This window comes from Rhipicephalus microplus, chromosome 3 (assembly GCF_043290135.1).
Source record: "Rhipicephalus microplus isolate Deutch F79 chromosome 3, USDA_Rmic, whole genome shotgun sequence".
Classification (NCBI taxonomy): Eukaryota; Metazoa; Arthropoda; class Arachnida; order Ixodida; family Ixodidae; genus Rhipicephalus; species Rhipicephalus microplus.
The window spans coordinates 124,183,578-124,327,756 of NC_134702.1; the positions used below are offsets into that span (position 1 = coordinate 124,183,578).

Below are 144,179 nucleotides of genomic sequence, written 5' to 3' on the forward strand. Positions count from 1 at the left end.
GAGCTGCATAAAACCAAATGAAAGTGTTGAAAACTGCGTAAAGCGAAGTTTTAGTCGAATGCAAAAATGACCTCATGTAGTCTACTTTGAAAAGGTTCCGTGTTTCGACGGTAACATTGACCACAATGCCTGCAAAATTATTGATTATTTGATTCATATGTGCGGTTCAACGTGCCAAAACACCTATATGATAATGAAAGCCGCCAGATGTGAGAGATTCAAAAATTTCTACCACCTGGCGTAATTTAACGCGCACCTGAACTGATCAGACGGGCTGCAGCATTTTCATCTCCGTCAAAAATGCAGCCGTGGCAGCCGGAATTCAATTCCGCGGCCTGCTAGTCAACAGCCGAGTACCTTAGTTCTTGCCATCAAGTCAAAATGCAGGTAATTAAAATAACCTTAGTCAACCGCTGCTCACAACCAAGTTTCTGATATACTATTTGCGCGGTATTGTGCACCTAGTACTTACAAATTCGGATATAATGGCATTTCCGGCCGTGAGCATGCAGGCCCGAAATGCGGAATGTTGTATATGAATATTCCGTTGACGTCCACTGATGAGTGTTAGTCGCTACTTGCCGTGTTGACAAACACTTTTACGTACTGGCCTAGTTCAATAATTACGAACATTTGCCAAACTTGAACACAACAGGTAATAATATTGTAGTTTCGGCAAAACAAAAGCACGTGGACTAAAATTTTTGGTCTTTCTGAACATACTTCGGACAAAGTGTTCTTGAAATGGCTATCTTGTAAAACATTGTCCGATAGTAACCAGGCTTTTGATCTTCCACGGTCACCTCCGCATGCTCCGAAAGAAAGCCACAGAATAATTATTACAGAAATGTTACGATCAGCATTATTCAGCAAAGATTGTGAGAACTTGATATGAGGTAGCCTCAGTAATGTAAGCATTCTAACCTACCGTCCATTCAACCTAAAATGTTGAGTTTCCAATTAGGCTTAAAGTGCAACCAGCTCTCAAGAGTAGCGCCTGAATACATCTAATATACTGTTAATCAGTGCATATACCCATTTTTTGTTTATTTGTTTATTTGTTTATTAATTTGTTTATCTAATAATTGATTCAAAAGTGCTTGAGGGCACTGTAAAACACAGTGCGTAAGTGGTCTTCACAGCAATAAAGAGATATTACTTTGTAATACACATGAAGGACAAAAGTAGCCCAATCGAAACTCATCATTTTCTTCACAGAGTGCAACATGACGAAAACGTAATTGCAGATTCTTTGTTTCTTTTTACGCTACGACCATCAGAGACTATTGGGTGGTAAATACATATTATTGTGATACGAAGCAAGGTTAAATAAAGTGCTAAACACATCAATACATAAGCAATATAAGTCAAAATGCAATGCGTTTATGACGCTCTCGTTAATGAAAGAAATTTCGTACAAGTGTTAGCAGTTCAAGATCATGTAGATAAGTATACAAAATGATTTGCAGGCAAAAAAGCAATCCGCAGTCTATAAACATCAAAATGCAGGTCAAAAAAGAAGGAAATACATTTTGCCCACTTTACGCAGTGATTTATAAAAGGATCAGCTTGTTAAATTTGCTGCTATATTTTGCGTTGACAAGAAAATCAAGAACGGCATCGCAATATTAAGTTCACATGGAAGTGCTCACTGTTTTAATCCATTAGCGATTCATATTGACAATATCAACCCAACACGAGCGAAAAGTATGCTAAAAATTCTTTATTTCTCGTCACGTAAATCCGAATAGCACGAAATTAAACTGGTTTTATACAGGCGTATAGTGAATTCCTTATTGTAGAATTTTAGAATGAGACCTTGAACGGTGTATATTGCTGTTCCTCCACTGCAGCACCGTTACATGTGCATTCATCCACGCTGAGATCAAGCGGCTATGGTTCATCGCGTGGGCAAAGGGCAAAGATAGTTATTCAACCGTTTTCGTAGCTGAAGTTGTGAACGTATACCTGGATATAGCGTGTACCGAACCCCACGTAAAGATGGCATCAGCAGACACACATTGCTTGTGGTTGAAACCAAGGTGTGCTCTGCCCAGTAGTTGTGTAGCTTACGTTTGTGTCCATACATGTAGCGCACAGCGCTTCAAGAATGCGACAGGCAGAGTTTGTAGCCTGAACTGTGAACGCGAAAAGTCGTTCGGGTTCACTCCGCAGCTAAAGCTTAGCTACGGAAGCACTCAGCGTCGGCGCTCGATGAGCTCTTCATGAAGTACATCACTTCACTGATCCCAGACGGCGACACGACCCCCCACGAATTAAGGGTATTGTAAAAGGCAGACTTCATTTGACATTTAGGTGTGTATGTGAAGCATCACGCATGAGCACCAGTAGCGCAGTGCTGAAGTAGCGGGCGGCTTACGACACGTACCGAGAAAAAAGTCGTGGGCTCCCTCTAACGTAATCATAATCGTCAACCCTTTTTCATTTTCTTTATGTTGTATTTTCGGGACGTAAACACGTCAGTGAAGTCAATGGGGACCACGTCATGAAATGCTTTCTTGTTACAATTTTAATGTAACGCCGCATCGCGGGACAGCATAACTGTGGGCATGATGTTGAGCATTTTATCTTATTCTACCACTTACCTCTACATACTTGGGTGTCTTTAAGTATGCTGTATTCTTGATGTTCTGGGCGGTGAATGTTTACGCTTTCAGATACCCTCGCTATGAGGTCACTTTGCATTTCCCCAAGTCACCTTACGGTAGAAAAATCGACCATACAGTGACACTTGACCCTGACGTGCCCTAGTAGATATGAAGCTCGACTGGTTACCTACTCACTGATGAGTGCACTCACTCACACTCACTCACACTCATTTCAACGTGGTGAGTGTGAGTATGAGTGAGTACTGATGAGAGTGAGTAAGAGTGAGTAAGAAAGGGAGTGAGTACTTTCAATATGAGTAGAAATGCGTATGAAAGGGAGTGAGTACTCTTGAGTGTGAATAAAAGTGAGTATGAACGTGACTGAGTACTCATGTGTGCGAGTAGGAGTGAGTATGGACATGAGTGAGTTCTCCGTGTGTGAGTAGGAGTGAGCATGAACGTGAGTATAGTGAGTGTGAGTAAGAGTGTGTATGAAGAGTGATTACTGATCTGTGTGAATATCCGTGAGTATGAACGTGACAGAGTACTCATCAGTGTGAGTATCCGTGAGTATGAACGTGAATGAGTACTCATCAGTGTGAGTATCCGTGAGTATGAACGGGAGTGAGTATTAAGAGTGTAAGTATGAGTGAGTGAGAGCTCGTGAGTGTGAGTAGGCGTGAGTGTGAACGTGAATGCCGATGTGTGTAAGTAAATGCGAACTTTTATTAGCGTGAGTGTGGATGTCATTGAGGGCCTATGATCTTGAGTAGGCGCTAGCATGAAGGTGAGTGAGTAGCTATGTGTCTTAATGGAGGTGCACGAAAAATTTAAGCACAAAAAAAAGACACCTGGACACCGCACATGTGCCCAGGTGTCTTTTTTTGTACTTCAATTTTTCTCGCATATCAGTTAAAATGAATTACCAACTCGTCCAGCAGTCCGTGCTTCTCTAACTAAGAGTGGGAGTAGTCGTGAATATGAACGTGAGTGATGAGCAATGAGTGTGAGTAGGTGTGATTATCAATGTGAGTGACTCTGAGTAGGCGTGAGTGAGTACTCATCAGTGTGATCTGGCGTGAGTATGAACGTGAGTGAGCACACAAGAGTGTCAGTAGTGAGTATGCAATGAGTGAGTACTCATAAGTTTGAGTATTCGTGAGTATGAACGTGAGTGAGAGCCTAGAGTGTGAGTTGGCGTAAGTTTCAACGTGAGTGAGTACTCATAAATGTGAGCACAAGTGCGTATGAACGTGAGTGAGTACTCATGAGTGTGAGTATAATTGAGTATGAATATGAGTGAGTGCTCATGAGTGTCAGTCGGAGTGAGTATGAACGTGAATGAGTATTCATGAGTGTGAGTATAAGTGAGTATGAGTATGATTGAGTACTCATGAGTGTTACTAAGAGTGGGCATGAACGTGAGTGAGTGCGAAGGCTGAAAAAATTGTGGTGAGTGAAATTGAGTGAATAGTCTCTCAAAGTGCCAACCTATGCCATAAGGTAGCAAGATTTAACTCGGCCGCGGCAGGCTGATTATCAAGGGAGGCGAAAATTAGTGAGCCTGGTGTACTTGAAATTTTGTAGCACTCGTTTTGTAGATATTTCTGGAGCTCTCCATTGAATAGTTTCTCATAATCGTATTAAGGTTTACAACGTTACACCGGTTCCAATAATTAGCAAAATTTGTTATCGTTTTTTGTCTCCTCGCCAATATGCGCGGATAATCATGCCTAGGCAACACTATACAAAAGCTACATTCGAAATACAGACATTTGAACAACGCAAGTTGATAATGAAGTCATCGTTAGTTTACACCGCTTTACAAAGATTGCGCGAAGCAATGCATTCATGATGCCTGCTTTTTTTATGTTGCAGCTTTCAGACGAAATCAAAGTTCGAAACATCAAGCTCCTAACAGACACACGAGTTCTTCCATCAAGACAAACTGTAGCACAGAAAGTCGCCGGACTATTCCAGAACTGCATTGCTTTTGTCAGAAGCCAAGAATCAGAGGTAACACTATTATTTTATCAAATATCCAAATTTTAAACCATACTATAAACCACATGGATTCGTGGAAACCGAAAAACAGACCCTACCACGACCCTGGGTCGGGCTGGGCCAAGACGTCTGCGGGCTCAGACCTGGGCGTGTCTTTGAGATGGTAGGCTCAGGACAAGTCGATTTCAGAACGAGCTCAGTTTCTACTTAAGGATGCACTGCATATATCGAAAACCGCTGTTTTTAGTTTTAGAAATATATTTCTAAAATATTTTTACGGGAAATGTAGTGAACTTATTTTGCTTCATCCTTATGAAGCTACTTAACACATTAGTGACTAGTGTAGTGGACGTATAAATATTCCTTGACTTCCTAATTGAATTTCTATTTTGATATCCTGCACTTTATTTTGTATTATCAGTAAGTTGCATAATATACTATGTGTATATGACAAATTTAAACCTAGTTACCTGTGCTTGAAAACAGTATTCACAACGCTGCAAAGCAGGACAACGTTCCTAAAATCTTGCAGCCCACTAACTCAAAGCATCTTCCGGCAGCGACAGCTCAGTCTCTCACCCAGTGCGGCACCTTCTATTGCCACTTGAGACATCGGAACCTAATGGGGGTCTGCATCTGCAGAAGTCCCCCTTTCACCACAAGTTATTGCCTGCCATTCAAGCTCACGAGCAATGTCCCTCCGTGACCTTCAATGAATAGGGAACCTTCACGTATGCGCGCCTCTGTTTGTTAGTGTGGTGTCAGCCTTTGACCCACCGCTTGCCGCTGTCCACTAAAACACAATGTTTTCAGTCCCTGTTTCCATGGCAACAAGCGCCACGTTGGTTCTCGCGGCCAAGCATTCCGGCTCCGCCGCAGTGCACCAGCTGCATGTTGGCGCAAATGTGCAAGCTGCGGTATGTATGAGCTGCGTTTTACTACACCGTAGACCTAGCTTCCGCCACGACATCATCCTCGCACTAAGCGGACCTACAAAAACTTTGGAGTATGATTGCCAGAGTGCTGGGTGTTGTTACGAAGGCGTCACGCGAACACAGTCCCGAAGGCGTCACTGCTGCGAACACCGCCGTCAAGGTCACCCCACAGCCGTTTGGTAGCGTGTGTTACTGAGCTCACGACTGCTTCTGCGCAGAGCTGATAGATGAGCGGACGAGGCGACGGTGAGTGAAGGCAAGGTTCATGTACAGCATAGAAATAGAGCGTTTACATATTCGGCACTGGGGACGACAGCTTAGGGACTCGAAGAGCTGAGATGTGTTCTCTCGCGTGCATACGTCAGCTTCTCTCTGACGCATAGGTCAACTGCTGGCGACGCGCCGCTTGGCTTTTTAGGGGCGAAGCTCCTTAGGGCGTGGGCTGTGCGTCCCCTGTAGCCTGTATGTAGCCACCCCTAGTTTAGTTCTTGCAGTGTTCACTAGACGGCGGTACCGTCTCACGTATGTCGCCTCCTCTCATTTAATTTCTGCAGTGTTCACTAGATGGTGGCACCGTCTCCTGCATGTAGCCACCTCTCGTTTAGTTCTTTCAGTGCTCACTAGATGGCGGGACCTGTAGCTGATGATGAAAAGATGCAAGATGTTATAAACTAGACGGTGGTACTTGTAGTTGATGATGAAAGATGCGAGATGTTATAAAATAGGAATGATGTCACATATGGCACGTGTCATTGGTGGAAGGCAATCGTTCGTTTTAGTGCGGCGACGTACGCTAGGGGGAGCATTGTAATAAAATCGAGTAGGCAAAATGTACGGAAGATTCATGGTTTACCAGGTTTTCCTCCAGAGCTTCGCCCACTCATCATCATTCATTTCGTGGATATGGCAGCACTTTTTTTATAGGCACCAGATGGCTATTTTGCGTCACCAGTGTCCAACCAGAATCCCTGCTGGCCGTGATGACAAAATCTTCCAATGGGGAGCCTCCACTGGGCCACGTCATGATCATCAAATCCGGAGTCGATGCGCGGGGTTGCACCCAAGGACGAATGATGCTGCCACGCATTGCGTAAGACTCGCCAGACTGGAAGGCGCCGATTGCTTCATCGAGCTTATGGGTTGAGGGAGCTCGCTGTGCGATGAAGAAGACAGACCGGTGCCGCCGATTGATGACATTGCTGAGTTGATCGCATAAGGCGGGCTCGATCACTAGCCTTGACACAGATTGGCGTTGCAAGGCATTGACATTCGTTGTGTACTCCCAGGCGTAACAGAGCCCCAGCCGCCACACAATGCGCCGGGAAGACGAGCTCCTTCCACGTGGCTCGGATGTCGGGCGTGCTCGTTCGCCAGGTCCCTCCAGGTTCGCCTCCAGGGCCATAGGGAGAACGTAGCTCCAGACTCAGTTCTGCGAACACATCCCATTACTGACGACGGATCCCAGCTCTACTGGCTTGTCGCCACAACTTGTCGGCCATCTTCGCTCGTCTCTTCTGACGATCTTGGTCTCAGCTCTTGTCATTGGTTCTGCAACTTGTCTAGAATGGTGTGACAACAGACAACACACGACACAAGCAAGTGCCCTTGGTTACCCGACAGAACACCAGACAAATTATAGTACAACATATACCTAGCTACGTGTCTAAGGGAATTTTGTTCCCTCTACACCAATAGGCTTATGTGGCACACAAGACTCTTAAAATAAGAACTCAAATTTTTACACGTACAACAACGTAATAAAATAAAAGACAACATAAAGTTGGCTTCTTGAGATAACTCTGGACGAGAGCGCTCAGCTAAGGCCGCTATGAGGACAAAAATTTGCCCGGAATCGCCAGCGACAGACTGAAAGGTGGAGAAGGTACTCGCTAAAACGCACGGATCGATGCGTCTGCATTACCTTTTAGCTTTACTTTTTTTGTAGCGAACGTCTAAGTTGTGCTGTTGGAGTATCATGCTCCACCTCAGTAACCGATGACTTTTAGGCGAAGACATTTATGCGGTACCAAGAGCTTCATACTTGCCACGTTGCACATCTGTGTAACTACAATATAGGAGCCCTGATTTCTCATAAAAAAACATCCCTTCTCTTTTTTACAAGTTTACGCTTTTCATAGCCGCTTTAATCTACAGGTCCTCACGCTGCCCTCAAATGAGCGTTTCTCGATCAATCCACGACAGCTCACTCCAACTTTCCGCTACAGGCGAAGCGTTGCACCCCTCTCGCTCTCACTTAATGGCGGCTTGTCTTCTTCTCCACCGACAGAGAGCGCGCCAGTCGTTTCGGTGACGGGCCGTTTGAGTGACTGCTCATATGACTCACACGGAGAATTTTCTGTCTGACGTTTCGTCGACTAGCCGCCAAGGTCACACAGATCAGCAAGCTTTGCAGCTGGTGTTTGACCACATTGAACAAGATCAGGTTCCTGCAAAAGCTTCCGCGCTTGCGATCACGTGAGAGTCATGTTCGCTAAGATGGAGAAGAATGATTTACCCTGGTCTTTGAGAAGCTGCTCTGAGTTATTCAAAAAAAAAGATTGGGAAAACAATCGGGAGGCGAGGCAGGCACAGCCGCTTCGGTGCGAAGCTTACCGAACGGGCCTTCAGTGACAACTGTAGCGATTGGTAAGCAAGCACTCTGCTCCTCGGCAAGTTGCCTGATCCACAAGCATTCAACTGTAAAGTCGTCTGGAGACACCAACGAAGGATGGGCAACGTCCATTGTTGCCGCTGAGTCTAGAAATGCACGACACGTTTTCCCATTCACACTAACTTCTTGGAGGTACGGCACTAAGAACCGCATGTCCTTTTCCGATTCTCGGATTTTTGCGAAACGAAATTTTGCTTACAGTTTATCGCGATGTGCCCTGCCTTTTTGCAGTTGTAACAGATTAGCGGCTTCCGTGATTTAAACGCCTATGTGGTATCAGTGCGTTGTTTAAGAACCTCACTTGATTTCTCCGCTTCCCTTAGCCCTCACCACAGTGTCTTTCGTAAGAGACAGGTCTTTACTGAAATAACGGTGCGGAGTGGGTTTTCGCTGATCAGTTTTCTTTGAAAAGCCCTCTTTTTTCGTCCTTTTCAACGCGCACTGCCCTACTATGCAACTTTGGGTGAGTGTATTACTCCTCAGCTAACTCTGCTGCAGTGTTTAGTTGTACTTTGCCAAGCTTGTCCTGCCGCCAAAGCTTGACATCCTCCTCAATGCAGCGGTAGAATTGCTCCGATGCAATGCATTCTACCACATTATCACGATCGTAATAAACACCTTCACTCTTGAGCCATTCAAATAAATCGGCTTTAAGACGAAACGCTAAGTCAACATGGGACTAATTCCCCTTTTTAGCATACCGGAACCTTTGAATGAAAGCCTCGGGTGACAACTTATAACGTCTCAAGAGCACTTCTTTAATTTCGCAATAGCTCTCAAACGCTTCCCTCGACAAGAGAGTTATCACGTCGGACACATCGCCAAGAAGGAGAGCCAACAGGCTCTGCGCCCAAAGAGACCACTCCAAAGCATTTCGCTCACAGACGTGTTCAAACTTGACGAGATACTTCGCAATGTCCTCGTCTACTAAAAATGGTTGTAGTAGGTCCCGAATTCTATAACCGCTGTCCTGAACTCTCGCAGAAGCTATGCTAGGCGCCTGCGAACACTGTAGGATAGCCACTTCTATTCGTTTTAACTGGAGGCTCTCCTGTCTCTCGTCCTCCTCATGCTCGCGACGTTCGTGCCTTTCAGCTTCTTCATGTTCGCGAACTTCTCGCCTTTCAGCTTCTTCGCGTTCGCGAACTTCTTTTTCTCGCCTTTCAGCCTCCTCGTAGCGTGCTTGGATATCCGCCCTGGCCTCGTGGACTTTCTCAGCCGACACTCGTTCATTCTTCATGATCTCAAGGATCGCTTGCTTTCGTTTCGCACGGCCCAAAGTAAGGCCAAGTTTCTCACAAATTTCGATGAGTTCCTTCAATTCAGTGTTCTCCATCGTTCACAAAAGCCTCTTGCTGTTTGCGCCTGTTATGAATCTACTTGCCATACCCCCCATAAGTCTACTAGCAAGACGCACAAGTAATTTTTTACTCGGTAGTGTTTACACCCTCCGCATTACCTTTGGTTCCAAAGCGCTACGACTTGGCTTAAAACGATCAAAGCTCACTCTAATGCTTCACGAAGCCCTTCTCTAAGCCACTATAACCTGTGCTAAAGTAGTCTGGTGAACAGAGGGGAAAATGTCAGGCACTCAACGCATAGATTTCGCTGACGCCGGCCGATCGCGCAGCTGCCATCTACTGTTACGAAGGCGCGACGCCAACACGGTCCCGAAGGCGGCCACTGCTCCGAACTCCGCCGCCAAGGTCACCAGTCGTTTGGTAGCGTGTGTGCAGAACTGATAGACGAGTGGACGAGACAACGGTTAGTTAAGGCAAGGTTAATGTACAGCATAGAAATATAGGCGTTACATATTCGGCAATGAGGCCGACCCCTTAGGAACTCGAAGAGCCGAGATGTCTTCCCACGCACGCATGCGTCGGCTTTTCTCAGACGCATAGGTCAACTGCTGTCGACGCGCCGCTTGGTTGTTTTTATAGGCACCGGGTGGACCTTTTGCGTCATCAACGTCTAACCAGAAGCGCCGCTGGCTTTGATGTCATAATTCTTCAATGGGGACCCACCACAGGCCGCGTCATGATCATCAAATCCGTACCCGCTGCGCAGTATTGCACCCAAGGGCGAATGATTCTGCAATGCATTGCGTAAGACTCGCCAGACTGGAAGGCGCTGATTGCCTCATCGGGCTCGTGGGCTGAGGAAGCTCGCTGTGCGTCGCGTAAGACAAACTGGCGCCGCCGCTTGATGATGTCGTTGAGTGATCGCGTAAGGCGGCCTCGATCACTGCTCTTGACACAGATTGCCGTAGCAAGGCATTGACGTTCGGTGTGGACTCGCAGGCGTAACAGTGCCGCAATGCAAAACCATCTGGAGACTGTTCTCTCTCTCGCCTTCCTCTAGCCGACAGCCGTGATGTCCGTGCGAACAAACAGACGGATGGACGGATGGATGAACAGACGCACAGACGAAGGCATGCGCGGAAGGACGCACGCACGGATGGATGGACTGACTGACTGACTGACTGACTGACTGACTGACTGACTGACAGACAGACAGACAGACAGACAGACAGACAGACAGACAGACAGACAGACAGACAGACAGACAGATGGATGGTTGTATGGACGAACGGACGGACGGACGGAAGCATGAACTAAAGGACGCTTCACCCCACCCATCATCATTCACTCTGTGGATATACTGTAATTTTTTTTCTTTTTCTACGAAACGGTGGCTATCTTCAGAAAACAACACTGCCGATTTCAGAACTTCCTATACAAATAAACCACCCCTTTCTGGTAGAAACCCACGCTACCTTCAATGTAAATGAGTAATCACTGAGAACCAACATGGCCACCCGTCAAGCATGGCGGCCGTTTTAGCTTGTTGTAAGCAACCATCATTGAACTTGTCACCACCATAAAAAAGGAGACGCGTGCACGTGAAGGCTCCTTATTAAGGGTGTGTAGCGGAATTCACCGCCCTACGCCCCTCTGCTTTATTCATCTCGCCTGCTTTTTTTTTTCCAAATGTTTTAACTTTTCTTGAGGTTTTAGTTGTTTTTTTCTTGTATTTCACTGTCTTATTCATGCTTCGCCAAAATGTATGACACGTGCTCAACCCTAAGCCGGGCTTCTGTCACGTTTCTTTCTTTTGCTTGCTCCAGTGAATGAAACGAGAACTGCTTGGCACAACATAAGCCACACTGTAAAACATCACTGATTTATCGCTCTTTCCGTTTCTTTCTTGTAACCACTATGTCGATGTGGGATGTTCGCATAGCGTCGCACCTGACGAAGAGCCATCGACCGGTCGAAACCGTTGGAAATAAATTCAGACATCTGATAAGGTTTTTCTCGTCTCTTCCCAAGTATGTTTGCCGCATTGAAAAACTTCGCGAATATATATATATATATATATATATATATATATATATATATATATATATATATATATATATATATATATATATATATATATATATATATATAATTATATATAATTATATATATATATATATATATATATATATATATATATATATATATATTTATATATATATAATTATATATATATATATATATATATTGATGCAGGCAACTTATCAAAATCATTACGCGTTTTATGTGTATGTAAGATAACCAAATTTGACGACCATGACATGTCTATCATCTCCCGAATTTCGAAAGCATAGCTTCAAGACCAAGCTATGCATACTGTTCGAATTATAGAGGAGTGTATTTGCTAATAATCTTATCGGTGCTACTTGAACTAAAGGTAAAGTGATTTCGTGCAAGCCTAATTCTGTAGCACGAACACGCTTTTTTAAAGGTTGATGGGTGTGATACGTTTCAAATCGATGGTTTATAACGAACAAATCCATTAAATTGTTTTCTTGTTTTACCACTATGTTATAGAGGCACTGAAACTAGGAGATGTAGGTATTACGTTGTTGCTTTATTTAGTGGCCAAAATTAGTGCGGAAGCTGATACTCAACACATTTATGAAGCGAAAAACACCTGATATAAAGGTTAATTCTTTTTACCTGAATGAATTTAATCAATGAACTGTCAAGATTCCCTGTTTTCGGCCACCTCACAATGACGTGGATCAATTGCCTTGATTCACTGCCAAACATTTTACGCGTGTGCAGAAATTCAGGCAAAGTTGACGCGTTTGCGTTAGTTAGATTCAAGTCCCGAAACCACCGCATGATTATGAGAAACGCCATAGTTAAGGACGCTGGAAATTGCGACGACCTGGGGTTCTCTACCATGTGCCCAAATCTGAGCACACGGGCCTACAGCATTTTTGATTTAATCAAAAACGCACTCGCCGTATTCGGAATCAGACCCCGTGACCTGCTGGCCAGTTGACGCGTTTGTCTTATTCTACACCGAGAGTAATAAAACAAATCAGCTAAAATTATTGATGCATGCAAAAAGGCCACACAGATTTATCGGCACAACACCATGAGCACAGGCGCATATTTTTCACCGTAACAGGAAAGAATTCGCAGCAGACTTCGTTCGTTTTGCGCAATTTCTCAAGGGCCCCCTGTGTACTTCCGCTTCTGATTGATTTGTGGGGTTTAACGTCCCAAAACCACCATATGATTATGAGAGACGCCGTAGTGGAGGGCTCCGGAAATTTTGACCACCTGGGGTTCTTTAACGTGCACCCAAATCTGAGCACACGGGCCTCGACATTTCCGCCTCCATCGGAAATGCAGCCGCCGCAGCCGGGATTTGAACCCGCGACCTGCGGGTCAGCAGCCGAGTACCTTAGCCACTAGACCACCGCGGCGGGGCGTACTTCCGCTTCTAGGCTTTTCATAAAATAAATGTAGCGCAAGCATTACAGTTTGGTGCGCTTATGGACACAATGAAACAGTTGTTGTCCCACTTCTTCAATCAAGCGTCATACGTCAATGGCAAGGAAACTCCTACTTCCCGCAAACTAACTGTCGTATTTCGGTGCAAATCGCCGAGTACCACTTCCAAACATATACTGTATTTTTTTATAAGGTAGGCGTATTTTATCTTAGCGTGTAAAACATATGGATGATTGTAGAAAGGATTAGGACACATACTTATCCCAATACAAGATTGTTTTTGTTCTTGACCTTGATCAAATTGCAGACCCATCGAGAGCAGTAGTCACGTCGCTAAATTGAGCAGTGCTTCTATTGCCCTTTGGATAATTACTTCACTGCACCAGTAACAGCGGGCAATTTATAGTGCAGCACTGTCGTTCGCTCCGAAAATTTCTCGCGTTTGACTTTTGCAGACTAGGCTACTCGTGGAGTGGATGATATCCATGGACCTGGACTTAAGTGACGAAAGAAGGTTGTCGAGAGTCGACCCCGTTGACATGATTGTGCGCTGCTCTCTTGACTTGGGAGTCCCGGCGGTGCTGTCCTTTGAGCTCCGAGAGGCTCGGTTTTTTAGAAACAGAAGATCAATGAAGGTACGAAACGAATCAAATAGAGGTGCACGCTTAGAATCTGAGCGGCACAGGGCAATAAAGTTTGAAACGTATGTTATACCTTATAACCACTATTCCATGTGGCTGGTGAGCGCTAGTTTTCATAAAGTATTTTTTTTATTTTGTTTTATTTAGGAATACCTTAAAGGCCTCCGTTGAGGCATTGTGTAAGGGGGGCAGTACAAAAAAGTGGACTTCCGTAGTAGTTACTAAACACAAAGTTCATGAACAGCGCTTAAGTAGCAGATCACATAATAAGAAGAGCAGTACAAAATAAAAAAGAAATCAACAACACTAGCAAAGATAAAACAGATAATAAAAAATATATAAGCGACACGATGGTGCATACAATAAAAGACTGCAAAAAGGTTACGTTGAAGAGAGCAAACTGCGGTAACGGCAAACATTTTTACACCTCGTTGGCCAGATAACTGGTCATTGCGTCACGAAAAGCATTAATGTTTGTCAGACAAGCGATGCTATCTGGCAGGGAATTCCAACATCGGACTGCACGTGGAAGCGCAGAGCGGTTCATGCACTTCTTTATTCGTAAATGAGGGTACAGCTAAAGTGAGTATGAAGCCTGTATGACTTGTAGTAGGGTCTTTTCAAGCATGCTAGTGTTGTTCGAGATGAATGAATGAACTTGTGAAACAGCGTCAGCAAGGCAATGTCACGTCAAGTACTCAATGATTGCAATGAAAGGTTAAGTTTGATTTGTGTGACGCTAGATTGATAGCTGTAATCGTTAGAATGCTGGATATAGTAAATTTTAAGCCTCTTTATTGCACGTGCGCGCATAATTCATTGTGCAAAAATATTTGTGAATGAGTTGTGTAGAAACCCTCAAGCAGTTGAAAGGGTTAAAAAAGAGAAAAAGACAACCACCTGTTTGTAGCCAAATTGATTCATTTTTATGTGGGGTTTAACGTCCCAAAACCACCATATGATTATGAGAGACGCCGTAGTGGAGGGCTCCGGAAATTTCGACCATTTAGGGTTCTTTAACGTGCACCCAAATCTAAGCACACGGGCCTACAACAATTCCGCCTCCGTCGGAAATGCACCCGGGATCCAAACCCGCGACCTGCGAGTCAGCAGCCGAGTACCTTAGCCTCTGAATCGCCATGGAAGGGCGTTTGTAGGACAAAGCCCCAAGAAAATCTGTACGAATTTACCAGAAAGAAAAGCTTCTTAGTTGTCGAAAAATTCGTCCTGGTCCGTGGTTCAGACCCGGGACCATCGCTTTTCAGCGGTGGTTGCTGTACCAATGGAGCTGACCACGAGGCTGCACGAGGGTGAATTCATAGACAAGTCAAAGCACATGAACACAAGTATTGCAAAGAAAAAATATATCTTCAGTGCCCACATGGTTAGGGCATCCGCTTCCAATGCGGGAAGGACTGGGTTCAATTTCCAGGGCTGACCGGAAACCAACTGGCATTTCCCAATGGTTAGGGGCGTACACCGACATGACTCTCGGTTGTTTCAGGGTATTCACCTCGAAAAGTAGCTCCATGAGACTCTGCAAGGACACCTTGACGTACCTTAATACCATAATCCACCACATCCATGGTGAAATTGCTGAGCATCCGCCGCTGCTGTGGGTGGCAGATAATTGCAGCAGCTATGCACGTAGTGGATAAAAAGGTACAAGCGCACTTCTGGTCTGGTGCTCGGAAGAACGAAGTTTAGAGTCGCATAGAAAGACACTCAGAATGTGGGGAACCAACGACATGTGACCACCAGACCTGACATAAGGTCATTCTCTCTCCTTTAGCTAGCTTGCGATGTTTCGCATAACTCATTTGCAATAGTTGTGTGACGAGTTCGTCCCCACGCTGTGAATCGCTAGCTTCCTGGTTAGCTCACTTCGTAGAGCGACCACTCTAGAAAGGCGTTAGTCGCGGGTTCAGACCAGGAAGAATTTTTCGGTAGCAAAGCAGCTTTTCTCTCTGAAATATCCATACAGATTTTCTTGCGGATTCGTGTTGCAAATGCGTTTTTTTTTTAATTTTTTAAAACTGATATTTATATGCAACGTGACTCTAGCCAACCTTAACCTAATAAAATATCGTCCACATTGCAGACCCATGGTAACTGGATACGTATACGATTACCTGGAAATAATCATGAGCTGCTAGTAGGAAGTGGTGGGTCACCACATCACTATATACTGCAAATTTTCTCCCACATTCTAAAATTTTCCCTAACTACATATTTTACATCAACTCAAGAAGTGCATTTCTGGTCACTGAAGCCTATTTTGTGTGTTGACATATTACTCTTAGACTTTTTCTGCAATCCACGCATTATACTTTGGGACCACAGCGCAAACGTCTAAGGTTAAGAAAAAGGAGTATTGCTTGCTAAGTATATAAAACCTGCCTCAAATAACGCGGCACGCCAATTGTGGGAGGTAACTCTGAAGGCGCGTTCACAATTGGCCTCGAAGAGACTGAAACCGCCGAAACTTTCCGGAAACTGGCTCGCTTCGCCGCCCGAATGGCCGGAAAACCACGCCGCGCGGCCGACGCGGAAAAATCAGTCCGAGCGCGATTTTCCCGCCACGCAAAACCGGATCCGAATTCTGATTCACAGCCTTGGCAGCGCTTGATCAAACCACGTAACCTAACCAGCCGGCCACAGATTCCACATGGTGGCACAGGCGTCGGGGGTGGTTCGCATCGTCTCAAACCGAAAGCTACCCGCGCAGCACGACGAAGCTTGATGGCCTACACGAGGACGTGCTCATCGACAGCCTGACTTGGATTACGATCGCCGAGAACGCTTGAAGTAGATGGTGCAGCGACAGCGTGTCGGCATGCCCCAACGTGTCTCGCGTTTGTATACAGCCATTTGAATGCATCGCCGCCACTACCAGAGCATTCACTCCCAAAACAACGTTTGAAAAGGTGCAAGTTGTTTCTTTTCACTACTTTGCGTGAATAACAAGAATTTGGCTTGAACTTTAGTTCTCAGAAAGCAGGCGAAATCAAATTACTTGTCAGGGTATCAACGGCAGCGGCAGCGCGATGGAGCAGAACTAATGTGAACATCTTCGACGCGCGTGGTCGGGGTTTTCTGGCCGCTCTCGCATTTTCGTTTTTCCTCAACTCTCAAGTGTGAACGTGCCATTAGCGTCGCCATGCTAACATTATTGATTCACGAGGAAGCGCATTTTAAATTGATAGCATCGTCGGCCTGGAACGTATTGAACATTTGAACTACCTCGAACATCTTAGCAAATGTTCTTGGCTCTTGTTGTTGCATCACAGCTGCAAGAGTCTCCACTAGAATGTCACGGATGTTCCTCTACGGTAGCTGCTATCGCTGTTGCGAAATAGTATGACTTTTTGCGTCATCATCACCATCATAATCAGCTTGACTAATTCCACTGAGGACAAAGGACTCTCAAAAGTTCAGCCAGTTAATTCGGTCCTGTGCTTGCTGTTGCCAACTTATACCGGCAAACTTCTTTATGTCATCTGCCTGTCTAAGCTTCTGTCTCCCACGAACCCGCTTGTTTTCTCTGGGAATCCAGTTAGTTACCCTTAATGACCAGTGGTTATACTGTCTACGCGCTACCTGCCGGCCTATGTCTATTTTCTCTTCTTGATTTCAACTATGGCATCCTTAATCGCCGTTTGTTCCCTAATCTTCTCTCCTCTCTTCTTGTCTCTTAAGGTCACACCTACCCTTTTTCTTTCCATTGCTCGCTGCGTCGTCCTCAATTTAAGCTGAACCCTCTTTGCAAGTCTCCAGGTTTCTGCTTTGTAGCTAAGTACAGGAAAGATACGGCTGTTATATAACTTCCTCTTCAGGGATAGTGGCAATCTACCTGTCAGAATTTAGAGTGCTTGCCAAATGTTCTCCACCTCATTCTTATTCTTCCGATTACTTCGGACTCGTGGTTCGACTCTACGGTTATAACCTTTCCTAAGTAGACATAGTCTTTTACAACATCAAGTGTACTATTACTCATCTCGAAGCGTTGTTATATTCCGAGGCTGTTGTACATTACTTTCGTTTTCTGCAGATAAATTTTAAGACCTACTTTTCCGCGTTCCTTGTCTAGCTCCGTAATCATCAGTTGCAAGTAGTCCGCTGAGTTACTCGGGCTATGCAATGTCTTTGGTGAAGCACTGGTTACTAGTGTACCCTCTATTAACCCTTATGCCTGACTGTTCTCATTCTAGGCCTCTGAAGACATCCTTTAAGCACGCGGTAAATAGCATTGGGGAGATGGTATCCCCCTGCCTTTTGCCGTTCTTGATAGGTATTCTGTTTTTTCTTTATGAAGCACTATGGTAGCAGTTGATCCCCTAAAGATTTCCTCCAGTATGTTTATATATGCTTCATCGACGGCCTGATTCCGCAGTGCTTGCATGACTTCTGATTTTCTACTGAATCAAACCCCTTCTGGTAATCAATGAAGCCTATGTATAGCGGTTGGCTGTGTTCTGAGCATTTATCTATTACCTGATTGACTGTATGAATGTGGTCGAATGTTGTGGAGCCTGTTCGAAATCCTGCTTGTTTCTTTGGTTGATTGAATTCTAATGTTTTCTTAACTCTCTTAGCAATCACCTTTGTAAATAGCTTGTATACTACGAAGAGCAAACTAATCAGTCTGTAATTCTTCAAGCCCTCGTCATCTCTTTTCTTATGTATTAAGATGATATTAGCATTCTTCCAGGACTCTGGTACTCTTCCCGTCAGGAGACTGTTTGTAAACAGGGTGGCTAGTTTTCCTAACACACTCTGTCCTCCATCTTTCAGCAGATCTGATGTTACCTGATCCTAATCAGCAGATTAGCTTCTCTGCATGCTCTCCAAGGCTTTTCTGACTTCTTCTACAATTACTAGTGGGGTGTCATCTGGATTACTGCTAGTTCTTATGGTATTAGGGTCGTGGTTATCCCGGCTACTGTACAAGACTCTGTAAATGTCCTCCGCTATTTTAACTATCATATCCACATTGGTCGTTATTTTGCCTTCTTTATGCCTTAGTGCAAACATCCGATTTTTGCCTATCCCTAGTTTCCTCTTCAACGCATTGATGCTTCCTTCGTTTTTCAGAGCATGTTAAATTCTCACCATGTTATACTTTCTTACATCGCATACCTTACGCCTATTAATCAACTTCCAAAGCTCTGCCAGTTCTATTTTGTCTGTTGTACTTGAGAATTTCATGCTTCGACGCTTTTTCATGAGATTCTTCTTTTCCCGGAAAAGCTTGCCAGTGCCCTGTATAACTACCGTGCCTACAACTTCCACTGCACACTCCTCAATGACACTCATCAGATTATTATTCATTGTATCTACGCTAAGGTTGGTTTACTACTTAAGAGCAGAGTACCTGCTCTGAAATGAGACTCTGAATTACTCTACTTTCCCTCTCAGTGCTAGCTCATTGATTGGCTTCTTGAATATCAGTTTCTGTCGTTCCTTCTTCTAGGCTAATTCGAGACAGTACCATTCTATGCTGACTGCATCGTACCTTGCCAACCACTTCCACATCCTGCACGATGCCTGGGTGTGCACTTAATATAAAGTCTAATTCGTTCTTATTTTCGCCATTAAGGCTCCTCTATGTTCATTTACGGTTTTCTCGTTTTCTGTAGAAGGTATTCAAAATCCGTAAATAATTGCTTTGTGCAAATTCAACTAGTAGCTATCCTCGGGCCTTCCTAGTACCGATGCCATATTCTCCTACTGCGTGGTCACCAGCCTGTTTCTTTCCTACCTTTGCATTGAAGTCTCCCATCAGAATACTGTGTTTTTACTTTTCTCATTGCTGATTCTACGTCTTCACAGAAGCTATCAACTGAAGCGCCATCATGGCTGGATGTAGGCGCGTAAGCCTGCACCACCTTCATCTTATACCTCTAATTGAGCTTACTTACGACACATACCACTTTTTCATGATTACTGTAGTGTTCCTCTACTATTTTCAGCTTTGTTTCTGTGAATGAGGAACCCCACTCCAAGTTCCCTTCGTCAGCCAAGCCCTGATAGCAAAGGATGTGCCTATTCTGTACCACCGTATACGCTTCATGTCCTCCTAACTTCACTGAGCCCTATTATATCCCCTTCAACACTCTCTAGCTCCTCAAATAGTACAGCTACACTTGCCTCACTGTGTAAGGTTTTAGCGTTAAACGTCACTAAGTTCATGTTTCAATAGCAGCCTGTCGAATCCAGAGATTTTTGAGTACGTGGGCTAAAAGGAGCAACATACTTCGGGCAGTTTACATTTATTGCGAATAGCGAAACAGCAGCATAGCTTCCTAACTCTATAGCATCTGGAAAAGTAGACGGGCAAAAGCTGTTATTCACTTTCTAGCATTTTCTTTTTGGAATCGTAGAAGTAGAGTTGTTATCCTTCAAAGACGTAAGGTGCAATTCCAGTCGCTAATACTAGTGTTTGCGGTGAATAAACTGTTAGTGTTTCTTCTCTATCACACCACAGTGACCTTTTTATTATAAAATAGCATTATCTCTTAATTTACAAATCGCAACAGAATGGTGCGTACCTGGAACATCGCAGTAAAGACAACGTAAGTTGGAATGCCCATTTCATGACCTAGTTCAGCAGAGTGCTGATTGTCTAATGTTTTCTTTTTAAACATGTGCACCTATTAAATATAGTGTATTGAGCTTTATATGAAAATTTGATTGTGAGTATTGCCACGTTTCATTTCACAAGCTTTTGTTATCGTTCCGAAACACCACACGATTCTCGGCGCAAAACGCGTCTGCAGGTTTCGAGAAGGTTCCGGACTGTAGTAGATCATTTCGATAAGATCACGCCCACTGTGCGAACGGTACAGATTCTTCTGGAACCTACGCCACCGCCAGCGATAACGCGAGAACATTCGACGGCAAGGGTATAAATGCCGACGCGCTTCGCCGCTTGTCAGTTGTTGATCGAAGGCCGACGCTGCGTTCGCCGCTATCAGTCCGAGACTGCTATCTGTGCAAGACTGCTGCTGTAATTAGACTTTCCCTTTACCGGGCACAGGTTCACCCAAATAAACAGTTAAATCCCAACACGAAGTTTCCTGTCTTCGGCCACGTCACGACCCCGTGACATCTGGAGGAGGTGCTGGGTAAAGGCCGAAGGGCATCACCTTAAACTCGAAGAGGCCGTCCGGTGTTATAAACGCCGTCTTCTCTCGGTCTCTTTCGTCGACTTCGATTTGCCAAAAGCCAGTCTTGAGGTCCATTGACGAGAAGTACTTGGCGTTATGGAGCCGATCAAGTGCGTCGTCTATTCGTGGGAGAGGATACACGTCCTTTCTTGTGATTTTGTTCAGGCGGCGATAATCGACGCAGAAACGTAGGGTTCCATCCTTTTTCTTCACTAACACCACGGGGGATGCCCACGGACTCTTGGACGGCTGGATAATGTCATCTCGCAGCATTTCATCAACTTATCTCGTCATTGCCTCACGTTCTCGCGTCGAAACCCTGTACGAACTCTGACGGAGTGGTCTGGCATTTTCTTCGGTTATGATTCGATGTCTCGTAATTGGGGTCTGCCGAATTTTCGATGACGACGAAAAGCAATCTTCGTATTGCAGGAGCAGGGCCTTGAGCTGTTCTTGCTTATCGTTCGGAAGTCTGGGATTGACGTCGAAAGCTATGGGAGGGGCTTGGTTCCTCTGAGCAGGTTCCGCAAAATCGGTGAGGGCGAAAGCACTGGTGGCTTCGACAATTTCTTCGATGTATGCGACCGTTGTTCCTTTGTTCACATGTTTGTACTCATTGCTGAAATTCGTGAGCATAACCGTTGCTTTGCCTCCCCGCAGCTCTGCAATTCCTCTTGCGACGCAAATATTTCGGGTGACCAACAGATGCTGACTGCCTTCAACGACGCCTTCCAAGTCAGGTGATTTAGGAGCGCTGACTGAAATAATGATGCTTGAGCGAGGTGGAATGGTGACTTGTTCTTCCAGCACATTCAAGGCATGGTGTCCTGACGGCGTGCGCGGCGGTAGTGCTTCATCTGTGGATAACGGTATCAACCTTGTTTTTAGGTTCATGACAGCACCATGGAGGCATAAGAAGTCCATGCCAAGGATGACATCTCTCGAGCAACGCTGTAGGACTACGAAGTCTGTAGGATATATACGGCCGGTAATGGTGACTCTCGCTGTGCAGATTCCTGCAGGCGTTACGAGATGACCTTCGGCTGTGCAGATTTCAGGGCCTTTCCAAGCTGTCCTAACTTTAACTTCGCGGCGAACGACCCACTGATGACAGAATAGTCGGCTCCAGTATCGACGAGAGCAGTCACACTGTGGCCGTCGATAAGAACGTCGAGGTCGCTAGTTCGCCGTCTCGCATTACAGTTAGGGCGTGGCGTCGGGTCACGGCTGCGTCGGCTTGTTCCGCTGCTTCCATGTTGCGTCGTCCGGCCACCTTCGGTAAGTGAGCTTTTGCCTTCGGGGCTTTGCCTGGTTGGTGTTGTGTTCAAAAAGCTCCGTCGCGTCGGCGTCGTCGTCGGAGGATCTTCGGTAGTTCGTCGCACAACAACCGCACCTCCACCGGTTGCTGCCCTTAGTTTCCCGGATACGGGCTAGGAGACCGGCCCCGCGTTGGGCCAGAGTACTCTCGGTGGTGCGGTGACGTGCGGCGGCTGGGCGACGGCGAACTCGAAGGGCTTCGTGGTGTCCACCGAGTTCCTGTCAGGTAGTCGGCGATGTCACGTGGTCGTTCTCCTGGCTGTGGACGCGGTGCATTGACGGCGAAGCCACGCCGTCCCATCTGTCGGTACTGGCAACGGCGGTATGTGTGCCCGGCCTCGCCGCAGTGGTAGCAGAGTGGGCGGTTGTCAGGTGCACGCCAAACGTCCGTTTTTCTCGGTGCACTGCGCTGGCCCGCTGGGGAACGGTAGGACGTCGGTTGGGGTGGTGGCGGCGGTGGCGTCTGGCGACGGAAGTGTGATGGGGCGGCGTTTTGGCGTGGACGGGGAGGAGCGTTGTGGCGCACTGCAGCGGCGTAGCTCATAGTTTCTGGCTCGGGCGGCGGTGTTTCGGGAATTAGAAGCGATTGCCAGACTTCTTCTCGCACAATGTCGGCGATCGAATCCACTTGAGGCTGCGCCGAAGGCAACAGTTTGCGCAGCTCTTCCCGCACAATTGCTCGCATCGTTTCACGCAGGTCGTCGGAGTCACTGGTTTGAGCAGCAGCGCATTCTGGAGTCAGGCGACGATTATACTGTCTGGTGCGCATGTCCAGCGTTTTTTCAATGGTGGTCGCCTCGATAAAAATTCTTGGACGGTGTTCGGTGGATTCCTCATTAGTCCCGCGAAGAGCTCCTGTTTGACCCCTCGAATGAGGAAACGAACTTTCTTTTCCTCAGGCATGTCTGGGTCAGCGTGACGGAATAGGCGGGTCATCTCCTCTGTGAAAATTCCAACCTTTTCATTTGGTAGCTGAACCCGGGACTCGAGTAGAGCAGCGGCCCTCTATTTGCGAGCGACGCTCGCGAACGTTTGCAGAAATGCGCCGCAGAAGACATCCCACGTTCGGAGCGTGGACTCCCGATTCTCTAGCCAGGTCCTTGCGGTGTCTTCCAGGTAGAAGTACACACGACGGAGCTTTTCTTCGTTGTGCCAGTGGTTGAGGGCGGCCACACGGTCGTATGTTTCTAGCCAGGTTTTCGGGTCTTCAAACGATGAGCCATGGAACGTTGGTGGTTCCCTGGGTTGATGAATGACGATCGCGGGCTGGGACGCTCCGGTTGTCATTGTCGCTGCAGTCGAGGTCATGGTCTTGGTCTTCCGCGCCTTGTCTTGTAGAAGGCCGTACTCAGGTGGGAGACCTTGCTGTCGGCGGCTTGTTCGCTGCTCTTGGTTGGCGTCGGTGTTTTCTCCGCGACGGGGGCTGGGTTCACGGCTTGTCGGGGGCGTCCGGTACATGAACAAAGCAGCACCTTCGTTCATGTACTTCGTTCATGTGCCTGCAACTTTTCAACGCGTTATGGATACAGCACTGGCAGGATTGAAGTGGCAGACTTGCCTTGTGTACTTGGACGACGTCGTCGTGTTTTCCTCGAGTTTCGACGAGCATCTTCGGCGCTTTGAAGCTGTACTTCAAGCCATCAAGACGTCCGGACTCACACTGAAGCCAGAAAAGTGCAGATTTGCGTATGAGGAGCTCTTGTTTCTGGGGCACGTTATCAGCAAGTCTGGAGTTCGTCCCGATTCACGGAAAACAGCCGCCATCGCCGACTTCCCACCGCCCACTGACAAGAAGGCCGTGCGCTGATTTCTGGGCCTGTGCGCCTATTATAGGCGGTTCGTGAAAAACTTCGCCCGCATCGCCGATCCTCTCACTAACCTTACCAAGGCCGACTCGAAGTTCAAGTGGGAAACGCCACAGGAACACGCTTTCCAGGAGCCTAAACATCGCCTCCAGACGCCTCCGTTACTTGCCCATTTTGACGAATTCGACGAGACAGAAATACATACTGACGCAAGCAGCGTAGGTCTTGGCGCCGTTCCTGTGCAGAGGGCTGACGGACTTGAAAGGGTTATTAGTTACGCCAGCCGATCGCTATCCAAAGCAGAAGCAAATTATTCCACAACAGAAAAATAGTGCCTCGCCATCATCTGGGCAACGTCGAAATTTCGCCCCTACCTCTACGGCAGGCCCTTCAAAGTTGTGAGTGACCACCACGCCTTGTGTTGGCTAGCCACCCTGAAGGACCCTTCAGGTTGCCTCGCACGATGGAGCCTGAGACTTCAAGAATATGAGATTACTGTCATTTACAAGTCCGGCAAAAACACTCCGACGCTGACTGTCTCTCTCGTGCGCCTGTCGACCAACCGCTACCCGACGCCTCGGATGACGACTACTTCTTGGGAACGATAACTACCGACGACTTCGCTGAACGACAGCGGGCCGACCCGGAACTTAAAGCCCTAATAGAATACCTCGAAGGCAGGACCGCCGAAGTCCCGAAGGTATTCAAGCGCGCACTTGCGTCGTTCTTTCTACGAAACGGTCTTCTACAAAAGAAAAACTTTTCACCGCTTCGAGCTAAGTACCTCCTTGTGGTGCCTTCAGCTCTGCGACCAGAACTCCTGCAGGCCCTGCACGACGATCCGACGGCAGGGCACCTCGGTGTTTCCCGCACGCTCGCGAGGATACAAGAAAGGTACTACTGGCCACGTCTTACCACCGACGTCACTCGTTATGTGAGGACATGCCGGGACTGTCAGCGACGCAAGACACCGCCGACAAGGCCAGCGGGACTTCTGCAGCCAATTGATCCACCTTGCCGACCTTTCCAGCAGATTGGTATGGACCTACTCGGGCCGTTCCCGACGTCGGCTTTCGGAAACAAGTGGATCGTGGTAGCTACCGGCTACCTCACCCGCTTCGCCGAGACAAAAGCCCTGCCAAAAGGCAGTGCATCCGAGGTAGCTAAGTTCTTCGTCGAAAATATCGTCCTACGTCACGGCGCCCCGGAGGTCCTTATCACCGACAGAGGAACGGCATTCACTGCCGACTTAACTCAAGCGATCTTGGCATACAGCCAAACAAACCACCGCCGAACGACAGCGTAACACCCACAGACCAACGGCCTCACCGAGCGGCTTAACAAGACGATTGCCGACATGCTGTCAATGTACGTCGATGTCGAACACAAGACGTGGGACGCCATTCTTCCGCATGTGACCTTCGCATACAACACGGCGGTGCAGGAGACGACGCAGATATCTCCATACAAATTGCTCTACGGAAGGAGTCCGGCAACGACGCTCGATGCCATGTTACCCAACGTCACCGACGAAGAAAATTTCGATGTGAGCGAGTACCTTCAGCACGCCGAAGAAGCGCGACAACTTGCGCGTCTCCGTATCAAGAATCAACAGACGACCGACAGCCACCGTTACAACCTTCGACGACGCTTCGTGGAATACCAGCCCAATGAACGTGTTTGGGTGTGGACGCCGATACGCCGACGTGGACTAAGTAAAAAGCTTCTGCGACGGTACTTCGGACCGTACAAGGTGGTTCGACGTCTCGGTCCACTTGATTACGAGGTTGTCCCCGACGGCATCACGAACTCTCAACGAAGCCGATCGCGACCTGAAGTCGTCTATGTCGCGCGCCTCAAGCCGTTTCATGCACGTTAACAAACTGAAACAGTGTTTTTTGTATTATTGTTGTATTGTAATTTATTCATTGTACTTTCTTGCATTATTATTGTACCTTCATCTTTAGTTAAAGCATCGGGACGATGCCTTTTTTCAGAGGGGGGCAATGCCAGGTTCCATTTCACAAGTTTTTGTTATCGTTCCGAAACACCACACGATTCTCGGCGCAAACCGCGCCTGCAGGTTTCGAGAAGGTTCCGGACTGTAGTAGATCATTTCGATAAGATCACGCCCACTGTGCGAACGGTGCAGATTGTTCTGGAACCTACGCCACCGCCAGCGATAACGCTAGAACATTCGACGGCAAGGGTATAAATGCCGACGCGCTTCCGCGCTTGTCAGTTGTTGATCGAAGGCCGACGCTGCGTTCGCCGCTATCAGTCCGAGACTGCTATCTGTGCAAGACTGCTGCTGTAATTAGACTTTCCTTTTACCGGGCACAGGTTCGCCCAAATAAACAGTTAAATCCCAACACGAAGTTTCCTGTCTTTGGCCACGTCACGACCCCGTGACAGTATTATCCGCCGTACCCATTTCCAATATTGCCTTTGGCGAAACTGGGAAAAGTGTGCTAATACACGCACCTAGGAGAGGCGGCTGCTTTCTTGAAGAAGACAGAATACGCTGTGGAAACATTAGCTTTAGTGACACACCCTGCTCAAGAATTTTACTTTTTTCAAGCAGCCATCTTCTATTCAATTTTTTCTTCGTCTGGATTTCCGAAAATGAAGCGATTTTGATAGGTTGTGAATCTGTGTGTTCTCACATATGTAAGAAGCATTTTTCGTGAGATTTTGGAGCAGCATTTCTGCTCGAATTTTGCAGTTACCTAGACCATATGTCACCACTGACTCTATACTTCAGTTTCGGGTTGAAATTAGTTGAATTACGTTGCGACGCAGTAATTGCTAGAGGCCCCATTTTCAAAAGCTCTAATGCGTTCTTCACAAAGAACTTTATTGCTGCCATTTGACACAACTGCCTAGCTAAGCTACCTTTGTTTTTCACTGAACCTTGTTTCTAGTTACGATCACAAATGACGTTTTTATTCATCTTAAAATGCCTGCCGCTAAAAAAACGCAACTGTGAACGAAATGAGCAAATGTCAAATTTTACTCATTTCGGGTATTTAAAGCAATTTTCTGAGATACCAAGTAAAATTATACTGTACAACACTTTCTAAAATGATCTCCACATTTCATGCAGTATTACGGTGAGAAATTTCAAGTGCCTCGTCAGATACACAATATATGGGACAACAAGCAGGATGTTTCAAGAAATGTGTCCTGTATTGTTTAAAAATACAGAAAGGAGGCAACTGCGTGCTAGCAGCAGCGCTCCCTTTGCTTCTACAAAAGAGGTGTTCATATCGGTACCATGAACAATTATGGCTGTAATTATATAAATTGAAACAATTACCTTTCCAACGAATATAAATAGCTGATCTAGTGAAATGGCAGAATTAAAGGCTTTTCTACGACTAGTCCACAACGACTGTGAAATTTCCCCAAAGCGGCCACTGGTAATCACCGCAGAGCGAAGAAAGTGGGCTAATTTAGCAGGCTAAATCGAAACCAACGCACCAAAGAGTGCATCTGCCATTCACTTTGAAAAACCACCAATGACGACTTTGGGTTCCTCGCATTTGGGGAGGAGCATAAGCTAGCGTCGATCAACAGCCGCGAAGTGAATTCTTCAGATTGATGGTTCATAACGACCAGTAAAACAGTATAGTCATTGAGGGTTTTAAATCGATTGCTATTTGCGCAGTTTCGTGCGTCTGTTTCAGTTCAGCCTGCTAATTTAGCCCGCTTCCATCACTGCGACGATTACCGAAGGCAGCGTTTGAAGAATTTCAAGCTAGCCATAAACTATTCACAGGAAAGACTTGAATTTGCCCATTGGAGTCAATCGAATATTTCCACTGGTTACTTTAGCTGTTTATATTCTGTAATAACCTTCGTAATCTTTGTTTACTGTAATAACCTTCGTATTCATTATTTTACTGTGAAAAAAGGCATCTGAAGATGCCTTCTTTCACAGTATAGGTGACGCCACACGTAACACGCAGATGCCTCTTCTCAGTAGTTTTAAAATGGTGTACCTATATTTTTGACACGCCCACTATGTACATTCAGAGTTCTAAGACCGCGATGAACTTTAGCATAACCATAACCATCATAAGTGTTATCGGCATATAGATTCATGGAGATAAAGATAATAAAGAACACTACATACGTATAACAGATAATTTGGAGAGGACCCACATTGATAAACCCGGTAGTGACACAATGCATGCGAAAGAAAGAGCCCAAGTTAAGGCTGAAAGAAGTGAACGTATAAAAACGTTCACCGTCCAGCGGGCTTTGCAATTGGTGAGCAGCCCTTTTCAGCTTCTAAATCAGAGCTGATTAACTGTTCGTTATTACGTCTGGTGTAACCATGAAACTGTCACCATTATCAACCTCTACCTTTTAGCGCATTGCTTGACCTGAACTTACACTTTTCGCCTCTTCGTTCCTTCTCGCTCACCGAACACGTTCACCCAGCTAACTAAATAATTATCAATGTGGTACACCTAACAAATTAAGCAATTGCATTCTAAAACAGAAGTAATTAGGCCAATGTTTAGACTAATGAAATTAAGAAAACTACTAATGTTTTAATGAACGACTACATTGATATTTGACAGCCTTTTATTAGGACATCACTCATTTGGCCTAAACTCATAAAAAATACGCAAATTAGGACCAAGCTAAGTAATAGGATGGTAATTATGGTTCTACTAATGAGGCTTTTTTATTTATTACAATAAAACCTAAAGCGGGCTAGCCGACCTCCACTCTCAAACAGAGTGAGCAAATGAGGATGGATACGTTAAAACTGTCACGTGAAATTCTGAACCATGCTGGGTCATCGCAAGCTCCACTGATTAGAGATGCGTAGCGCTTTGCAAGGGAATGAATATTTGTTTTGTCCCAACGTCTGTTCTTATAACAATCCATCGCCCATCCTTGGGCATTCAGAATGTAGCAGTCAGCTACACATAGATAAGGTAACCATTATAAAGGTCCTACATATGATAAAATAATTCATTTGGAACCAAATCTGGAACCGAGAGTCCTGTTATTCAGCGTAATGGCAACAACGCCCAATTTGGCAATACCTGGACGTAGATCTGCAGATTATTTTTATTAAAAGCTGAACTACCTCATCCAGAATCTCAATCCTACTTGCAACTTTCGCAGCCTGCAAGGCTGCATAATGTCATCTGCGTAGCACGGATTTCTCACAAGACTTGTGTAGGAACGAAACATTATTGGCCTGAAGGAATGCAAAGCTTTGACGCATACAAAATTAACTTTTTTTTTATTCACCGGCAGTTTGCGTTCAGCAACGAGGAGGAGACCTGGCTAAACGAGCGCCGCACGAATCCAAAGAGCGTTAACAGGAATTATTACTCGACGTTACTCGTCTCATATGGCGTCCATCCTCCCGATGCCCCTGAACTGGCTTCAACACTTCTCGGATATGAGGACGAGCGTAAGAACCCCTCAGTTATTTACTCGCGCACCTGCGGACAGCACAGCAGACAGTGAACAGCACGCAGGTTTTACAAATGCAATATGTATAGAAAGTAGTGCCACACACACACACAGACACACACACACACACACACACACATATATATATATATATATATATATATATATATATATATATATATATATATATATATATATATATATATATATATATATATATATATAGGGAAAAAGTGTATATGTAAGGGCTCGTTTTTCCGCGTTTTGACACAATATTTATGAGATCTAACAGAGAATATTGCCAAGGAATGCATACGGGAAGTTATTAGAACCAACGTAAAGTAAATAAGAAAGAGAAAAGTGGGTGAAAAGATTACTTGCCGTGAGCAGGAATTGAACCTACGACCTCCGAATAACGCGTTTCATGCTCTACCACTAAGCTATTACGGCGGCTATTCCCCCAGCCACTGCTTACTGGGTTTATCTGTGAATTTGAACGTCGGAGTGACAATCAACGCCAAAATATATTTCGCAGGCGCAGTAGGCATGGAGCTCGAGTAGAAAAAGAAGAAGACTTGCTGTGACCGCAGGCTTGCGTTCAGTTAGCCCTTGCGCTAAATGAAGCTCTCGTTCACAGTCGAATCGAAGAGCTTGCAGAGAAAGAGGACATCTTTGATGTAGCTCGCAATAGTTTTATCTGCTCTCTGTACTCTGCCCCGCAAGCGCTGTTCAGCACGAAGGCAGCGGACAGCAGGACGGCCAAAGACTTCAGAGAGATTTTTTGCCATTTCCTACTAGGTACTGAAATCACTTTGATGATTCTTGTACCATAGTTTCACCACGTCGGTCAAGTGAAAAGTCACATTTCTGAGCTTATCGGCTGCGTTACACTTACTGTATGCGCTCACCAGTTCATACTTGGCAATCCAGTTGTCCACAACTTGGCCCTCTGTGCCACCAAATATGGGGGTGTCGCGCTGCCGGAGAGCGCCAGCGCAGAAGACAGGCACAGGTGCGTGATCTGCAGTAGCGGGCTGAGACGGCCCCGGATCAGTCATTGTAGAAGGTCGTTGGAGTGTGCCGCTGCGAAGTTCCAGGGTGAGGACCAGATCTACCCAGCACCTCCACAACATGAAACGGGTTGTTGAACAAGCAGCAGTTGACTCGATGAACGAGAGCTTTATTTAGCGGAAGGGCTAACTGAACGCAAGCCTGCGAACACAGCAAGTCTTCTTCTTTTTTTACTCAAGCTCTATGCCTACTGCCATCGTTACAATCCACACACACACACACACACACACACACACACACACACACACACACACACACACACACACACACACACACACACACACACACACACACACACATATATATATATATATATATATATATATATATATATATATATATATATATATATATATATTTGGACGCTCTCTGATCACGCGAAAAAACTAAGGATCAAGTATGTGTGAATGTAAGGAGTTACTATGCTGTTAATATATTTTACAACAAAAAATAAATTTGCATTGCCTACAAGAGGTTCAAACTTTGGGCACCGAATAAATCTGGGGTGCGGAGAATAATTGTTGTCTGTGTACTGGTTTGAGCAATTACTGTGAAATGTTTTTTCGCTTATTGCAAAGTGCAACTTTTTCGGGACCTTAATTAATAATTTGTATCTTTTTACTTCAGCAGCTATGGCGAAAAATTGCAGTATGCTGCACGTTTAGCATTTATAATTGAAACCAAAGCTTTTACCACCTGCAATCTATTTACTCTTTTCTTTTCTGTGTTACTACTGAAATTGATTAAAATACTACTAAAATGCGAGCGAACGAAGCAAAAGCATTGCCTGACTATTGTGACCAATTTGGGAAAAATAGCACTTTGACTCATATTGCATCTCAATTTTCGCAATGTAGTGTTTCAAATACATGTATTGCTCATATATTCTTGCAAAGTGTGCTTTGTTAGATGGACGTGCAGAATGCTTCAAAATTGTTGTTTTCTTTTAAAATAAAAAATTCAGTCTGTCGAACCGCAGGTTACAATGACACGTGCCTTAGCTTCACGTCAGCGCGAAGTTGCAGCGGGTTTTTCCGGCAGTGAATAATGCATGTCGCATAAATAATGCATAAATTTGCTTGTCACTCATTTTATTAATTAGTAATAGTGTTCTATATCACGTCTAAAAGGAGAATAGCGTTATTTTAAAGGCATCTTTCGCCTTAGACCATTCAAAGTCAGGTTATAGTAGCCGCTTCATAGGGGCCATGTGGCAGATTTTTAGTGCAGTAGATGGCCTTCAGTACAGTATTGGGGCGTTAAATTGGATTCAGATAAATAAAATAATAAATATTGATACAAATGATGCATTGTTTACTCAAGCTGTTTTGTAATGTTTCAGGTATATTTTGAAAAACCGATAACTAGGCACCGTGGGTTACCTTGAGGAATCGTTTAAGTAATATGGTTTCAAGTATAGGATGATTCGCGAGAGCTTACCCCTGGTGTACGTGATAAAATGATGGATTTTTGGTTTGCGCATAAATATATAGTGTGGCCATAAATGACACTAAATTTGGCATTCCTGGTTTTCACTTGAACTTTTCATTCATCTTTTTTTTTAACGATCCTCGTCTGCTGAAAATATTAAAAACACGTCACTATTACCATGCAGGATAAAACATTTTTCAGCACCTTCAGACTATTCAGAAAGAGGGAATGAAATATTAGGATATCTCGAAAATAGCGAATAAAATGTTTTTAAGGGGCAGGATATTGAATCATATCTAATGTGTCCACCTGTGTTACATGATTTCATATATTATGCGCACTAGTGGTAAGCGATCACGCTTCGAACTGTGCCGGAAATATTATAAAAATTGCTTACGTAAGCTTTACTTCAAAGATGCTAATAATGCTTATTGTTACCACGCACATTATTTTTAGAAGTTAGGCATAACGCCTCAATATTGTCTTGTAGGTGATGTATCACATTACAATTCGGCCGCTTAGGAATAAGAAGCGGTTGAATATAATTTGCACTTTGACGGTTTATTGAGAGATAGCGTTCAATAAAATAACCACTATTGCCTTTTTTGATGTTTTATGCAGCAGTATTACTAGAAGTGACCATAAGTTTTATAACGTGCATTACTTGCTGCCAAAAAGCATCGCTTCTACATCGCGCTGACATGCGATTCAGTGTAGGCGAGGCAAAGAGAAGCTTCATAATACCTTGTAGTTAGTTATTCAGATAGTTTTTTTCCTTAGAACGCAAACGTTCTGCAGATGCAAACTACCTTAGCCATTGATGTCATGCAAATCGTGCAGAGGGAAAATGACAAGGTTGTACGTTTTTATTATGCGAAACGTTCCAAAGTGGCGGTAAAGATATTCATGAAGAGATAATAGTTAACAAAACGCGCATCTTTAAATGACGGGTTATTTAAAGTTGCGTAACGGTGGCTACAACAACACGAATATTACGACACCAAAGTGGTCAGATGATATGATGCACCGCTTCCCGCTAAGATGGTAGCGCTGGACACTTCTACAAAAAACACTGTCTGAAGATGATGCCTTGTACAATTAATGTTAACGGGGCGTGACGGCTGTTCATATAAGTGCGTATGTATTGTTTCTAAAATGGTATAGGCAGCACTACAACTACAATTTGACGTTTCATGAACAATGAGATCTATTTTAAAAGCAGTTTCAAGACATGCGTGGCTCTGGAGTAGCACACCTGATTGCCCCGAGTATTGCTGGGGTACCATTTCTGCTGGGACCCTAGCATTCATTCTTTCTATTAGTCGGGTTAATGCTGCCGTTGTAATCTTTTTCTTAACACTTACGCGTTATAATTATCCTTATTTGTTTTCTCCTTTCCTGGGTATATAAAATTTCAGTGACCTGTGGAACATACCCGCCCTCGGGTATGTGCCGCACGTCTGACGGAAAGGGTTTGCCCACGTACGTGACAGTATTCTGACATTATTCATGTCATCATCAGCTAGTCATACTCGTCAAACCATATTACCCTCCCGTAATATTTGATCTTTACCCCAAGCTGAGGGGGTGATCACGAGACCACCCAAATGTTGGCAGCTAGCTAGCTAGAAGAGATAGATAGATAGATAGATAGATAGATAGATAGATAGATAGATAGATAGATAGATAGATAGATAGATAGATAGATAGATAGATAGATAGATAGATAGATAGATAGATAGATAGATAGATAGATAGATAGATAGATAGATAGATAGATAGATAGATAGATAGATAGATAGATAGATAGATAGATAGATAGATAGATAGATAGATAGATAGATAGATAGATAGATAGATAGATAGATAGATAGATAGATAGATAGATAGATAGATGCTCAGTTTATATGCAGTATGCGAAGAAATGAATTGGATATAAAAGTACTGTTTTGAAACTTTCCGCATGTCTTACTAATAAAGCAGGGTATATATAAGGCATGATTCTGCTTTAACCATTTTGTTTCGAAAATTAGGCTGCAATACGAGTCAGGAAGATATTTATTCCAACTTTGTCACAGTCTGTTAGAAATATTTCTGCTTCGTTCGTTCCCAAAAGTGTCTTAACTAATTAATAAAGAGACACATAAAACAAAAAACGACCTTACAATTCTTGTGAATAAACTCGTGTTTTTATAAAAGACAACTTAAACATCCAGCATGTTGCATTTCGTTTGCCATAGCAAAAAGGTAAAACAAAAATAAATTAACTTTCATAATCGTGAAAAAGTACCGCCTGTGAAATAAGGAAAACAAACTTTTTAGTAGTAATCTGGCTGCACTAATCTTATACAAATTATTCAGCGCTACAAGGTTTCATTTATGTGTCCAAAGTTTCTTTTAGGTAACTCTTTTTTTTATTGTATACCACGTAAGTGATTGCTTCTCACATCAGAAAGATAAGGTATGTATTGGTTATACATACCTTAACAACTTTTATTTTTCAATTTTAAACATTTTCAGCAGTTTTGTATGTGTTTTAATTCGTGCATTTTTATCTCATTTTATGCAATTTTACCATCTTACCACAATCTTTACGTGGTCGCCAGTGTGTCTATTTAAGCAAGTCCTTAATAGAAAATATCTGAGTTTATGCAAATCTGGCGTGAAAAAAAATTTACAAAACAGGATTGGTGATCTATATATATACAAGCCGAGCTCGAAGCACTGCTATATAACCCTAGATTGTTTTTAAGTAACGTTAGCTGGACGCCTCACATTATCTCTTCATTGAACGAAGAAATATGAATGTGTCTGTGTTATGCGCAATTTCACACTCATACCTTTCCTCTCTTTTGTTGTATAGTTCACAGCGCCAAGAGACACAGGATTCAGGAGACTGCCCCTGGCATTTACGTCCCCATTGTTCATTTCTCTGTATACACAACACCATACGTCAGTACAGGTGCGTGCACGTCGGATTTTCTTTTTTTGTTGCAGTGATGGAACCACCGCTAAGCGTATGTTACCGGCAATGAGATGGAAATTTCTCCAGTGCGAATAATTACCCTTGTTTTTTTTTTTGAGTGCAGGAAAAGCGGCAATTATTCCAGAGAGAGTGGCCTGCTTTTTTTCTACAGCAATGCGCTTTTCTTAAAGAACCCCTGGCATCAAAATCGGAAACTCGAGATCCTTGTTTTCAGAGAATTCTGTGTGAGGGGGCATTTCTGACCGAATATTAGTGGCGAGCGTGGCCAATAGAATACTTTCATTAGCTCCTGAAGTGAAGGTGCGTGCTCATTCCACTATTTAGGTCACATCAACATTTTCTCTGCTTTGACGTAGGCAGAGTCTTGCACTGTCTTTAGCTGCTCTTAAGGTGGTTTGGGCTGCTTATACGCCAGGTATGCATTTCCTTTTTCCGAGGGCGACACGCTTGAAGCACCCAAACCGTTTCATTCTGCACCGCTCACGAGTCCCCTTATTTGAAAACAATGCGCCCAGCATCACCGAAGCTTGAGCGCACGTAATCTCACAGCACTACCCCACCATGGGGAGCTGGTTTTGTTATGGCGAAGCTTTCAAATTTCACAAAGTCGTTGTGAATTACCGGTGCTAGCAGTATCTTTAGGATGCTTCACATCATTTACGATTCAATTCAAGTGTGGTATGAAACTACAACTTAAAGTAAAAATCTTTCGCATTGAGGGCTTGTCAAACATCTAATGATGATAAGAAAGAGCGATTGCTTTCTGAAAGAAAATTCTTGCGGGAATCTTAGCCTGTGGTAATGTTAAAGTCCTTTAGTTAATATGCATTGCCTCGTGCAAAGGATCAATAATATTAATACGTGCTATGGTTGTTTCCTTCTCAGGTTCCTCCTATATACTGTCTTGATGTTACGCAAGGGTGACTTCAAGATAGGCGCGTCAGTTTATATTATCACGGCTTTTGTTCCAATTCGGAAGTATTTGAATGAAATGTTCAGGAATATAATAACTCTACTCATGAGTTTCTAGTTCCGAAATGTTGCTGCAGAAAGGTCAGACACATGAAGGACCATTTTTTAACTGCGTTTAGCGTCACGCATAAAAACTACAATAGCACTGGTAATGTTGATGACACAACAGAGGTAAACATACAATCAGCTGTTAGTGGCTCTATCTTTGTTTAAATATAACATAATATTCTGATGCGCAATTTTATATGTAACAACTGTAATTGATAGAGCTCCCATTCTACGTAGCAATGCACTGCTTGTATATAGGCTATAAAACTTTTGTAATGTTTGATTCAAAGGTGATGTGAAAACAGATAAACAGCAGAATTAAATGACAGTTTTATTAGTACCTAAAACGAGATCTTTCTGGTAGGTTCTGTGCAAAAGTCACGCGTTTAAAAAAATTATTTACAGCATGTACAGAACACAAAGGCTTCACACCATTCCAGTAATAGGGCACATACACTTCGGCACATCTATGTTTCACGACTTACAACACTACGTTACAGTGAAGACATTTGCGCTAATATACATGACGATGTTGGCATATATGTACACAATAACTCAATGCGATATCATGATACAATGGTATATCGATACAATAGATGCAATGAAACACGATATGTAACAAACGAATTCATATAAAACAACTCAACGGGCGCTGCTTAGCATCAAGTCGGTCGAAAAATGAGTTGTATCCTTTCGTGTTCCACCTTGATGAAAGGGCATGACTAATGCCAATTAAACTCGTGCTCCCCGAGAAAGCAAAACTCCTCGGAGAGGAACGCGAGGATTTCTCGTCTCATTCTCCCCAGTATCGGCCACAAAGCACGCCAGCGGCAACTGGCAGCTATGGCCTCACATCGGTTTCTCCAAAGGCTGAACACCCCCGCAACTATTAACGCGGAAATCGGCCGTTGGACACGAAAGTTCGCATCGCACACCCTGTCCCTGAAAACTAGCATTAAGCGCACGCCAAAAAAGGCGGGAAACCACACATTCAAACATCGCATGTCGATTGGTCTCTACCATGACGCAGTTGGGGCAAGTGGAATTGCGAACCACCTGCTATCGCTGCAACCGATCTCACGTGGGGACCAAGCCCCAGCCCAACCTCCAGACAAAGTCTCTGAGGTGCCCTGGAAACACTGTCGCAGTTATTGGTTTCTAAGCTCAGTTCATTACAGATTGACGATGCTGGGGTACCAAGGGCCGTAGTAGAGCAGTCATTGTCTCCACCACTTTAGAATCAGCCATCTCTATCTCTGGGCACGTAGCTTCCAAACGCTGGTGAAATGCCAGAAGGGCTCGATACAAAGATGGTAATTCAGCTGATTGGGGACCTTGGTTTATTTGACTATCCGGCAAGAAGACCCAGATGGTAGCAAGCAAGTGTTTGAGAAAGCATGCCATCAGTGCTTAGTATTCGCACTAGAGTGCGGAGGCACAGAACAGAACAGAAGGTTTTATTGTGGTAAATGAAGAAGAATACATGTGCATGATATACAGAAAGAGGTCCCTTAGTCAGAGACTGCAAGGGGACCTCTTGTACAATGTAGCATTGAGGATGATTGTGATGTACATAGCAGGGAGACAGAGCTACAGTAAAATGCAATTGAAACAAATAAAGTAAGAATATACCCTTGTAATCTCACAGAAACAATTTAAAAGTAAGAATAACGTGCTAACTTCAATGACAAGTGAATACAGAACGCAACTCACAATGAACAGGAATCAATTAAGAAACAGCAAAACAGGCTAGTTAGTTGACATGATATAATTTTTTAACTTCGATTTAATTACCTTCAGGGAACGGCATACTTTAATGACGGAAGGCAAACTATTCCAAAAAGAAATTCCGGAAAAATGAATGGTTTGTTTGCCATAATTGGTGCGAACTTTTGGCAGTAGAAAGTTATTGTTGGGGGCGAACCTTGTGACATTGTTATTTGAGAGAATGGTAGTAAAATGTGGGAGTTGGTTATTTATAGTTCTATTCATGTAAATACCAATGTTATATTTAACTAGCTCAGATACAGTTAATAGATTGTTTTCGTTAAGTAGTGTCTTAGCGTTAGAGAGATATGGGCTTGACGTGAGAATTCTTATCGCTTGGTTTTGAATTGTCTGAACTGAAGTAAGATGAGTGGTGTATGTGTTGCCCCATGAAGTAATACAGTAAGAAATGTGCGAATGAACAGAAGAAGCACAATGTAGAAGCTGTGACGGAAACGTCGGGGAATGCAAAACCGCCTTGATCTCGTGGTTGAGCTAACGTTGAACGCGACAACAATTCTGTGCCACCAGACCAAAAAAAAAATGAACAGATGCAGCTTTGCACTTTTCTGCTGACGTGGAGCGGTGGTTTAACAGATTGGCAAAGGTACCAAACTTTTCCTAGGTACACGGTTTGAGTTAAGTATCGGCGTTCCAAGAGGGGGAATTCGAAGTACCTGGCTGCTTTGATATCATTTAGGAGACTTTGTACAACGGAAGACCAGATGCTATCCTGTATACCAAATGCAGTGAAAGTAACCCCGAGTATTGAAATCTCAGGAGACCACTGTATAGGCTACGTGATGTTGATACGACCGCTGGGTTGCCAATGAAAAAATACTGGCTCTTAGAAACGTTTAACCTTTCACCGGAGATAATACCGAAATCATTAAATGTATTAAGAGCATGCTGCAGCGACTGTTCATTATGTACTCATAGAGTAATATCATCTGCATACGCAGTGACCTTTACTTGAGTTTTACCGGGTAGTGGTAAGCCAAGAATCTGCAGGTGATGTTCAAAGGCCCTTAATAAGGGTTCTAATGCAAGAATAAATAACACTGGGGAGAGGCGACACCCTTGACGGACTCCACGCGTGACTGTAAATGCGTGACGCTCAATGGAATCTAAGTAAAGGGTACTTTCTGAATTAGTGTACATCACGTGGATGAGGTCAATGAACTTATCCGGGAATCTGTATGCATGTAAAACATTTAGTATGTAGCCATGTTTTATGAAATCAAAAGCTTTCTCTTGATCTAATGAAACCAACAGCCCTTGCGCACATCGGCTAGTGGTGTATTGAATGATGTCACGCGTTAACCACGTATGGGTGTGTATTTCTCGGCCCGGAACAGAACAGACCTGGTGGGGAGCAAATAATGTTGCAAGAGATGGACTAATTTGGCGCACCAAAATGTTGGCCAAGAGCTTGTAATCTACATTGAGCAGGGTAATAAGGCGCCAATCTTCTGGTCGCGTGGACATCGGGTCTTTCTTGTAAACTAGTATTATACGGCCTTTGTGGAAAGAGTTTTGAAGTGTAATATCTTGAAAACACTTGTGAATGACGCGTGACATAGTTGGACCAATGATAGGCCAGAACTGTACATAAAACTCTGCAGGGAGTTCTTCAGGCCCTGGGGCCGATCCTTTTTTCATTGCGTCTAATGCGCCCTTGATTTCGTCATCGGATGGCGGTGGTAGCAAGACGTCATGTGACATGTTGAAATCATGAGGTAAATCTTTTAGCAGAGGATGCGAAGAAACGGATCCCGGTTAACAGACATTAGCACCAGATTGAGTCACTGACTGAAAGTGTTGAGTGAATTCCTGAAAGTCGCGCCACAGCAGCTTGGGCGGGAGAGTTGAGCGAGTAGGCAGGCGAGCCTGGTGAACGAAGCAGAGCTCTGCGTGCGTACCTTAGCACCTCCGGGTGTGCACACGGTGCACGTCTACAGCGCCAAGCTGCAGCCGAGAGGGAAGAAGCACGCATAATACGTTGGTACCGCTCAACGAGCTCTTCTTGTGATGCCCGCATTACAGTGGAAGGACTGGGATCTCTATTGGCAATGCGTATCTTCTGGATTAACAATGACGCATCTTTCGACATACGGGAGCAAAGTCCTCTGCCCGACGCACTGCAATGATGGCGGCACTGTTCTTTAAGGCGATCCCAATCAGCTACATCTGCCCCAATGAGCGATGCGCGTAACGCTAAGGACAATTTCTCTGTAGCCTGAGAGTCCAGGAGGACATGGCAATCGAGACGCCATGGTCTGTGAATCGTTGGCGTCCCCTCTGGCAGGCGGAGAGAGAACATAACCGGTCGATGGTCGCTAATGTACACTGGTGTTGGTGGCAATGACATTACCCCGGTGTCGTGAACTTAGGTAATGAGACTGGGGGATGCATACACACAATCCATTCGGCTGCTCGACGCTGTTGGACGCCAAGTATAGGCATAATTGCTGCCATGCACACTTTAATTATTGTCACTCAACGCCAATTGCTGCACTAGACGTTCGAGTTCTCTGGCATTCCAGTTTGACCGGCCGCGACCCAGACCTCGAACGTCCGCGTGTGAGTCTAAGACACAATTGAAATCCCCGAGAAGTACCACATGTTGGGAATTTAAAAAGAACGCATCAAGAGATCAGAAGAAGCCGTCAGAGTTCATGCGTGCCGCTGGGGCATCCACCGCAACAAATCTTATTCTTAACGAAAAAAAAGTGCAGTTGAACGCCAGCACGCGCCCGAAGACATCGAAGGAAACATGATGGTCACGTGAAAGACCTCAGTTAAAAATAATGACTCCGACGCCAGTCGAACGCGTGCTGGCATACGAAAAGAAAACAATCAATATTTAACGCGCGCTTGAAAGCGAGTACATCAGAAAGCTTGAAAAAATTCGTTTCTTGCACGAACAGCAAATCACAGTGCACTGAACGCGCAAAAGCCTATACCTCAGCCTGTTTTTTGTGGATTGCAGAAACCTTGAACGTTAAAAGCAATAACTTTTACAGTAAGAGCCATGCGAAAAATTGAAACAGTGTAGGATCACGCAAATACAGGGGTACCTTTTTCAGACACGGGAGCCGGTGCCGCGCAAGTGACTGAGTCATTTTTTCCGGCCAGGCGATCCACCGGAGGCTCGGGGCTTCCGGGATCGCGTTGAAGTCCGCAGAGGACTTCTGTCTCTGGTGAGGACTTCTAAGTCACGAGTAGTTATCCGGTGGCGTTCAGAGTCCGGGTTCTTAAGCGAGGATGGTGCAAAGGCGTCTGCACTGTCCTGGCTTATGTCACTGGGGCTGTTGTCTTCGTCAATTTGTAGGGGTGCCTCACTCACGGTGCTGTTGAAGTCCTCGTAGGTGCAGGCGTCGTCGTCTTGAGATGTAGACTCCTCGATGACTCCTGAACTTGTGGTCGACAAAGCAGCAACGCGAGGAGCGTCAGATGCAATATTTGCTTCCGAGACGCCTTCCTCACGAGGCGCCTCATCTGACGAGGGCTTGGCCTGCGATTCCTCAGAAATGGCCACGGGACGCGGGGAACTCGAGTTTTTAGTAACTGGAGGGATTACCAGGTCCCGAATCATTGGGGACGCAGTGGGCGTCTGGTGCAGCGTCGCGATTGGCGCACCTTGGTCGTGGTGGGTTACCGCGGCTCGCGTTGACGAATCGTCGCACCTGTTCTTAAATGGCGTTCCTGGTTGAAGTGGAGGGAAATCTTTGGACGCCGCCTCGGAATACGATGGCCTGATTGTGCAGGCGACGGTGGCATGCGGGTCCCCACAACGGCGACACGGCAGTGAGCAGCCTTTCCCGTCGTGGCCATAAACGCCGCACCTTCCACAAAACGGAGCTGTGGAGTTCATGCGGGAGTGCCCAGTGCCTCCACATCGACGGCACACTCGCTGGATGTCTTTATTGTCACAGGTTACTCGATAGCCCGTGACCTTGAGGTAGTTGGGAACCGGTGACGAAGCCTTCATTTCCATGCGGACGTATCGCGTCCCAGTGGTCACAGTTGGGCGTGATCCCATGAGTCCTCTGGTGATGTGCAGCACCTTCCCGTAGGGAGAGAGTGCTTGTGCGAGGACTTCGCTGGGTACGTGGCACGGCGGGACTAGGACGGTCACTTGGGGTCCCAGGGGTACGATGGCGACGCGCTCTCCTCGGATGATAAGGTGCGACGCGTCCACAATTTGGGCCAGTGCGGCCTCACTGTTGACGGTAACTTGGTGGTTCCGGCCTCCAAAGTGCTGAACGCAGTACTTCTTCGATTCCTACTATTGAAGACGTCGCGTCAAGGACGTCTTCGGGAGTAGTCTCCTCGGGAACGACTACGTCGAAGGCTAGCGCCTTCTTCGGGGGCGGGCTTGCCATTACAGGCGTCCGCCAGCCCAAGGACGCCCTGAGACGCTAACGACGACAACGAGGGAACACGAGCATGAGCAGAGCTCCTTATAGCGGCTCATCGACGAAGAACGTACGAATTATACTAATTTCAAAGTAATGTTAACATTAGCGTTTACCCTCTTGTAAGGATTTTCGAGAAAATCAAGCCTATCATTCGTATTGAAGAGTCAGGTTTGTTTCCCGCCTACTGAAAGTTATCTTTGGTCCTCCTCACAATTACGTGACATTTACGATTATTAGCATCCCCTATACAATCTTTGAGGTTGTCCGTTAGTTCTTAATAATAATGAGGCTAACGAAGGATAGAATAAAATTTACTCTTCTTTCCTTCACTCACTGCGAATATTCCGTTCTGGGAGACTTAATGTCTTCAGGTGTCATACAGGTCCCGTTAATTAGGGAGGCGATCGCCGGGCTAATTCCAAGGGCCGAAGTATCGGCCCCCCAAACCGCACCACGAAAGCGTGGACAATTTAGAAGTGGTCCTTTTTGGCGCGCCAGCGGACGCCGGCTGTGGCCCAAAGAACAAGTCAGAGTCGATAGTTGATAAACAAACAAAACTATATTCTCAATAATGGCAGATCGAAAACAATACACAAGAATGCACACTCCAGAATAGTTGCATACAATATGTCACCAATCAAACAACGTACTACACAGTACCAACAGCCACACTCGAAACAACGGACACAGACAACAATACGCACCACAATGCAGTCGCATGCATTGAACAACCAAGACACTTAAAGACTAAAGAGATAGAAAACCTATTCAGTCCAAAGTTCATGGAACAAAAGTCGGGATGATACTCTTCCGAGAATCACTCACTCAAAGTCCAGCGTTGTTGTCGTTCCGCTGCCCCTGAAGTTTTTCTTCCAGGAAACCTCGCCGAAGTTTCTCTTCCAGGAAACCTCGCGTCTTCAATTGGCCTCTCTCCATGCTTCAAACTTCTTCGCCCGAAACACGTCGGCTTCACACACGCAGCTGTTGCCACGCGTCTTCGCTCGATAGCGGTAAACACACACTCTTGCCTGTAGCTCGAGTCGTCACCCCTCAGGTGGAAATCGATTTGATTGATTGATATGTGAGGTTTAACGTCCCAAAACCACTATATGATTGTGAGAGACGCCGTAGTGGAGGGCTCCGGAAATTTAGACCACCTGGGGTCCTTTAACCTGCACCCAAATCTGAGCACACGGGCCTACAACATTTCCGCCTCCATCAGAAATGCAGCCGCCGCAGCCGGGATTCGAATTCGCGCCCTGCGGGTCAGCAGCCGAGTACCTTAGCCACTAGACCACCGCGGCGGGGCCCTCAGGTGGAAATCATCTTCTTCTCCTGCTTTGTCTCCACGGACAAAACCTTCGCCGACTACACGGCGGTATACCCTACGCGCTCTGGCGCTAACTTCTGTCTTCTCCTGATCTCTCACCTCGGCTGCTCCATTAATTACCTTCCGCGCGAGATTCCAGAAAGTTCTCGTCATTTCGTCGGCGCGATACGCAGCGAAGGCTGGGGAGAAGGCGAGACGGCTCGAAGGCCGTCCGCGATGAATGACTCAACCCGGCATGACCACGCCTCTTTCCTTCTAGAAATTTCGAGTGCTTGCTCGGCCGCCGATGTGGGGTGAGGAGGTTCGTCAGCGAAGACACGCTTCCGAGAGGAGAGGGAGCGTTCCCGGGGAGCTTGTTTTCTTTTTTTCTCTTTTTCTTTTGACCTCGCGGCGTCACTCCCGCGCGTTATCGCAAGAGTTTGGCGGCGCGCCCATTTTTAGCGCTCGTTCTGTGACATCAGGTAGCATTCGAATGATTATAGGTTTGCTGCCAGCCCGTAATGAGATGACATGCTGAGTCATGCCAACAGGCAGAAAAGTAATTTTTCTACACTTGCCGTAATAACTCTTGGAAGTGCTGATTAACACTCCTAAGTGCATGCGCACACTTTATAAAGTAGATGGGAGTATAACCACAGTGGTTGCTCAGTTTGTAGAATATTGAACGCGTTATTCCAAGGTCACAGCTTAGGTACCTACCCACGGGAAGTTATTTTTCCGTCCAGTTCTTTTGTTCAAATTCACCTACACTTATTGCTAATAACATGCCATATACTTCACATGGCATAATATTGATGGTTATGCATTATTAGGTTTTTTGACGAAGCAAAACAATCACTTAAATTTCTATTTCTTTTCTTCGTGCAGCTCTACACTGTTCTTGGGGGTTTCCGTAGCTTAGAGATGATCTATACAAATCCCAGTTGTAGATTAGATCATGAAACATTACAGGTATGGTTTTGTACTGTAGACATTTAAAAGGAAAAGCCAATGACAATGTCATGAATGTGGTGCTGATACTGGATGACTTCTTTGTTCTTTACGTTTACCAGAGCAATGGGTGCGCTACTTGGCGACATACACCGATAACATCTACGATAGAGGGAGTTACATTGCCGTCCAGCAAAACGTATTCAGCTTACTAACGGATCTCTTCAAGGCAAAGTCCGTGGGTAAAAAAGGGATTCAGCACCTGGTCGCCTGGAGCGTCTTCAAGCAACTGGTGAACCACACGGTGTCACGTGCACTACCTACCGATTCCACCCCAAGAGATTTTTGCTACAAGCACGTTGGAAAGGCGATGCCATTCGCTATCACGAGCATCTACTTTCAGACAGGTTTGTTTACCCTTTTCGTGGAGTGCGTTCACATTGAAAAAAACTTTCATTGTATAGGGCTCCGTGTAAGACACCTCACAGAAAGTTGATTATTGCTGTCGCTTAGTTGGATCATGTTTCACGCAAAAAAACACTACCCGATTCAAATTATTTGAATCAAGGAAAATGTTTTGTGGTTGCGAGGCAAGTGAACCTCAAGAAAAAACTGTGGTCTATGAGTGAAAGCCCATGTGCTGCACATAGTTTGCCGACCTATGGTCCACTCTACTCCACTACGGGGAAAATGTCAGTCTTATTTCGGTTCACGCTCATATCACAGTCAACAGGCAGATATCCTGATGCGCTGGTGTGAATGCACCAGCTAAAGATTGATTGATCAGAGGCAGCAGGTACAAAGCAAAAGCATCCTGGTACAGGAGGGAGGGGGGTAGGTTTCTTCACTTTCGCGTGCAAACACTTTCATGAGAAGCCCCTCATGAATAAATGGTGTGTGGGTCATATTTTCTAATGAAAATGTCCTTGTGAAATTCAAAACAGTGGGAGTTTGTATAAAAGAGTGCTACAGCAAATGATGCCAAGTAGTACACAGACTATAACATATATATCAGTGTTAAAAAGCATCAAATATTTAGTTTAAATAGCTAATAATGAACAAAAAGAGACTAAGCTACACACCTGTAAACGAGACACACACACAGGCACGGACTTATAGCTGACCTTTATTTCACACAGTCGACCTATACGTACATTTTGCAAAAAGCATCACCGCTCATGCCCTTATCAGTAAAAAACCATCACGAGAATCCTCGCAGTCATACTGCGTCACTTGAAGAACGCTCATCGATAAATATCATTATGTTATACAAAAACACCAATGACTCACTGACACATTCAGTTCCCTTCTTCCTAATAGAGTATGCTTCGCAAGTTTCCCTTGCTGTATTATCGAGGCAGTGGCAAAACATCTGAACAACTTTGTGTTTCGGTTTGCACTTGCACTCTAAGAACTGGATGGGCAGGTGCCCGCCTGATATCTTCTGGTCTATTTATATGACTCTTTCAACAAGACAAAGAAATTTTATGGACCACGCCAACATTACACAGCATATATGAATTGGCATGTCTTTTCCACACCCATGTGCCCTGATTTCCCATGATCTCCTGTTGCCGCAGCAGTACAATGAAGGAGGTTTTGCTGTTATGCCCTCTCAGATGTTTTTGGCATGGCAACTGAAGCTGTTCAAAGGAACTTCAAATCGGTGTTAGTGGAGGTCGCAAGGGTAAAGGCGAAGGATGCAGCCATGTGCAGGTAGCTCAAAATGCACAAAGTGGCTACCCTTGTACACAGAAGCCAGGTTGACTACTTGAACGTTTTCTTTTCGGCTAAGACGCAGAAGCAGAACATTACCCTATCAGAAAAATTGCCATGGTGGATACTGGAAAACATGATGGGCGTAGTGGAAATAATAGTGGACATGCTGGAAATAATAGTGGGCATGGTGGAAATTATGATGGCTATGGTGGGACGTACTAGAAAATATGGTGGTTATGCCGGAGCATACTGGGTGGTATGGTGTACAGATGATGGGTAAAGTGGAAATGATGGTGGAAAGCAGAGGCTAGATAGTGGGCAATAATGGGACACTCTGCCCACCATTGCGATAATGCTGGGAAGCCCTAAGCATATGGTGGGTGGTGCTTATTATGGTGGGCCACATGGTGTACCAAGCTGAGAAGCTCTGTCCACCATCGCGATAATGCTGGGAAGCAGTAAGCAGATGATGGGTGGGCTTATAATGGCGGGCAATTTATACAGTGTACCAAGCTGGGATCTGTACACTACATGTTCTACCACCATGATTTCCACCAAAGGTTAGGCCTACCGACCAAGCCCGTACAATTGTGTTATCCGTGCTTCCGGGTTTCAGAATACACAATATCGACGATTAAGTATGACAATACAGCGCAGCCATGGCATCAATTAACCTAAATGAAGCATTTTGCATTGTGTATGGTGTCCGCTCAAGAAGCAACAAACATCGATGCGGCGCAAATAAAGCACTCCCAGAGAACGTAATTAAGTGTCTTCTCACCGACAGGCGCTGGTCGCACTCGCCGGAAGTTCTCCAGCTTTTGTACGAGAACTCAGACGTGGCAATTCGTATGCTTTGTGAACCAATATGATATGAACCAATACAATGTTTTCGGCACACTGCATTCGTTTTGGCCAAGCCGTTATGTAGTTGTTGCTTTAGCGAAAGAGCTACAGCATTGCGCTGTCGCGACCGCCCTCTACGATGCGCGAAAAGCATCCCGATACTCAATCAAATAAATTAGGCGGGCGTATCTATGGAATGAGCCTAGAAGCGTCATAAAGCGTGAGCAGATGTCGCCCTTTAGAACGAGCGCGAAACGGATATTAAACTTGGGAGACCCCGCCGGTAAACTGTTGCTGCTTCCCAGTCCACTTGTTTTTGTTTTTTTCTTGAAGTTGTGAATTGTAAAAAAATTAGCACTAGTGCCATTAACATAGTGCCAATCGTTACAGGCTGCAGTTGCTTGTGTTTAATAAATGTGCAATTTTTAGTAGCAGGTGTAGATCTTGTCTATGCTGTGTACACGAAAAACATAACTTAATTTGAACCTTAAGTTTGTATGCCAACTAAGTATTTAACACACAATCAACGTCGTGTTGGTGTGGCGCAGTGGTTAGCGTCTTTCACTGAGAATCCGCAGGTTGCACGTTCGATCTTCTGTGGCGCTTGGTTTTCTTTTTTATGGGACGGGTGTTTTTATACCGTTTTTATAGAATTCTTTTATATTTTTTGTGGCAGCTCGTCACGGTGATTCTGACGCCATTTCGCGCTCAAGCGAAGCCGGCACTGCAGCACCCACCATGCGCCATGGTGGGCGTTTCCCACCATTCACCCACTACATCAATCCACTATAATGGTGGGTGGTGGTTTACACCATGCCCACCATTCGTTTTTTTCCGATAGGGTACGCTTGATTTTACCGTGAGTGAACGGGGAACATGGCAAAATTAAGTAAGTAGGGTTTTTTTGCAAAAAGGTTTGGTTCCCCTTGTTTACCGACCCGTTTTAGGCGAGAGGTACTCTAGATATAATTGTGGTATTCCAGTCGAGTAACACCTATGGCAGCACCTTTTCAATCAACAAAGTTTTGTTGAAGACAGTTTCTACGTACAGACGCAGGACATCTGCTATGCGTCCTGCATCGCCGCTTCGTTATGCGGTATTTTTATCATGTTTTGACAGTGCGGTTCACGGAAGGGGTCGACCATGAGCAAGTTTTTGCTAGTGTATCAATATTGTTACGATTGGGTGACTTTATTGAAGGATGAATAGCAGATAGCCATGCCGTCACCGAGCTGCTTCGAAGACAGACCACTTCGTTTCCTTCTTCCTTTGTTTACACTTTGCCGCAACAGCGTAACACTCCCCTTTTCCCAGGCGAAGCTTTCTGGGCGAGTATCAGATGCTCCAAGAGTCACGAGGATGAGAGCGCTTTAGGCCACGTTCACGCTTGGTCTCGAAGAGAGCAAAAGGGGTGAACCTCTCCATAAACCAGATTGTTTAGCCACCCAAGCCACCTGAAAACCAAGCCATGTGGCCGGCGCTTTAAAATCGGTGCGAGACCGATTTTCCTGCCACGGAAAAGTGGATCCGGTTTCGGCTTCACGGCTTTGGCTGCGCTAGATCAAACCACGCGATCTGACCAGCTAGCCACAGGTTCAACATGGCGGCAAAGGCATCGGCGGTGACTCGCATCGGCTCAAATAGCAAAATACACTCGTGCAGGACGCCGAAGCTTTACGACCTGAACGAGGGCGCTTTCATTGAGACCCCAGTTTGGATTCCGATTGCCAAGAGCTCTGCGCGTAGACGGTGCAGCTGCAGCGAGTCGGCATGCCCCAACGTGTCTCGCTTTTATGTGCAGCTCGTCAACTTCGCCACCGCCGCTGCGCTCACTCGTATCGTTTCTGATTAAGTATCTCCCGAAACAACCTTTGAAAAGGTGCGAGCTGTTTCTTTTACGTAGTTTGCGTGGATAACTAGAATTCGGTATGAAATTTAGTGCTAAGGAAGCAGGCAAAACCAAAACAATTCTCACGGTAGCGGCGGCAGCGGCGCTAGGAGGGGGCCGAATGAATGTCGTCATCTTAGACGCGCGATGACGTAGTTTTCCGGCCGCTCTGGCGTTTTCGTTTTTTCACTTCTCAAGTGGGAACGCGCCCTTAGGCGGGCGACGTGATCAAGCTGTGTACGCCTATAAGAGTAGCCGAGAAATGCGAGAAGAGCGATGGAATACGTCACATCACTTAGGTGATCGACGATTACAAAAGGGCTGGTGTAACGAGCTAAAAACTCCTGGTACATGCCGCGCTTGAGAAAGGGTGTCCACAGCCTTTTTTGTACGGCACAATCTCGTGTCTTCAGTCATAGGTGAACTTGGAGCAATCCTCTGATGTCAATGAACAAGGCAGAGCCAGGTGACGTGCTTCCTCTGTGCAGTGAAGAGTCGGGGCCCTAGAAGAGCCCACAAGAGCATGAAAAAGCAGAATGGCGTCTCTGACACCACTTCGTTTTCTTCTTCCTTCGTCCACACGCTTGCGCTTCAGCATAACAATATGTTATGCATAACAAATCCAGCATAACAAATCCCTTGTCTTTTAAAGAAAGCGCAAATCTTCTAAGTATGGCGACGCCATTGCGGATGGCCTTCGCCTTTTTCAACACCATGGCAAACGGTTATTTTTCACTCATAACAAAAGCTGACTGGAATCAGTGCTTAGGCATAGCTTTCACCTGATTTGCCGGCAACTTTTGACAGAAATATAATCCGATGACCCAAAAGAGGTCGTAGCCACATGATTACAGCCATTCAAAAACACTGAGACGGGTCACCTTGTCCCAGTGGGTCATCTCGGCATTGAAGAAGCCTCGCGTTTACGCTGTACAGCGAAGCTTTGAAGTTCAGTAGAGTTGCTTGTTGGGCATGTTGGTACATACTTAGTAAACTTCGAAGGCCACAAAACGTCAATATCAGAAAAAGTAGAGCAGTAGAAACAAACACAGAGAGCAGAGACGTGGCAATAATAACCGATGTTTTTTTTTCGGAAATAATTTTGCCTCCCAAGTCCGGACAATGCACGAGCAGATAACAAACCAAAAAACTAAAACACCAAGCAAGCCAGTCTAAGCAAACAACCTGTGTGCTAGAAAAAAACATTTTTTCCTGGTGAGATAAACTGAAGCTGCAATAGCACATTTGTTAGTACCCAGTTTTCAGATATGAAATGCCTCAATATTCACCCGTTCACGCTAAGTCTTAGCTTTATCTAAAATTGTTACTTCATCAAAGAGAAGCGTACAACCACACGATTGCAGTGCGGCGGCAAATTATCACCAGTGCCGGAGGAGTAGATATTCATGCTGCTTTTTCCGATTTAGATGTTTTGTGGCTTTTGTATAATACTGCAGCTTTGCAGCACAGATGATTAGGTCAAGAGAAGCTGGTTTCTCGCCATGCGTGCCAACTGCAGTTCTGAAAGTAAGCAGGTAATGCAGAAGAGAGTCAAGGCCAAAAGCTCAAACGGCGCTTCTCAACGAAAGGTGGATAAGAGAAGTTAAGTTCTAACTTATATGCACAAACGTCATACCACCTAAAAATATTGAAAAGTGACATAGAGTTGAAGTCGTGCTTTCGGCTCCTAAGAAGCTTGCAGGGCTATGTGTGTGCATAGGTGACCACTAAACCAGGGCACAAGGATGGGGAAAAAGGCAGGTGAATTGATTTACGCAGTGCAATGCTGGCGTGGTCTATGGCATTCCTTTTTCATGTGTAAAGAGTCATCTAGAGTAAACAGAAAGATGTGTGAACGTGCGCAAGCATGAACATGAAAAGTAAGTAAGAAACAATACAAGCGGGCACCCGCCCATCCAGTGCTTGGAGCGCAAGTGCGAACCAAAACAGAAAGATGTTAAGATATCGAGCCACTTCCGTGATAATACAACAAGGGAAATTTGCGAAGCATACTACATTCGAAAGAAGGGAAAGGAATGTGTGAGGGACTCATCAGTGTAGTTGCATAACATATAGATAAGATTTATTGATGAGCGTTATTTTGGAGACACATTATGATTGTGAAGATATTTGTGATGGTACCTTACTGAGAACAGCTTGCGTGGTGATGCTTTCTGTGAAATGTACTTATAGGGCAACCTATAATGACACATACACAGTCTGCGCCTGTGTGAGCGTCTCGTCCGGTTTTGCTAACATGCACCAACTCATTGAGCAACAGTTTCTTCAAGAGCTAACTGTATGGTCAAACACTCGAGAGTTCACCCGCTCACAATTACCTATATCTAGTCGTTAGCCTGAGTCTCGCTGAGTCCGAGTGAGTACAGTTTTGGTTTAAGATTGAGCCATAGTGACTAGTCACGCTGAGAAAATGTTTATTGGGTCTTAGTGCGAGTGAGTACGGGTAAGCAAAACTTCCGGTAGTATTGACTCCGGGTGTGTATGAAGAGAAAATTGATTTTATCGGTGAGTGCGAGCGAGCCGAACATTTTTGCCACAGTAAGACTTGCTGCCTGACATCTCTATGAACATTTGCTGGCATGTTTCATTTTCTTTTTTAATATTTTAAAAACAACACTCTCAGCATCATATAAATGATTCGCAATAGTGATTTCCAAAATTTTGTGTTTGTTGCAGTAGGCTTCTAAACGACGCTTGCAACTGCACCGAGATTATATGCTGAGATGTTGAAAACGTCCTGTTCAAAGTATACGATTCCAACCTCTTCAAGGCACCGGCAGCCTTCTTATGGCTTTTCAGTCTTTCACCGCAGTTTCTTCCTTTGTTAAGAAAAGTAATAACATCGATTAATGTTGTGGCCTGTTGGACTGTTATTTCAAAGGTGCTGTTTCGATCGTTAATTACTGGAATATCAACATGCTCATTGCGTAATACGGACAACATGAAGTGCTTCCATTTCTTGCCTAATAATTACTCTAAGAATATGAGCATTGCCTAATGTTAACGTCCCATCTTCGTCATCAAGTTCAAGCAAAGCTAGCACTTGTCCCTGTGGCAACTCTTATGCAATCACGACTTTCTCATATCTGCAGACATTCTCATATTCTGCAGACATTCTCATATTCATTACTACGGCACTGCTTCAACCCATTCATTCTTTCAAAATTTGCAGCAACATAAAAAATTAACAAAAAATATTTTTGTTTCTGATAACAGGCTTTGCCACGCAATGATAAATCAATCTTCAATGAAGATACATGTTTAAAATTCTCGTCTCATTGATTTGACGACAAGTGTTTTATTATTAGCGGTGAAAATGATTAGTTTCACTTTCGAATACCCCCCCCCCCCCAAAAAAAGTAGCGAGGGTGCCGTGATAGATTTCAGGAACTTATGCCGTATTTTCACCACACTGGCCCTAGTAAATTTCCCGCAATTTAGTAAAAAAGGTTCTGGCCTGCTCACGAAAAGATCTCCTTCACTCTTGACTATTAGGAACATTGTAGGCTCTAGTGACTGTCGTCAAAATCTCCTATGTCACGATGAATGGTCTGCAAACTTCGATGTCGTCTTCAATAGTTTATATTGTGTTTTCTCGCTCAGAAAGCTTCTTCTTGTAGTAAAAAAGACAGTTATCTAGCGTCCACGATTTGTTTTTCAATACTAGAAAGCCAATTTTTCTTTTCAGTGCCTTAAGTCGCTAGAAATACATGGAAATAGGAATAATGCTGCATCTCTCATTATTCCTGATTCAATTTTCCGCAAGGAACAGAAGAAGCCGTTTGCTAAAGAAAAAAAACCATCTAAGCATATTTGTTGAATGTGAAAAATATGCTGTAGAAAACCTACAATAAAATGCACCTTGCTTTTGTTATTCGCTCAATTTTTCACCTGCAGTAGTTCAACCACACGAGATCGAAGGGGTGCGAAGAATGGTGTCCGATGTCCGTAACGCATTCCGCGAGACATTCGCGTCATCAAGTTGGGTCACCGCAGAAGATAGAAACATTTCCATTCAAAAGCTAGACAAGCTAATGGCTTTCGTTGGAAGTCCAGGACGGTATCTTGAAGCCTCCTTTGTGGAAGATATCTACAGTGAGTACCCAATTTATCTTTGTAAAATGAAGATATTGATTATGGAGGTGTGACATTATTGGGAGGGGAAATGATGTTATTTTTGCAGATCACGCAGGTGCAGCATCTGTATGCTTAAGCTGTAGCACTGCTTGAACGAACACGTTTACCGGATAACAATATAGGTGTGTAGCCACAGCCACCTGTTAAAGTTTCATTACTTTTTCGCTGCGTTTACTGGTGAAGACAAATGGTGCATACGCTTAGTGGTCCCCAAGTGAAAAAATATGTGCGAAGCCTTTTTATGTTGTATCCACGTTGTTATGACTTCAGAAATTTGATCAATGATGGAGCCTGTTATGGCGGCAATTGGTTGAAATTCGCTCCATATTGGTTATCCTCTTCTACTTAGGCCACAACTTCATCCGCTGCTTTCCTCGCACAGCGCATACGTCGATCCGTCCGCCATTTGAGAAAATAACTGTGACGCGTCGGAAAACAAAAACAGAAGGAGAAAAATAGAAGAAAGAAAAAGCATAACAGACATTGTTGAAGAAAAATTTCTTCGTGAGGAGGGTTTCAAGAATTCACACCCACGATTTGATCGTGGGTATCGTAACAACTCGGCTATCCAGACATGCTTGCAGATCATAAAATATACATCGTTACAAGACATTAGCAAATCGGAGGGATGGTAAGCAGGGGTCATATGAAGACAGGGCGTAAGAGAGAGAAAACATAGGAGGTATCAAGCTAAACATCGCATAAAAAACAAGAAGAAGCCAGAAATGAGGCGAGTAGAGAAAGAAAGCCGGGAAGAAAGGTGGTGGCAACGACGCATAAGAAATGTTGAAAACCTAATAAAAAAGGCAGAACATTACACAAAAAGGAAGAGGAAGGAAAATAAAAGAAAAGATGAGTAAAATATATAGAGTAAAACAGACCACCTTTTTGGTTCCCCGTTCGTTTAGGCTTGGTATCAACATTGCGAAGCTGACATGAATGTTTGTTTGTGCTAGTGCTTATTGAATGATATTGAATAAACTGAGGCGTCAGTTTAAGTAGGTGTTATACAACGCCCTAACACAATTTTCAGGAAAGTGCTGATTTTTAGTGGAGCAAAGGAAACGATAAAAGTTTATACGATTTTCGAGAGCAAAACGTGCCGTGCTGTCTGGCTGGCATCTTGACTCCAGCAATCAAGATATGTCGAATACTCATAAGGCCTGCAGTGACCATTTTCAATAATATATCTTGTGTACAAAATATTCCTCGTGCTCATAACTATTCTCCTAAGCTACGCGTTGGGCGAGAACCGAAAAAAAGAGAGGGTGGTGAATGAATGAATCGGGTGCATCTGGCTGGCATTCAAAAAATAGACGAGGTGCTTTTCAACGTCTAGTTCCAGCAGTCAGGTTTGTCAAATAGCTCCCATGCGCACGTGTCTCTGCTGTAGCTCAGCCTGAATCCTAAACGCTTGTACCACGGTTCATTCTGACTAACTCTGTCTCATGGGCACAGACTTCCAATGAATGCAATTTAGAAAGTGTCCTACCAATTTTAACTGCCCACTTGCCGTAGCATGTGAATTCCAATCATGAATTGGGCAGTATAGAGCATTCGCTACCCAGTATGACGTCCATAATTTGCCATTGATAATATATGTGCGTAGCTTGCGCCGCACTGAAGTTTTTGTGGGGTTTACCACTCCATGGTACGAAATAAAATGTGTATAAGGGCTGTATGTTGGACCTCTACCGAGAGTCGGCATCACTTGCTGGGAACGAATTCTGTTGCGCAATGTTTGTTTTACGAAGGCTTGCTCTCAATCTATGGGAAGTCGCTCCCTGTTATTTAACTACTCCAACACCAAAATCTTGTAAATTCTTCACTCACCTGTTCATCAAAGCGTGAGTTGGTGAGCTAAAATAATATCATGTCGTCACAGACAAGCACCCCACTCTTAAGGCAACTAAAAGGGTTGATGATTCACTTGTTGTTGCAATGTAGTTCACAATCGCCTTTGCTTGGCGTCTCCTTTTTTGTTGTTAGATAACTGTTGAAAGTAAATGATAGCTGTTCAAATAGAATATTGGTTTTACTTAATTGGTTATGACTCGCATTAAAAAATAAATAATTAGATATCACCCTCTGCGCACGTTTCTGCAGAGCCTCTGTGTTATCTACGCCGCAGCAACAATGCTACACGCTGTCTTGGGTTGGCAATAAAACAAAGTGGCACCGTGTCGACAGTCTAGGTATACGCCAACAGCTCTGGCTGCAAAAACACGTTGCCTGGCTCGACACACGATGATGATTTCACTGCCTAGACGCGCGTTGTTATGCTTGCCCGCTGCTGTGTACAATCAAATAAACAATTGTTTGCTTTTATTCTAAGATTAGTTCTTCCCTAGACTCAACATTTCACGTAATATTATACCGAATCTAACCAAGGACAGAAGCACAATTGATGGGACTGGTGCAAACGTTCAGACGGTTACTTTCTCAGTTCAAAAACATTTTTCAGGAGATGCAGCAGTCCTCTAAATCATTACATCACATCGCATTATCATCGCATCACAATATGTTCCACAGACACGTCATCATTCCTACAAAAAGATACTTTTGCCGAGCACCTCCACTAATGTACAGTCAGTTTGCACGTCCAGTATACAATCAGATTCGGATAGCCTAATGGGCAGAATAGTACTGTAAACTTTCGCTTCTAGTCTTACCATCCTTGTACAAGCATGCTGTCTGCATGAAAGCTTTCAATCGAGAGTACCGCAGAGCGAATTGCCTATAATTTGGCGCATTATGGCATGAGGAGCTATCAGAGCATCGCCGCTATGCATTTATCTATACACACTGACCAGCGCATCTGTGTTGAAATAAAATTCACTGATTGGTGATCTCACCTTGGACATCATAAGAGTGAAAAAAATTGCTTGGGACGAAAGTCAGAGCGGAGCCAGAATGGTGTGTCTCCTTGTTGTTTTTTACGCGTTATGGTGGTCTAGGGGCTAAGGCACTCGGATGCCGAGCTGCGAATTGCGGGATCGAATCCCAGCTGTGGCATCCTCTTTTGCGTGAATGAATGGGGCATGTATGCTTTGATATAGGTGCACATGAAAGAAATCCAGCTGGTCAAAATTTCCGGAGTCCTCCACTATGCCATCTGTCATTTCATATTGTGGTTTTTGGAAGTTGAACCCTAGGAATTATATCCTGTTTTTTTTTTTCGTCTTGACAGCATTGCGATACATACAGCAAATGAAGTTTTCGGTTGTTGGCTAGCAAGCACCTTTTTAGACGGATAATCGTGCCTTATGTGCAGTCTGCCATTAACTCACCGTTTTACGAGGACTGCAGCTCTCTGTTACTCTGCTTTGCTTTCCTTTTTCCTTCTAGCGCTGTATTCATAGTTCTGGCGTAAATCGCTTCGCGTTGCACAACACCCAATGGCGTTCAAAGCAGTGTCCTTTTTTAATACAAAATGGACGTCCGTGACTCTTTCTCGAAGCGCCGCTTTTCTATCGCGTATGTACACCTGGATTCTTTTTCTTTCTTTCATAACGCGACCGTTTTCGCCCCAAGCACCCATGTCGCACACTTGGTGGCACAATTATCAATAATCTAATTGCTACCTGAGCTTCAGTGTTTGACGTGCTTTTATCTGCCTAAGAACTCCTTCAGACGGCCAGGATGTAACAAATCTTTGACGATTTTCGTATAGCACAGTGCCGACTTCGATATAAGGTGACCTTTCTTTGTTGAGTGCAAGTTTCTTATTCAAAAACTGCGCTAGAGTGCCAGATATCACTTTATATTTCTTTAAATTCGACAGGAACGCTTCCTGACGTACCGCGCTACCGTCTCTTTCCCTCCTGGACCAAGGCACTATCAATTTCAACTCATCAAAGATGGGCCGACCAGACAACGTATGTGTACGACGACTCGGTTGTGGGTGCCTTTTACGATGGTGGCATCAACACATTTTTTCTACCAACAGCCACTATGCAACGCCCTTTATATTATCACGATGCTCCTGATGCTCTCAATTATGGCAGCCTCGGAACGGTAAGCGTTTGTCGAAGACAGACCACAAGCGTATTCACCAGCACTATGATAATCAGCGTAAAGGTTACTTGATGCAGCTGGGTTACTGATTACTCTGATTTCATTGACTCTGTTATGTAAACAAACGTGTTTTGGAGCGTAAACTGCGTCATGCACATAAGTGTATATAGGTGCTTGTTTCAGGCGTATAGCTGACGGGTCAATAATTCAGTTTGCTATTAAAGCTCTATGTACCTAGTTTACGCCAGAGGTGGCTTCTCTGGACTTTTTCAGTGCAGTGCGGCGCTATGTGCTTTTATTCTAGCGCCCTCCTGCTAATTCGAACAGTTTCATAGTTTCATTCGAATTTGAATTTACGAGTTTTAATGTATTTCGGGTCTCAGAAGTCCCCAAACAAATGAAAAGAGTCATTTGTGCGAGCATATGTGGCTTAACAAGCAGGACGTCAAATTCTGTCATCAAGTTTCAGTGGGCTTGAAATAAAAAAAAATGGCTTTTTTTCTGCCACTCACTATTTCTCTCACTTACTAAGTAAAAAAAAACGGAAAGAATCTCTTATTCGGCAGTGTGGTTTTCAGTGAAACAGCTTAGGCAGTTTATACCGAATACTGTGCTTACTCGCCTCCCTTTACCCGCGCCGGTGTCACCCACGACTTCGGACAAGCTTTGTTATCTTGACTCGCAGCTCCGCAAACATGCCACCGTTTTGGCGTCCATCGCTGTGGGGATTTTTGAAAACCCGTTCAATGAAAATTGAGCAGTTTTGGATTAGTCGCTGGCGTAGGGTAAATATTGCGTGATGTCTCACTTTACGCCGCCAGGGTCGTACTGGTTAGACGCTTCCGCACTCCACTGTTTCCTAGGTATGATGCATGAGCACCGTTGTTGGTTTTAGAAGCTAGGAGAAACGAATGACTTTTGCGGTAGAAAGAAACAATATAACAGAAAGACAATTTCAGTAAACGCACCACCAAGATTAGTATTTCTATCTGAATACTAGATAAAGGGCTCCCATTTGTTTTTAGCAATGTGGCCGGGTGTATCAGGTGAGCGTTTAGTTTCCTGTTATGAGAAGGGGTGACATTTGTTTAAAACGAGTGAATATCCAAGACGAATATGCTGCAGAAATAGGGAACTTTAGTTTTCTTGCCTGATAGGAACCCTCGTACGATTCGCTTATAATTCAGGCGTACAAAATACTGAAATGGCCATGCCTACAGTGCTAGGAATGGCGCAGCTCATACACCAACCAGAATAAAAATTCTTCAGAATGAGACGCTGGTTTATGGTTTTGCTGCGTGTATTCTACGCACGGTCATGTTGCTTTTGAAGTTCCACTACGGCCACGCTGACCTTGGACAAATGTTTCACGCTTGCAGATAGCAGGCCATGAAATAATGCACGCATACGACGTCAGTGGCATAAACGTAGACGACAAGAACAAACCACGATCATGGCCAACGCGCAGGTACATGGAAGGATATACGAAGAGAACGCTGTGTCTACGGGCATCCCATCGAGCTGCCGTAAGTAGACGCGTCGCAGCTGTCGTCCATCGGTGACGTCATGTTGCTGACCCGTTAGAACGCCATCTCCGCAGCGAATCTTGTATTTAGTTCCACTGATGGATGCATGAATGGGGGCATGAGGGAATTCAGAGAGAACGGTATCTAGAGAGAAAGCCAGCTGTGGCGTGACTGGTCTGCGCTTCCATGCACATTGTCGCTGCAAACAATCAATCTACGCACATTCTATTACAAACAGTAAAGTTAATGTATTGTTTATTCTACATCAGAAGTGAGCAAATCGCTTGGAAAGAGACCTCCAATAAATATACAGTATTACGGATGGAGAGAGATGCAAACCAGAAGCAGAGAGGTTAACCGTTTTGTACTTGCTTTTCTATGCTACCTTTGGGCAGAGGTAAAATTGAGGAAATAGAAAAATAAGGAGGATGGAGATGTGTCATGTCAGTACTTTCGACATGACAAGGTTTACTCATGTGATAGCATACTTTACCTGAGGGGTCGGTAACATGGCGTTTGCAGGGTGCTAGTGCTCTGCTCAGTAAGTTTTTTTTGCAGTTTGTTTCAAATGTCTACAAAAACTTTGCAGCTCATTATTTTAATTATATTATGTTTGTTAAATAGATGCGAAACAGCCAGAATTGTCTGAGGAGAAATTTTATTCAAAAATAAAATTGGAAAGTGTCATCAGAATTTTTGTTAATGCAAACCTAATCTCAACGCACGAAAATGGAGTCATGGTGATAGGTTGAGTGTGGTGGGGTTCAAGTATATTGGACAAGAATGAAGTAACAACAGGTAAGTCATACTTCATCGGGGAATGTCAAGAGCAGATGGTTTTGTACGAAAAGAATAAAAATATGTGCACTAAGCTCTACGCATACTCCTAAAGATTCCAGCTAGATATGTTGAGTAACTTGCCCCTTGAAACTCGGCTGTGCTACTTGCTCTGCACCGCTTGCGGTGTATCAACAGCCTCACTGGCAACAGAAAATTGAGTTTAGTTGACGCCACCAGGCTAGGATACGCGACGAAAATCGAGCCGATGACACCGAACGCAAGAGCACTGTCCGCCACAGTCTCCAGTACTGTGAAAGTGACTGTTGCAGAACTGATTGCAAATAACGCATAGTGCTCCTCAGGAGCCTTAATCCGATGCGTACAGCAGTTGGTCAGACGTTTTTTGCGTACCCGTGCGGCACGTGTCATCTTTACTGCGTTACCAGAAACACTTCAGTCATCCCTGACGTGCTTGGCCTACTGGAGCTTGGCTGTGTGAAGGTGAAGATGCAGCTAATGCTACTGCACGGAACGGGTGGAGTCTCATTCCTTAAGAAAGTTGTGACCCCGTTCTTCACCACCAAGCCACGTATAAATCTGCTAACTTATCGCTAACTGGAGCTCGCCCCCGCCCCCCTTCCCGAAAATTGCGAAAAAATGCCGGGTTTTACGATGACTTCTCTTCGCGTGCATAAGGCGTCTGTTCACCCACGGCGAACACCGTGAAGGGCCCTTTGATGATTTTCATAAGTCGAGAGAGAGCACTGAAAATATACCGAAACGAAAGTAACACCTTCTCTAATATTTTCTTATAATAGCGGGAACACAGCATTTTTCTTTCAACAGCAACATCGCGTTGCGAAAAACCTTGTTAATGAGATTTCCGGATGATCTTGGACCTTTAAGCTGCCGAAACGCTGATATTTCAAGCACGAGCAAAGAAAGATTCATAGCGAACATCGTGATGGTCGTGTTGCTGGACACTGCGGAAAGGTTAGTGACGCGGCTTGTACTACTAACTTGACATTACAAAGTAGCTTCACCTATTCGCAGTTTTAAAGATTCTCAGTGTAATTCCGTTCGAAATTATTATTCCGTGGAAACTCTTGTAGGTAAACAATTAAAATGCATTTTATGCTATGCTATACTTTATGCTGATTTCGGGATTTATTGAAAATTTGTGCATGATATCTTCTGAGTAGTTTGGTTTATCGGGAGTTAAAAGTACGCATATTGATAACTTGACACCGCAGCCAGACTGGGATATATTTACAGGACACACGTGCCAGCTAATTAGGAAAGAACGAGTACGAGAGCGTTTCAACCCTCGACCAACAGAAAGGGAATACGAGAAGAGAGGGATCATGATTATTACAACAAAATACTCATAATAATATTCGGCAATATTATCAATATTATCACCTGCTCGAATCCGCTCGCTACATAGCTAAGGCGCCTTCTATGTTGTTCCACTAATCAACTCAATCCTGTACTTTCTGCTACCACTTAGGCTCAGCAGAAAACAGCGCTTTGCGGCATGTGGCGAGACCGCGAGTTGTTAAAGATATATGTCAACTCGGACAGGTAGTAACTATGGAGCAGAATCATGGACGCCAAACAATTAGAAGAATAAGGATACTATGGAGCATGTATATGACAGACATTCTCGAATCGTTAAAGTGACCCTGCGAAACTTCTTCAAGTAGCCATGGCATGACACTACTAAAGGAGCTTATTGCTTCCTAAATACACCACTGCAGAATTTTTGTAGAAAATGTTTCTTGCGAGTACAGTTATAAAGATTGATCGCACACTGCTTAGGCTCTCGCGATGTCCTTTGACACCGTTGTCGTAGCTTCTAGTTAGAGCGAAGCACAGGTGCCTCATATACCGTGGATTTGGTGTTCACGGGGAATATTGGTTTAAATAGACCCTGCCCTGTCCGTTCATTTTTCTTTCCAGCTTTGATTAATATCTCCGTCCGTCTATTTATCCATCTGTGTGTCCTTCCACGCATCTCTTCTTGCATCCTTCCAGCGGTGCTTTCTTCTATCCGTGCGTCCGTCCATGCTTTCTTGCGTATGTACTTCTTTCCGTGCATCCGTTCATCCATCAGTTAGATTGTGCGTCCGGTCATCTGTCTCACCTTTATACAATAGTCGGTGGCTTCAGCGTAGACGCGATGAACCGTAGCACCTGGATTCGCTCCATCACGAGCATTCACCTCACGGATATGCAGCAATATTTTTTTTTTCTTTTTGCTTCGAGTGAACAGGTTTCGAGTGCCATCGCACGCGCACGCGTGGATATGTGGCAACCTACCATGGCGGCCGCTGTAACTCTCGAGCACGCCATGCTCAGGTCGACCAATGGCGTAGAACCTGAGTGTAAGACGCAATATGTTTTTTATTATGTAAGATAGTTTCTCGAGGAGATAAAGCACTTTTAGGTGACCTTGATAGTTTATTGTAAATTCCAGGCAGGGTGCTGTGGTGATTTATTTCGCTCAAGTGTTCTCGGCAGCCGCGACTACCGATCAGCAGCGTTTTCTGATGATTTAAAATGTGTCAGCAACTATGACTCAATACGGAGGTAAAACATGAATTACCGGTAATTATTTTCGGTGCTGAAAGCTGGAGGCTTACAAAGGAGGCTCAACCTAAATTGATAATGACACTGGAAGCTATATGGAAACGAATCGAAGTAAAGCGCCTTAATTACATCGCACAGAAACATCTGGCTGAAGGATTTACTGGCTACTGCACCTTACTGGGCCTGATCGAGGGTTGCGAAGTGGCTTCCAAACTACGGTTCATAGAAGCACGCCTCCCACGAAAGCGAATACTGTTCGTGTTTAACTTTTTTTTTAAATGGAATGCCTGAGGCCCTGTAGGAACCTGGCAGATCTCTTCCTCTAGAACGTAACGCATTTTTATCGCGGAGGCAGTATCGGCTACATGAATGAGTCATAGAATGATCGCTATAAGTTTGCCACCACACCGTCGTGGTTATGAAAATGCTGTACCTAACAGGCTGTACAATGATTACAATTTGCAGTTACGACGAAGGCCCCGACAAGCGCAGATCAGTGACTTCGTCGACTCCGAAAACTTGGCTGACCTCGCGGGCATTCGTGCAACCTACAAGGCGTACTCTTCGTTGCCTTATAATCGGCGGAGTCTGACGTTGGCGGGACTCAACATATCGGCGGACCGCCTCTTTTTCGTTGGACACTGCATCAAGTTGTGCGCGCAGTATAGCCAACTAACGGCTCAATATGCACCGTTTCGCTCTAGATGTATCGTGCCCTTGATGAACATGCCTGAATTCTCCCGTGCGTTTGGGTGCAGAACAGGACAGCCAACGAACCCCCAGAATAAGTGCATCTTCTGGGAATAAAGCAATCTGCTACACTTTTATTGTGTATCTTTTTGTAAGCGTGAGCCGTACCATGTATATTCAGAGCGGTAGTGTTAGCTATCTACAACCTAGAACGAGCTAAAATTAATGTGCTTGTTAATGACCTACATGACAGTAATAACACTCATTTTTGCAACATTTCGCTAGATCATATGCGTTGTCGAAACCAAAATAACACGAAGCCTTCCGCTAGTAGCTTTCACATTCCCTTTACTTTGAGCGAAACCTTAAGATGTGGCTTTATGCCCTTGTGCATTTGAGTAATTCTGTGTATATTGCGGCATTGCATGGCGCGTCAGCTCGGGAAAGGTGACAGTTCCACCTGCATGAAAAATGACTCAAATGAATTCTTTAGATACTCGACGAAGCAACAAAGATTCCATTGTCCGTCTTAAGCTCAGTGGCAGAATCCCTTTTTCTCTCCGACACACCGGCGCCTCCATGGATGCATCCGTAATAGCTCCGCATGCATGCATGTGCAGGTGTCGGCATCTTCTCACAGACTTTTTCCTCGTCATTCTCAGTACGTTTCCCAGTTTTCACCCCCATATTTGACGGAGAGCTTCTAGGAATCAGGTTAGCACCAAAAAAGTTCCAGTACGTGATTGAGCAGTTGTTGTAGTTGCTAATTCACTTTTCTTGTGTAGATCCATAACTTTCAACTTTGTGTTTCGAGTCATTCATTTGGAATGCTTTCCTTTCTTCAATCTCTAAAAACTTCAGTGCACAGCGGTTGGTATTCGTGCCTTGTTATTGCGTCATATATGTAAATTTGATGGCTGACGCACTCGCGCGGTGCACCCTAGATGGTCCTGTGTTATCTATTGTAGCTTACACCATTTTTGTTTCTGAACCCCGCTTTCATATATATCATTCACTTCAAGATGCATAAAAATTGGGTTTCTAGATCTAAAGCGCAAACGTCTTTATTTTGCTTGAGATAATAAATGGTGTGCCACTCGCAAACTGGAAGCGTGTTTCACGACAGTTCTATGTGGGATTCTGCTTCTTAACTTTACAGCGACAGCTGTTATGAGATAACAACTTGGGTCTCGCGCAGTGCCGTAGTTTTCCGCTGCCGCAACCGGTGTCCGTAACCCCATCGCGCGAAATTTAAAAAAAAAACATAGTACCAATGAGACAGTGGTGCTTGGACCCAGGTCCACTGCGTGCCAGCCTAGTATTCTACTTCTGAGCCACGTCGGTGCTTGGTACTTGTTGGCGAATTTGCCTTAGGCAGGCTTGATGTCGGGAAAGCAATCGCGTTAACGCAAATACCTTTCCTTCCTTTAAAAAAAGCAGCCAATATGGCTAGGCCTAAGAAAGCCTAATGGAGGCTTGAGCGGCTGAGCTTGGCAGACAGAAATCAAAACCGACCGCGTTACATGAATTGTAGTTAAACTCACAATAGAGAATATAGAACATACCAACATGCACATTAGATCAGAAGCTGAGGGCATGTAGACAGTAATCATTCTCAATATACAGTAGTTAGAAAAATTGAAAGCAAAAGAAAGTAGAAAAACAACGATGTTTCACTACTAAAATGTTACAATAAGTTTTTGAGCATATAAAAAAACACCAGATGCACACTGCACGTGTAGAGAAATATGCCGTAACAGTTTCTTTATTTTTTTTTATGCGAAAATTGTTGGGGCAGTGTATTGAACTAAGTTGGAACATAGGTGCTCCTGTCCTAGTTCCAAGCCAAATTGAACATCTTTGGTTTAAAAAAATAGACTTTGGGCCTTAGTGAATGGGAAGTGACATGAAGTACAAGGAAGTTTTAAGAGCAGAAAAGTTTTAAGACGACCACTTGTATTGATAAATCAATGAAATTAGGCAGTAACGGTATTTTGAAAATGTCTATCTCGTAGTACATGTTGAGGTCATAAGATATATTTTTTTGAGATCGAACGTAGTATATTGTTTAGTCTGTTGCGCCATCGGACAGCACAGTGTTCGTAAATAGTTATCTTATAAGGAAATATACTGTAGCCTAGAGGGTTTGTTATCATTTTTCGTACAGAAAACAGCACATAGTATCTTTTTATATAAACATGACACGGCGCGAAGTCTCTTGCAAACATAAGCAAGATGGCTATTCTGAGGAAGCTCGCCATCAGTGTATAAGCGAAGGCACTTCACAACAGATGAGTATTGCATTGGTTTACAAAAGCAAGATCAATCATCAGAATAATGCAAAATGAAAGTATAGTCCATGGCTATTTTCTTGCAACAATTACGTACAATAAAATTACAAAGCACTTTTACCTGAAACGCCGCATTTTTCCACCCTCCCATGCGAAAGTTAACCGACCGCACGCATCAACCCTACGCCCATTACAGACACACACGTACCCAAACCTTGCCACGCTTCACGTTTATTATCCCGATGCATACCCCAGCGACACATGCCCATCATGTGGACACACAGCGACACTCGCACACATGCTCTGGGAGTGTAGAACAACTCCTCCCGACTCTACCTCAAGCAAGTGGGAGAAGTCCCTCAGGAGCTCACTTGTCGCCGACCAGCAATGGGCCGTCCAGCAGGCCCACGAAGCAGCCGCCAGGTACTCCCTGTCGGTCCCTACGTGGGAGACGCCCGCTACGCGCTAAGCGCGTCCTGCAGGACTAAAATGAAGTTTTTTTCATTCCATTCCATTATGATAGCAGATACGATTATTTTTGGACACATTTATGTGAATAAGCTTGTCTCGAAACCAATAAGTGGCTTTAGTGGCAGCTGACTGCAGAGCTACTAGGAAGTAGGCATTCGTATAAAGGGGCACATACGACATATAAAGCATTTTAAAACAGCGAATAAACAAGCAGTCGTCGAAAATGCGAATAGTGTAGCGACTCGGTCGCTCAATGCGCGAAACCATTACAAAAGCTTCTTATTGTTCAGCTACAACTGTGGTGCATACCAGCTTCAGGCAAAATTACTCATCGTCGTAAGCCACGGCATGAACAATTGGCACAAAATTCCTCGCAATAGTTAAGCGGATACTACACTTCTCAGAAGAATGACGAAAGATAGCGTAGCGAATGCCGGCCTACTACCCTAAAGTTTTTATTATTAATGTCATAGTGCGTATCAAACAAGTGTGCTTGCTGCAGTTACCCAATAAGTGTTTAGAAAAGGTTCTGAGAGGCCACTTTTCTAGCATTCGCTGTGACTGTGCTGCGCCTTCCGCGCAGGCCTGGCGTTTTTTTCTTTATACAGGTCTGCTCAGGGGCCCTATCTCCTTTATGTTGTGCCACAGACATGTTCCTCGTTCGGGAGCGCGTCTCGCAGGATCGAGCCCTGTTTCGACGAACTGTCTCCCCCCCCTCCCAGCGCCGCCTTCCGTGCAGAAGAACCGTGCAGTCCGGGGATAACGTCGTTTCCTCCGCCGGACCACTTTGCAGTTCCGGGTATGGCTACGTCTCCCCCACCGAGCCCGAGAACTGGTCTTAGAGAATGGACCAAAGACGCTATTTAAGGCCGAGCCGGCCCCATGTTAGAGAGGATTTTGCCCCAGCCGACGTTGTCGTGCTGGCCGGCTCTGTAAAACGACAACCTGCTTCAGTAAACGCTATTTTGTTGCTGTTTTTCAAACGGATTGCCTCCCTGTTTGACCTTCGGGCTAAGGCTTCATTGAAGTCCGCTCGACGGATCGCCGCTCTTCGCCACCGCTACCATCGCGACAGAGAAAATTCCTAACAGTGGTTGGCAGCTTCGGGATACGATATCCTACGTTTGGCACGCCGGATCAGACCCCTGTCCTCAACGTTTTGCTGCTCTGGGACCCGCTACCCCGATCTCAACGGCTGAAAAGTTGGATCGGATCTCCGAACACGAGGACGACCGCCGTGATAGCTTTGGCTACGCTGCGATACGCTACCCTGTTCTCATCGTTCGGCAAGTTGGGACAAGCAACCCCGGATCTCAACTTTGGCAAGTTGGACCGGATCCCTGCAGGCCTGACGACACCCACGGCACTGTTCGAAGGCAGCCACGGGTTGGACCATCGTCGGCTACTTTGGTTGGGTGAGTGCCCAACGTTTACTGTTCACTTCGCCAGACCTCTCTAGCACAGGCAGATGTTAGGAGAGTGTTTCGTGTTTTTCGTTGGCTATAATTTTTTTATTCACGTGCTCTAAACCATGAGATTAGTTTTAGAGTAAGGTGAATAGCAGCAGCAGAGCATCACGAGAAACGAGGTCGCGATGGAGCAGTACCTTGTGGAGGACCTCCTCGAAATTTGTCGAGCCATGGGGATTTCCACCGGGTCCGCTAAAACAAGGCAAGCGATTCTCGAGGTGATGCGGGCAGAGAATGTGACGGCTGAGGAAGCTGACGAGTTTTGGGAGCTTATTTGTGGGCAAAAGCAGAAGGCCGAAGAAGCTCAAAGGCACGAAAAATGGAAGGCCGAAGAAGCTCAAAGGCACAAACAATGGAAGGCCGAAGAGAGTCGCAAAAGGAGAGAGCATGCTCTCCGAATGAAGGAGCTTGATCGTCAAATTGAAGCGATTAAGTGGCAACGAGCACAATACCGACTTGAACTCTTCAGAATGGACGAGAACATCGTGTCTTTTCTCGTTAATTTTGAAGAGGTCTGCGACGATGTTGGTGTTGGGCGAGACTTATGGTGGGAAAAGCTTGCCACGTTGCTTCCGTGCAAAGTCGCAAGCGTTTTGGGGTGCTTATCCGCCGAGGAAGCGCATGACTTTGATAGGATTAAATACGCTTTGTTCCGCCACTTTGCTGCTATGAGTACTGCCGACTGTGAAAGTCGAGCATACAAGTACAGCGCTGAAGCGTGCAGATTGATTTGATTGATATGTGGGGTTTAACGTCCCAAAACCACTATATGATTATGAGAGACGCCGTAGTGGAGGGCTCCGGAAATTTAGACCACCTGGGGTTCTTTAACGTGCACCCAAATCTGAGCACACGGGCCTACAACATTTCCGCCTCCATCGGAAATGCAGCCGCCGCAGCCGGGATTCGAACCCGCGCGCTGCGGGTCAGCAGCCGAGTACCTTAGCCACTAGACCACCGCGGCGGGGCGCTGAAGCGTGCAGCAAAGCGCCAGAAATTGAGACCCATCGCAAAGCGCAGGACGCCAACGTGCGTCAGAGAGAGCGAGATGAGGCACGGCGTAAGGCGATGGAGGTGGAGGCGCGTGAAAACGAGGCTCGCCGAAGAGCGCTAGAACTAGAAGCGCGTCGAGAAGCGCGTAAAGATAAGGCACGCCGAAAAGCTACGGAGGCTGAGACCCGTCGCGAAGCACAAGCCGCCGAAGTGCGCCAGAGAGAGCGTGACGCTGAGGTGCACCGCGAGGAGTTAGGGGCCGAGGTCCATCGCACGGCTAAGGACGCCGAGGCGCATCGCGAAGCGCTAGAGACGGAGCCTTTTCACAGCACACATGATCCAGATGCATCGCATCAAAAAGAGTTTGACAAGTCGAGTCGTAAGGCGCCACAGGTTGACGCCTGTCGACAAAATATTGAGCAGGATGCGCGAGATAAAGCGCTACAGAATAAAGCTCGTAAAAGAGAGCACGAGGCTGACTTCGAAGGGCAGAGAACAAGGGCTAACCACGACAGCGATAAACCCCCACCGATCGAAAGCTCTTTAGGCGCGTTAGTTGCTTTTAAAGGCATCGGGACTCCCGTTCTGTCCCAAGCAGAGGCAGCTAGCAACGGGCCCGAGGATAAGCTAGATAACCAGTGTGGAGTTTCGGGAGTACTTGTCAAAGGCAGCACACTTGGAAGTAAGTGTGTCGAGGCTGCCAGTATTGCGAGAAGTCCCGACAGAAAGAGGCGTCGGCGTAAGCGTAACATGGTAAAGACGACGGTCGCCAAGAGTGCTAAAACTGCTTTTAGGTGCCATGACATCATTCGTCGAGACGCCATGTTCACGGCTAGGCGTAGGATCGCGACAGGGCCCTCTGGGAAATGTTTGAAGCTCAGACCATCACGAGGATCGACATTAGGCGGGAAGCGCGTCAAGAAAAACCGACTTTCAGGAAAATTCGGACGCCGAGATCTTCGCCTGGTCTCATCAATTTTGGTGCTGCGTAGAGGCAACCACGAGGGAAAGGATCGCGCACGCCTGAGTTGTAACAAAGGCGGTTGTCCCCCACCGTGGTGAATCGGTTACTGGTCGAACGGGTGGCGTAAAACGATGCAGTGCAGATGCCCCTTTCTTCGAGTCCAGCGGCTGCGGATCAAAAGTCGCTACTACTGAGTTCGGCGAACAAGTTCCTTCGTCGTCCTTTTGTCCAGACCGCAGCCCACGAAAGCTATGGAGTGGGCGACTTCCCAGAGTTCGTCTGAGAGTGCCACCTTGCTGATACCAAGAGTGTATTTTTTTGTATTTAAATTTGAGAATAACTTTTCTAGTTTTGTCGTCTGCCGATGAGCAAGGAATGGTTCTAAATTTTTGTAAGTTTTACTTGCCTTGTCATCGCAGAAGCTCACATTAATTTGTTGGTTGGATTAAATTTGTTTTCATAATATTTCAAAGGTAACAGCTGGTGTGCTTTATTTTAACAGAGGAGGCATAGTAAAAGCCCCTGTTTAAGATACCTTCTGCGTTTAGCATTGCGTGTTATTTTGCACGTCGGTGTAGGTTAACTTTTAACTTTGTTCTGTCGAATGCGCGCAAGTTTGATTTTCATTGTTATTTACTTACTTTTTCAAGCGCGTTTTATTTTGTTGGGATGCTCATTGGCTGAGCACCTTGAGTTAGGGCTTATTGAATGACTTTGTTTTGTTTAGCGGTCTGGTGCTTGCAGGCGACGCAAATGTGCGTGATTCAGGATTGCTTGGCGTACTAAATTGTAGTTTCGGTCCTAATTTGAGCAATCCCCAGAAGCTTCGATCGTCCAGAATCTGCCCAGGGTCACAATCGAGAATCGCTCACGAAAACAAAAATTCTGATTGGTTTAGCAGTGTCATGCACTGTAAAGGAGTGTCCGCATTGTGTATTCCTCCCGAGATTCGTTGCTCGTGATGCTATTTGTTAGCCCAGCGTAATCTCGAGGAAACATTTGGTGTCTGCTGGTCTGGCGACTTGATCAGCATTTGGAGGGTGCTTGCTTTGGCCGGAGTGGTTCGCCTTTGTGTTCGACTGCGTCGTTCCAGTGAACATCTGCAGGCCTTTGGAAGTCTCAACGGGCGGAGAGAGCGGAACGGCTACCGATGGTCAACCAGCATCTCTCCTTCCGAGCCGCGCTGACGGCTCAAAACTCCGGATGCATTGTCTGGCGGCGGGGGTGCTGTTGTGCCACAGACATGTTCCTCGTTCGGGAGCGCGTCTCGCAGGATCGAGCCCTGTTTCGACGAACTGTCTCCCCCCCCCCCTCCCAGCGCCGCCTTCCGTGCAGAAGAACCGTGCAGTCCGGGGATAACGTCGTTTCCTCCGCCGGACCACTTTGCAGTTCCGGGTATGGCTACGTCTCCCCCTCCGAGCCCGAGAACTGGTCTTAGAGAATGGACCAAAGACGCTGTTTAAGGCTGAGCCGGCCCCATGTTAGAGAGGATTTTGCCCCAGCCGACGTTGTCGTGCTGGCCGGCTCTGTAAAACGACAACCTGCTTCAGTAAACGCTATTTTGTTGCTGTTTTTCAAACGGATTGCCTCCCTGTTTGACCTTCGGGCTAAGGCTTCATCGAAGTCCGCTCGACGGATCGCCGCTCTTCGCCACCGCTACCATCGCGACAGAGAAAATTCATAACATTTACCATTCCTGTCAAGAGCTGGACAAAAACAATTTTTTCTTGATTGATATTTGGGGTTTAAAGTTTCAAAACCACCATATGATTATGAGAGACGCTGTAGGGATGGGCTCCAGAAATTTTGACCACGTGGGGTACTTTACGTGCACACAAATCTGAGCACACCGGCCTACAACGTTTCCGCGTCCATCGGAAATGCAGCCGCCAGAGAAACGATTTGATCCCACGACCTGTAACATTTTTTTTTTACTTGCCCACGGTTTGAAAGTCGTAGAGAAAGACGTTCAGAAAATATGGCTGGAAAATTGGGCATTGCTAAGAATTCTAACGATATCCTTCTTCCTAGGACTTTTAGTCAAGCTCATCTCTATTGGCTGCGAGACCGAGCATAGTTAGCGCTCGGCGGCAACTCACTGAAGAGGTGAAGTGTGGATTACTCCGTGCGTTGTCTTCTAGCCACGTCGCGAATCTATGTGCGCGTACGTCATGCACGTTCTCAAGGTGTGGTTTGTCTGGTCATGTCAGTGGGAGTGTAGCTGTTTCTACGTATACCTGAAACGACGTACGAAAGCATTTCGTGTTTCTCATCTGCTAATGCAATGCAATAACACCGGCGAGTGCGACTTTCCAGAGCGCTGTTTATTGTCGTCGTACTTTCCATTGACCAGAATATTTTAGAGTGGGTGCCACTTTCTGTGTAAGGGACATCGCCGAATGTTCTTGACATTCTCCCAAACATAATGAATATTAAATTGTGCGTGAATGCAGCTTTCTATGTCGACTCACTTGTAAAAAAAAACATGCTCTAGGTCATGTAGTGACGTGCTGTTGGTAGGTGTACAACCATAGCCCTATCGTTTATCGATCATGCGAAGGGCCTTAGTTGTGTTCATCTGGACGTGGTACCACTACATAGAAATATCACTCTCATACAAACTGTGACACATCGGTAATTAAACTGCACTTAAAACAGAGTTACCGTGTGCATCCGTGTGTTTAGATTTAGACACGCTTTAAAGAGCCTGCAGGCGTTGAAAATTACTTCAGGCTGTCTGCCTTTTATATATGTCGTACAATTTTACTGAAAACGTCATTTTTCTTCACATTGTTTTCAGCCCCGCCACGGTGGTCTAGCGGCTAAGGTACTCGGCTGCTGACCTGCAGGCCGCGGTATCGAATCCCCGTTGCGGTGGCTGCACTTCCGATGGAGGCGTAAATGTTGTCGGCCTGTGTACTCAGATTTGGGTGCTTGTTGGAGAATCCCAGGTGGTCAAAGTTTCCGGAGCCCTCCACTACGGCGTCTCTCATAGTCATATGGTGGTTTTGGGACGTTAAGCCGCACATATCAATCAACATTCTTTTCATCGTTCGTGTGGCTTTGTTAGTGACCGACGGGAGATATTGGTCAATTTTTTGTCTGAGAAAAAAAAACATGCTTGCCCCATTAAACAGGCCTTCATTGTAGCACTTTCATGCCAGTGATTCATCGTTCTATGAAAGCTTTCTGCTGAACTCTTATATAAATTTTATATTTTACTGGTGCATGAATATGTGCGTACACACGGTAAACGCAGCGTAGCACAAAGCTTCATCAGCCACTAAGCTTTTCTAACTTGACTTATCGACTGTTCCACATTTCATGGTGAACCGATTCAGAGGGAAAAAAATGATATGCGTATAAAGTGCAAACGGTGCTACTGCATTTAATCGCACAGATACACGCAATTTCTATTTTTTTTCTCTTTACAGTAGTGTGCAGATGAAAAAGATACAAACAAGTAGTTCAGCCACGCTACAGCAGTGCGTAGCAGGTGGAACACAAGCTAAACACGTACAAACAACACAGCAGAGGCATTATTTAGTGCGAAAGCATGAAGAGAGTCACCGCGAGCATCCCTATGAAAGGTAGAATGCACTTTACTCGCGGGTAATGTTAACGTAGCATATGCGTCATGCACCGATTCACTAGAGAAGAGCATAGGTATTAACAATAAAGTGTAGTCAACGCATTTATCCACCGACAATCAGCGACGGTGTAAGAATAAGTGAGGTGTTGGCACCCGCCGCTCTGCGCAAGGAGAGGGCGTGGGCAAATTGTGTTCGCCGATGACCTTGAGCTACGAGTAGTTGCCATCGCCCGAGTTGAGATGGCGCTAAAGTATGACGTGCCAGGTATTCGCGTGGTGCTTAACCTGAAACGCGCGCGCCAAAGAGCATCTTCCTGAAAGCTTTGGGTACATGAGAATTTGTTATTTAGAACCGCATCGCCCTGTGTCTGTGAGCCCTCCCAGTGCATTAGTTCAACATATTTGCGCTTGATGATTAAGTGCACCTAGACCTTGGTGCTACTTATGACTGAATATGACGCGTACGCGTCAGTGGCCTTGTCACTGACGGCGCCTCGAAATGGCCAAGTGGTGTTTTTTGTTCCAAATTTCAAGTCAGAGTACCAGATTTGTACGCGTGTGTCGCTTTTCAAAGCTCCGCATGAACCAGAGCGCTTGGATAAGTGGCGACGGGCAATTCCGAAAGCTGACGGAGCCTTGCAGCCTTACTGATCATATATGTGCGCAAAGAATTTCCCCGAAAAAGCGATCTTTGCCACTTATCATGCAGTATAAAAGGGAAAAGTCCTGTTGCATGCTCTAAAAAACCTACTCTCTCTTCAGATGCTGAACCTGCCATCTTACTGGGTGGTCTAATATACCTGACCGAGCAGAAAAAAGCAAAAAAAAAAGGAAAGCTCAGCGAAAACGACTGTCTCTACTGGCGACTTCTTGGAAGCGACGGGACCCAAAAGGTTCAACTGCATCTGAAGTGCCTGGCATGACCGCTGAAAGAACACTAAGTTTATTACGCCCAGAGACAGTTTTTGCACAGCATGGTGGTGATGAACCAGCAGGCACCCAGGCAAAAGGCAGCGCTTTGACCTCAGCAGCGGTGGTCCTCCTCGACGTAAAGAGGAGGATGCTTTTCGACACAACACTGATAGTGTGGGCCTATGCTTTGCCGACTCAGTTCTTGATCACGCGGGAATAGTAATTTGTTGTTTAAGGTCAGCTGTCACATTTTTGAGCTGCCTCATCTATGCCAATTTAGACCAAGCAAAATTAAATATACAGTAACCAGCGAATAGAAATCTTTGTACATACTGATTCTGTGATGCAGCCGTCGTGATTATAACTAGTTATTCATGCTTGATGTGGTCAACCTAAAATTTCTCGCTTTTTTATGTCGCTAGCAACTAGTCAACGTCTTGCGATATTGCAAGTGCACTTCCGGAGAGGGTACATATTACACAACAACTTTTAATTATTAATTCGAAAGCCTAAGATATTATATATATTATATATATATATATATATATATATATATATATATATATATATATATATATATATATATATATATATATATATATATATATATATATATATATATATATATATATATATATATATATATATATATATATATATATATATATAGCCTAAGATAATATAAGATATTATATACCTCATCAAACGCGAACTATAATTTTCAGTGTACCGCGTCGGTGGTGTAAGAGTCAAGCGGCACAAGATGGGTCAAGCTTTAGGTAGTGTGCTCGCTTTCACTGCCTCATCAGCACTTCATCAAGTTCAACTCCGCACAGCCCAGTAAAATAGCGCAAAGTATGACTTATATAACTGGCCTAGCAGTCGCGACTTGGGTGCGATACAAGTTCACCCAGGGTCGACTTTCGGAACCCAATAAAGTTTTCCCACCATATCATGGTCCGTACACTGCAAGAGGCCGAATTATGCGTGAAGCTAACACAGTAAGACGGCCGAGGGTAGTTTGTCAATTTAGGTTATTAATAGAATGCGTATAAGTTTCCTGATACATTAGTTGAAAGCTTTCTGACGAAGTTTTCATTCGTTTTGCTGAGCAAGAGAATCCTACAGTCCGCGTGCTCGCTCGCTCTCTCTCTGACACACACAAGCACATAATCTATCTCTCTCTCTTTCTATCACACACGCACGCACGTACTCAGACTATTGCCTTCCTAAAAGCTGACGCGCATCTTGGGCTACTATTCTTATTGCAAACACCTCAAAATTTCTTTCACAGACAACACTGTTCTTTTTTTTTTGTTCGGAACCAAATATGCCAGCACTGACACTAGAATTTTTACGAGACGAGATATTTAGTGCTCTCGCGTTAAAATGCAACTGCTATCCGAAGGCTAAAGTTTGCTGCTGTCGGTGCATTTCTATTACCAGAAATCTGTTAGCAAATATGCTGCATATGAAGTTAGAAAATCAATTTCGTTGCAGAAGATTCACAATGTAATAATTATTTCGCATTCGTGTGCATCTGTATATCGAGTGTAATAAACCAGCGGGGCTTTACAGTAATAACCTTCAACACTCGGATCGAGCCGCTCTCCAGTAAGCGCCTTGGTTGAATTAATATGGCTTTACCCCATTAGATCGGACGGTGGCTCACGCCACCAAGCCGTAATACTTAGTGAACCGAAAACTACATTTATCTTTTTTTCTCCTTTAAATAGTGAGATCGAGGACTGGAACTTTGCACTGAACAGTTTAATTTTCACTCGTGCCCTCACTTTAGCCACCAATCAGATAACATCCTTCTAGTTAATTCTACCCACTAAAAGTCTGTTTTGCTCTCTCTGTCTCTAAACCCCAGTGCTTTGAAAAACTGCGCCATCATCCTGAACTATAGAGAAGCCCTTTACCGAACATTATGAAGTGTTCGACAGTTTCCTCCTCCTCTCTACACGCACTGCATATCGTGTATACCCCTTCGTATTTGGCACGATATGTCTTGGTTCGCAATATTCCCGTACTAGCCTAAACAGTAGAAAACTACCCCGAGTATCATCATAAATCCTTTCCTTGGCAGTTTTCGGCTTAAAAGATCGATAGATCTCAAGTGCGGACTTCTTAATCATGCCAATTCTTCACATATTGGTCTCAGCTTCCTCCACCTTCTTAACCGATAATTCTTTTTGGTCTGGCCCCCTGATGTTTTCTAAGTATTTACCCGTCAATTTTTTGGTTTGCTTCCTCTATTTTGTATCTACATTCTTCATGTAAAAGTATCTGAAAACCTTCCTAGCCCGATGCTCCTCCGCAATTTTTCTCAATCGCATCTCAAATTTTATCTTGCTGCTAGCTTACCTGCCCTCAAATGATCTCCATCCTATATCACCTTGTACTTCCTGATTTGGTGTTTTCCCGCGTGCTTTTAAGGCAAGCCTACCTAATCCACGTTGCTTAATTTCTAATCTTCCTTGAACTTCTGATATAATAATAATCAAGACCTACCGCATTGCCAAACGTCCGACCAGGAACCACGACCCCTTTCCATATTCGTCTCACAACAACATACCTATTGTAATTCCACAGTGCCCTACTTTTCATCACTCCTGCATCCCTGTTACTTTTAGTCGTCACGTATATTTCGTGTTCCCATAGGTACTCGGTCCCATTGCTTATCCATACGCCAATATATCTGTATTTATCTGTTATCTCTAGCGTGACCACCTGTATTCTAAGGTCACTCACTACCTCCATTATCATTGAAAATCATGAGTGCTGATTTTTCCTAACTAAATCTAAAACCTCACCTATCTCCCTCATTACCGCAGATGACCATCAATTTCTGCAAATTTTCCTTGTTGTCGGCCATTACCACTATATCATCTGCGCACATTAATGTCGGTACTGCCTGTTCAATGAGTTTTCCTTGTTTGATGAAAGAGAGGTTGAAGCCAAGTCCACTTCCTTCTAGTTTGGCCTCTAATCTTTGTAGGTACATCATGAATAACAAGGACGACAGAAAAAACCAATGTTTAAGCCGCCGTTTTACCTCAGTGGACTTGGATACCTGTTTTCTCCACTTCATAACTACCATGTTACTTTTATAGATATTGCCTAAAAGATTAGTGACTCCATCTTCCACACCTAGTGTGTCCAATCTTCCCCACAAGTCCTCTTGAACCACGCTATCGCACGCACTCTTGATATCCGGAAATGCTAGCCACAGGGGTCTGTGTTCCTTTTCTGCTATTTCGATGCATTGCGTCAGTGAAAACAGATTGTCTTCCAACCTCCTGTGTTTCCGAAACCAATTCTGAAGTTCTCCCAGCATCCCCTTATTCTCTATCCATGCCTGCAGTCTTTCCTTTATAATCTGCATCGCCAGCCTGTAGACTATTGATGTCACTGTTATAGGACGGTAGTTTTTTGTGTCAGCTTTGTCCCCCTTTTCTTTATAGATCATGCTCATCCTGCTAAGTATACATTCATCTGGGACTTCACCATTGATTATTATTTCGCTTACTTCTTCTCTAAAGGACTGTCTAGACTTCGGACCCATTGTCTTTATCAACGTAATTGGAATGCCATCTGGGCCTGTTTATGTACTATTAGGAACCCTCTCCTCAGCCCTTTCCCCCTCTCATTGTGAAAACGGAGCCATTGCACCACTTGATTCATCCTTGTCTATGGTGGTGCTTAAGGTGCTTCTTTGTTGAAATTTTTCTGTCACCCTTGTTCCTATATATTCAATAGCTTCATCCGCTTCTAGCCTAGCTCCTTGAGCTGTAGTTATAAACCTCTGCTCTAGGCTCATCTCATTTCTTAGAGAGTTTAGATGGTTTCGAAATTTCGCATCTGCCTTTCTATCCTTTTTTATGTACTTCTGCCAGCCACTGAGCCCCCTTTCTTCTAATCTCTTCATTGATCAGAAGAGATGCTTCCCATCTACAGCCTAGAAAAACGTCCAATTTTCATTTAACATCATCTGTCGGTTGACCCCGCTGCTTAACATGTCTGTGTTCCCTAGAGGCTTCCTGACGTTTTGCTATGGCTCCCTTAACTTCCACTTCCCAGCCATTCTTGCGTTTGTGTCTTCTTTACGGGGTGACTTGTCCCGTGCCTCAGCTAGCTCTAGCTCAATTATATTCTAATTATATTCGCGTATGTCCACACTGTTTCATTACCCTCAGTGATTACTTTCTAAAGTTGTTTCGTAGCTTTTGCTATTTGCCTTTCTCAATAAAAAGTTTCCTCTAGTTGTTCATCTTGTCGCATTACCACTTTCACTGCTTTTCCAAAACTTAGCTTGATACGTTTGTGATCACTACCCAGACTTTTGGAACCACATTCATCTATGTGCATTCGCCTGAGCCTATCCTACATCCTATGTGACACCAGTGCGTAATCTATGGTTGACTACAGCCTTCTTACCTCCAATGTCATTTGCTCTTCACACTTCTCAGTACTGTCGCAAATCATCAAATCGTGCTTTTCACACATATTCATGATCATTTTGCCTGTTGGGTCGGTATACTCATCTATATATTTTATGTGCGCATTTATATCTTCTAGTATAAATATGTCGCACTCTCTTCCTTATTCCTCAATGTCCTTTCTTATACACACCACCACTGTCTGGTTTTCGTCCCTGGCCTTTGCTCCCGTCCACAATTACACCAAACCAAGGAAAGTCATTTGCCCTGCCACTTTCCCTTTTAGCCATAAATGTTCCTTGCACTCCTGCCTGACCCTTTGCCAGTCTGTACTTTTATGAATGAATGCCTCAATACCACCCCCTTTTCTGTTGCCTTCTGTTCTATAACGAAATTCCCATGTGTAGTCCGGATTGTTAGGAGTTTGTTGCATGTTCCTAAGATGTGTTTCTACGAAACCGTATACCATCGGCTTCTCCTCCCTTCGCTATTCTTCTATGTCTTCCCACTTCAGCCTGTTTCTGCCACAATGTATGTTAATATACCTTACGTCTGAATTGGCTCGGCCCTCGTGGCTGCGTCTATTTCTGCCCCGGACTCTACCTGTTTCAGATATTGTTACCACTTTGGACTCTTATCGGTCCATACCGCCTGTCAAAGAGTTTCCATAGTTGTTCTCCTCGTTACTAATATTCTGCAACCCGAAGGGCCTCCGTGTCCCCCCAAGAAAGCTACTGCGCGTCCTGCAAGTCGCCAACCCACCTCATGACCTAGCCGCCCGTTGAAGTGAATTCTGTCTCGTTGAAAAGCACCCCACCTATGCACCTCTCCATTTATTTCCACCACCTCAAAGCCTTTCTCTCGACTCAACCGCCATATATCTTTTTTTCTGTTGACAACTGCTCTTTGTAGGTTGCCGTCACGCACCGGTACCTCCGGTATCGTGCATATCAATAGCTGTACCTGAGGAGAAGTGGCACGCATGTGATCGACCCCTTTCGCCAGTGTGGTCGCTAGTCCTGCCGTATCTTCATTCAGAGGGTGGGCCTTAGCCCACCTTCTGCGAGCGCCATCTGTTGCCTAATACACAAACAGCCCAGGCGATGAACACAAACGAAACGTGGCGCCGGGCGCAGTGTCATAACCTCCGACGCCGTGCAATCGGCTCAGACCGCACGAAAACAAGCGCTGCTGCGTGTATTTCTATACCTGCCGCCAACCACCTATCCACACTTTCGAGCAACGGTGCTGCCACCTATAGCCCGATCTCACCGCGAATGGACGGTTTTCCGCAGCAAGTTTTAGGAGCGAAGCTCCTTAAGGCGTGGGCTGTGCGTCCCCTGTACGTAGCCACCTCTCGTTCAGTTCTTGCAGTGTTCACTAGATGGCGGTACTTGTAGCTGACGGCATTAAGTATTACGCTAGCCACCGCCCGATATAAAGGGTACAGCCATATCCATCCGTCCATCCGTCCGTCCATCCATCCATCCATCCATCCGTCCGTCCGTCCGTCCGTCCGTCCGTCCGTCCGTCCGTCCAAAAGATGCAAGATGTTATAAACTAGACGGCGGTACGTGTAGTTGATTATGAAAGATGCGAGGTGTTATAAAATAGGAATGATGCCACATATGGCGCGTGTCATCGTTCGATATAGTGCGGCGACGTACGCTAGGGGGAGCGTTGCAATAAAATCGAGTGGGCAAAATGTACGGAGGATTCATGGTTTACCAGGTTTACCTCCGGAGCTTCGCCCACTCATCATCATTCACTTCGTGGATGTGGCGGCACTTTTTTTCTAAGCAGTAGAAATGGTGCCACCTCACCGAAGCACCACGGCCTTCTCCTCGGCAGTGCGGCCGTGATGTGGCGTGTGGTAATCTTCGCCTTACATCCTACGGCCGCGGACTATTAGGGCGGTGGCAAACGTAGCAAGAAAACATGTCTCGTTAGCAGTTTGTCGAGGCTGGTGCGCTGCCGGGTGACGATGTGAGAGGATGTAAACGGCGCCTCCTCTATTTTTTCATTGCCTAGGAGGAGGAGCAGATATCAAAGGGAAGCGGCCATCGGTGCTAGTGTTGCGTTTCGCCGCCAGGCGCCGCCACTGGAGTAGGCATGCCGCCGTGTCGTCTCTAGCACAAACGAATGCCGTGGCTTCATTCGAAGCTGCCATTCGGCTCGCTTTTCGGCTGTAATCACATTGTTTGACGTGTAATAGAAATTTGGAAACGATAATCGTGAAGCACTTGTTGTTTTGGACACCCTGCTCATTTCAAAGGCATGCGTCATTGGCGACTACTTGATCGAGGCGCTCGTGCGTCGTGTGCCACGCTGATAACAGATAGCTCATGCCAGTAATCTGCGGGAGTTTGTTTTGTCACCATGGCGTTCGCTTGACTGAGAGTTGCTTTTTTGACTAACAGAAACACGATTTTTAAGAGAAGCCTTTGCCCGTAGCTAATAATACAAGCTTGGGTACCAAATGTCGCCCGATACTTGGTACTCTCTAGTGGTGTACCACATTATGCGCAAGCCTGGAGTTCATGCACTGAAGAGCAATAAGTGACACTAGACTGCTTGCATACACGTAGGTCATCATCCGTTGCCTTTGTAAAGCATTACATGTGCGATCACCGAGAAAAAGTAAGTGCCAGATTATGAGGAACTATGGCACGTGATTTCACCATTTTAAAGAATAATAAAATCATATGTTGAATAAACAGGAACAGCTCCATATGTGGCGCAATTCCTGCGATCACCGCTTATGTCTTGAACAGGCGCTGTTTAAGTCCGAAGTCGTATGCCAACTCTCTACTTGAGACAAGATGACAGGTGTTAATAATGTGGTCTGTGGTCAGTGGCTTTAGCTTGGTGGAAATTCGCGATCCAGCGGCTCAAGGGGGCCCTGGCCAGGCAGAGGAGAACGGGAACTCGTGATCCGCAAGCGCAGTGCGCGGGAACCCAAGTATTCTCTGTCGGGTCAGGTTCAACCCTCGAGTTCTTAGCCCAGTGTTTCTAGGACTGCATAGACTAGAACACTAGAAGGGTAAACCACACCCTTTGAGGCCGGCACCTACCCCACGCAGGATCATGTGAGTAAATTCTTTTCTCTCTCTCTCTCTTCGTGGACAGATTGTTGTAGCCTTGATATCCGGCTGCTCAGCCCTCTTTCTTTCTTCTTCCCTCTAGCCTGTTAAATTGGTAGCGAGCAGAGTAGAGACCGAATGGCTGTGTGCTGCCCATGGACTCAAATTCACTTTCGGGGCGTAATGTTAGCGTTGCACACGGAAGGAATCGCGAGGCAGCGTTACCACTGATAGCATCATTTCTTGACTGTTCGGATGCAGCGCACTCCCGTTTAGTGGTACCAATTGCGATGTTACCAAACGTGACGGGCAGTCTGATTGATTATTGATATGTGGGGTTCAACGGCCCAAAACCACCATATGATTATGAGAGACGCCGTAGTTGAGGGCTCCGGAAATTTCGACCACCTGGGGTTCTTTAACGTGCTCCCAAATCTGAGCACACGGGCCTACAACATTTCCGCCTCCATCGGAAATGCAGCCGCCGCAGCCGGGATTTGAACCCGCGACCTGCGGGTCAGCAGCCGAGTACCTTAGCCACTGGACAACCACGGCAGGTCGACGGGTAGTCTTCAGCCCCTACTGCTTATAACTTATAAAATAGTTGGGTTGTAAATGACGACTACACATTAGGGTGCAGTACGAATACTTATTTGGAGACCCATTGTTCTGTCTGATTACTGCTAGCACCCTCCCCCGAACAGCAGCGTAAACTACAATTTCACGGAGCTACAGCCGTACAGTGCATTATGGCGATAGCTTTAAATGCCTAATCAAAAGCGAAAATTGATCGCCGGTGGCATCTTACATCTTCTCGCGTTGGGGGAGTGAACACGAGTCATGCAAGAAATCATAATGACGTGAAAACGTCATCATATGACGTCACATATTGTAAATATTTATGATGTGTCGGAAAGTCACATACCTTGATGGAATCATATAGCATCTTCTCTTGGTTTATATGGGCCGATCTCGAGGGCAAGTCATAACCAGCTGAGGGGCAGAAAGCTAGCTTTGACTCCAAACCTAGAGGTGGTAAGAAAACCATGTTAGGCGCAGAGATATCCCAGATAGAAGTAAAAAAACATTCAGAGAACTGAATTAAAAGCAAATGAACATAGTTCTCGCCTTTCAATAGTCTCAAAGGAATCCATAGGTGGACCTGCGACTTTTAGTTTTTTTTGTAACTAACGAGAAAAGGGAAAAAAGATAATTTGATCTTTTTCTGTGTCATATGCAGAGCGGCACACAGCAGTATCATATACTGAGGCTGCAAGTAATGAGGTTGTGATAGCTCTAAAGAAAAAATCAAACGCAAATTATATGAAACTTAACGGATATATCGAACCGGTAGCAAGGTCTGACAGAGCCTGATGAAAACATCGGGCCGCAATGTTCGTGTTACTTTTCATATCCCCCACCCCTTTGCACCCGTGAAAGTAGGCTAGAAGCACGATTGCAAATTACCTCGCTTGAAAACGCGAATTCGCGAGCTTCCTGATACGATCGGCAGTTCAGCGCCAGCATCTTGTAGCCTACTCGCGCAGCGTCACCATGCGACAGCGGCGCCCTGAGGCGGAGCGCGCGCTTGACGTCCCGAAGAGATTGATTGATATGTGGGGTTTAACGTCTCAAAACCACTATATGATTATGAGAGACGCCGTAGTGAAGGGCTCCGGAAATTTAGACCACCTGGGGTTCTTTAACGTGCACCCAAATCTGAGCACACGGGCCTACAACATTTCCGCCTCCATCAGAAATGCAGCCGCCGCAGCCGGGATTCGAACCCGCGCCCTGCGGGTCGCCGTCCCGAAGAGAGCGTTTGCCCGGGTACTGAAAAAAAAATAGAGGGGGCGCTGATGTGAAACAGCGGCACTCACTGCACTGTCTTCCATGTAAACACCGAAAACCCCAACCGCTGCGCCCACTTAGCTAGCCTTGAACCCGGTAGCAGCGGCGGCGACTTGCCCGCTGTCGCCTACGGTGAAGGGAAAGTAGAAAAGAGAAGGCCATTAGATCAGTGTTCAAACGTGGCAGCGCCGGTTCGATGCTACGTAAAACCGTCGATAGGCACAGAAAAAGCGCTGTCAAACAATTGAAAGTTTAATGGTAAAACATGTCATATGTAACCGTAAAGAAGGCACTGAAAAAAGTCTTATCAACGCCACGAAGCATGGTACCAAGGTGGGGCCATTGCGCGCGTGAAATTGCTGAAGCGTTCAAAATTCTAAAAGCAAGACACAGGTGCGTGAGCCAGCCTTCAATTGCTCTCACAGATTCGTAAAATTCATTTCTACCGCAAACGTCTTTGTATGCATTTAGGTGTTGATAAGGAGTGCCTTATTTTATGCGTGTAGATTACGTGTTTTTCCTAGTATACAGCTCTTATGTCGTGCACGTCCTTGTGTTTCCATCTTTTTTCTTCCCCTAACTGTCATGAGTATGCATAAACTAGCCCACTTGGCTATTTTACTTCTTTCAAGGACGCACCATCAGGAACGTGTGCATGGCTGTTTGCGAATTTCTTCAGAAAACAAAAAAAAATATTTACGTGTTAGTTATTATTATTGAAATTCAAGTTATTTGGTATTCTCACTTGTTTGTTCGTTCCAATAATAGTTGTGTACCTACTTTATTCATACGTAACCTTCTGATTGTCGAATTTTACACTCACTCAATTTCCGATCATTCCGTCATAAAAAAATCAAATTCATTTTTGTTTATTATATTACCCACCCATTCAATGGCTAATCCACCATAGTGGGTACGAGCCAAAACATAGGTTCAAGCTAGGAAGCAACGTTACTAGATACTTAATCTAGTGACGTTGCTAGGAAGCAAGCTGGCTTATGATTAAGCCTTAGCCGATTCTGCGGAGAACTCGAAAATATTCCACATTACTTTTTGTCATTTTCAAGATACTCTCACGTTAGAACTCGACTTCTAATTATTTCTTTCGCGAAATTAGGCTTGACCTTGCCGGAGGAAAATGTTTTCAACTTCTTTGCCTCAGGCTTGGAATACTGCCACAGGGATATATTTGATGCGGTCTGTAATTTCATTAAAACTTCTGAACGAGTACCATTATATTCTGCTATCTAAAAGTATTCGTCATTTCAATTAGTTAACATTTAGGTTTTCAAAATTGTTCACATCGGGTTAATGCGGCAGTCTGGAATACAAGCTCCAATGCATATTACTTGAAGTGAAATTCAATATCTTACGTATAATTGCGATTTATTTTCTTTATTTCTCCTTTTCTAATTCATAGCTTACTTGGAACAACAATCAACAGTCTCAACGTTGCATTTTTCGCAAATCCCTCGATGTGGGTACTTGCCAATTAGATAGAAAAAGAAATAAACAAACAGATAGGCCACTCCAACGGTCGCCATCTCTTTGTGACCTGAACCGTCATCACAACTGCATTAGGACCCCTATGGTACCAATCTGAGAAGCCATGGTAATGTGATATCATTTTATATTTTTAATAGCAGCTTTTGGGTCACCTCTTTGACCAAGGTTATGAAAGGTCCAGCATAGTGCCCCGAAGTTCAGTTGACTCCGCTATTTTACAGAATATACGATGCCATCATGGTAGATCAAACACATAATAGTGGTCATAAAGCTCGGAATTTTGAGATACTGTACTGTTTGTGTTGGATCATACTTCGGATGCGACGCACTGAGAACGCGAGGCCCCACGCCCGAAGTGAGGGCCAGAAAGGAGAAGAAAGTGGCACACACGAGACGCGGGTAGAAACTCGCCTTTTCTAAGTACAGCACAGTATATATGCAATTGTACGACGCCCTCTGTGGGGCCAGAGAACTGGTTTAGTAACCGAGGCCCTAACATCGCCCCACCCCCCTTGAGTTGAAAAAGATTCGGGGTCCTACCAGGCAAGTTATTGCATATTGATAATGCGCTGTACAAATGCATGTATACTGTGTTGTACATAGTAAAGGAAATTTTCGCCTGGGTTTCGAGTGAACCACTTTCTCGTACAACAGGTAACATTACCAATCACTTACACACATGATTGGCAAACTTTTTAATCAGTGTTCCAGAATAACTTTACACTGTGCGAATGTTGCCTAAAAATACGGAGGATATATATCCGACCAAATGGAAATACTGTTGAATGCATTCCCTGCTGACGTTCTCACAATCTTCAAACGCTTTCGTGTGATAAGTATGCTGATTTTTCGCGACTATTTTCCAAATGCTGCAGAAGGCCTCCTTACTGGTTCTGAACGAATGAATTGATTCCCCATGAAATTCAAGCTAGAGCTAATGTGTTTTCAAAGAGTGGTTTAAAAATACGTACAGTCGGCGTGACTAATAACAGCATTATTGCATATGCCGGTGCTTAATATTATTTTGCCGGTAGGGGAGAAGAAAAGGAGGTAGCTGTGGTATAGTCAACTTTTTTTTCTCCGGTTCAGTTTTAGAAATCACTCATGCTCCGAAAAATTAGCCTCTAGGTGTGTAGGGGTGTTTGTGTTCATGACAGACAGCTGGCCATTTGGTGTCATTCATTGGCAGATTCATAGCACTTCCGGTAATACTTTCTTCTGCTTCATGCGGAATAAGTCCATTTCATTAGAAGATTGAGAGTGCTCTCTGTATGTTACATTGACAGATCTGAAGCAGCTTTGTCGTGAGACCCAGTCCACGGAGCAACTTTTTCTGCTCCGCAAAAATCGGCAGATTGAACCGGAAGTCGTAAGCACCCCGCCCTTTGAAACACTGCTAACTTTCGGCGTTCCAATGAACACCGGTCGCGTCAGTCGCTCTATATTCTAGGGACCGTAGGGCCTCGCATCGGTGATGGCGAAAATCTTTATTCATCAGAAGGGCAAAAAGTAAAATAATATTTAGAAAATTAAAAAGCAGCGATGTGGGCGGCCTTCAGGCTGCCGGTTTTGCCGCCCAGGCAGTGCCTAGTTCGGTTGGTCGAATCGCGAGCGATAGAATTGGCCGCCTCGTTACCTGGATGATCCACGTGACCAGGTACCCCGATAATATAAATGGGGTGAGAAAAAATGGGGCCAGACGGCGGGATGCGTGCGGCTGGGGGTGCTACCCGTCCTACCATGTAGTTGAATACCGCGGGTTTAGAGTCAGAAAAAATGTATTCTGCTGAGGTTTGTGTAATGGCGAGGGCTGAGGTTGTGCGGAGCTTAAGTAGCGCAGCACGAACCTCACCCAAAGAAATGTCAGCATCAAGGTCGCTGTTGGAGGAGCCTGAGTAAGCAGGAAGTGGAGTGTGGGGGTCGGTGCAGAGGTAGCGATCCTGAAGGGTCGCCAGAAACTCAGTATCGGTTAGTGAGGAAGAATAAAGTAGAAGGGAGACATTCTTGCGCTGGGATGCTTTCGTATGGATGGGGTCAAGCAGCACCCTGAGAAGCGACCAAGTGTCGCGGAGGCGAAGGTTGCCGGCCATGCGATCGCACGTTTGACCCCACTGTTCTCGTAAAAGAGAGGTGCAGTGCTCCTCTATGTCCAATGCAAGCCGGGCCAAACAGAGGCGCAGACGGCGATTATGTTTCTGGGCCTGCAATCGGTGGTGGACAACTTGATAGGCCTGCCAAAGGTGCAGCGGACGGCTGTCTGTCATAGTGGAGTGTGGCGCTGCAGGGAGTGTGGATGTAGCGGTGTGTACACCTGCCAAAATGGTCTCCGTCCACACTGAGAGGTCCGTGATAGCAGAAGAAGAGGAAGCAGAAAGACGAAGGGAGCAGAAGCGATATCAGTCCACAACCTAGGTGAGACTAGTAAAGGGGCGAGCAAAAAAGGGAGTGAGAAAGTGGTGCAAAGAACGTAGTGATCGCTACCGAGGGAGATACCGATATTAGACCAGGATGATTGGGCTACATTTCTGGCGAGTGCAAGACCTGGGTTAGTGTCTCGTTGGACACTGTATACCATTCTGGTAGGGCGAGTGAAGTCGTCACGAATCGATAGACGTTCATTGGGGATGAAGTTCCATATTTAGTGGCCCTTGCGGGTATTGTGGCGGTAACCCCAGCTGTTATGAGGGGCGTTGAAGTCGCCTAGAATTGCTAAAGCATTGCGGCCGTTGCAGGAAAGCGCTTTGCGTAGAACGAGGAGTTCAGAGGCAGAAGGAATCTTGGAAGGGCTGTACACACTGAAAACAAAAAGGCTTGCCTAAGTGTGACGGTGAGGAAGAATTTCAAGGAGGAGATCGGCACATTTCGAAACGCCCAACTGGTGCAGCACCGCAGTAAGGTTACGGTGCACCAGCGTCGGAATGTTGGAGTGGGCCTCAGAAGATGAATGAAAGGCGGTTCGCGAAGTTTTACGGGAGTTAGTGGTTCCTGAAGTGCTATGACAGAGGGAGTGGTGTCGGGAGGGATGTTCTGGAGATGGAGCTGAAGGGTGCTCTTTTTGGCACGGAACACCCGACAGTTCCACTGCCAGAGATTAAGGTGCGGGTGGTGCCTGGCCATAATGAATGGCAGGGAGACCGGGCGGAGTTGTTGTAGGTGCCGGGGTGAGCGGGGCGGGGAGCGAGCAATGCGCAATGGTGGCCACTGAGGCGCTCTGTTGGTTCTCCTAGGCAGCTACCCTGGCGTCAAAGGTAGCGAGTTGGGAGTCGATAGCGGCCACGCGCATGTCGATAGGGGCTACACGCTCTTCGAATCGTGTGAAGCGGGTCATGATGCACTGTTCGAACGACTCCAAGCAGCAGGCTGTTTCGCTAACCACGTCTTGCTCGTGTGGGGTGATGGCGTTAGAGGAGGGTGATCGGCGCTTCTGTGGGGGTTGACGGGTAGGGGAAGAGGCGCGCGATGATCTAGCCAATGGTGCTGTGTTCGTGGCCTTCTCAGCTGGTGCAGGTGGATATGGCGTTTGTGTAGAGGCGGGAGCTGGGGAAAGAGGATGAGTGGGAGAGGACAGACGTGCCAGCGCGGCCTGCAGCTGACGCGTCAGCTCTTAAATTTGGGGCTGCTGGGCAGTAATACTGGCCTCGAGAGCCACAATTTCGGGGTCTGACATGTGAGGCTGCCTTGTAAAGCTCACCGGTGGTGTGGCCGTGGTGGTGCTGTTAGTGGTTGTGGGGGCGGCGGACGCCTCGGACCTGGGCAAGGGCGGGAAAGAGACGGAGTAGTGGTGGCTGAAAGACCGGGCACCATGGTATGTAGGCCGGTGGCGAGGGCGGGAAGGCCGGGAGCTCTTGAGGATGGACCCGGTGGTTGGCGCTGGTGCCGGAGGCTGGGGCTGGACGAGGGTGATAGGCCCATCGTGAACTTACTTACAGCGCAACACCAGAAAAAATACAGGACAGGGAAGGAGCGAAAGAGAAAAAAAAGACGGCGCTGATGGGCCACTCCTGTTGAATCGGAGTTTGCATGGACGTGAGCCCGTGATGCGGTCTTCTTTGCACAGGATGCAGCGTGGGACACAGGTAGGGGGCTCAACTCTCTCGAGGGTCTGGCCTCAGCAGTAGCGGAGGGTGGACTTGTGCTTGATGCAGACGTCCGCGCGATGGCCAGGAGTCCAGCAGTCAATGCAAGTCTTGGCTTTCGGGCAGAACGGGTGGCAGCGGTAGACGCCGCAATTCAAAACGATCGAAGAGGGGAGGATAGTAGTGCTGACAAAGTTAATTAGGATAGATTTTGAGAGCCCCATCTGGTGTGCGTCGGCGATGGTGTAGGGGCTGTTCAAATTCATCGACTGGAGATTTTGGATGATCTCGTCCTGTGTTTGGGAGATGACGGCATTGTAGATGACTCCGTGGAGGGCGTCGTCTGGTGCTGCCTTGTAGGCACGTAAGGAGTAAGAGATAGTACCCAGGTGGAGTTCAGATGCACAGAGATAGAGACGTGCACGTGGCTTAAATGGGGTGCTGACAGCATGTGAGTTGTTGTATGGATTAATGCGTACACGGTCAGCGGTGTGGACGGCTGCGTAGTCGATGTTAGCGAGATTGCAGAGGGTTTTCAGCAGGACACCGTGAGTTGTTGTGCGGAGGTCAAGTCCTCCTACCGGTCTGAAGATGATTTTAAAGTACTCTGCAGGGAGTCGAGGCCGGGGAGCATCACGACGAAGAGTGGGAGCACTAGGGGTGGTGTTCGGTGGTCGTGTAATCTCCTGTGAAGGGGACGAGGAAGGTGGCGTCGAAGTGATGGGCTAGTGGGCCGTGCTGCACGGTGTGCTTTCACTGCACGGATCCAGCGTGAGTGAGCTTCAAATTCAGCTGGGGTGATAGATTCACCGTCGAATTGATACTCTATGTCGGTGGCTTGAAGATTCAGGAACACTTTTGGTGAAGGCCGCGAAACGCGAGTGGCATCAGCCGCTATTATGGCTCAGAACGCGGCTGTGCGTTCCGCAGGGGCGCGTAGTCGAGCGGCGCACGGTAGAGGCGCCTTGCATCGGAGCTCAGGTTTTGCTAGCGTAGCGTTGCTGTGCCCAGCGTGCCAACTCATGCAACAATAGGGATGTGCGCATCCCGTTCTATTTTGACCCTGCCATTCACTTCAGAAGAAGCGCACGTGTTCCTTTCGTAGATTCACTTATGTTAGAGTGGAGCGCTCAGGTGCAGAGTTGATCAGTCACTCCGATTCCGCCAAGCGATGACACCAATAGTGTGGGTTGAAAGTTTCAGTGGCACAAAAAATATATCCAAATGATTCATAAATTAAAAACTAGTTGTGGCTGCTTGTATATTCGTCCTACAGGACCACTGGACAGGCGTGTGTGAAGACTGTGTACCTCTCGACGGGAGCTATGAAGAACAACGCAGAAGGAGGCATAATAGATTGATGACGCTGTTCTTCTGTCTCCTAGTTCTTCTGCCAGGAGTACTGTGCAGCATGTACCTGGCCGTCTTCCTTCTTTCCAAACAGCCCGAAGTCTTTACAATCGAGAAGGTAAGCGCTGCCCTTATAACAAACATTGCTTTCGCTGTTTTGACTATGCGCAGCTGGGTATTTTACTTCGGTGATTGACGCGCATGCGTACACTTCGCATAAATTTGACAAGTACATCTAAAATTGTAGCTATAAATGTTTGTCTGGCCCGCTTAGTTGTGAAATTTCACTCGAATGTCTTTTCGAGCCCAAATTGTTGAAATTCATTTTGTGCCTGTCTAAAAACTTGTAGCAGAGCCACAATGATAAAGGAATGTAGGAGCTTGGAGACACCTATGTATGGCTAGGTATTTGTGTTTTCTTCACCCTTTGGGTCCCGGCAGTGTGAATCGGCACCATGGCGCAACATCTTTCTTAGCCCTTAAGAAACAAAACACCCACAGAAATGGTCACCACCATTGTGGCACTTACGCGGAGCTAGCAGCAAAAAAAAAGAGAGGACACCTCGCCGATGTCATGGATGACGCTGAAGGGGTTATGTTGAGGTGCTAGAGAGCCGTTTATTTCAAGACAAAGTTTAGTAGTTTTCTCAAAAACTTAGATACTGCCAATTTATACATAATCATTATTTTCTTTACACTTGTGAGCAACGCAAGTCAAGAAGTATTGTTTTCAATTCGCAACCACTAAAGCGAGATGGCGTGATTTCACGCCATGTATGTATATTCTTTTATCAATAAACCAGTGGGTCTACTTTTTGTGCGTGGCTAAATGAGGTGCTAAACATTAAAAAAACAAAACATATCTTCCAATTGCAATAAATGGCTCAGGGCTGAAGGTATTATTTTTTGCAAAGATTTTTTTTCTGTTTCCCAAATTCATTCGCATCCATCCTGTTTTTCTTTCTTTTTTATCGCTATATTTAGGAATATTTTTCAGTGTATTTTTCTTTTTGTTGATTTTATGTTCACCTTATTTAGGCTTTTCTCCTTGTCTCTTACCATATTTCTTTCTTCCTGTTTCTTCCATTGTCATCTTTCCCCTCAATATTTTTTGTCATCTTTCCCCTCAATATTTTTTGTCATCTTTCCCCTCAATATTTTTTGTCATCTTTCCCCTCAATATTTTTTGTCATCTTTCCCCTCAATATTTTTTGTCATCTTTCCCCTCAATATTTTTTGTCATCTTTCCCCTCAATATTTTTTGTCATCTTTCCCCTCAATATTTTTTGTCATCTTTCCCCTCAATATTTTTTGTCATCTTTCCCCTCAATATTTTTTGTCATCTTTCCCCTCAATATTTTTTGTCATCTTTCCCCTCAATATTTTTTGTCATCTTTCCCCTCAATATTTTTTGTCATCTTTCCCCTCAATATTTTTTGTCATCTTTCCCCTCACTTTTCTCCTTACGGTCGTATTTTAAAGACGATAGTCTTTCTTGGGGACCTTCGACGCAAAAACTTTGGTTGGTCTGTCTGTCTGTCTGTCTGTCTGTCTGTCTGTCTGTCTGTCTGTCTGTCTGTCTGTCTGTCTGTCTGTCTGTCTGTCTGTCTGTCTGTCTGTCTACCGTTACCGCGAACCAGGTACTCTAAACAGCACCAGCCGATACCCCGAACGGCCGACCCCATCCGTTGCGCCCACCAATGTTGCTCAAGCATGAGCATTCATACGTGTGCGATTTTCAAATAAAAACAATTATTGCGCATATATAAGGCAACATAACAACACGTATATATTGTGCACGTTCGTCTTTTACTAGAAATGGCATACAAAAGTAATTCTGAGGACCGTAACGCCTATCATGCTGCGCTGGCGATGCAATGCTTGCACGGAAAGACGAGTGTTTCCAACGCTTTGCCTAGAAGACACGGTGGTGGCCCCTACCTGTCGCCTTGCGTTCTACACTTTATCACCTTTGAGACGGGCGCGCACGCCCATCTCAAGGGCCACACGCTTTGTTTTTCAAAAAAACTGCCTGATGGCGCTCATGTCTTACGTGTGACGTGACTTGATGCGCTCGTTCACCTCCGCTTCACGCTCTTGGCACTGTAACGCAGCGCCTCCGGAATACCATAGACCGATTTTCTTGTGCAGGACATCAAGTAAATATTTTGTTCACTCTCTCCACATCCAAGAATATTGTCTTTCGGCGACATTTGCAGATTACATGCAGATACGGGGCCATTATTTTTCTTCACGCTCACTTCAGTTTCCAACTTCCTCGCTACACTGTACCATGCAATGCATTGCTGTTCTCTGCCTGCATGCCTGAACAGCCAAGTTTTCAGAACGTGCACCATCTGGGAGGGGGGGGGGCGTTCGAGTCCCATTTTGTAAGTTTTTCTCCGTGAATAACTCGTTTTCCTTTATTTGTATTCCTTTTTTCTTTCTGTATGTCTCTCGGTTTCTGGCAACGCCGACTAAATTTCAGAGCCGAAAGGCTGCCGCAGTGACGTCAGAGGTTGGGGGCCCAGTTGCCCAACTTAGCATGCTCAGTAAGACTTTTTTTCCACATCTTTTATTCGGCCTAATCAAGCCGCAGCAGCTGCAAGAGCGGGAGCGTTGGTTCTCCTAAAACGTGAACGAAACGTAGGCTTTCCGCCGCGTTCGTGGCGTAACTGGGCCCCCCTCTCTGACGTCACTGCGGCAGCCTTTCGGCCTTGAAATTTAGTCGGTGTTGTTTCTGGTTGGTTTTTTCTTTCATTTTCCTCGCTTTCCTTCCCTCTTTCTGTGCTTGTTCTCTCACCCTGCACGGTTGTCACAGGTATTGCCAGACAAATCGGCTCGCGTGTTGTGGAAGTGAAACTGGAGATGAAGAATAGAAACAGAGTGCGTGCCAATTCGCCATGATGATAAATAATGTTCACCTTACCCGGCACAACAAAAATTAGAAAGAGTTCTGCTCTTAAAAGCAGTTAGGTTGCGCTGACACTGCCGCGGTGGTAAAAAAGAGTAAAAAACTGACCGCGTATTTGAGAACTCATCTGCAAATGTCATCGAAAGCCCATGGTCTTCTCCCGGCTGTCTTAATCGGGATAGCGTCGCATAATAGGTGCAGCGTAAGAAACAACAGTGTTTCTAAAACAATGTAACTATGCATCTCATAGTAAAGGAACAGACCAACTGATATTTTCATACTAATATTACATATCAGATATGGGTTTTATTTTCTGTTTTGGTCAACAACGTTCACAAGTATCAACGCAGCCAACAGTTCAGATGACTTTGCGTTCAGCAAGTTCTTAAACCTGCCAGATGGGAAAATCGTGTGACAGATAAAGAGGCAGCAGGCAGACAGTCAGACCAAGATTTCTGTGTGGAAGCTTTCTAAGAAAGAAAATCCTCTTCAACAACTTACCCCACCTTTCCCTAAAAGGAGCCATGTGTCGATGCTAAGAAACGGACGCTAACGCTTACACCGGCATTGGCGTAGACACTGATGTTCATCGCAGCGTCGCGCAGGAGAGAAACCTGGAGAGGCGCAAAGCATGCAGTGATATACTGGCGTTTCTCCTGGAACGTGCCAAGCGATGCTAATGGGCAATGAGAGACATAAGACTCCGAATATACACAGTGACTCGCAGTCCGCAGTACGCACAGGTGAAATATCCCACCGGCACTACGTTGGAGTTGAAGACCTAGAGCCTGTATGCGTTCTTTCATATAGGGAGACCAGTGAACGGTTGTGCAGCGCGACCAGTCGTTATTATTATTTTTTTTTTCAATCTACAAACTCGTTGCGTACGCCGCCTGCATTCGTGTTGCGAAATGAGAGTAGGGCGGAATGCATGAGAGAAGGAGAGGGGTGGCCATGAGTAATGGCGGTGTAAACGCCGCAGGGACGGATGCCTAGAGCGACAGAGTGAGTGTAGGAGAGGAGAGAGAGAGAGAGGGTGCGCGCATGCACACCAAAGGTGGTCATGACGCACACCGGATTGAGCTTGACCATCGAATACTTCTAGTCTAAAAATTACACCGTTACCCTATATATGGAAGTTTGTGTTGATGTGAAGCAGCTGGAAGATGCAAAACAGCATCCACAGAAGCTCTATCTGACTCACGCTGTCGGGGAGAATCGTTTCATGCCGTCACCCTTGCCATGAACGCGGCCGGTGTCTATGACTACAGAACTGCTAAACAGCCGGTTCGTCAACTCACACGCCACATGCACCGAGCGTGATCCCGTGCTAGCCAAAGCAGACGTGTTCTGTCTCATGGAAATGTGGACCGCCCCAACACCAACGATCAAAGGCTACAAATTGATTGTATTGAGAAAGCACTTCACCGTCTTCACCACCGACTCCGGAGCGAGATGGTGAGACGTAGAAGAGGAAAGAGTGGGATGCGCATACGCAGTGGGAGTGTGGGCACCGCTCTACTAAGGAAGTGTTTCGATGTCTTCTTCTTCGACTCGAGAGAGGGAGAATACGAGAGAGAAAGAGAAGGGAAGGGGCATCACTTGCACAGTGTGAGGGGAACGCCGCACGAGCGAGTGAGGGATGGACGCAGCCCTGTCATAACCTCTTTAGCATCTAAACATGTAAGAAGTTTGCGCGAAGTCACGCCAAGCTTGACACAGTGAAAAAATTTGCAGATCCCACATAAAGTGGAAATCGATGATATGCGAAGCACGAATGAGGAAGGTGGAAAGGCTGCATTACCATAAGCAAAACGTTACAAGACGAAGGTAAATTATGCTGCACATGACTTCCATGTCACGATTTTCATGTTTGGACTTATCATTCATCTTCGTCATCTACTCACGTCACCTGATTGCAAATTTAGTATATCTGGAGCTATTGAAAGAGCCGCAAGCGTGCTTTGAACGTAGTCCAGTTTTAAGTGACTCGCCGGTGATGATATCGTGTGTGCGCTAGTCACAAACCCTCGTCGTCCGTTCATGTCCTTTAATATCAAATTTTGTATATGCGAAGCTAGCGAAACTGCGGCGAGCGCATCATGAAGGGCCAAATATACTCCGGCGTAACGTTGAGGCGCGCGCACGCTGGGTGCCGCGACGATACACCAGCAAAACATGAGCACCAGTGCGACCTGCGTCTGTCGGCGACACATGGCGGCAACCGGCGCGAAATGCGGCATGCTGCATTTCGCGGCGACTACGTTACCCACAGCACCGCGTGGTGGTGGTAAAAAACATTTATTTCAGAAAAAGTCTACTAGAGAGTGCCGACGTGGCCTATCGGCGTGCTAGAGTGGCAAGACCCTATTCCGGGACGCCAGTGGAGCTGGAAGCTGCCCGTGCGCGCTCCACCAAGAAGCGTTGTGCAGCCAAGGTAGAGCAGCCGAGCAGGTGCTCCTCCCAAGCCTCTCTAGTTGGGATAGGAAAAGGGGATGAGAAAGGAAAGGGATTAACTGGGCACGATGCTACGACGTGATATGTGTCGGCGAGGACATGACAGGTCGAGCAGGTGCCATTGATTTCCGGCAAAAGTGCCTGGTGACCGCCGGACTGATAAAGGTGTTCGTCCGCAGGCGGCGTAGCAGTCGTTCGTCCGTTTTCTCCAAACCGCGTGCGGGGTCCGGGTAGAGGCGGCGCGAAGCCCGGTAATAAGCCAAAATTTCGCGAAAGCGCGTCAGGTTGGTATTGCCAGATTCCGTCTCGGGACATGGAGGGACAACGGCCCGAACAGGAGAAGCGCGGGCAGCGGCATTTGCCGCCTCGTTGCCAGGCAGGCCCGAGTGACCTGGTGTCCAGACTATACGAATGGGATGAGGGTTAAAGCGCCAAGAGGCTGCCTGTAGTAGGCTAGCCGCCAGCGGGGCAATGGAACCCTGAAGGTACTGAGAACAGGCCGAGCACGAGTCCGTCAGGATGGTGCGTGAGGTAGGGTGAGAGGAGGCCAAAGCTATGGCAACCTCTTCAGCGTGCGTTACTGTGTCTGCTCGAAAGGAGAGGCCATCTACGTGTTTGCCCTCTGTAATCACGGCAGCCGTGAAGTGACCCGATGGGGAGGGGCCCGAGACGTCCACGTAGAAAACACCAGGACGATTGGAGTGTCGCGTATGAAGGGCCGCGGCGCGTGCTAGTCTAGGCCAGGATGGAGGTCGGGGTTCATATTACGGGGTAGAGGTTCCACCCATAGCTTTTGACGCCAGAGCTCTGGTACCGGCTGCAGAGGGTCTTGGTCAGATATCAGGTTAAGGCCAAGTCTGTGTAGAAGACGGCACCCTGAAGGCGTCTGCAACAGTCGATTGATTTGGTTAACGCGATGAGCTTCGCGCATCTCTGCAAAGATGTTGTGTACCCCCAGAGCCGTGAATTGGCTGTTGGAAGTTGCAATAGGTAGGTCCAGAGCGCGTTTGTATACTGAACGAAGAAGGACGTCCAGCTGGTGCTCGTGTCGACGACGCAGGCGAAGGTAAGGCAAGGCGTAGAGGACGCGACTGGTCACAAACGCGTGGGCCAATCGGAGGGACTGAGACCCGCGGAGGCCGCCGCGCCTGGTAGAAACTCGCCGTATCATGCGGCTCACCTGTTCGCTGGTGCGTCTGAGGCCTGCTATTGTACCCTTTGTATCCAAGGACGATGTGAGGTGAAGGCCAAGAACGCGAATATTTTGAACTGACGGGACGGGCCCGGACGGAAGAAAAAATTTGAGGCGGCGGCAGCGGAGAGACTGAAAAAAGAGCCGATTTAGCTGGAGAGCACTCCAGGCCACATGAACCTGCGTAGGTGTCCACCAGAAGGGCAGCCTTTTGCAGGCGTTCTTCGATTTGCGCTAAGGAGCCGGTGTTGGTCCAGATTGTGATATCGTGCGTATATAGTGCGTGTTGTATTCCCTCGACCTCGCTTAGAAGAGAGGGGAGGTTCATCATCGCCAGGTTAAAAAGCAGAGGAGACAGGACTGCCCCTTGAAGTGTACCCCGCGTGCCTAATAAGTACGGGCCGTGTTCGGTAGAATTAAGGCGAATGAAGGCGGTGTGATGTGATAGAAAGGCGCGAATGTAGTTGAAAGTCTTCTGCCCGCAGTTTGTGGTAGACAGGTTAGTGAGTATAGTGCTGTGTTTGACGTTGTCGAACGCCCCGCGGAGATTGAATGATTGATTGATTTGTTGGGTTTAACGTCCCAAAACCACCATTTGATTATGAGAGACGCCGTAGTGGAGGGCTCCGGGAATTTCGACCACCTGGGGGCCCCGCGGAGATCGAGAGCGAGCACGGCTTTACCGTTATGGCGCATAGTAGTCGGCTCTATGATATCGTTTTGAAGCTGGAGCAGGACGTCCTGCGCCGACAGATGCGGGCGAAAGCCAAACATCGTGTCGGCAAAGGTCCTCCTGGCCTCCAAGTAGGCGGAAAGGCGTTCGCAAACCATGGTTTCCATGAGTTTTCCTGCGCAAGACGTAAGTGAGATGGGTCTCAGTGCCTCAATACTAACGGACTTTGCCGATTTGGGAATGAATGTCACGACCGATGTGGTCCATTCCGTTGGAAGCGGAGAACCGTCCCATATCGAATTTATAAGGTGGAGTAGCGAGAGGTGTGCTTGGTCGGGAAGATTTGCCAGGAGCGATACTGTGATTCCGTCGCGTCCAGGGGCCGTGCCCCGTCGCATTTTCGCGAGTGCAAATCGTAAATCAGAAAGCGTGTACGGGGCGTCGAGGTCGGTGTTAGGGGCGCCGGAATACGTATATGCTGGGCCTGCGGGATCAATTGTGCGGCAGATGTAGCGGTCACAAAGTTCTCGCGCGAGTTCATCCGTGGTGCCTTGAAAGGCATGCAGAACATGGTGGAGCTGGCGTTGCGTTTTTCCCCTGGTGGTGGAGGGATCGAGAAGGCTTCTAAAGAGTCGCCACGCACTCTTAGAGCTCATCTGGTTTGCAGCCTTCGAACAGGTGTCTGCCCAGTTAGCATCGGAAAGTTGTGCGGAGTATGCGGCCGCCTCTGCAGTGAGCGCCTCAATGCGAGCGCGAAGTTTCCGATTAAGTTTGTTGCGTTTCCAGCGCCTTATGAGCCCGCGGCGAGCGTGCCAAAGATGTAGGAGGTGTGGATCGATTGCAGGAGTCAAATTAGAGGTTGCAAGGGTGCGTCGCTTGTTTCATTAGAAGAGCGTATGATGCCCACGCTGCATATTTAGTCGAGGAGAGGACGGCGGGGAATGGTTGCATTCTGAACTGAGTTCAATCGGTGAGACGAGCTTGGCCCCAGTGTTGGCGCATTTTCTGCCGCGGTGTGAACGAAATGCGGAGTAAAAAGTGATCGCTGCCTAGGGTTTCGCCTAAATTTTCCCATGTAGCATCGCGGATGTGACGGGTGAGGGAAAGGTCGGGGCATGTGTCTCGCGTGACCGAGTTGCCGGAACGTGTGGGTTGTGCCGGATCGGTAAGAAGCGTCAGGCTCAGCGAGGAAATGAGCTCCTTGAGCTCTCTGCCCCGAGCCTTCTCGTAGTGGTAACCCCAGTGAGGGCTGGGGGCATTAAAGTCCCCGACCATCACCAGCGGTTGTCGGGCCGCTTTACGCAGCGCCCGATGGAAGAGATGCGCAAACGAAGCCCTCGCAAGGCGAGAGGGACAGTACACGTTTAGGATATGTATTGATGGTTTGCCCCTCCGCTGAGACAGCACTGATATCATGCAGTAGTCGTAAGGAAGATCCAGATCGAGGTCAATCTGTATCGCCGTGTAAGCTTTATGCACGAGGCGGCATGTGGTGGTGCCGCCTACATAGGAGCAGTATCCAGAAAGGGATGGAGCAGGGCCAGATTCTTGAAGCGCCAAGACGGCCGGCTGAGAGCCAAGTGAGCTGAGGAAAAGGGAAAGATGTGAACGCTTTCGCCTGTTCCCGAAGCCTCCAGGGTTCCACTGTATGATTTCGAATTTAGACGCAATGTTTGAACGGGACGTACGATTGGTAGCCATCGTGACTGTCTTAGGTTTTATATTTGGTCCTCCATGTCCAGCTCGGAATCCTCAGAGGCAGGGAGGGGCACGGAGGCCAGATTGTCCGACGGCGGGGTGGTGGTAGCCACCTTACGACGACGCCGTGGAGCTGTACCCTCACTGCTCACCGAGCAGGAGCGGGAACGCGATGCCTTGGGTTGAAACTGGGTGATTGCCCAGGCTTGAATAGCCTGGGTAACCTCTACTACTATGCGTTGGACCGAGAAGCTGGTGAGGAGGTGATTAATCGAAGCTTCGACGCTTCGACGCGCGTGAGGCGTTCCTCTACGCGCGGGGTGCGCTCTTCGCTAGGGAGAGTTTGGTTAGCGGGCAAGATAACCTGAGGTGCCCCAGGAGCCTCAAGAGCTTCTGGAGTAGATGTGGCACCGGTTCCGAGTGCTGGAGTAGACATGGCTGCTTGAACCGGCGGTTTAATGGGAGTGGACTTAGCGCGAAGACTAACCTTGGACGTAGCTGGCGTAGCCGCCGGGACAGAGGAGGCAATACCGGATGGCCTTGCAGTACACTGTTGTTGGGGTTGAAGTCGCTTATTTAAGAGTTCGAGTTGTTTAGTTAAAAGAGAATTTTGCTTTTGAAGTGCCGCAACTTGCTGGCGAAGGGCCGCAAGTTCGGGAGAAGGAGGATCGACAAAAGGGGGTGAGAGAGGCTTAGAAGCCGCTTTCCTTGCCCAACTGCTCACCTGAGGTACCGCCGCTGGTGCTTCGAGCGGTAGGAATGCTTGAGTGTCGGCGTGGAGTGGTGGAGCCGAATGATGCATGTTGGTGCTGCTGTCTGGCTGTGACGAACATGAGTTGGTCCCTCGAGGAGATGTTGAGGGCTGCTTGCGTTTCCGATATTTTCGATATTTTGCCGTGCAGCCACTGGTCCCAGTCTCATGGGCGCCGTGGCAGAGGAGGCTCTTGGGGTGGCAGTCGTGGGCATTGAGACCTGCAGGTGCGGGGGTTCCACATTTGGCACACTGGATTGGAGCGGCGTGAGGACACTGAGGTGGTCGATGAGCGATGGTACCGCACTTGGTGCATACAGGGACCGTTTTCTTGTAGGCGCGGATATACGTCGCCACGCAGTGGTAGAAGAGGAAGCGGGGTAACTTCATGCCCTCGAAAGTCACCACCGCCGCCGCGGAATCTCCGAGTTTGCGGACCGCAAGGATAGTACCTCGAGGCCAATACAGTTCAGACTTTATCTTCTCCGGGCTTTCAGCAGGGTTTACGTTGATGACGCCCTTGCATGTATCCCCTGGTGCCTTGGCGTGGCCTCGAACGGGCAGCTGCTGATCCCCCACTTGCAGCTGGAAGTCCCCGAGGAGTCGCTGTGCCATAGACAAAATGGTGGTGCTACAGACTAAGATGTTCTGTTCCCAGATTGGCCACACTTGAATTTGCGTGGTAGTGCGGTCGCCGAGGTAGCTGCGGATGGCGTCGCCCGCGCGATCGGCCGGGACAAATGTGCGTAGCTCGCAGGGAACGCGAGGTTTCACTACTAGGATGTAGTCGTCGCGAGAGAGGCGAGGAGTTTGACGCGGACGCCACTTGCGTTGCTTCGCTGGCTGCGAGGACGGAGCAGAGGTAGGCACACCACCGGAGGGATGGCGCGCCGGCGTTCCTTGCAAGGCTGGGGAATGGTGGCCCGCCGTGGCGTCTCGTTGTTGTTGAGACGCAGACTTCGATTTTGCTTGCTTGCGTTGCCACAGTCTCACCATGTCGTCGAGGTATTCGTCTTCTGATGGCATAGTGTTTATGGAGGATGAAATCTCCATAGACAGCATTTGGCTTGAGGTAGGATCATAGCCCGTAACCACGTTAGCGGCCGCCATCGCCGGGCTGAGAGCCCTTAGCGAGGCGGCGTTGTAGCCGGAAGTGAAGGACGTCCCTCAAGTTGTCGAAACTGGACCCACCTGGACGAAGGTGTTGTCTAGGCGAAGCGGAGAACTTGGCGGTGACGATAAATCCAAGTTTCAGGGGTACCAAGGTGGATGTCCGCAGAAATAGCATAAAATCTACGGAGGCGATGTAAAGTGCGTCCGTCACCATCGAGCGCTCGCAGCGCCCCTAGCACAGCGTCTGTCTCTCTTCCTGACGGGGGGACGCCGGGCGCGCTCAGACGCGCACGCGTCCGAAATATGCGCCTGGCGTGGCATGGACGGCGTAACGCGACGAAATGAACACCATCGCGCACGCACGCCGGATCATGTCGAAGTGTATTGGCACCTTAAGTGTGACTTGTAGTCATGTTCTTACAGGATGCGCACCTCATGATTATCATGTTTGCACCAGTTGCACACCTTCATCATTCATTCAAGTGACGTAACGCCCAATTTGACTAATTTGAAGCTAGCGGAACGGCTGCGAGCGCACCATGAGTGTGGCATGTAGTCATGTTGGTACATGACACGCATGTCATGATTATCATTTTTGGACGTGTCATCTACCTACTTCGTCTGTTCGCGCCACGTAATACCGAATTTGGTACAAGTCAAGCTAGCAAAGTGGCCACGAGCACATGATAACCGTTGCATGTGGTCATGTTGTTACATGGCACGCATGTCCTGATTATCGTGTTGGCACCAGTCACATACCTTCGTCGTCCATTCATGTCCCGTAATGCCAAATATAGTTCATGCTATGCAAGTGAAACAGCTGCGAGCGCATCATGAGTGTGGCATGAAGTCATGTCGTTACATGACTGTCATGTCATGATTTTCACGTTAGGGTCTATCGTTTGTGTTTGCCATGCAGTCATAGCATACCACACCAAGTTTGTAATTTGTTAAGTTAACAAAACTACCGCAGAGCAGCAAAACTATGGAATGTAAATCATGACAATAATGACATAAATGTCTTAATTTTCGTGTTATTATTACTCACTTACGCTCGAAATACAGTCAAGTCATGCCATACCAAGTTTGGTATTGATACCATTACTGGAACGGCCATTAGAGCTAAATGTCGTAAGCGGCTAGATAGATAGATAAATACGCTCAAATTCACCTAAGTTCACTAAGAAATGTTTCGCATTTAAAACAGGCTGCTCGCTGGTAACTAGAAAGCGTAATTGTAACGATAGTATCTGGGGTTTAGCGTCTCTAAAACATGATATGATCGTTAGAGACGGCGTAGTGGAGGGCTCTGGAAATTTCGATTACCTGGGATCTCTAACGTGACCTAAATAGAAGTGCAGTGCCAAGTTTTATGAAGGGGAGAAGTGATTCTAAATGAAAAGAAAAAGAAAGTGAGCCCTGTAACTGTCTCTCAGGGGAAGGGCACCTCAAAAGTAGCTCGCGAGGGGTTGGGGGTGCAGGAGGGATAAAAGGACGGAATTAAAAGGTAAGGAGATAAAAAGAAAGGAAGAAGACTGCGAGGCGCAGGGACAGTGTACGACGGAAGTAAGGAGAAGATAGGAAAGATGGAGACGGCTGCAGGAGTCCGAGGACGGGGCACCACTCGATGAGAGCTCTTGTTGATGTCAGGAGATGGTGTAGGGCAAGTCCAGTGGGCCAGAGCTACGCTGTCGTCGGAAATAGACGTCAGGAGATGGCGTAGGGCCAGCCGAGTCAGCCAGAGCTATGCTATCGTCGGAGATCATGAGGGCACAACCAGTCGGCACGGAATCCAGTGAATGACTAGGAACACGGGAGCGTGTGGACTGCGTGCCTCCACGGATGCTACCAGTGCGTTCAAGCGGAAGCGAAAGCAACCACATTCTCTTGCCACCCAAAGAATATAGTCTTTTGACGGCGTTTACAGCGAAATATGCTTATACACGGCCAAATCTTTTTCCTCTCGTTCTTAATCTGCAATCTTCTGTCTGCTTTTTCCCGACTTTTACGTATCTGTTCAATGTTATGCATTTTATTCTGTTTTATTCAATATTTATTTCAATCTCGTTCTGCTTTTTCGATTGTTTGTCTCACCCTATCTATTAACTACACAGTATTAACTACACATGTGTTTAAATTCACGTAACATGAGTAGCTTTTCGTGTGATTGAACTCGTGTAACACAACATAACACTCACGTGAATACGTAATATTCCGAAACTAGTTACCTCAGCCTAGTCATGCGATATTGCGTAATTGCCACTCTACCTAGGATAGCGTTGCATCATTTAACATCTTGCGTTGTGACTGAACGTGACGATTTTTTTTCACCTGACTAAATTACGTCACATCGAGAAATCGGTACTCAAGTTTAATGCTTCCGCCATATTTCCTTTATGTTCCGGTCGAAAACCACGTAACAGCTATTCACAACTCCAGCATCACGGTATCACTCAGCAGGTAGTCTCGCGCATGACTACCCAAATATAGCGAAGTCTAGAGATACTTAGGATGACTTGCAAAAGCAGCATTTCTAGAGAAAGAAGGACATTACTTGAAAAGCACTCGATATGCGGAGCCATAGCTTCACTCTTGGTTCAAGCTTGACGCTGCTTAGTTCCAGCTGTGGACTTTTTTCACGGAGGCTTTTCGAGAACTTGAGACACTTTGCGACACTTGCGGAAGGCTTTCCGAAAAGTCACGATTCTTTACGAGATCTTGGCCAGCCGGTACGCTTTTGCGACATCCTGGGTGAATCCCACAGTTGCAAGTGTTCGTCTTTAACGCTTTCGCACTAATGTCTCGTCTGCGGGAGTTTCAGGAAGGTTTAAAATATTCCGAGTACTTTCGTCTAAGAGATAAAAAAAGAAAAAGGTGCCAATATTTATCGATCATGGTCGTGCCCCTGTAATTGCGTTAACAACCTTGATTACTACACGCAGTAATTGTCAAACAGAAAAAGCGCATCGTAGTTTTGGCAACCTAAAAAATATTTGCTTATTTGGTCTTTTTCAGCTGGTACTGTAGAGGCGGCATTTTCCACATTCTTTTCTTTCTTCAAGTGTGCCAAGTAAAGCGCTATCTGATTCTTCTTTAAGGAAGTGGTAGAGCACATCTTTTTTTATAATAAAACGAAATATTTATTTGCGTCCACTCTTCATATTTCAATCATAAAACAAAGTTGCATTACACATAATAAATTACTGCGAATAGTAAATATTGTAGAGAATACTAGTTCATCTGGCTAATTGTCAGTGTTCGCAAAATTGCTTGGCGTGTAGTTGAAAGGTATGGCATGGGAAATGCCAGTGGAAAGCGTCAGTCTTCGTATTTATTGTACTCTTCTCTAAAGCGCAAAGTAGCGAAATAATATAGTGGATTGCTTTGATTTTCCACGCGAATGATATTAATACAGCTGTCCGTATAAAAAACAAGAGTTGTGGATTTTCTGACTGCAGTAAAGCAGGCTGCTGGAAAGTTTAACAGTGATTCTTTAATGCCGTGCAAGAAGTTTTTCGTCAAGGTATAGATAAGAGAAGTACAAGAATTAACGTCAATAACAAAGACTTTTCTTATTCTCTCACCGCACATTTAGGAGAGAGTGAACGAGCTTCAGGTTCCGACGTTTTCCGTGCCTCTCGGTGGGCGCACAGCACCAGCCGATACTCTGTGGCCCGGACCTTCCGCAACACCGTCCTCTGTCCCGAAAATGCCTTCGCGACATCATTTCCCGCATCGAAGATTTAGCGAAGTCGAATGTGGATCCACGGCTTGCCGTTTTGTTGCGCAGTGGCTGCGGTCCACTATCACCTCCACCTCGGACCCGTGCACGGACTTCTACCGCTACGTATGTGGAAGCTTCAGAGGCCGGGATCATGCGACCCACGTATGTTTTAACGACTCCCTCGCAATCGTTGAGCAATATATCGAAGTAGGACGCCCTTATAACGAAATCACTGACACACGAGTAAAATAGCCTTCAGGATCTTTCTATTAGCTAAATTATGACAGAAATTCCCGAAAAAATACAAGGAACGCAAGGCTATCTAGATTGTGTTGAAGTAGCTTGCGTGAGACGGTGGCTTCATGCATCTCATATTTTGTGTGGTATGCAGTCTTTAAATCAGGAGGCGAAAAAAAAAAGACACTGTTCCAGCCACACTGAATTTTTGTACAAATCTAATACCTTTCTTTAAGGTGCGGGGCTCTGGAAATCAAAGAAAAAAGTGAAGGAAGAAAAAACAACCTTATTTATTAAATTTGTCTTCGTTAGGGAGAGTTGTCAGGCAGTGTCTTGTAGCCACCGTCTCCGGAATTCAGGTGAGCTGTATTTGGGCCTCTAAGCTCGAGTAGGGGGATCTTACTTCCAACGCTGCAGGCTCGGGAGAGGCCAATATATCTCGTGAGGATGGCCGTTCCTGCCACCCTGAAGAAGGTACTATGAAACAAGAAACACGAAACATGCGACAAGAGCGAAAACAATTTCACCATGCGAAGCTGCGTATATGATGTCATAAAGTGATGTTCATCACGGGCACCTTCTTTGATGTTAACGCGTCCTTGGGAATGGAGCACGTCATGAATTCACTGTAGTTTCTGTTGCTGTTATTAGGCCCGAATTCTCGTTGGAGCACGCCACGCGGAGGGCGTGTGTTCATCGCGCATCTGCAGGATCTCGTATCCCGACGCCATCACATAATCGCTGAGAGAGTGTAGGGGGTATAGGCCACAATAGTATTTATATGTATTTTGGGTGGTCAGCCTACAAGCTGCTGCTTTATATAGCATTTTTGTGGTCACCCGAAGGCGTGGTTTATTCGCTTCAATTAGTATTTCGTAAAAATTCTGCAAGAACACGTTGCTTAAAAAAACCGTAAAACACTTCTTCAAGTAACCAAAGAAGGAATTCACTGGAAGAGCGCATTGCTTCTCGATTTCAACACCGCAAAAATTTTAGGAATCCGATCAGTGCGAGTGGAGCTAAAAAAGTTTGACGCATGCTGCAACCGCATTCTCTCTTCTCTCGTCTCGGTGAAAGCGCTGGAAGCTAAGCAGGAAGGGATGGCAGGGCCACAGAAAACGTCAGCACGCTTCATGACCTTGAACACTTCTAAATACGAAGCAATTCTTAGCGAGCTTCGGTCACTTTGAACTTAGAAATTTTAGTGACAATCAGGTCAACTACTACTTTTAGCTCTCCTGGCCGTTTTGGTAATGGTTTCAATAACAAACTTGGTATGGCATAACTTGACTGTTTGAAGAACATATCCCTATTGTAAAAACCAGTGCCACTGGGTACCAGCATCCAGAGCCATGCCTGATTATGGACCCAGTATGGCGCTGGTACCAGAGCCTCCCAGCGCATACTGGGAGGCTCTGGTACCAGCGTCATACTGCATTTTGTGAAGCATTTTGAGCAGAGTACTGGGACGCTGGAGTGGCAGCGTCCCAGTACTCTGCGCAAAATGCTTCACAGGGATAAAACGGCGGTGCCCATTCTACACAAATGAATAAATATATAAGTAAAACAACGCGCATTCACAAAAAAATAAAAATATATAAACAAAACAAAACACCGCTTCACGGGATTTGAACTCACTATCTTCTGATCTTAAACCGAGTACGCTAACCACTACGCCACACCACTTTTTTTTCTTTATTGCCTGTCTTCGGCTCACGTAAACAATACACATATCAACAGATAATTACACAACACAATCCAAAACATTGTAAAAACCGTGGCTCAAATGATGTGGCCTTGCATCTGCTAAAATGTTTTTATCGTCGATAGTAATTCGACGCGCGGCAACCATTCTGGGGTGAATTCCTGCAACTTTTGTTCATCCACAAAATTTCTTATATATTCTTTGAAGTACTGGGTGGGCGCTCGTGCATCTACATCAAAGTGCATGGCTGCCATCCTGGATTTCCAAATGCTATGAAGAGCCATAAGCATTATCATATGATATGGGGTACCGTCGTCACTTTGTATTTGCAAATAGCGGATGCCGTGTGCATCAATGGGAAAATCTTTTTTGACCGTGCGCTGGAGCACGTCCCAAAGAAAGATACCTTCCCAGCAGTCAATGAATACATGCTTAATTGTCTCCTCCTTTCTGCATATTATGCAATGCGTGCCCCAAGGAACGTAAAACCCTTTTGCAGCCATCCAGGTTTTGACGGTCAGCGTACCGGTATGTAATTTAAAAAAGAAGTTCTTAGCACCTAGCGATATTTTCATCGCCTTGACGCGCTTTAGTACAGTGTGGCCATGGCATACATTGTAAAGGGACCGATACAAATGCACTGGTAAAAACACATCACATAGGTCCTTGTACAACTTTCTTTGTCGGACTTGACTCAAGTATTCAAGTGAAAATCGCACTGACAGAAACCTACAAGAAAGTACAACTTCGCGGAGAAAGCCATAAACACCACCAGGTACGCTGCAGGTTGATACAACCATGTTAGGCAAGTGTTGCCCCAGGCGAAGTTGACAGACAGTGCGAAAGAATGGGTTGTCGACGTCTCTAAAGAAACAAAATCGATTGACTACCTGTCTTAAAAAACGAATGCGACAAGCCCAGTCCTCCATTTCGCACTCGAAGGAATAAATTGGTCCGACTCGATCTTTCCCAAGACGATTCCCACACAAAGACAGCGAACACACGGTGAAATTTTTGGATGTTTACCCTTGAACAATGTAAGACTTGTAAGATATACCAAATTTTACTCACTAAGAATATGTTGCAAATTGTGGCTTTAGAAAACATAGACCAATTCCAGCCATTCCACTTGTTCACTCTTTCCCGCAGGTTATCCACTTGGCTCCTCCAGTACGAATCGCTGTCTGTAGCATTCGAGGGGGGCACCCAAGTATTTCACCGGTGTCGTAACAAACCTTATACTGGCAAAACTGTCTGGGGTTTCTGCCCAGTCACCGTGCCAAAAACCAAGGCATTTTCCCCAGTTTACAGCGCTGCCACTTGCAGCACAGAAGTTAGTAACGCATTTGACAGCATCTGCTATGCTGTCAGAGTCCGCGCAAAAAAATGGCAATATCGTCCGCATAAGACAACAGCCGGACTTCAACCTCGTGCAGCTTAAACCCACGGACGCAGTCATTCTCTATGACACTCAAACAAAAGGACTATGTACAAACAAAACAATAGTGGTGAGAAAGGACAACCCTGACGGACCGAACGCTTGACTGGGATGCGCTTCCCCACCACCTTGTTAACGATTAGCCGCGTTGAGCAGCCTCGGTACGCCATGACGACCCCCTATTTGATTATTTTCCCTAAATTCACATAATCTAGGATGCACAGCAGAATTTCATGAGGCACCCTGTCAAAAGCCTTCTCGAGGTCGATTTGCAGCATTGCGACTCACGCACCAATAGCGTCGCAACATTCGAGGATGCTCCGGGCTGCGTGTATATTCGTGAGGATAGTTCGACCTTTAATGCCGCACGTCTGATGCGGCCCCACGAGCTCCGTAATGACTGTTTGCAACCTTTTAGCTAGGATTTTCATGAATATCTTATCATCTCCATTAGTGAGGCAGATTGGGCGGTAAGAATTTACTTTGCTCAGTGCAACGGGGTCTTCCGATTTTGGTATAAGAACAGTGTGAGATGATGAAAAGGAAGGGGGTAATATTTTCAGCTCGAATGCCTCATTAAAAACTTCGGCTAAGACTGGTGTTATTTCAAACTTGAAACACTTATAAAAGGCGGAAGTCAGACCATCAGGGCCAGGCGATTTCCCGGGTGCATACTTTCAATAGCCCTGTTAACTTCCTCTTCCGAAATGGGTTCCTCCAATATTTCTTTTGTATTATTGTCAAGCTTTGGCATTAGCGGTAAAAAATCTTTTTTAAAGCCATCGACATCAACTGAGCTGGCGGCGAATAAACCCTTGAAGGGCTGAAAGAAAGCACGCTCGATAACATCTGCGACATCGCTGACTTCACCCTCGTGTTCAATTTCTGTTATCTGATTACGTCGCGCATGCCACTTTTCTGAGCCCAACGCCCTTTTTGACGGTGCTTCTGCCATTATCAGTCGCTCGGCTCTTGCCCGAACCGTAGCACCGCGGTATCTTTCGACATCGAACCGCTCAACTTTACTTTTCAATGCGCGAATATCTTCAAGAAACATGCCGGGCATTCTACATTCTTCGAGGAGCAATTTTGCTAGGTTTCTGCGCATGAGCTTTTCTTCTGCTCCTTTTTCTCTGCTTATAGCGCTCGAGTTTTCCAAAGCCTTCAATTTAACGACCTGCTTGAAGTTCTCCCATTTTTCTCTAAACGTCTTTTTACTGCAAACTTTCATTTTTTCAACTTCCGTCATTACTTCCTCCATAAATTTTTCATCACTCAGCAGATTCGAATTCAATTTGCATAGTTGCCACTCGAAGGCCCTTTTCGTTTCGTGCTAGCTACTACAAAGCTAACCAAGCAGTGGTCACTAAATGAAACGGCGTTAACACGGTATCCCTTGCAAAGCGGTGCCAATTCAACACTCACGTACGCCCTATCTAGTCGGGCATGGCTGGCTGCCTGAAAGTGGGTGTACTGCATAGTCCGGCCACCACCGAGACATTCAGCCACATCCTCCAAACCAAGTTCTCTTACTGTATCGCTTAAGACAGCCGCACTTGCATCCCTGTAATGTCGTTCGCTAGTTTTGTCTTTGGCTGAAAGGACGCAGTTGAAATCGCCAATAATGATTAGGAGCCTATTACATTTGGTATACTGCTTTAGTTGTTCAAAAAATATGCGTCTTTCGTCAGTGACAGTCGGTGCGTATATTACGCGCCATTCCAATCCCGAAAACAAAAGATCACAAACAATGAGCCGACCAGACGGACATGACGTTGAGGCTTCTACTTTAGCACCCAGACTCTGTCTGACGAACAAAACGCAACCAGAAGAAGTCCCTATGGCATGGCTAACTATAACAGAATACCGCAGCAAGAATTGGCGCACCATGCCCCCAGTTTCATCGTCGCCATGGACTTTAGTCTCTTGGACTGCCAGTATATCAAGGTCGAGGTCACTTACTAGCCGATAAAGCTGACATTGTTTTCTCCGTGAGGCCAGGCCACGCACATTTAAAGTGGCCACACGGATTGAATTTTCTATTTGCACCATTGTAAGGCTACGAAAAACCCAGGGGCATGGCGCTTACCTTACAACTGCAATTCCTTCCTGAACGCCTTGTCCCAGTACAGCCCTTAAGTTGGCGAAGGCGGCGTTTCCGCCGTCTTGCGCTCCGACGAAATGTTTGGCCGTGGCCGAATGAGAGGCCATCGAGCGGGAGTCGTTTCGGTGGGTTGTTCTTCCGGCGAGGCAGCAGTGGTGCCCTTGTCTTTTTTTCCTTCGTCACGGGGACGCTTCCCCGTCACAGTGCCACTGTCGCTTTCAATCCCAGTCATCGGTTCAGCCTCGGAGGGGGTCTCGTCTGCTAAGCCAAGAAACGTGTCGCCGGTGCTGCTTGCATCCACCTTTTCACTGCTTTCTCCTACGCCTTCGTATGGAATCCCGGCGTCGGGCTTACCTGGTGCTTCACACACGCCCTCTTCTTGACGGCATGACGACCCATCTTCCACAGCAGAGTTTGGGTTAACTCCTGCTGTTTCTTCCGAGTCTGCTTCGTCCATGAGGTGCTCCAGTGCATCACTTTCCTGCGCTGGTCCGGTCACACTGGCATATGTCTTCGCGCAGTCGTCGTCTTCGTGGCCGAAGCGGCGACAACGACTGCAGCGGGGTACTCGGCAGTCGCGACGTATGTGACCGGTACTCTTGCACCGTAGGCACAACGGTGCACGGCCCGGAACGACAACGAGAGTCAGCTCTCCGGCAATCTTGAGCTGGTGCGGAATGTCATCCACCTTGACATCGGAGTGCAGCTTTAGTCCCACAGACCGCGTCGTTGAGCTCTTTTCTGTGATGCCCGGTGCTCGCCACTTCTCCCGTTTCACTTCGAATACTTTCCCATAGGGAGTCAAGGCAACACGCACGTTTTCGTCGGTCACGCCGTGCAGCAACCAGTGAAGCTTCAAGCGAACCTCGCGGTTATTTGGGTCAATGAGCAAACATGGGCGATCCTTTACCTTCACATCGACGGCGGAGAGCAACTTCCGAGCAGCCTCAGCACTCGTCAGTGTCACAGCCCATACGTGGTTCATTTGATACGCCCCCAACGCCAAAACGTCGTCGAGCGCACCAAGCTTGGCCAAAGTGTCCCGGTAATCTTCGACGCGGTAAGGCCGGGCTCTCGGGTCACCATGCATGAAAACGGTATTTGCAGCGATGCGTCCGGAAGGCAGATTGGGCTGAATCACCTGATAATCGTCGGCGCTAGGCGCAAAAACCCTGTTACCGCGGCCCATTGGGGCCGCTGATACCGCTCCGTCGGAGCCGAACATTCCGCGACCGTATCGCTCGAAAGGCGGAAGTGAAATGACTACGCCACACCACCATGTGCTTGCGCGGTTGTAAAACAACTATTTATCTGATGAACACCCCATGCAACATCTTTACTCCCACAGTCAAGACTGACACGATATTCCTTTCCAAATAACAATTGCATCTTGATTCGACAGTGACGAGCGGCTTCCGGGCACCGAATGACGTGCAGATATTAGCATGAGTGCAAAGTTTTTTGAAGCATCTACATCTTAACTCAGAAAAATTTCAAATTGACTGGAGGAGCAGCCACAGATTGTCTGCTGTTGCTGCTGATATTCTTTTTTTTCCTTTGATAGTCGGTTCTAGCACTTGCTACTGGTCAACAAGTACAGATGATTTACATGTCTTGTTTGGTAGATATCCACGCAAACGACTGAATATTGAGTTTTTTTTTTCGCGCAAGCGACGATGTAGCAGTACACATCTGGCGTGCCAGATTACATAGTTGCTGTTATATCGATACCTGCAAGTAAGAAACCGCCGGAGAAATGACTAATGCAATCCGCTGAAGAAGAATGCCAGTATGTTTGTTCACTAACGCGTACCGAATTACCAACTAACAATTGCGTGTTCTTACGTACGAGTCAGAGAAGTACCGGCTCCTGCGCTCAGAAGGAAGTTTTCGGTGCCAGCCTACGTTGCTGAAAACACGACACATCGATCGTTGCCGCTCCTTGCGCGGGCACCGCACACGCGGATAAATGGTCGATTTAGGCTCAGCGATGTCTAAACTTTATTTTACAGTCATTCGTACACTTTAGAATTGTGCCTACGTAAAGTAAAAAGCATCGGCAGCAGGTACACCGACGTGGGCGGCACGATAGGCCTCGCTGGGACGGGGCACTGGGTAAGGCTGCTTTCGAACCAGCTGAGTTGCGATGCTTGATTTTTCTGCATTTGAGCTTCGCAATAATTCGAACTGTTACCCCAACTGTACCTGAAGTCAGTGGAAGGTCAATAAAATGCCAGAAATGCATTTACAGGGTTGCGATGGCGAGCGACAGCTGTTTTTCTGGCCTCCGCTGACAGTATACAGTGGGCGTGCCAGTGTAGAGATATATGCAGTAATATCAATACCAACAATTAAGAAAACACCCATAGAAATACCAATGCAATCCGCTGAATGCGTATGCCAGGGAGTCAGTTCACGAAGGCGTACCAAATTACCAACTGAAAATTGCGTGTTGTTACATATCAGTCGGAGAAGTACTGGCTAAGTGCGTCCGGCAGCTTTCGGTGACAGCCTACGTAGCTGAAAGCGCAACGTTCGATCGTGAGCGCTCCTTGTGTGAACATCGACACAAGACAAAATAGTTCATTTAGGTTCATATATGCCTAACCTATGCTTCACAGTTTGTTTTTCATACTTTAAAGCTGTGTTTACACGAAGGAAGAAGCGCTGGTAACATATATACCAGCCTGGCTGGCATGACAGGTTTAGTGTTCGCTGGGCCGGGCACTGGGTAAGACCGCTCTCGACGCGCTGAGTTGGTATGGCTGAAGAGTCTGTATTTGAGCTTCGGAACATTTCTAACTCTAACTTGAAGTAAGTAGAAGGATAAGCATGACCAGACATACATTTATGCGGTGTTGCGGATTCGAACGACAGTTTTTTTTTCTCCTCTGCTGGGAAACCTTGCGAAGCGATTGAGCGAGCTCATTTTTATTTCCTCAACTTTGCAGCAAAAACAATTTCCTGTTTCTGTTATGAGTGGCCTGCAGCTGAAGGCTTACAAACACTGCAACTTGGAATCGTTACAGCAATACACGGATAATGCGAATATGATCGATTGATGCGGAGGCATATGCGAAAAAGGTGCATTAAAATTAGGTATGCTCGATATCTGTTAGGATAGCATCTCTCCCTGCCGTCGAATGAAGCGTTTTATATTCAACGATAACGAAACATACCATGGCACACGCTACAATAACATGCGTGCCGCGCTGGTAGAAACAGTGCGTGCTCCAGTATTTACCAGCGCTTGCCAGTGAAAATTCCATCGCTTCCAGTGCTTTGCAGTGCGCACCAGCATCACAGTGATTGAGCCAGCGCCCCTACCAGTGCGACACAGCTTTTTCCCAGTGCGCCCAGCGAAGTGCCAGTGATTACAAGCGTGTATCAGTGCCAAAATATGTACTGGCATCACGCTGTTTTTGCAATTGAGATTTCGCTAGTCACAACATGAAAATCATGACATGTATGTCATGAATGCCATAATTTACATCTCATGATCCTGCAACTCTTGCGGTGGTTTCGTTCACAAGGCATGTTACTAACCTATATGGTGAGGCATGATTTCAAAGCGAACTGAAGCGACAAACCCTAACATGAAAATCATGACATGTGTGTGATGTTACAATATGATTGCATGCCACGCTCATCATGCGCTCGCGGCCGTTCCGCTAGCGTCACATATTCCAAATTTGGTATTACGGTACGTGAATGGATGACGAAGGTATGTGTCTGGCGCAAACATGATAATCATAGATGCGTGTCGTGTAACAACTTGACTGCCTGCCACGCTCATGATGCGCTGGCGGCCAATCCGCTAGCTTCCCTTATACCAAATTCGGTATTATGGGACGTGAATGAATGACCAAAGTATTATACTGGTGCAAACACGATAAAGATCAGATGCATTTCATGTGACATTATGACTACATGCTATGCTCATAATGTGCTCGTGGCCGTTTCGCTGGCTTCACATATGCCAAATTCGGTATTACGTCACGTGAATGGATGACGAAAGTATGTAACTGGTGCAAACATGAAAATCATGAGACGCATGTAATGTGAGAACACAACTATATGCCACAGTCAAGGCGCCAATGCACTTCGACATGACCCAGCGCGCGTGGGCGGCGGCATTCGTTTCGTCGCGTCCCGCTGGCGATAACTGTTTGCAGCTTGTCATGTGAACGAAACCACCAAAAAACCAGCAAGGCCATGGAATGTAATTCTTGACATTGACGACATGCATGTCTTGATTTCATTTATGACTAATCACATATGCTCGTCATACGGTCATGTTGTGCCGTACTACTTTTGGTATTGATGCCATTATCAAAAAAAGTCCTAGGCAACTAGATAGATAGATAGATAGATAGATAGATAGATAGATAGATAGATAGATAGATAGATAGATAGATAGATAGATAGATAGATAGATAGATAGATAGATAGATAGATAGATAGATAGATAGATAGATAGATAGATAGATAGATAGATAGATAGATAGATAGATAGATAGATAGATAGATAGATAGATAGATAGATAGATAGATAGATAGATAGATAGATAGATAGATAGATAGATAGATAGATAGATAGGCTCAAAGTCGCCAGGGAGTGAGTGGCCACGCTTCGCATTTAAAGTATATGGTTAATTTAGGAAGAGGGAGTTAAAGGCCTACTATACAAAATATACAATTATTAACACTAAACAATCTTAACCTTAAAACCTAAAATAAAACTTGAAAGAATGCAGGTTTCATATACACAAAAAAGGGAAGCCATTTGAATGGCGTTGCGCAGTAGAATATCAAAGCAACAGTTGACCAAATTAACCACTATTTTTTTTCTGTAGAAAATGAAACCAGGAAGAGCATTTGATGGAAGCACTCACCGTTGCAATCCCGCAGTTGTTTATAATGTTTTGGCACGAGCAAAAACTTAGCGAACATTATTACTTATCCCTCTGTGAGCAGATTATTTTTATTATGAAAGTCCAGTGGCGTCTTTATAGTAGTATGGTGACTGCGCTAACGCTAATCTCTAAGAAAGCTCTTCCTCATAGTATATACAATGGATTGTTTAAGGTGCATGAAAGCATGGGAGCTTGAATGATGCTATTTATGTTTGGCCGCTATAGCATCATTTGACGTGCTTCCATGCACTCGCGCTGACATCTAGTGACCATATTCTAGCGCGACAGCTAATATCAAACTTCACTTGAACCTTGTGGTAGTCGAAGTAAGCATGCACCTGCATCTAGCGTATGCTCATTCCTAAAAGCCATATTATTAAGAAGCTCGTAACACTTGCAATGTATACGCACACTTTGAAAGCTTAATCATATGAGAACAGAAACGCCAAGATGTGCGCTCCCCACTAATAGTGCAGCTTACGCCTGTGCCCATGTATGCATACCTCACACCGCTTCGGCTATGCGAGATGCAAAGTTCGTAGCTTGAGCCGCTACCACGAGAAATTGGCCCACCCTCTGCACCAAAAGCTGAAAACCACCAAAGCACTCACTTACCATTACTGAAATATAATTCACATTCAAAGCTCCATAGCTCCAGCAGTGAAGGAGGGTGGGCCCTAACGACGGTCATGAAAGCGGTGGTCAAGAAGCACCCAGCACCTTTCGCCACGCATCAAAGAGGCCGCGGGTTCTACTGCCACGTTTTCAAAATCATCAAGCGTTTTTTAAAGGCGATAGTCTTTCTTAGTGACCTTCGACGCAAAAATTTTGGTCTGTCTGTCTGTCTGTCTGTCTGTCTGTCTGTCTGTCTGTCTGTCTGTCTGTCTGTCTGTCTGTCCACTCTTAACGCCAACCGGGTACTCTAAACAGCACCAGCCAATACCTCAAAAGACCGACTCCATCCGCAGTGCCCACCAATGTTGCTGAAGATTCAGCGTTCATACTTGTGCGATGTTCAATTAAAAAGTCATTATTGCGCATATATGAGGCACCGTAACAACACGTATGTATTCTGCATGTGCGTGTTTTACTAGAAAAGGCATACACAAGTAATTTTAAAGACCGTAGGGTTTATCATGCTGCGCTGGCAATGCAACGCTAGCACGAAAAGGCGAGTGTTTCCAACGCTTTGCTAGGACGACACAGTGGTGGCACCTACCCGTCACTTCGCGTTCTACACCTTATCACCTCCGAGACGGCCGCGCACGCCCTTCTCAGAGCCGTGCGCTTCGTTTACAAAAAAAAAACTGCCAGATGGCGCTCATGTCTCACGTGTGACGTGACTTGATGCGCTCGCTCATCTCCACTGCACGCTCGAGGTACTCTAACGCAGCGCCTCCGGAATACCATTTACCGATTTTCTTGCGCAGAACATCAAATAAATATTTTGTTCACTCTCTCCACACGCAAGACTATCGTCTTTCAACGAGATTTGCAGATTAACAAGCAAATACGGGGCCAATTTTTTTTTCACTTTCTCTCTGGCATATTTTTGTGATCGAAACACATCTCTGAAGTCTCCTTTGACACCCACCTAAAGCCATTTTGTGTTAATATTTTTATAGTAGTGTCACGCTGCCGTACAGTGAAAGTATAGGTTGTTGCACATTTTCTGTAATTCTTTTATTTATCTCTATATGCTTGGCTTTCTCTGAGTATTGTGTATTCTCTCTGTTTCGGGAGCACAAGCAGATGTGCTTATACTTTCAGATGCGCTCCCTATAAGCTCACTTTGCATCTACACTTATCACCTCACGCTAGAAAGATTGGCGATACTGGGACCACTAAGCCACCAATCTTGCTTAGTGGTTATGTTATATGCAGCGGACCGCAAGAAAGAAGGCTGGCCAAGGACTCCGCAGTTTGAATGATCGAGAAAATGCTTCGGGCCAACGTCCTTAAGTTTAGGTGGTAACCCTGGTTGTCACAACTTGTGGAGCCTGTCATTGATCACATTTTTGTGTTTAAAAGGTGCACCCTAATAATTAGGTCTGTTACATACCATTTTGGTCTCCTCACCAGTTTGTGTGAAAGATCGTGCCTAGTAGCATTTACGCAAAAGAAAGGTTCGAAACAGACATTCTAACAATGCAGGATTTATAATAGACTCATTGTAGGTTTATGCTACGATATAAAGAATTCGCACAGCAATGTATTCACGTTGCCTATTTTTTCATTTTTAGCTGATACTAGAAACCGAATTCCTAAGCGTGAAGTTCCTGGCAGAGAAACGAGTGCCGCCTTCAAATCAAACTGTGGCGGACAAAGTTGCTGGACTCTACCAGACCTGCATGGCCTTTGCAGAAAGCCACGACACAGAGGTAAAAAGATTTTGGTCAGACTCTCCACGTTATAAAGCAGCGGTTTTTGGCGCAGGCAGTTCAAACAGGAGAAAGTGTGTGGTACCATTTTTTTTTTCAGTATTTGCGATGTAGGACTTGTTCGCCAATACAACTTTAGCAAGAAATATCGCTTATTGACAGCGCTGTTACAAAGATCGTCAATGCGGTGAACTGAGGCTAAAGCGTGACGATCCAAGAAGGCTTTTTAAATGTCTATGTATTCATTCTTCATCAGGTGCCCACTCTAACGCAGCGGAAGTCTGGTGGAGTCCTGCATAGCCTTTGCCATGCAGGACTCTACCAGACCTGCATGGCCTTTGCAGAAAGCCACGACACAGAGGTAAACATATTTTTGTCAGAATCTCCACGGTATAAAGCAGCGGTATTGGGGGCAGGCAGTTCAAACAGTCAAAAGTCAAAAGCGTATGGTACCATTTTTTGTTCCGGTATTTGGGATGTAGGACTTGTTTGCCAGTACAATTTTAGCAACAAATGTCGCTTATTGACAGCGTTGTTAAAAGAATCATCAATGCGGTGGGCTGAGACAAAAGCACGACAAGCCAAGAAGGCTTTTTGAATGTCTAAATAATCATTCTTCAGCAGGTACCCACTCTTTTTGTTCATGTATATTTCAAGAACAAATTAATAAAAGGGTAAATGCTAGGACTCTGATTGACGGGAACACATGCATTAATTTGTGAAAGTATGGCTTCGCATTAGTCTGACTTGGCCACAGCTGTTGCGAATAGTTCAGAAGGCTTTCAAGCTGCGTTGCGGAGTTGGAGCATAGTTATAAGCTTGTAGGTAAACTTTGCTAAGAATGGGCCAATACTCGGATGACGTTTGCCTGACGATTATGAATAAGGGATCAACATTGTATAGCTTTACATCGTAGTACGGCTGTAATGTAAATTTCAAGGCGTTATATGACTTTCCTAACATTACAGAACCTGTAATAGCCTTAACTAGCAGGAATATTAAAAATTAGACAAAGACATTGCAAAAAAAAAGATTACAGCTCCACTGCGCCTTCAGCCTTGCAGCAGTGAATCTATCTATCTATCTATCTATCTATCTATCTATCTATCTATGTATCTATCTATGTATTTATATATATATATATATATATATATATATATATATATATATATATATATATATATATATATATATATATATATATATATATATGTATGTATCTATCTATCTATCTATCTATTTATCTATCTGCACTCAAGGCATCCGCAATCCTACAAATTGAAGTAGCACGGGAAGCCGATCCAGTTCGTATGAATTTATTGTAAGCTAGCGCATATTACACACAAGGACAGAGGCAGAGACGACATAGTCGCTAGACAACCTTCTCGTATGTGTGTGTGTATTGTTTGTATTGTTTTACAAAGCATACAAATTGAAATATACGAACATATATCTTACAAAGATCTTGTGCAATTTTCTCTTGCTGTGAAGTAATTTTGTGCATTTAACAGCTCTAATACCTAGCTATCAATCAACAAAAATTTGCTCTTGAGTCAGGTTACATTTCCGTAAATACTAGTTTTCTTAAATAATAATTACTTATACAAACAAGTGTCGTTATACATTCTGCACCCATGGCGGGCTCGGGTGCCTCCACCGTTTATCCTCTATAACTTAGTGTATTAAGCCACTAAGCAACAACATTTCTTGCCAAAGTGCGGCGTCATACGCCAAAGTAGTTTAGCGAACCTTGAATTCGGCAATCTGAGCTTCAATGCATGTGCGTTCTCTTTTACATGCTCATTACCTTAGTAAATGAGCCGAAAAGTGAGAACTTTTTTTGCTATAAGTGCAGCATCATAAGATTAAGCAGTTTACGCCAACCGTCATCGTGGAATTGTTAGCTTTATTGTATGTACGCCGAAGTCTCAATTAATACATTATGTAGTTTTTCTCCACAACTGCTATACGCCTATCTCGGCGAGGCAGTAGTGTGGGGGTTCCAAACGTACACCGGAAGCTGAGGCTCTCTCTATACTTTGAAATATGCGGTAGGTGTATTCTGGCGTATCATTTTACTCAACTGCATTATGCATACGCTAATGTTTGCTCCACAGTTGCACGCCGCTATAGCACCACGGCTTATTGCTACCGCAGAAGCATCTATAAAACTGAGACGAAGTGTTTACCCCGTATCACCGCTACGTGGTATTGATAATACGCTGAGCTTAAATTCGTTTTTAAATGCGAAGTATTTCTTAGCGAAATTCAGCGACTTTGAATGTAACTATCTATCTAGCCGCTTACAGTTGTGTGCTCTCGTGGTCACCCTCTCAACTTGGCATGAACGAAAATTAGCATGGGAGGATAAGATAATTTGAAAATTATGACGCGAAGTGGAATACACGAATAATATCCCAATCCCGTGGCGTGCGTCATTAAACACTTCCTGCAAGACAGTGGTACGTACCCACGGGCGGCTATGTACCGCTGGTATGGAGGTATGTGTCACAGGTGATTGGCACATAATATCTACCCAGGAACGACGAGAACACACATGGACACTTTTAACGCGCGAGGTTAAAGAAATACCCGACATCGGTACGTCAACCCGACGAATGCAAATAATAAATGTCAGGGTCCCAGCTGGAATCGAACACATGTATTTTGCGTTGGAATGAAGTATTTTATTACACAGTTACACCAAGTCTCGGAACTATTAATCAAATACACGCTAATCTTCCTGAAACGTCCAATAGTGGTTGCAATGCTTCTTACCCAATTTATAAACAATACATATGTACTCATTCGATACAGCCGTCACGTCGGGTTAACGTCAATTGTGATTACTTTCCATGCACAGGAGTGTATTTAAGAAGCAGTGTCCAGGGCCAGCATCCTCGCGAGCATCAGCGCTGCATATCAGCTTCTGGTGTTGCTAATGCGCGTGTTCCAGTTTGCATCGTTGCGCAAGGCAGACAACTGGTTAAATAAACATCTGCAAATCTTCAACATATGTCTTTGCGTGGAACATTTGTACATATATTTACCTAATTTCATGACGTGTCGCTCAATAAAAAAATGCAACACGGTCACCTTCAATCCACTTCGTTCGCATAACCTTGATTACAAAGTACGTGCGATACGCCGAATTTTCTTCTCAGAAATTTTTTCAAACTTTTGTTTCCTTTCATACAAGATAACTAGAGTACAAGACTTATGGTATTTGAGAGAAGTTATAACAGGCAAAGTTGGATTTAGTTTCACGATTGAAGTACAAAATTTCCCAGGTTTCAATTCAACGTGTAGAAAAACAAGAAATGGCACATTTCTTTTCTTATCTAGCTACCCTACAAGCACTTATAATTATTTTTTCTATTGCCTCATTTGCTCAGCAATATTACGTCCCAAGACTGTGTCTTTATGATGTCGCAATGCCTGCATTTTTAAGTTCTGTGTATCGGTACGATACCCGTAGCAATCACAGGCTCGGATAAGACTTCGTCAACATTGATGATTATTGATTGATTTGATATGTTGGGTTTGACGTTCCAAAACCACCATATGAATATGAGAGACGCCGTAGTGGAGGGCTCCGGAAATTTTGACCACATGGGGCTCTTTAGCGTGCACGCAAATCTGAGCACACGGGCCTACAACCCTACCGCCTCCATTGGAAATGCAGCGGCCACAGCCAGGATTCGTGCCCACGACCTGCGGGTCAGCAGCCGAGTACCGTAGCCACTAGACAACTGTGGTGGGGTCGCCAACATGGAGGGCCGAAGAAAAAAATGACACCTTATCCTCTGGACTAGAAGTCCGTAACCTGCGTCTTGCAGGCTGAATGTGGCCTCCGGCATCACAGGCTGTGACAAGACATCGCCAACATGGAGGGCCGAAGAAAAAAAATGACGCCTTATTCTCTAGACTAGAGGCGGGTAACCTCCGTCTTGCAGGCTGAATGTTGCCTCCGGCATCACAGCCTGTGATAAGACATCGCCAACATGAAGGGCCAAAAAAACAAATGACGCCTTATTCTCTAGACTAGAGGTCCGTAACTTGCGTCTTGCAGGCTGAATGTGTCCTCCGGCATCACAGGCTGTGACAAGACATCGTCAACGTGGAGGGCCGAAGAAAAAAAATGACGCCTTATTCTCTAGACTAGAGGTCGGTAACCTGCGGCTTGCAGGCTGAATGTGGCCTCCGGCATGACGTGACAGCCTATGTCTTTCTCTTCTCAGTTCCTATATTAAAGCCGCCTTGACATTTCCTGGCCTATAATAAGGTGTCCACTTGTAGCCTATGATTGCAAATGGTAACATTGTGATCGGTGGGCAAGAGAAGTAAGCATGGTTTCTGTTCTACTTTTATTGCCAACACGCCAACCTTATTGCTGAATATCACATACCCTCCCCCTTCTGTTTGTTATCAGGCGCCCACTCGGTCCGTTTCATGCAAAGTGGCCCAGCCTCTCAAAAGGTGGAAGACACCTGCTTTAAAACGTTAGGAAGGGAAAGAGAGCATGAATATACAGTATCTAAAAGAAAAGCTTCTGATTCGATCTGGATGTAATTCATAAATTCATTTACACAAAATTCAGTGATTTTAGCAACGCTACATTAACGTGGCTCCAGCTTGTTTGTTATTAGCGCAATTTTATATCTAGGTAGAAATTCTGTCATAACTTTGATAGCCGTCCTTCTCTGTACAAATAAAAAGAGAGAAATAAGTTAAAATAATTAGTGAATGTCAAGAGGTCAGACAAAGCCGTTTGCACGCTAATATACACGCAGGTGATCAGTGTATATGCCACAGCTACAAATGACTTGCGCTGGGATATTTTTTTCATATTTACTCAAGTTCACCTGTATACCACACCTGTATTCATCTGTAGCCTTTCCTGCGATAAATATGGCCAAATTATTGTAGCTTGGTGTGCTCATGAGGCAATCGGACAGATTTTCTCCCTTTTCAGACATGGGCTATGGGTCAAGACATGTGTTCATGGGTGAACAGGACACACACGTTCCACTTTCATGTTTCAGTGTAGTGCTTGCATTTTGGTGAACATTGCTTTATGCTATATCTTAACCCTCTACTTAGGTATTTTGCAGGCATAACTTCTGTTCATCATCATCATCATCATCAGAATGACTACGTCCACTGCAGGTCAAAGGCCTCTCCCATGTTCCACCAGTCAACTCGGTCCTGTGCTTGCTGCTGCCATTTTATAACCGCAAACTACCTTATCTGATCTGCCCACCTAACCTCGTCTCCCCCTAACTCACTTGCCTTCTCTGGGAATCTGGTCAGTTCTTCTTAATGACTAGCGGTTATCTTGCCTACGCGCTACGTAGCCGGCCCATGTCCATTTTCTCTTCTTGATTTCAACTATAATATACTTAACCCAGCTTGTTCCCTGATCCACTCTGCTCTCTTCTTCTGTTATCAGATACAAAATACTGAAGATGCCACGATGGTTTACAACTCACGCCAAACTGGCTCCATGATTGTTTTTACTCTTAGCCTCTATAAATTCACAGCCCCAATAGAAGGTAACAAAAGCCGGGTCACAAAACTGTCAACAATACATGAAGCCATTGCCATTGACCCTGGTAATTTTCACACATATTTTTTGCAGACTAGTCTTCTTGTCGAGTGGATGGTATCCCTCAACCTGGACTTGGGTGACGAAAGAAAGCTGGCGAGAGTCGATCCAGTTGATATGATCGTGCGCTGCTCTCTCGACTTGGGAGTCCCGGCGATACTGTCTTTCGAGCTTCATAATGCCAAGTTCTATGCCAACAAAAGAGAAATGAAGGTACGAAAATAGTCTTAGTATGATGTAAGCTTAACTCTAAGCGGCACGAGAGAAATAAGTCTTGTACTCTCAAGGATATATTGTTGTAAAGATTTTTCATATAAACAATGATTGCTTATTTTCATGAAGCAACTATGAGTCTCTTTATTCAGCGTGAAGCACCGAAGAGAGAGTGGCGAAGTGCCATGTATTATGTTTGATGTATGCTGCGGTACGTAACGTAAAATGAATAACACCTGACCTACATAACCGAGACTGATGGGAAGTTATTCTTTGAAAATACCTTCGAACAATCTGGAGTAGTGGGTCATTAGGCGATCATTGCAACCGATATTGAAACTATTTCGCCATGATCTCAACAGTGTTTTAACTAAGCTGGTATATAAATGCAAGGAGTGGTCTTGTGGCCAGAGTAGTCACGACGTAACCATTCAAAATTACTCATCGCTTGTACACTACATTTGCAGAAGCCGCACAAACGCCCAAGTGAAAAAAAAATGATCTAAAATGATCTAAATAGTGGTATCGTTTGGTTTTAGCATATATAGGCCGTGACAGTGCCTCACACGTCTGAATGCTTGACAAAGCAGTGTACAGTTGTTTACGATGTTTATTCTTCATGAATAGTGTGTATTGCTCAATGGTAGAGTTCCTTTGGCTTCTTTATGACTGCTTTTTTTCTTTTATTCAGCCAGTTTTTCTTTTATCGCATTTAGGTTGAAGTTGACAAAGGGGAGTCAGAGTAGTCTTTGCACGTCGTCTTGGTGTTTGTTCGTTGTTTTCAGTCTTCCTAAGTACATCATAAAGTGTAATGAGACGTCATGTACTGCATACGCCAGTTGGAGTTGCGTTTAGAGCCCCGTTTCCTACACTCTGCCGCTTACTTTGCTGTAACCTAAGGAGTGGTTTATCCTCGGCGTTTACAATAGCCTAACACTCCCCGCACCTTATGTTCGTTTTCATTCATGGCCAAAACAGGTCGTCATCTTCATAAAAAATCTCGAATGTACTAACGTGTCTTCTCTGCGTCGTTATCGCCATAATCATCATTGTAATGGCATATAGATGGTGCAATGAACAACGCACAACGGACAAGCTTAACCCTAATGCGCTTCGCCTTTAAAAGCCCACTGCTATTGACAAACTGCCGAAAAAGATTGCGACACGCTATTTGTGAAGCAATCTTATGAGACGCAGAACTCATGCTATTCAACATGACGTGTATTTTGCCATCATACCACTGTCTACATAGGATGTGAAGACGCTTGCGTTTTCCTCGAACAGCAGAGCAAGGTTTTACAGCTTCCGTGGTTGCATCACAGGAACTGGAGTTTTCACGAGTGAGAGCGTTTTTCAGGGGTAGCTGATTCGCAGATACACTTTTTTTCAGTAAATTCGCGGAAAGGAAAATTTGGCATCGCGTAATTTACTTTCACTGGCAAATGGCAAAACGGCAATATCGCTACTTACCTCTATAACGGCTGCGTTAAATACAAGCTGAAGAGCTAATCCAGTCTCTTGAAATGGTGAGAACTTGCAGTAGTAGATACGTTATACTTCAATGAATTTGAACGCGATACGTGAAGTGTGTCTATTGAGCTGTCTGAAGTAACTGCATTTCAATTTTTTTTTCTCTACGACAACCTACCATAATTATTGATATGAGCAAATGTGACCTCTTTGCTCACAAATACGAATAGGCAGGTGCATAATTTAAATACCGTAGTTGTCAACGCAAGAAGTAACACTGACTTAGTGTCCTAGTCATACGGCGTACAAATTGTCTAAAGCGTTTTTTTTAAACAGGTGTACCTAGTGAATCCAGTGTTTTTTGAATAAATTTTAAATTCGATACTGCGTATTTTCTGGCGTTCCCCATTGCCAAAGTGTGAATGAGAGCAATTTTAAAATAGCGTTAGGACGCACGCAAAAAAGGAAGACAGCTGCTCAGTTGAAGATGGCAGGATATATTGTAGAAAGGATGACTGTAGTAACACCCCCCCGGCTCAAAACTTTCGCGCCCTTTCAAACCACCATTGTTTATTGAGCTTTTGCTTTATTTTAATTCCTTTAAATTCACGTGATTTTCACAGTCTTGTAGAGGGATCTCCGTTCCCATAAATATTTACGGCACTTCCTGGCTCTTTTGGCGGTATATTTCCCTATACCTAAAGCCATGTGTGACCGCAGTCTTCAGACGGACCTTTGTTATCTAATTAATGTAACGCTTCACTTAACTGTCTCGTTGCCAACTTATTTTTCCCATGCGCCAATGGAATCTAAATAGGTATATGCCGAACATACAGACTGTTTCAAAAATGGACATTAAATTCATAGAAATCAGGGAGTTGCATTCATTGTTCAGTACCTGCAACATTTTCTTTTCGTGAGGCAGCATGCCTCTTAAAATGGCCACAGGTGACATGTGGGAGAGAAATTATTTGAGGTAAATTAACTATTTTATCATTGTAGCTAGCCGGGGTATGTAAAATAGGAGAATTGGGGCCCTTCATGCGATGAACTCATTCCTGCTTCAATGGTTGGAAAAATGTACCTCGAGAAATATGAGAAGTTATATAATAATAAAAGATGGTATAAACCACTCAGACCACAGCGCGAACTTGCGCAACAGCTATATTCCTCAGAATTGGTCAGGATGAGTGACTCGTTGTATTAACCAGCAACCTAATTTTGTGTGTATGTGTGTGTGCTACTGTTCCAGTTGTAGCACGCGTGTCACAGATAATTTTGAGTTGAACTTCATTGAATTTTTAATGACACTATACTTGCTACAGGCCGATTTTTCCAAAGCTTCACTTGGTTCTTCACGTGAAGAACTTCAATTGCGTCATTTAACATAAGTGGCAAACTCCGCTACCAAAATATGTAATAATTTATTTCTTTACTTTATTTGTGGTTTAATGTGACAGCTATATTAGCCCTAATTATGTTTCTATTTTTGAAAGTCTTTTTGTTATTCAAAACTGCACTTTGGTGTGTTTGAAGAAGAAAGCTGGTTAAAAACACTTCAAGCACGTTTGGGAAGGAGTTTGCTCCAAATCTTCCGGTTACACGAAGAACCGTCATTTGATACAAAAGAAAAATTACATGGCGGCGATGAAGCTGTACAATAAGTATATACAATGAACAAGAATCTTTCCGCTGGTGTTGATAATAGGCGTGATATCACCGAAAAACCAGAATTGTAAGTTTGAGAAAGTTTCATGTGAGTTATAAGCCTATAACATGAAAACTTGTTGACGGTTTTCATTTACCCTAAATCATTACTGATTATGAGGAGCGCAGCTCCTTAAGGCGTGGACTGAACGTCTTATCGTAAGCCACCTCTGCTTAGTTCTTGAACCGGTCGTAGAAGGCAGTACTTGTGCATATAAAGAAATCCATATATGCTCAAAATGCAAATGGATACTAGGATACTACTTGTATGATAAATAATAAAAATCACAGTATGCCCATGGAGTCAATGATGATGAGTGGGGTGAAGTGCCCGTCATGCCGTCTGTGCTTCCGTCAATCTGTGTGTCCGTCCGTCTGTATATCCGTGCGTGCGTTCGTTCATCCGAGCGTCCGTTCAATCGTGCATCTGTTCATGCGTCCCTTCCTCCGTCCGTCCATCTTCTCGTGCGTCCATCTGTGCATCCGCCTGTTCGTTCGTGCATACGTCCCTGCGTTCATCCATGCACCCGTCCGTTCGTGCGTCTGTCTCTGCGTTCGTCCATGCGTCATTCCACCAGTGCATCTATTCATTTATCCATGCGTACATCTGTGTATCCGAGAGTCCGTTCATTGCGCATCCGTCCCTTCTCTAGTGCGTACATCCGTGCGTTCGTCCCTGCGTTCGTTCATGCGTCCATCTATCTGTCCGTTCATGCGTGAAAAAGACAGACAGAAGATGGATGGACGTGGCCAGCAGATGATTCACGGTTTGCCGATAAATGTATGATACGCGCGAGGAGGCGGTGGCTCGCGCTCGAAGATGGAACACAAATCTGCGAGCATGCGAGAGAATAGAAATGACGTCACACGAAGACGTTGGCGATCACCTGTTCGTCGGCGGGGCTGTTCGCTAGGGGATGCGGTAGAGTAAAATAAAAGCCGTTTTGAAACGCGCATGTTCAGAAGGCTGGCGGTTGGACATGCCTGCAGAGTGGCGTGCGTGCAAGGCAGCGGCGGCTCGTGCTCGAAAACGAAACCTCAATGTGGGAGCGCATGAGGAAGAAGCGTGCCGTGAAGCTGCGCGGCCGCGCCGACAAGATCCCGGCGTGCGAGAACGGGAGGCTGAAGTGGCGCGGCAGCGGCGTGCGAACCCAGCTTCGTGCCACTCTACACCATTCACCCCGCAGATAGTTGTTACTTTTTATTCTTAAAAAAGCAAGAAATTCTTTATTACAATATGTCGCATATTTCAAGAGTTACCCCCATTTGAGCAGTAAAAAACCAGAAAACATGAAGTTTTGTGCGAAATTAGGCTTTTTAAGAACACCCTATATACATCACTGGAAAGTTGTGAGGTGCTAAATGCCAAATGGCTCACAACTTGTACCTTCCTTCGTTGCGTTGAGTTCACCGTTGCGTGATTTAGTCGTTCCTAGTTTATTGAAACCTATTGTTTTGTTAGACAGTAGCTGGCGGCTGGCCTCCTTCAAGTAGGTTTCTGCCTGCTGAGACAAGCTAACGTGCTGCAGTAGCCGGAATTGACCCCAGCTTGCCTAGGGATATTCATCATGCAGATTTTTTTATTGTTGCACTGACATATACAACCTTACAGTCCTAAATCACTCTAGCCTGCATGGATATCTAGGGACGCTCTGTCGCCTGTCATTGGAGAACACTTTCGCGTTTTGGGTATTTCGACAGATACATTTTCTCAATATACAACCTTTTCTTTTTCCGCGATGTCTGAAAAAACTTCGAAGAAGTGCTCAGAGGTTTCACTCGGTGGCAGGTACGCCAATTTTTCACATTTCGCGTTTCTCCCTTAGTCTCACCAAGAACTTAGACATAACTTGTTTTTTTAATATTCCGTTAGACGACAATCTGGGAAATGAAATTGACGAAGACATAGTTTTGACAATGGCAGCACAACAACATCGGTGCAGTGTAAAATACAGGGTATCACAAAGTGCACCTCCAAGTGGTAATTAGCGCAATATGAAGAAAAATTGGCCGCGGCTACCATAGCTGTCCTTCATTGATGTTTAGTGTGCTTCAGGATCAACCTATGTAAATAGATGCCATGAACTTGAGCACAAACATCAGTTCGTTTTGCAGAACGAAAAGTAGACTTTGTTTTAAGAAAACATCAGTTTCGGGTTCAGCAAAGTCTACTGGTAGTTTGAAAAACTCACACAACTCTTGAGCGAAGCTAGGTACAGACGTCGTTGGTGCTGCAGCACATGCCCGATTTTTTATAGGTTTTTAGAATAAATAGTATATCAAGCTCACCTCTGTGAAAAAAAAAACCTTGAATGGTGGCAATATATCTCAAGTTGCCTGCAGCCACATACAATCCAATATTGAAAGAAATGGGCGAACTTCCAGTTTTATTACTCATGGCAATATTAAACACATTTTTTCAGAGACTATATATTCGCAACGTACTGCGCTTCTTGAAATTATCTGAACAAGTCATGTAGTACTACTGTGAAAAATCTCAAGTACCTCATCAGATACCGAATATGACAACATAACTGAGTGAAAACGTCTCCGAGCACGATGGACGTCGACATAATTACCATCTTCATTAGTATCATTATTATATAGAGTCCGGTAGATAAATTTTTGATATATAAAAATGGCATAACTATCATTCACAACTTTTACAACGACGCGTAATAAATAAACCTAGTAATGACATAATACAGGTAAATACAAGCTAGCTTAAGTGATCGTATCAATAATGTCACCGTCAAATTGAATCACCAATCGATAAAAAATGCTAACCAGACATGGCAACGTGGCTGCTAAACTTTTAGTTGCGCAATCTTATCACTAGTAAACTATCCTCATTATCAACCTTTACCCTCTAGCGCGCTGCTTAGCCGGACTGCAGTGTCTTTATCCTCTTCGTCTTCTGCTCGCTCTTCGAACTTGTTGGTCGGGGTGTTTGAGGGGCTGCCATTGCAGTTGGATCACCCCAAGTTTGCAAGCGCCGATGTCCCCGGTTAAAGAGCTAAGCTTCTTAGGATAGAGCCTGGTCCCCCCCCCCCCCCCCCCCGTCGACCTTACATAGTACTTAAAGCGCCCGCTAGAGGCGCTATGGCACGTGCTTGTTTAGAAAGGCAGCTGCGAAATTTTGGAACCATCTAAACTCCCTAAGAAATGAGACGAGCCTAGAGCAGAGTTTTAGAACTACAGCCCAAGGTGCCAGGCTAGAAGGAGACGAAGCTATTATAAGAGCAAGGGTGACAGAAAAATTTCAAAAAAGAAGTACTTTATGCACCACAATAGACAAGGATGAATCAAGTGGTGCAATGGCTCCGTTTTCACAATGAGAGGGGGAAAGGGCTGAGAAAAGGGTTCCTAGTAGTACATCAACACGCCCAGATGGCATTCCAATTGGGCTGATAAAGACATTAGGTCCGAAGTTTATAACAGGCTTTGAGAGAGGCAGTGAGCAAAATAATAATCGATGGTGAAGTTCCCGATGGATGGAAACTTAGCAGGATGAGCATGATCTATGAAGGAAGGAGGGACAAAGCTGACATAAACAACTACCGTCCTATAACAGTGACATCAGTGGTCTACAGGCTGGCGATGCAGATTATAAAGGAAAGACTGATTGATTGATATGTGGGGTTTTACGTCCCAAAACCACTATATGATTATGAGAGACGCCGTAGTGGAGGGCTCCGGAAATTTAGACCACCTGGGGTTCTTTAACGTGCACCCAAATCTGAGCACACGGGCCGACAACATTTCCGCCTCCATCGGAAATGCAGCCGCCGCAGCCGGGATTCGAACCCGCGCCCTGCGGGTCAGCAGCCGAGTACCTTAGCCACTAGACCACCGCGGCGGGGCTATAAAGGAAAGACTGCAGGCATGGATAGAAGATGAGGGGGTGCTGGGGAAACTGCAGAATGGGTTTCGGAAACACAGCAGGTTGGAAGACAATCTGTTCTCACTGACGTAGTGCATCGAAATAGCAGAAAAAGAACACAGGCCCCTGTGGCTAGCATTCTTGGATATCAAGGGAGCGTACGATAGCGTGGTTCAAAAGGAATTGTGGGGAACATGTAGTCACTAATCTTTTAAAGGGCATCTGTAAAGGTAACAAGGTAGTTATAAAGTGGGAAAAACAGGTATCCCAGCCTGCAGAGGTAAAACGGGGGCTTAGGCAGGGGTGCCCCCTGTCACCTTTATTATTCATGATGTACCTACAAGGATTAGAGGCAAAATTAGAGGGAAGTGGGCTGGGCTTCAACCTCTCTTTAGTCAAACAAGGAAAACTTATGAATCAGGCACTACCAGCATTATATTAGGCAGATGATATAGTGCTAATGGCCTACAAAAAGGAACATTTGCAGAGATTGATGGACGTCTGCCGTAATGAGGTAATGAGGGATATAGGGTAGATTTTAGATTCAGTAAGAAAAAACCAGCAGTCATGATTTTCAATGACAACGAAGGTAGTGAGCTTAGGATACAGGACGTCACGCTAGAAATAACCGATAAATACAAATATCTGGGCGTATGGATAAGCAATGGGACCGAGTACCTGAGGGAACACGAAATATACGTGACGACTAAAAGTAACAGGAATGCAGCAGTGATGAAAAATAGGGCACTGTGGAATTACAATAGGTATGATGTTGTGAGAGGAATATGGAAAGGGGTCATGGTTCCTGGGCTGACGTTCGGCAATGCGATCTTGTGCATGAGATCATAAGTTCAAGCAAGATTAGAAATTAAGCAGCGTGGAATAGGTAGGCTTGTTTTAAGAGCTCACGGGAATACACCAAATCAGGTAAACATGGTGATATGGGATGGGCATCATTTGAGGGGAGGGAAGCTAGCAGCAAGATAAAATTTGAGAAGCGATTGAGAGAAATGAAGGAGGAGCGTTGGGCTAGGAAGGTTTTCAGCTACTTGTACATGAACAATGTCGATACAAAATGGAGGAAGCGAACCAGGAAGTTGACTGGTAAATACTTAGAAAACAGCAGGTGGCGAAACCAAAAAGAACTATCGGTTAAGAAGAAAGTGTAGGAAACGGAGACTGACATGTGGAAAATGGGCATGATTAAGAAGTCCGCACTAGAGATCCATCGAACGTTTAAGCAGGAAATTGCCAAAGAAAGGATCTATGATAATACTCGGGGTAGTTCTCTACTGTTTGAGGCAGGACGGGAGTACTGCGAACCAAGACATATCGGGCCAAATACGAAGGGGTAGACACAGTATGCAGTGCGTGTGAAGAAGAAGAAGAAACTGCCGAACACTTGATAATGTTTTGTAAAGGGCTTCACCCTATAGTTCAGGATGATGGAGCAGAGTTTTTCAAAGCACTAGGGTTTAGGGACCGGGAGGGCAAAATAGACTTTAAGCAGGTAGACTTAACTAGAAGGAGGTTATCTGATTGGTGGCTAAAGTCAAGGCACGAGTGAAAATTAAACTCTTCACTGCAAGTACGAATCCTCAAACTCACTTTTTAAGGAAAAAATAAATAAATATAGTTTTGAGTTCATCAATTATTACGGCTTGGTGCCGCTAGCCACCGCCCGATCTAAAGGGTACAGCCCCATACATTCATCCATCCGTTTTGGAACATTCTCAATTCTCTGAGTAATAAGACAAGCATGAAACAGAGATTTATAACTACAGTTCAAGGGGTCAGACAAGAAGGGGATGAGGCAATGGAACATACAAAAAAATTGGCAGCATATCCACGGAGTGAATGATGGAGAGTGGGGCGAAGCGTTCGTCCGTCCATTCGTTCTTGCTTCCTTCTGTTTGTGCGACCTTCCATGCGTCCATCCACCCGTCCGTGCGTGCGTCCGTTCCTGCGTTCGTCCATGCATCCGCCCCTGCATCCGTTCATGCGTCCATTCATGCATCTGTCTGTGTGTCCGTTCGTCCATCTATTCAACACTCCAAGTGCCACCATCTCGCATCTTTTCATCATGGATTCCCCATATAGAAACACCGCCATCCAGCGGACATTCCAAGGACTAAACGAGAGGTGGCACATGCACACTTTCTAACAGCTTGCGCTTCGGGTCTACTTCCCACCTTTAACCACCTCGAGTTCATGTATATATAGGTTCACCGTATTCATCGCACTGCGGCTCAACACTCGCTAGACCTTTTATAAAACCAGGGAGGTTACGCCCAGTGAGTATAACGTAGCAACCTTTTCCTGGCAGATAGAGCTCAATGTACATGCCAATGGCTGCATGGGAAATGAGAGACAGGAGAATTCGGCTTTTACTTTCTTACGGTTTGCACTTCGTACCTACTTCCCACCTTTAACTACCTCGAGTTCATTCATGGTATATACTAGTTCATTCTATTCATGGCACTGCGGCTCAACGCTCGCTAAACCTTTCTAAAACTAAGGTGTTTACACCCAGCGGGTATACCGTAGCAACCCTTTCCCTTCAGATAGTGCTCAATGTACATGCAATGGCTGCTAATGGGGATCGCAGCGTGCACGTTAACTAAAAGCCGAATGCTCCTGTCTCTCATACCCCATTATCAGCTATTGGCATGTACATTGAGCACTATTTTTTGTTGTTCAGCAACGCACAGTAGGAATCTCTCACCGGCACCACCTTGGAGGTCAAAATGTTTGCAGGTCAAAGCGTAAGACTGGTTACATACTACGACGGGACGCACGACGAACGGGTTCCGCTATAAGGAGCTTCGCCCCTGAAACAATGGTGACAGAAGAAAGCAAACACCAAGAAAGCGCTGCATGCACTCTACCTGAAGAGAATGGACCAATTTGCTGAGTGGCTCCACTGGGACAACGAGAGTGTGAGAGGGCAGAGAAAAAGATTCCTAATAGCACATCATCAGGACCTGATGGCATCGCAATCATACTAATAAAGAAACCAGGACCAAACTCTAAGAGCAAACAATAGGAGAGGTAACAAGCAAATCAATAATGTATGGTGAAGCTCCCAATGAGTGGAAACTAAGCAGGATGAGCATGACCTAACAAGGAAAGGGGAAACTCCCGTCCTATACCAGTGACTTCAGTAGTTTACAGGCTGGTGATGTAGATAGTAAAGGAAAGACTACAGACATGGGTGGAGAATGAGGGGGTGCTGGGAGAACTACAAAATAAATTCCGTAAACGAACGAGGTTGGAGGACAATCTGTTTTCATTGATTCAGTTTACTGAAATAGCGTAAAAAGAACACAGTCTCCGGTGGCTGGCATTTCTAGGTACCAGGGAGCTTACGATAGCTTGATTCAAGAATACGTGTGGGGAATGTTGCACACACTAGATCTGAAAGATGGAATAACTAATCTTCTAAAGGTTATCTATTAAATTAACAAGGTGGCCAGGGGTATTTGTTGTCGCCTTTGTTATTTATGCTGTATCTCCAGGGACTTGAAGCCAAATTAGAGGGGCGTTGACTCGGCCTCAGCCTCTCTATTTCCAAGTAAGGGAAACACATTGAACAGACATTACCAGCATTTATGTATGCACATGATATAGTATTAATAGCCGACAACAAGGAAGATCTGCAGGATTGATAGACACCCGTCGTAATGGGGGAGATAGGTTAAATTCGAAGATCAGCGGGAAAAAATCGGCAAACATGATTTTTAATGATAACGAAAGCAGTAAGCATAACATACAGGAAGTCACGCTAGAAATAGTGGATAAATACAAATATTTTGGCGTATGGATAAATAACGGGAATGAGTATCTAAGCGAGCACAAAAGATGCGTAATGACTGAGTGCACCAGGAATGCAGCTGTAATAAAGACTAGGGCACAGTGGAACTGCAATAGGTATGACGTTGTGAGAGGGATTTGGAAAGGTTTCATGATCGCGGGTTTGACGTTCGGCAATGTGGTCTTGTTTATGAAATCAGAAGTTCAAGCGAGATTGAAAAATAAACAACGTGGCGTAGGTAGATTTTCTTTGGGAATACACGGGAATACCTCAAATCAAGGGGTACAGGGTGACATAGGATGGACATCGTTTGAGTGCAGGGAAGCTAGCAGCAAGATATAGTTTGAGGAGCGTTTGAGAAAACTGGGAGAGGAGTGTTGGGCTAAGAAATTTTTCAGCTACTTGTACATGATGAATGTTGATACTAAATGAAGAAAGTGAACTCGAAAATTTTCAAGCAAGTATTTGCACAGCAGCAGAATACCAAGACAAAACGAAACATCGGTAATAAAGAAGGTGATGGAAACAGAGAAGGACATGTGGAATATGGGAATACTTACGAAATTATCACTGGAAACCTACCAAACGTTTAAGCAGGAAATTACAAGGGAAAAGATCTACAATAATTTTCGGGGTTGTTCTCTGCTCTTCAAGGCTAGAACGGAAGTTTTGTGGACCAAGACGTGCCGAGCCAAATACGAAGGCACAGACATGATCTGTAGTGCGTGTGGAAAAGAGGAGGAAACGGCTGAACAATTTATAATTTTCCGTAAATGGCTCTTCCATATGTTCGAAGATAATGGCGCCGAATTTTTCAATTCATTGGGGCTGAGCGACAGTGAAGGCAAAATAGATTTCAAAGCAGTAGAAATAACTAGGAGAACGCTGACAGGTAGCTACAATTGAGGCGTGAGTGAAATTCAATAATTAAACACACAGTAATAGTAGTTGACATTATGGCTAGGTGGCGTGAGCCAACGCCCGATCTAAAGGGCACAGCTGGATACATTCATCCATCCATCCATCCATCGATGTGCGTGATGTCATGCTTCGAATGCAAAGACAATGAAGCGCTGCTACCAGCACATGGTCTGAGTTTGAGTGGAGACCGCTAAAGGTGCTGCGTTGACGCTTGCTCCCGACGTGGAATTTCTCTCGCCGTATGACAGCGAAGACAATGAAGATAAATCGGCAGAACTGGCATACATCCTAGATTAGTCGGGTTTGTTAAGCTAGGCCATCTCGTCGGCTTCAAAGATGAAAATATTTTTATTGTAATAGTGCTCATTTTCTTTCTTTTGTTATGCTTTCCATTTTATTGGTTTTTCTTTCTTTTACTTGTTTTTTCTGGTAAGCAATAGTACCGTTATTATCCATCGCATAATAAATGTTTTTCTGACAATACACCAGAGCGGGGATGTGCCACTGTCAATAAGTCAACAAGAACAAAAACGTGGAGATTCATAAAACATCGTAAAGTCATATAGAATGAACAACTAAACTGGCAATCTCATATTGAATATATCACAACAGAAGGAGCAAGGGCAATGGGTGTATTGCGCAGGCTGAGCATCCGAGATAGGGTATGAGAAGAAAAGCACTGTTGATGGTCTGCAAAATGTACGTACGACCGGTATTAGAATTTTGCTGTGTTCTTTTTTTCTGGTGCGCCAGAATACCAGCTTCGGCTACTAGTCCTAATAGAGCGACAGGTTTTACGACTGCGCTTAGGCCCTCTAAATATGTGGCAAATGTAGTATTATACCTAGAAGCGAGAACACTACCCCTGCTAAACTGACTCAACCTACTTACAGTGCAGACTTTCTTACGATTTATGGAACACTGTCGAATTATACTCAAATAATTTTTATCTCCAATCCCGCTTTATTTTTCTGCGAGCACTGGCCTAGACACCACAAGCCACATATTATAGTTCTACAAGTATTACTCGTTTCCCTGAATGTGCAGATTCGTGATGTGCATTGTTTGACCATGCAACCTAAATAAAACACCTTGTCTACCACCGTATATCTCCGAAATACGCGAAACTAATACCTCACGGAATTTTAAATGGACTGTTACAAGAGCATATAAAAAAACAGCTGACAAATATGGTTGTTGAAACAGATGCATCGCAAACTCAGGAAAAAGCTGGCATAGGAATATTCTGCCCTCAACTTGACTGGTCCTTTTCTTTGCGACTGCCACAATGTGTTCCAGTTTTTATAGCTGAATTGATGGCCATAAATTTAGCTCTTCAAAAGTTACCCAGTGTAAATAAGTAGTATCAATTATCACTTATTCGTTATCTGTGTGCTCTTCTCTCTCCGCATCTGGTGAAATGCCTACTAAATCTTTTCAGAATACCTGTTCCCGTGCACCTTCAATGTCCCCACTTAGTATGGTACTAGAATACAAGGGTTTGTTTTTTAACGAAAGCGCTGATTTTTTAGCGAAGGCTACGCTTTTGGTGCCAATCATTCCGGTTTTCCCACTGACAACATACATTATGGTTGCACGATTCCGCACCCTAACTTAAAAAAATGCTTATCAGACCCCGCCTTGACCGCTTCTTCAGAATGTAGGCACCTATTATTTCTCTGGAACAGTGAGTTATCGTGGTCGAGAATAATGGAAGTGACTATCACCAAACTCCGCTGCCGGGTTACCTCCCTCAACGTTTACATGCACAGAGCAAGTCAAGCGCTGTCTCCTCTGTGTCTATATTGTAAGTAGAAGGAAAAAATCAGTCATTACTTTTTATCCTGTCACCGGTATACGTCATTGCGAAGAAGATTCATAGCACCACCTCTTCGAAACTTGGGCCGGAAAATATTTGAATCGATTTTGCCATTATTTGATGCCTCTACTACGGGCTAAAGTCACAGGGATGTTTACAATGCCATAGAGAAATTCATTGGTCAGACTAAAAGAATATTGAGCTAAATTCATTATCCGTTTAAATATTTAAATATAATCATTCAGTAATGAAATTTGTTGTATAAGCTATGCCTAGCTTAAAAGAGTAGTAATGCGAAGAAACAAAAATATTATTAATAAAAAAATTCACTTGACACTCTGCCAATCCCCTGCATTGGGTAAAGCCATGAGAAGAGGAGAAGAAGAAGAATAGGCTGGTTCAGGCATATCTGTAATTTTATAGCTATGAGCAAATACGAACTGAATATGCTTATATAAATGGCCCAGACATCTTTTTTCTTGCTCATTGGCCATGGTTTTGAACACCTCAGTTTATTTCGTCCAGAAATACTTAAATATAAAATAAACGTGAAACTTCGCAATGTGATTGCAGTGCAAGTTACAAATCAGATCTTAAAATAAAATTTCATGAGATTTTCCCCTCTAAGCCCGGATACAATGCTATAAGGTTCTAAATAGCCGACTGCGGGATTATCTTGCACACGCAGAAACGAATAATATAGCCACAAATGCTTTTGTAATTAATGAAAAGACAGGTGTGGGTATATACTCCCATTCGCTTGACTGGTCTTTTTCATTAGGACTACTGAATTTCACCCTCGTGTTTGAAGCTGAACTGTTGGTAATGGTTCTAGCGCTGCGAAAGCTACATTTGAATGCCTATAACGCGATCACAATCATGGATTCTCTATCAGTATGTACGTCAATTACGGCTTCAACAAAGTCTATGGCCTTAAGGACACTCCCTTTGCTAGTCTCTCCTCAGCTGCAGCTACTGAAATTAGTATGGGTACTTGGTGATTGCGGCTTAGAAATAAATGAAATCGCTGACTCTAAGGCACGAGCAGCATTGGAAGGTCCTGTACTATCAGTCCTTCCCGAAGTGTCCACTGTAACTGCGACAAGATACAGAAAAATTTCGTTTTTGTTCAGACGCTATGGAAGCAATACCGTCAACACCAGAATTTACTTACACAAGATTTTCGTGGAAAATTCATTGGTCTCCTACAAGGCAGTTGGAAGCCATAATAACCACAATTCAATGTCGTGTTTCCCCGTGAAATTTCTATTCACATAGAGCTGGTCTGGCTATATCACCACTATGCAACTTTTGTTCAGAATCAGAAACTATAGAGCAGTATTTTTCATCATGTCGCCTGTACGAATTGCTCAGAAAAAAACTTTTAGTCATCCCATTCGCTAGCCTTGGGCTGAACTTCACAAAAAAAAATACTTTCCTTCTGTGCTTCGGATCTGGGCTTCAGTCACGATAACGTTTTTGATGCAGCTTGTAATTGCCTCAATTAGACTTTTGTTTGCGAGATCAATATTCCTGCAGAAATATTTCAACATAAACAGGAGCCTTGTTTAACCATGCTAATTCCCATTCAAGGTAATGAATGCATTGTCTAATCTGAGCGATTGACAAACAATTAACAAACTCCTTTCATTCTACCTAGGGTGCAATATTAGTGAAAGTTGGGCTAGTTGGTGGTTCATGTTTGGGATGTAAAAACAGTGAACGAAATATAGACAGGGACAGAAAAGGACAAGGAAAGCGCGGTGTCGTCTCTTCCTTTGTCCTTGTCTATATTTGTGCGCTGTTTTTACATCCCAGGCTACCTAGGGTGTCTCTTCTTTTTTTTCTGGTGGGGGGCATCAATATTGAATATGAAGAAACTCTCACTGAATTGAGTCATCGATTCTTGGCCAAATCCCCTGGGTGAGTACGAGTCACGGCTGTGGATTCATCGTCATCAACATCATCATCATCATCATCATCATCATCATCATCATCATCATCATCATCATCATCATCCCAGAGAAGAGCTGCAGCATGGCTACGCAGAAAAGCAGAGCCAAAGTTGCGAGATCACACAGCTACAGTGAAATGGCAGCGCCGGCAATCTGACCGGGACTGAGGGCTCGCGAAGCTGCAGCGGCACTGCAGCGCAGACAAGAGAAGTCAGAGGTAGCGAGAACGTGGGAAGCACTGGGAAACACTGAAAGTGGTCGCTACCTGAGGTTGGTTGCCCTATTGAATATTCAAGCGGTATTTTTAATACCGAAGTTTCGGGCACAGTTGCAAAGCTTGTGACCCCTTGTGGTTCGAGAATAATCTGACGAAGATTGCTTACATCAAACCAAACAGACCCACTCCAGTGCTATTGCCCTGCTGCAGCGAGAGTGCGCCGCTCATAAAGAAGCTTGGAGTGATTACAACGTTTGCTCGTCGGGTGAATATTTCTTGGCGGCAGGCACAGACCCGACATAGGCCTTGCACACGACTACTGCTACCTAAACAAACCTGTTCTATTACCGCTTTGAACCACGTAGAACCGTTTGAAACATATACGAACGCCTAATATTCCCGAGTTTCACCGACTCTTTATCAATCACTTCATGGATATATGGGGATACTTTTAACAACCCATTGGCCCACTTTGTGTATTCCGAATATAGCAATAAGCTAAACAGGTAAGGTCATCCTTGATGTGATGCTGGATCTGTGAAAGTATTTTCAATGTGCGCTACCAACTCATTTGTGAAAAAAGTGCTGTTCCGCAGTGACTGGGCGCTAACACCACCTTTGATTATAACCGAATTTAATCTTTATGAGGATTTTTATTGAAACATCAATTCAATCATACAGGTCAAGCTGATTCCTACTGGTAATGCTCGCAATCAGCAAGAGGTCCCCAGGGCAGCCAGGTTCTCCCACAATATGACGTAGCAACAAATACTTACAATAACAGACAGGAGTGATGCGAAATCACCAAGGCTGCGATTTTAATCTGTTGGTATTCCACTACTGAGTATAACGTCGCACCCTGTGCGTTTTACTGTCTGCTGTGTCCGTGTCTTTTATGCACAATGTTATGCTCAAGACGCTAAGTGTTGGCGCATAGGAAACAGATTTTTTTTTTCTGTATTTGCCGGCAGATTTCGTTCAGTGCTGAGGAAGACAGGTGGTTACAGGATCACCACCCTTATCGAGGCCACGTTAACGAAAGTTACTACTCCACATTACTCTACCAGTATGGTCTGCAGCACCCTAATGACACTAATCTGGCTTCGAAAATTGTGGGATATGAAAAAGAGCGTAAGCACTTTCAAGATGTTTGCTATTGCACCTGCGCAGCAGAGCATTGATTGTAAAACATAAGAAGATGTACAACTGGCTCTCTCTCTTTATATATAGATGTATATATATATATAAATATATATATATATATATATATAAATATATATATAAATCTAACAGACAGTAATGCCAAGAAATGTACAGGGGAAGTTATTAGAACCAATGGAATGTAAACAAGAAGAGAAAGAAAGTGGAGGAAAAAATAACCAGCCGTGAGCGGAAATCGAACGTACGACCTTAGAATAACGCGTTCGATGCTCTAACAACTCAACTATTACAGCGGCCTTCCCTCCACCCACTTTTTTGGGTTCATATGTGAATTTAGAAGTAGGAGTGACAGTCAGCGCCATCTATATGCCAAGCGACGAGTGTGAACCACTCTTTTATGCGCATGTTTGGCGTCACGTAGCACGTGAACTTATTACGAGCGGGCAGCTGATTACTAGTCCCTCGTATACAACCTGATGACACCAAGTCTGCCAGTACGAGACGCTCGTTAACGAGGGTGTCGTACTGGTTATTTTTTCATCCACTTTTCCTTCTTCTTATTTACATTCCATTGGCTCTAATAACTTCTTCTATACATTCCTTGGCATTACTGTCTGTTAGATCTCATTAATATTGTGTGAAAACACGGAAAAACGAGCGCTTAGGTGTACACTTCTTTCCCCTATATATATATATATATATATATATATATATATATATATATATATATATATATATATATATATATATATATATATATATATATCGTAATGATCATAATCATCATACCCTTGGACCGTTGTCCTCCTCGCCACTGTGTGTCATCATCATTCTCATCCTCTTGCTCCAGGCTTTACGCGTTTGTTTTCCGAGCTCGAATAAACGCTGTCCCACCCGAGACTTCTACGAGGTGGAGGTGGATTTTCGGTCCACTGTCCGGCATCATGTCGCAGAACGAGCCTGCCGGCGCTGATGTCATCAACGCCGTTATCAAGACATCGGAAAATGGATGGGCCGAGCTTGCACCCAGACGATGACGGTGATAATGACGCAAGGTGGCTATGAAAATTAAGAGACAAGTGGATGATGATTACCATCGTGTATGAATTAAGACGAAGTAAATAAAAAAACGCCCCCATATATATATATATATATATATATATATATATATATATAGGAGAAGTTATCGGAATGGTAAACGTACATCAAGGGAAGAGAAGAGACACAACTTAGCCGATGTCGTAATTTTATTTGGTCTCAATCGGTGGACCAATATTCGTGAGGCTTTGCCAACAAGTCACTAGTTCGTCGCAAACCCTGACGGATACCGGTTCATCGATCGCAACCGTGGGAAATGAAATTAAGTGCACCGCTACATTGCGTCTATTTTCTCTTCTTTCCTTCCCTCTTTCTTTCTCTCTCCCCATCTCTCTCTCTCTCTCTCTCTATATATATATATATATATATATATATATATATATATATATATTGAAACTATGCAACACCATGACGTCGACACAACAGAACCCCAACACAGCCCAGGCAATTGTTGACGCCGGAGTTGTGACGGTCGGTTAAAAAATGAGGCTTCCGCGACGCGCGAGCCCTCACCTTAGCCAGCCACCGCTTACATCAAAGGGACCACCACTCAAATACAATCAATGTGATGCTTCTAAAAAAATAAGCACTGACGGCGCCGCTCGCTTAACGCAGTGACCCCTGGAATGTTTTCGCAATCCTTTCGTTTTTTTCTTCCTTTTTCCCTTACATTTATTTTCTTCTCATTCTAATTTCTAACTCTTCTTTCTAACTTTCTAATTCTAATTTTCTTCTATTTCTAACTTCTAATTCTAATTTTGTCCCTGCCGTTCTTTCCCCCTCATTTAGTAGGCACAATATCAAAATTGTGTGAGAGAGAGAGTCATGTCCCCTCATTCCTTATAAAGGCTTTGGCCGAAACTGGCGAAAGAAACCATTGAATTGTTACTGTTGTCATAGAGGAAGTTGTTTACTGTTTTCAATGCTACGGCCACTTTGGCAACAATGCGATATATATATATATATATATATATATATATATATATATATATATATATATATATATATAAGGGAAGCAAGTGTATACCTAAGGGCTCGTTTTTCGTGTTTTTACACAATATTAATGAGATCTAACAGACAATAATGCCAAGGAAGGTATAGGGGAACTTATTAGGCCAAAGGTAATGTAAATTAGAAGAAAGAAAAGTGGGTGAAAAGATAACTTGCCCTGGGCAGGATCCGAACCCGCGATCTTCGAATAACGCGTTCGATGCTCTACCACTGAGCTACCACGACAGCTATCTCCCCAGCCAGTCACTTTATTGGGTATCTATATCAATTTAAACGTAGGAGTATATATATATATATATATATATATATATATATATATATATATATATATATATATATATAACACTATGGTGAATGGGAGACGTGGCCTGGCTCATACGTCATGTTTATTTGTCTCACTTTTTCTTCATCAGCCTCTACAATCAGTCACTGCCTTCCTATGTCACAGTCACAGGATCTCCCTCCCTTCCCCTGGAAGATGGTACCGGTTACAAACTACAACAAATTGAAGAAGATAATAAACTAAATTATGCCCACATTCACAGTTTCACGTCCCGCCGTAGTTCCACAATCTCACTAAGTCTTCAAGGCTGGGGCCGCAGTCCGGTCTGTTCTATAACAACTCTGGTAAGCGAGGTTGACTGTTGCGTTCCGGAGAAAGTGGGCCATGTAGTGGGTTACACATTAATACTGACAATACTTCTTGAACTCTTGTGAGGACTGAGCAAGGTTTAACGCCTTGTTGGATCGGCAGCTCGGATGTCATCGAGGTCGGATTTTTCGTCGTTAATGGTGCACTCCCGGTGGTTTTTGTTAGCGTGCTTCTAGACAGACTGTGACGGAGTGTCTCAGTGCTTGCGGTGGGCAAGCAGTGCTTCCGCGTCCTTCTCGGTGTTTTCTGTGGTGTCGCAGTCAGTGTAAAAGCAGGTGCAGGGAGCGTCTCTGTGACACAGAAGCCTTCAACAAAGATGCTTCCGGAGGTAATTGACGAGTACAACCAAACACCCCACAAAGCGTCCGGCTACACACTTTTCTTCACAATGTATGGAATTCATATTACCCTACTATACTGGAAAAACGAGAAGAAACTGTTTAATAAGTGTGAAAAAGCCCAGTTACCAATTCTACGCCTAACACAATAAGAACAAGGTCATCTATGATAGAACATTTCTTCCGGATGAGTTCCAAGTCGGTGAACGTGTCGTCTACGAGACACCTTGGTATCCCAACAACGGCAAACTGAGTTCCGTCATGGAAGGACCTTACAAGATTCTACGCAAGGTCGCAGCAGTGAACTATGAGATCAATCACTCCGTGCTGCCCTTAGGCAGAAACTCTGATGTTGTGCATGTTAGCAAACTGCAACATTATTTTGTACCTTCTGAGCTGAGACTTTCTCTAGGGGAAGGAGAAGTGTGACGCATGAACAAGGTGATTGTATGTGAAGCCGACGAAGTGTTCGTGAATTAGAATAAACGCATGGCATCAGGACCACGACAAGGCTCCATTTGTAGCGTTATATATATATATATATATATATATATATATATATATATATATATATATATATATATACAGATAGTTTCAGCTAAAAAGCACCAGTACACGAAAAACTATACATCTGTGCCACACATCTTTAATGAAGGCAGTATTGTTCTAAGCCATATAAAGCACATCAGAGTACTTTTTTCGACCCACCCAGCTGGCAAATAAGGAGAATTGCTTTTTGAACTTTTTAAATAGAGACTCTAGTGAAAATCTCCAATATCCTCTCCCATGTCACCCTCCACTCCTCCATCATCATTATCATCGTTTGCCCAGAAAGAGAAGAAAAGAATGCCGGCGCTGAGTGGAATGCTGCCTGCGGACATGTATCACATTCGCATGTTGTCGCCTCCTATTCATAGATTATTCTTATTTGAACTATCCTACCACTCCTTGACCTACAACGCATTGACCGATAGCCTGTTCAAGCAACCTTCGTGTGTGAACAGTTTTCGATAATTCAATCAGCTCACCTGTGAGGCCACTAAAAACACCGCGCGACAGGCGGCAATCAAATGGTACTTTTTTTTAAATTCAGAAGTTTAAACAAGGGCTTGTAAAAAATAAAGCTGCACAGTTATGTTACCACAGATTGAAAATTTTATTATATCTGATTAAGCGATTTTTTCTCTGCAGTTCTATTTAGGAAGAAAATAAGCAATTTTTGGTAATTTCCAAGCTTCGCGGATTGAAAAAAAATATTCTGACGCGCTTTAATGGCTCCGAACAACACTGCAAAAATAGAGATGTGTATCGATGATGTACATTTTTTATTTGTTGGTGCTTTTTAGCTGAAACACCCTGTACTTGGGGAATATTCGCGTTTGGTTTCGTTCATCCACCTCCTATTTCGACTGTACAGAAAGCAGTACTTGAGCGGTGC

At 45.3% G+C, this 144,179-nt stretch overlaps 1 protein-coding gene and 1 long non-coding RNA gene across 2 annotated transcripts; both read left to right on the forward strand.

The window, feature by feature from the left end:
* Positions 1 to 44,447: 44,447 nt before the first annotated feature.
* Positions 44,448 to 62,753, forward strand: LOC142803328 (neprilysin-1-like). Its single transcript, XM_075888446.1, has 5 exons — positions 44,448 to 44,758; positions 52,724 to 52,921; positions 56,748 to 56,980; positions 58,360 to 58,506; positions 62,344 to 62,753. The coding sequence occupies exons 1-5, from the start codon at positions 44,722 to 44,724 to the stop codon at positions 62,683 to 62,685; spliced, it is 957 nt and encodes a 318-aa protein (XP_075744561.1). The 5' UTR covers positions 44,448 to 44,721; the 3' UTR covers positions 62,686 to 62,753.
* A 21,096-nt stretch (positions 62,754 to 83,849) lies between these two features.
* LOC142803329 (uncharacterized) lies at positions 83,850 to 104,368 on the forward strand. Its single transcript, XR_012894061.1, has 3 exons — positions 83,850 to 84,251; positions 89,498 to 89,689; positions 103,965 to 104,368. It is a non-coding gene; the product is annotated as an uncharacterized LOC142803329 (long non-coding RNA).
* The last annotated feature ends 39,811 nt before the right edge of the window (positions 104,369 to 144,179 follow it).

Coding starts and splice junctions, on each gene's coding strand:
- LOC142803328 (XM_075888446.1), top strand. CDS start 44,722: ATGCCATTCGCTATCACGAGCATCTACTTTCAGACAG. Junction 44,759..52,723: donor GAGCATCTACTTTCAGACAG/GTTTGTTTACCC, acceptor TTTCACCTGCAG/TAGTTCAACCACACGAGATC. Junction 56,981..58,359: donor ATTATGGCAGCCTCGGAACG/GTAAGCGTTTGT, acceptor TCACGCTTGCAG/ATAGCAGGCCATGAAATAAT.